We start from the raw sequence: 144,179 nt of genomic DNA, 5'->3' as shown, positions 1-144,179 counted from the left end.
CACAATTGCAATCTGTTACAAACAACTGTAGATTACAGAACAAAATGCATATCATTTCATTTGGCCATTTCATTTCCAATCCATAACACAACTAAATAACTAGATTACACATTTGAATAAGACACATTATGACACTAATAACACAACAAAGCTTCCACTTTTTCTCTCTATTGCTTGCTCTTTTTCTTTGTGCTTCAAAACCTGTACTCTTATTAGCAAACCGACAATCACTTGCTTAGCATACGTAGGAATAGGAGGGTCAAACCACATAAAATACCCACAAGCCCTTACATTCTGCACTTTCAAATAAATCACTTATCAAAACACATATTTTCATGTAATACCAAATTATACACTAGAGGGACTTACCCCATAATTTTTACACTAAAAAAACATTCTTCTAGGATTAAGATTTGTCTAAGAATGTTTGAGTTGAGCACAGTTGATTACCCAAAGTATCAAACTAGTACAACAAAATCATATGGAGGACCTTCCATTGTTGTTGCTTTCAAAACCTTCCTTCCTTTGATGCCATTATTCCTTTTAACACCATAATAAGAAGCATTGCTTCTTTTTTTGTTATTATTTCTTTTAACACCGCAATATGTGAGAATCCAAACTTACAAAACAAAAAATGGGAAGAGTGAATGAGAAATTATAGATTACAGTGAATATTTAGTGAGGATGGAGGATGAAGAAAATCTTTTTACCATTGTCTTCTTTAAATCCCTAGCTCATGAGAAACCTTCATTTGGGATTTTACCATTGTCTGGATTTAGGGTTTCTTTAAATGCCATGTCATTTTTTTTTTCTGCACTTGCTTTATAATGCATAAGTCTGCGCATGATGCTGACTAGGATAACAAGCGTTTAATAGTAACAATTTTAAAAAGTATGGGGTTGAATGGAATGAAATTAAAGTTAAAGGTGCCAATAGACTATTTGTATAAAATTCACTTGCCAAAATATGCTTTTGGCCTATAACATATAAGTTATAAAATCATATTTAATATGGAAATTATTTTCATATTTAAACCATTCATCTTAATATAATATTTAATGATAAATATACTTCATTTTGCCTAACCTAACTTGGTCAGTAATATATAACTCATATGATAGGTACTCGAACCAAATTAAATCAAACTTGATTTTATTTTTATTTTTTTTCATTTGATTTTTAAGCATGGACTTATTGGTTTGGGCTCAATGTAAACTTGTTAGAAAGCTTGAGTCTTCAAATACTAAGCTTTGGATTTGAGTTAGTGGGCTACTAAGCTTTGGTTTGTGATGCTGTCACAAGAATCTCCATGGGTATGGATCTGTAAAATAGGAAAGCACAAGGTGGGTTAGTTGACCACTGCTTCGATACCTAAGTCAGTATTGATAATTTGGAGAATGAGAGTAGGGTTGAGAGAAAAATAGTTAGACTGGTGTACCTGTCATCTCTGTATACATATATGGGTATTAGTTAGACTCCCATTGTGATTAGGAATGGGTATTAGATTCCTTTTAGAATTAGGAATGTTAAATCATAATAAGGTTTGACCCTGAGATATCTCAGACTTGCCTTGTTAATAAAGTTCTTATGAGGATAAGAGTATTCTCTTATTAGGATTCTAACTCGTTATGCGAGTATCTCAGAATCTCATCTTTGGGAGAAGGGAATCTTCTTTGTCCGAGTATTCTTGGGCAAACAATATATGTGGGCGATTGTGTTACAGGCGAGTTTCCTTATACTAATCTTGGTGGACGAACATCCCCCCGGTGTGTGTTTCTGATGGCATGTATCCGCAAGTATACAGGTCATCTCAAGTAATAGAGTGATGAGTCAAGTATCGTTCCCACAAGGATTTGCCGTTTGAGTACCAAACTATGAATGAAGTGATTATTTGGGCTAGTGATTGATGAATAAATGATAAATGTAAATGAGCAATATAAATTGATTAATCTAATTGGAATAGGTAAAGAGCAAGCAAATAAATTTTTAATCTAGATGCAATTGAACTAAATTAATAACGAGTAATTTAAATCAAAGTCTAATTATGTTAAAAGTGATTCCAGAGTTGGGGGTTTATACATAAATTAATTGGGATTTGTCTTGAGTATTCCAATTTTAAGGGAAAATAAAGTTTGAAGGTGATTGATTATAAATCCCTTTGATATCTTTTTCAAGCAAACCAACGTGTGTTTTAAAATAACCAAACCTACTTTTGTACGATATTTGATTAATTTAAAACCCATTAAGCTTTGTAACCAATCATTAATTCCTCTTAAAACCCTAGTTTACCCTAGTTTATTTCTAAATCTAGGTAATTTTAAGTTCCAATCGTTAATTATCTATCAATGACCTTCACCTTTCGGTCCTTCAATCAAAGATTAACACAATACCCAATGGGTACCAACATTAGGCAAGTAAGTCAAGCACACAAGAAATGAATCAAAACTCATACTTATATAAAATATGGAAATAACCAGTCCAAATCCACAAATTAATTTAAAACATATTTCCCCAACTCTAAAATCCAAAGAGTTTACTCACTCATGTTGGTATTTACAAGAGAAATTGATGGAAAAGTAAAGAAAAACATGATAGGAGGACTAAAAATAGAAAAACCCAGGTTAGAAGAACCCAAAACTCTGATTTCTGGAGCTTCCAGAGATGGTTTCAGCAGCTCCTCTTTCTCAGAAATAATGGCGTCCTCCTCCTCTCTATCCTTATAAATTTTTTTCCTTTTGTTTCTTATTGTTTCCTCTTTTATTAAAAACTAGAAAATGATGCTTTTATATGGTCCCAAAGATTACCCTAAAAATAGATAAGAGCCAAGGAATGGATAGGAAATGAGGTATAGAAACATCTAAGTCAGCAGAGTCATTCACATTTTTGGGCAGTCTGCTTAGGGTACTGCTTACCCTAAGTAGGTTCTTTAGCAATTTTTGGCCTGTGGTTGCACTTTGTGGTTAAGGTTAAGCAGACCCTCAGTAAATCTCGGCAGATTTGGAATAAAATGAGCTTTTCTACTGATGTTTGACTTCTAGCTTGACTTGTGTTGCACCTTAAGCACTGCTGCTTACCCTAAGCAGGATTTTAAGCAATTCTAAACAGGTTTTGAGAAGAAAGCTTGAATGTGTAGGATTTAAGTTGTGCTTGACTTGCGGCTTGCCTAAGCTTAAGGTTAAGCAATATGACATACTTTGAGCAGCATCATAAGCAAAGTCTCAAGTAAATTTCGGTTAACTTGATCTTTCAAGACTTGATTTCTTCAACTTTCTTCCATGCTTAAGGAATTCCAAATTTCTTCAAATCACTTCCTAATGCACTCATTGACCCTCAATTTGCCCCAAAAACCTATTAAAAACATCAAAATTATAAAAATCAAATATAAAGTAACTAAAGTTAACAAATAAGCTAAAATAAAGCTGAAAACATAAAATATACTAAAATGTAAGGGCAAAATGGATGCAAAACTACCCTAAAATGCCTATATGAAATGAGTGCAATAAATTCCCCCAAACTCAAACCTTTGCTTGTCCTCAAGCAAATTAAAAACAATTAATGCAATTTGGGGTACCTTCCCTTAAATTCATGAAAATTTCTTATCCAAGCTCTCAAACTTACTTTTAGCCACCAACAAGCCATATACCCACTTTCAAGGTACAAAGAATTTAATCCTTACCAAAGTTATCACCGCTTAGCCTTGGGTCAATTATTCATATCATCAAGCCCAAACCAATCAATCACAAAGAATAATCATGCCTAAATAGACTCTAGAGCAATTCATAAACTAAAGTGTCTCAAATAATGATGGAAGTAAATGAATGGATGAATGATATCCCAATCCCATAGGCAATTCTCCTATTCCAATCTCCACTAATGTAGCAAAACACCATCAAAAGATCAAAAGGACTTTCAAGGGTTGTAATAGGGCTAAGGGGGTGATAATGTGGCTAACAAGGAAAGGAAAAAGGTAACAAAATATGAGAATAATCAAATTGTTAAAATATCAAAACGCACAATTTTTTCTCTCTTTTTTTTTCTTTTTTTTTTTTAAGAATTAAATGGGGGAAGGAACTTTACAACTATTCACAAATGCTAGCATATAATTTTAAATCTTTTGGAGGGACTACATAAATAATATCGACTTTGAATTGCAATTGTCCCCTTTTAATTTACCCCCAAACTCATTTCTTTGTGTACTTGGATGGTGAATTACTTTACATACCATAATTGAATTTGCTAGCTTTTTTTACTTTGGTCACTTCTTCCAACTAATTATTTTTTTTCTCTTCCTTTTTTTTATTTTTATTTTTATTATTTTTTTATTTTTTAATTTTTAATCAAGTGTGTCTATCACTCAAAGAATTATTCTCATGGAGGATAGGTAAGTCTTTGGGTTTATGACTAGGCGTTAATATGGGTTCCAAAGAAATAAAAGGGAGAAATGTAGGCTCAAATTAGTTGTAACACCCTCCCGGTAACAACTCCGTACATTCTACTGTTCCGGTGACCGGTGTCGGTCCGGACAGCTAGAACGTCCGGAAAAATATTTAAACTAAAGTGAGGGACCATAACTAACTCAAATATTAACAAGAAAAATTTGGTAAAAATTTTAGAAATAAAATACAACCGAGTTAAACGAGCCGGTGCCCAAGCGATGGGTAACCAGAGGGAAGTTGCGGTTCTCGCAACGAGGAGCCCTAGACCCGGGGGAAAAATTATGAAATAATTTTTGGGACTCCAGAGAAGGGTTACTGAGGTTCCCATGGCATTAGAATGCCAAGAAAATATTTAGAAAAATTTTTCAATCGGTACAGACAATTTTGACCCGTTGAGCCGAACGGAGGGCATTTTGGTCATTTCGCCTTTAGAGGTGATTTTTGGCCTACTTGTCCAGTTAAGTAAATAATTAACATGACATAAAATATGAATTAATGTTGATGATAAATTAATTTGAAGTGAGTAGTGACGAAAAGAAAGGAAAAATAAAAAAAAGGCTCATTTATGACATCTTAATGATGTCATTTACAAGCTATAGCCAATTACAATTAAACAAACCATTAACCAACAAATAAAAGAGATAAATAAGACCAAATAAAGACCAAAGGAAACAAAAACGTGAGCAGCCTTCTTCCTCCCCAAAAATCAGCCATTTCCTTTGCCTTGCCCAACCTCCATTGACAACTTCAAGCAAGCTAACTTTCTTACTTTGTTTCACCACAAAACCCTAACCTCTCTTCATTAAAATTTTATCCCACACCTTAAACAACCTTTTGGCAGCCTAGAAAGTGAAGGAAGGTGAAGTTTTGAGTTGGGAAAAATCTGCCCTATTCAAGGTTAGTGCATTAGATACTTAAAACTCTTTATTTTTATGATTTGTAACTTGAATTGAGTAAGAATTGTAACTAAAATAAACAAGAATTATGTGTATACATACTATGAATTTTTGGCAGCCCTTGTGAAGGAATTATTTTGATTGGTTTGATGGACTTAGAGTGAACTAGAGCTTATGTTTAAAGTGCATACCTATACATATACAAAGAAAGAAAGAGTTAAATAAGGAATTTGTGAAAGCTCATATGGGAATTAGGGTTTTGAGAAGTGAAAAATTGATTTGGCTTAGGAAATTGTTAGAGAACATTTTAATGGTCAATTAGTGACCATTTTAGGTAAGTTGACCACAATTTGGACTGAAAAATAGTATGGCAAAGAGAAGGTGTAAGTCGCCTAGGACAAAGACAGAACGGATGAAATTTTAGTCCAATTACACAGCCATAACTTTGGCTGTGTTGATCCAATTGGTGTTTGGCCAATTGGACATGAAACTAGGCTTATAATGGCACATTTTTGCTGAAGAAACCATGTCCAAAAGACCAAAGCAAGAGGACCAAAACTTGGCCCCAATCCGGATACCCTGCAACTGATTCTGCAGAATGACCAAATGAATAGTAACTGTTCATTTGGCCATAACTCACTGTAGATTTGGTCAATTGACCTGAAATTTTTACAGAAACAATTTAAGACATAGAAAAACAACTTTCATGAAGGAACCTACCCCAAATTATGGCCAGAACCAATTCAAAAATGCAATCACAGTCACTGTTCATGTTACTGTAGATATGGTCAATTCTGCAGAGTGGCAATCCGGCCAGCTGTGGTTTTTGGACCATATCTAGAGTTACAAAACTCCAAATGGAGTGATTTAAAAAATGAAATTCAACTAGACAAAATAAGGAACAACTTTCATGTTTGTCATTCCCTCAAATTCCCACTGCAACAGGGCCCAATGGAACAGTAAAGTTGGGTCTCAAAAACTAAAATTTCTACCCTCTTAGAATTAAGTTGAGAAATGGAAATGGCAATCAATTCCAACAAGTTTTAAATAAAAAATGTGGTATGTTTGGGGTGTTAAAACCAATACACCTATTTTCTATCCAAAAGTCAACATTTTTGTTGACCAATGAGGTGAATAGTGACATCAAAACTTGAAATGCACAAATTGAAGAATTTAAAAGTTTCAAATGCCCTAGTATACCTAACAAGATTGGTTTGGATAGTTTGGCATGCCAATAGGGTTCGATTAGCGATCGCACATGGCAATATGCCATTCAGTGATTTTATGGCTCTTAGCCATTCGACCTTGTATTGAGATTTGGCCTTGTGCTCGATGTATTCTGACTTGTTAGCATTACATTGCCTGCCGGGAGATGCATATTTGACCGATGGTGTGACGGCGAGGTACTAGATACCCGGTGCGGTTTACATTATCGATCCGATCGTCTAGTGTAGGTTACTTGGGGCAACCAAATGAATAAAAGTGGACAAAGTAAATGATATACAAATACCAAACAAATAAAACATATACATTCACTACACATTTAAATTCTTGCTATTTTCTTTTATTATATTATTGCACCACTAAGCATTATGGTTTAGCGCGTTGCTTTTGCCACGCGTAGGTACTGGAGATTCAGATCGTGAGCCCAGTAGACCACAGACTGGGTGAGTCCATCCTGCAGCTCTGCACAGTATCCGTGTCACCTCAACTTCTGCAGTGCATTGGTAGGACACTAGGTGTCATTTTGACATTTTGTAACTAAATTTTGATTTTCTCATATGTAATTAAACTCGTGTAATGTATATTGAGATTTATGTAAATTATGAAAATTGTATTTGTGAATGGAAAAGTAAATGGTTATTTATGATTTATATGTGAGCATCACATGTGATGGATGATTGAGAATTGGAATTGAAATGTTGAGATCTTGATATTGAGTTTTGTGATGATATTGGAGTTGAGAATGAATGAATTTGTTTATTGGAAGTGTTTTTCACAGGTTCCGAAGAACTGTTTTTTTTCCATTTTTAGCCGGTACTCTGCTGGATTTTCTTTAAAATTTACGGAACCTCAAATAAATTATGATTTCAATAAATGACTTAAATGAGTTATATTTTACAAGTTATATTCAAAATTATGATGAAAATTAATTAGGGTATATTAGAGTGTGCCGGTACACCATGTGGCATTACTTACTCGTATATCTTGTACAGTGCAGGTGTCACATTTAGTGGTATCAGAGCCTGGTTTAGGCGTTTCTGGGCCTAGATTGAGTCCATACCATGCATTGCATTTGCAAGAGTCGAGGTGACACTAATGCAGATCTGTTTGTCTTTCTTATTTTGAATAGAATATGGATCCTTCATCTCAGAGAGCAGTCGAGGAGGAAGTGGAGAGTCATGCTCCACCTGCAGCAGCTGAGACTAGGGGTAGGGGAGAACCTACTCCACCAGCTCAAGCAGAGCCTGCTCAGCCTCCACAGGCCATGTTCCAACAAATGGCCGACTTCTTTAGACAAATGGTCGGGGTAATGCCAGCACCACCACCACCACCACCAGCTCCACAGCAGAAATCACGCCTGGAAAGGCTAAGAAAGTTTGGGGCGGTGGATTTCTTCGGCAAGAGACAAGATGACTCTGTTGCAGCCGAGAATTGGTTGAACAGAACGGGCAGAGTTCTAAAACAACTCCACTGCACCCCAGAGCAAAACCTAGAGGCTGCCATATCCCTGTTGCAAGATGATGCCTATGAATGGTGGGACACGGTGTCCAGTGAAGTGCAGCCAGAAGCTGTAACTTGGGATTTCTTTCTCTCCGAATTCAAGAAGAAATATGTGGGTACTGTATACCTGGAAGAGAGAAGAAGAGAGTTTATTAACCTGAGGCAGAGACAGTTGTCAGTGGCTGAATATGAGAAGGAATTTGTACGATTGAGCCGTTATGGAAGGGAGATAGTCCCTGATGAAGCTGAAAGGTGCAAGAGATTCGAAGAGGGACTAAATGACAACATCAAGATCCAGCTCACTGCCTTGGGAATCATAGGATTTAGCAAGTTAGTGGAAGCTGCAATAAGGGTTGAAAAAGTAAGAATAAGTGAGCAGACCAGAAGGGAGAGACAGCAGAAGAGGGGCCCGGGTCAGTCTAGCTCATCTCCTGCACCTGGGAAGAAGTTCAGAGGTCTACCTGCACAGAGTTCAGGTCAGCCACATGGTCAGGGTCAGTCTCAGGGGCCCAGGCCACAGTTCACCCCTAGGAGAGGTCAGTCCACACTATCAGTGGGCGCTCTCGAGGATGGGGTTCAGGACCAGCCCCAACATCTTCTCGCATGTCCACACCATGCGAAATGGCACAAGGGGGAGTGTTGGAGAGTGACGGTGCTGCTTGAGATGTGGGTCGCAGAGCATCGGTTGAAGAAGCGTCCACGCAGAACTACTACATTTGCTCCAACACAAGCGAAAGACATGCTCTGCACCACGAGAGGTAGAAAATCGGCGGATCGGCGTAGTGGGACCATCACGAGGCTCGCATCTCGAGCCAGAGAGGCCAGATAATAGACCACCTGCCAGAAATTATGCCCTGAGAGCTCAGGAGGAGCAAGATGCCCCGGACGTCATCAGGGGTACATTCTCCCTCTACAATACTCCTGTGCATGCATTGGTGGATCCAGGATCCACTCATTCCTACACTTGCATCAACTTACCCGTAGAAAGGGGGATACTAATAGGGGAGAGTGACCAAGACATTCTGGTCACTAATCCATTGGGTCACAGTGTAGTGGTGAACAAGGTATACAAGGGTTGCCCGTTAAGGATTCAGGGGTATGAATTCTTGGCAGATCTGATTGAGTTGCCCTTCCACGAGTTTGACGTGATTTTGGGAATGGACTGGTTGTCATGTCATCAGGCAATAGTTGATTGCAAATTGAAGAGAATTTCTCTGAAAACTCCTGAGGGTAATGAGATTTCAGTTGTGGGTGAAAGGACAGATTTCTTGTCCAATGTCATCTCAGCCACAGTTGCAAGAAGAATGATGAGAAAAGGCTGTGAAGCCTACCTAGCACATGTGGTGGATACTAGGCAGGCTAAGCCAAACCTGAGTGGTATACCCACAGTGAGAGACTTCCCAGAGGTATTTCCTAAAGAGTTGCCTGGTTCGCCACCAGAAAGGGAAGTCGAGTTTGCTATTGAGACACTGCCGGGAACAGCACCCATTTCCATTGCTCCTTATAGGATGGCACCCACTGAATTGAGGGAGTTGAAAACTCAGTTGCAAGAGTTGCTTGATAAGGGGTTCATACGCCCCAGTGTGTCACCATGGGAAGCGCCAGTGCTGTTTGTGAAAAAGAAGGATGGGACTTTGAGGCTATGCATTGATTACCGGCAGTTGAATAAAGTGACAGTGAAAAATAAATATCCGTTGCCTAGAATTGATGATCTGTTTGATCAGTTGAAGGGAGCAGGATTATTTTCTAAGATTAATCTCAGATCAGGGTATCATCAGCTGAGGGTGAAGGATGTAGATGTGCCCAAGACTGCATTCAGGACCCGGTACGGGCATTATGAGTTTCTGGTGATGCCCTTTGGCCTAACAAATGCACCAGCGGCATTCATGGACCTTATGAACCGTATCTTCTATCCATACCTAGATCGGTTCGTAGTGGTCTTTATTGATGATATTTTGGTGTATTCCAAGACCAAGGAAGAACATGATGAGCATTTGAGGATTGTTCTGCAAACCCTGAGAGAAAAGGAACTGTATGCTAAGTTGTCCAAGTGTGACTTCTAGTTAAATGAGATTGCATTTCTTGGACACATAGTGTCAACTGATGGGATTAGGGTGGATCCCAAGAAAATAGAAGCAGTGATGGAATGGAAGCCTCCCAGAAATACAACTGAGGTCAGAAGCTTCTTGGGGCTAGCTGGGTATTACAGAAGATTTGTGAAGGGATTTTCCTTAATAGCTGCTCCAATGACCAAGTTGTTACACAAGAATGTCAGATTTGACTGGAATGACAAGTGTCAGACCAGTTTTGAAAAGTTGAAGGCTATGTTGACAGAGGCACCAGTGTTAACACAGCCAGTGTCAGGAAAGGACTTCGTGGTCTATAGTGATACTTCTCATAATGGGTTAGGGTGGGTACTGATGCAAGAGGGGAAGGTGGTCGCTTATGCTTCCAGACAGCTAAGGCCACGTGAACAGAACTACCCTACCCATGATCTAGAGCTTGCAGCAATTATCTTCGCACTGAAGATATGGAGGCATTACTTGTATGGTGAAAAGTGCTACATTTACACAGACCACAAGAGTCTCAAATATTTGCCAACCCAGAAGGAGCTCAACCTTAGACAGAGGCGATGGATTGAATTCTTGAAGGACTATGATTGTGTAATTGACTACCATCCTGGGAAGACAAATGTAGTTGCTGATGCTTTGAGCAGAAAGTCCATCACAGCTTTGAGATCATTGAATGCCCGTCTCACTTTGATTCGAGATGGAGCTATTTTGGCTGAGTTGCAAGTGAGGCCAAACCTGCTACAGCAGATTTTAGATGGGCAGAAGGTAGATGAGAAGCTAATGGCTATTATGAGCAAAATCCCAGAGGGAAAAGCAGCTGACTATGAGGTGAGAGCAGATGGGTGTCTGCACTACAAAGGAAGACGTGTGTACGGATAATGGGGAATTGAAAGCGATATTCTAAAAGAGGCACACACCAGTGTATATGCTATGCACCTGGAAGTACAAAGATGTATCATGATCCAAGCTCCGGTATTGGTGGCACAGTATGAAGAAGGACATAGCTGACTATGTGACTAAATGCTTGACATGTCAGCAAGTCAAGGCAGAACATCAAGTTCCATCAGGTTTGCTACAGCCTATACGCATACCTGAATGGAAATGGGATCGGGTCACCATGGATTTTGTAAGTGGTCTACCTCTCACCCGAAAGAAACATGATGCAGCATGGGTGATAGTTGATAGATTGACAAAGTCAACACACTTTCTGCCAATTAGGACTGACTACTCACTAGAGAAGTTAGCAGAATTGTATATCAGTGAGATAGTTAGACTGCATGGAATTCCACTTTCCATCATATTTGATCGAGACCCAAGGTTTACGTCGAGATTTTGGAAGAAGTTGCGTGAATCCTTGGGTACACAACTCCACTTCAGCACAGCTTTCCATCCTCAGACGGATGGGCAATCAGAAAGAGTAATCCAGGTAAACAATTGAAACCAATGAAATTGATACAAATATTGAATTGAAATGATAACAATAACATGAAATATATGTCAGGTCCTTGAGGATATCTTTGAGGAGTTGTGTCATTGAGTTTGAGGAAGTTGGGATAGATACCTCCCAATGGCGAGTTTGCATACAACAATAGCTACCAAGCTAGCATTCAAATGGCCCCATATGAAGCCTTTGTATGGGAGAAAATGTAGAACTCAGGTGTCTTTGGACTGAATTGGGCGAAGACAAGCGGTGGGGCGGACACTGGTGAAACAGACTGAGGAGAAAGTGAAACTAATCAAAGCCAATCTGAAGGTTGCCTCAGATAGACAGAAATCTTATGCCGACCTGAAGAGAAAAGAAATAGAATATGTGGTTGGCGACAAAGTGTTCCTCAAGGTGTCACCATGGAAGAAGGTATTGAGGTTTGGAAGGAAAGGTAAGTTGAGCCCTAGGTTCATTGGCCCATATGAAGTCATTGAACGTGTGGGTCCAGTGGCCTATAGGCTAGCTTTACCACCAGAGCTGGACAAGATCCATAATGTGTTTCACGTATCCATGCTCAGAAGATACCGCTCAGATCCTTCACATGTCATCTCCAGAGAAGAAATTGAAATACAACCGGATTTGACATATGAAGAAGAACCTCTACGGATCTTGGCTCGGGAAGTGAAAGAGTTGAGGAACAAACAGATTCCACTGGTGAAAGTGCTTTGGAGGCACCACAACACCGAGGAGGCAACTTGGGAAAGTGAAGAGACGATGAGGCAACAGTTCCCTCAACTGTTTGCATCAGGTAAATTTCGAGGACGAAATTTAAATTAGAGGGGAAGAGTTGTAACACCCTCCCGGTAACAACTCCGTACATTCTACTGTTCCGGTGACCGGTGTCGGTCCGGACAGCTAGAACGTCTGGAAAAATATTTAAACTAAAGTGAGGGACCATAACTAACTCAAATATTAACAAGAAAAATTTGGTAAAAATTTTAGAAATAAAATACAACCGAGTTAAACGAGCCGGTGCCCAAGCGATGGGTAACCAGAGGGAAGTTGCGGTTCTCGCAACGAGGAGCCCTAGACCCGGGGGAAAAATTATGAAATAATTTTTGGGACTCCAGAGAAGGGTTACTGAGGTTCCCATGGCATTAGAATGCCAAGAAAATATTTAGAAAAATTTTTCAATCGGTACAGACAATTTTGATCCGTTGAGCCGAACGGAGGGCATTTTGGTCATTTCGCCTTTAGAGGTGATTTTTGGCCGACTTGTCCAGTTAAGTAAATAATTAACATGACATAAAATATGAATTAATGTTGATGAAAATTTAATTTGAAGTGAGTAGTGACGAAAAGAAAGGAAAAATAAAAAAAAAAGGCTCATTTATGACATCTTGATGATGTCATTTACAAGCTATAGCCAATTACAATTAAACAAACCATTAACCAACAAATAAAAGAGATAAATAAGACCAAATAAAGACCAAAGGAAACAAAAACGTGAGCAGCCTTCTTCCTCCCCAAAAATCAGCCATTTCCTTTGCTTTGCCCAACCTCCATTGACAACTTCAAGCAAGCTCACTTTCTTACTTTGTTTCACCACAAAACCCTAACCTCTCTTCATTAAAATTTTACCCCACATCTTAAACAACCTTTTGGCAGCCTAGAAAGTGAAGGAAAGTGAAGTTTTGAGTTGGGAAAAATCTGCCTTATTCAAGGTTAGTGCATTAGATACTTAAAACTCTTTATTTTTATGATTTGTAACTTGAATTGAGTAAGAATTGTAACTAAAATAAACAAGAATTATGTGTATACATACTATGAATTTTTGGCAGCCCTTGTGAAGGAATTATTTTGATTGGTTTGATGGACTTAGAGTGAACTAGAGCTTATGTTTAAAGTGCATACCTATACATATACAAAGAAAGAAAGAGTTAAATAAGGAATTTGTGAAAGCTCATATGGGAATTAGGGTTTTGAGAAGTGAAAAATTGATTTGGCTTAGGAAATTGTTAGAGAACATTTTAATGGTCAATTAGTGACCATTTTAGGTAAGTTGACCACAATTTGGACTGAAAAATAGTATGGCAAAGTGAAGGTGTAAGCTGCCCTAGGACAGCAGCAACGGACTGAAATTTCAGTCCAATTACACAGCCATAACTTTGGCTGTGTTGATCCAATTGGTGTTTGGCCAATTGGACATGAAACTAGGCTTATAATAGCACATTTTTGCTGAAGAAACCATGTCTAAAAGACCAAAGCAAGAGGACCAAAACTTGGCCCCAATCCGGATACCCTGCAACTGATTCTGCAGAATGATCAAATGAACAGTAACTGTTCATTTGGCCGTAACTCACTGTAGATTTGGTCAATTGACCTGAAATTTTTACAGCAACAAGTTAAGACATAGAAAAACAACTTTCATGAAGGAACCTACCCCAAATTATGGCCAGAACCAATTCAAAAATGCAATCACAGTCACTGTTCATGTTACTGTAGATATGGTCAATTCTGCAGAGTGGCAATCCAGCCAGCTGTGGTTTTTGGACCATATCTAGAGCTACAAAACTCCAAATGGAGTGATTCAAAAAAGGAAATTCAACTAGACAAAATAAGGAACAACTTTCATGTTTGTCATTTCCTCAAATTCTCACTGCAATAGGGCCCAATGGAACATTAAAATTGGGTCTCAAAAACTGAAATTTCTACCCTCTTAGAATTAAGTTGAGAAATGGAAATGGCAATCAATTCCAACAAGTTTTAAATACAAAATGTGGTATGTTTGGGGTGTTAAATCCAATACACCTATTTTCTATCCAAAAGTCAACATTTTTGTTGACCAATGAGGTGAATAGTGACATCAAAACTTGAAATGCATAAATTGAAGAATTTAAAAGTTTCAAATGCCCTAGTATACCTAACAAGATTGGTTTGGATAGTTTGGCATGCCAATAGGGTTCAGTTAGCAGTACTGCACATGGCAATATGCCATTCTGTGATTTTATGGCTCTTAGCCATTCTGACCTTGTATTGAGATTTGGCCTTGTGCTCGATGTATTCTGACTTGTTAGCCATTACATTTGCACACCGGGAGATGCATATTTGACCGATGGTGTGACGGCCCGAGGTACTAGATACCCAAAGGTGATTTACCGTTATCGATCCGATCGTCTAGTGTAGGTTACTTGGGGCAACCAAATGAATAAAAGTGGACAAAGTAAATGATATACAAATACCAAACAAATAAAACATATACATTCACTACACATTTAAATTCTTGCTATTTTCTTTTATTATATTATTGCACCACTAAGCATTATTGCTTAGCGCGTTGCTTTTGCCACGCATAGGTACTGGAGATTCAGATCGTGAGCCCAGTAGACCACAGACTGGGTTAGTCCATCCTGCAGCTCTGCACAGTGTCCGTGTCACCTCAACTTCTGCAGTGCATTGGTAGGACACTAAGTGTTATTTTGACATTTTGTAACTAAATTTTGATTTTCTCATATGTAATTAAACTCATGTAATGTATATTGAGATTTATGTAAATTATGAAAATTGTATTTGTGAATGGAAAAGTAAATGGTTATTTATGGATTATATGTGAGCATCACATGTGATGGATGATTGAGAATTGGAATTGAAATGTTGAGATCATGATATTGAGTGTTGTGATGATATTGGAGTTGAGAATGAATGAATTTGTTTATTGGAAGTGTTTTTCACAGGTTCCGAAGAATTGTTTTTTTTTCATTTTTAGCCGGTACTCTGCCGGATTTTCTTTAAAATTTACGGAACCTCAAATAAATTATGATTTCAATAAATGACTTAAATGAGTTATATTTTACAAGTTATATTCAAAATTATGATGAAAATTAATTAGGGTATATTAGAGTGTGCCGGTACACCGTGTGGCATTACTTACTCGGGTATACTGTACACGGGTACGAGGTGTCACATTAGTTCCAAAGGGAAATTTTAAAGTGAGGTTGGCTAAGGCTAAAATATGGGTTTAAAATTCAAAGAATTCCAAGATCATTTCTTTCTCAAGTGCATGCTATGATTTCGCCTTAAAAGGTTTGGAAGGATTGTTCTAGGATTGGTAAGATATCAATTAGCTACTTATTACCCTAGAATTTTCTCTAGGCACTCAAACTCAATACAATTGAATGGGTGGCCCTTGACTAAGAAGATATAAATTAAGGCAAGAATCTAATAACCTTGTACCTATCCAGAACTTTCAATCCATCAAACCCTTCTAAAAGTAAGTTCAATTGCTCTTCAGAGTAATTCTCAATCCTCTAAGGACAAGGTAAAAAAAAAATATTTTTATGATATGCATGATCCTAAAATGAATGCATAAATCAAATTAAAACTAAGTGTAATCTATATGAAAAATATATGCAAGTGTAAGTGTATGAGTATAGACATGTGTGTGGTATATGTATAAGTGTATAGATTAACTATATATGAATGAATGAAATGCAATAAATGAATGAATGAAAACTTTAAAAATTTCAAAAATTTTACAAAAATTTCAAAAATTTTACAAAAATTTTGCCCTCACCCCCAAACTCAAATGAGACATTGTCCTCAATATCTAAAATGAATGCAAGGATGGACAAAATTGTGTGAGCTAATCAATTAATGAAATATATATACAATTGGGAATTAGATCAATATAAGCTAAAGAATTCCAAAATTAAGCTCAAAATGGTATTAACAATGAAGGTTTAGAAAGAAAAATGTGAGAAATTATCCCAACTGTATGAATTTACAATGCTTAAGAAGGTGCTTAAGATGTTGCTTAACCTGTTGCTTAAGGTTAAGCAAGGGTTGCATAAGGTTAAGCAAGATCTTAGGCACTAAGAACCTGCTAAAATATAAAGAACTGTGAGTGATCCAATACCTCATGATGAAATTAAATAGATTTGGCTAAAGGTAAACTGTGTCACTCATCAATATCAATAAAATTAAAACTGAATAAGAGATAAAGTGCAAAAATAATGTGCAAAAAGATGAAAAAGTATAATGAAATAAGATCTAATAGTGAAATTAAGAATCAAACCAAAGAACATGCATAAAAGAACTATATTCAGAACTGTAAAAGAATATTAGAAAATAAAGTAAAGGAAATATGTAAATTGTAAGCACAATCAGAAAATAAAATAAACTACAATTATTACCAAAGTTTAAAATTCAACTATCAAATTATAAAAGTAAACCCAAGACATAAACTAAAACTGAAATAAAGTAAGCTAAATAAATTGTTGTTATTGATGTTGCTATCAACGGTATGCTGCTGCTGATGGGTCTGCAGGTGGCACAAGGGTTGCTGCATCAGGTTCTGCAGGGCCTTTTTGGTGATCCGAAGCTTCAGAGGCTGTCTCCAAGTTTTCTGTGAGGTCCTTCATTTGCTGGAGCATGTCTTGGCCCCAATGATATAACTTGTTAAAAGATTGGGCCAATTGTTTTAAAGCTCCAACATTTGAATTTCCTGCTACTTTTTAAGAGATGAAAATCTCTTTTTAAGCCTCTTTTCTAGCTTCTTCTGCTGTTTGACCTACTGCTGACCCATAACATCAATTTTAACTTCTAACCCCTTCAAGGTTTCAAGAATTTCTATGGTTTCAATTGGAGGAACAAATGGTTGGGAAATGAAGCTGGCTACCTTAGATTCTAAGGATCTTAGAAGGGACAGAATTTCTGGTGAAAATTGTTGTTCAATGGCTGCTGGAGGTGCTGGCATAGGTTCTGTTGGTGCATAACCACTTGGTGCTGCAGAACCACTAGCATCACCATGCTACTGTAACAATAAATAAGTGTGCCCTTTCTTCTCATAAAGATCCATGTGAAGCGACATTGTGCTGTCTAAAAATGACTCACTAGAAACTGGCACAAGCTTATATAAACTAGCATCAAAGCCAAAAGAATTGGCTATGGTAGTTATATATCCTCCAAAAACTATGCTACCTGTGGTGTGCCTTGTGACAGTTTGGTGCCAATGAGTAGCTAAGAAGTAGGCTGAGCTAATTAGTTTTCTCTCCTTCATACACCACAAGAAAAATAAGTCTCCAGCACCCATAATGCTATTACTGTGCCGTTTGTTTAAAACAGTGTAAGAGATAAATCTATGAAGATATTTCTGAAGGAACGAAAACATGAAAAACACAAGTTTACATCATTGAATTCAAAAATTTTACCTAAGGTCACATGCATCATGCAAGATTTATTTTTATCTATTTGATTTCAATGATAAACAACATATTAAAACTCTTTTAATATTTTTTTGGATCTTTATTTTCTATTTAAGATTTTAAAATTAATCAGATTAATTTTAGAACCCTAGATTAAATCAAGAACGATTACACTAACCTCTTGATGCGCTGCAGCGTATTTGCGCCTTTGAGATTCGTCTTCAGGACACCAAACATTGTCCCTCTAGCTTGTCCACACCAAGAACAACTATGGTAGCCCTTGAATAGCTTCTAAAGCTTTTTCTATTAATTAAAAAATCAAGTTCTGCATTTTAAAAGATTAGAGATGTAAACAAGACACTAGAAACAATTTCTAGTATTTTTAATTCAAGAGATTGATGGCTAATCTCTTTGAATTGATAAGAGATGAAGAGGAAGAGATGGAGAGCCTCAAAATGGCATGACAAAGGAGTGTGGCTGCTGGTTGTCTTTTATTTTTCTCATAACAACACTTATATAGCTAGGTTAACACATTAAACCCTTGCCACATGTCACCCTTTGATTAGCTCTAGGTTTAAGTGACCCAATCACATTGTGCCAAGTGTCAAACTTATATTTAATCTTAATTTTAATCATCTTACATGATTAAAAGACATTTGGCAAGCTTATGTGTAATGCCATGTGTCACCATCTCATGGTGCCACGTGTCACACTGCGAAATGACCAAAATGCCCCTGTGTCTTAATTTTGAGTTCTTAACCCAAAATAAATATTTCTCTTCTTCTAATTAATTTATATCAAATATAAATAAATTAATTAATCTCTATTAATTAATTTCTCATTAATTAAATTCATATTTAAACACTTTAAATATAAATTTAACTTATACTATACATCCAATAATCTAGATTTGGTTTCAAGTCATGCTAGGGACTTTACAATCTAATTGCAAACCAAACCTATTTAATTAATCAATTAAACTCTTTAATTAATTAATTAAATCATATTTAATTAGGTGATAACTTGTGTATGTATGTGACTTACTAGGCTCATCACTAATTGGCAATGAGATATGATATCAACTCTTAATATCATCAGAACTCTTTCTTACCATAAATGATTTCTCTAAATCATTTTATGCACCTCATAGACCATGGTTAACACCTAGCATAGCATGCCATGGCCACCCAATTAGTAATAAGGTTTACCTTAAATGAACCTATAATCATATGTTACCATGCACTAGAATCTCTCTGTTACAAAATCACAACTCAAGCTAGAGTCATGGTTTACGTCAAACTCCATTTGCTATGAATATTATGTTCTCTTTTAATTCCAGTTCTTGATTAAAAAGATTTTCTCATCAGAAACTCTTTTCTGATTAAATCTATCTATTCTGGCCAGGAACTTAAAACATCAAGAACAATTAAATGAACATAGGATTTTATCTTTATTTACTTAGAGGAACAGATTCCATCTTGATCAACACCTACCTCCATATATAACTAGTAGGAGCCAACACATGTCCATATACCCATACACAGTACAAGTATGAAAGCAGTATCAAACTCAAACTACCTATATACAAGATAACTGTGCTATCTCAGGTCTAAAGATTATATGCACTGATATGATTTATGACAAAACATTGACAAGAGTAAACTCCATGTGCTTGTCCTAAGTGTCACTAGTTCGGCCTACTTATCATTTATAAGTGCCTATCATGTTTGCTATATGGCATGAGACTCACCATTCCATCTTATTTATATCTCATATAAATAACTTGGTAACAAACATGAATACAATCTTTCTGGATAAATCATGTCCTTATTATGAAGTATCCTCGATTTTGAACCTATTTATGATACTTTGTACTAGAAATACTATCACTCATATTCTTAACAACTTAAGAATAGAATTTCTAACAAAATATCAATGGACATTTTCTATTACACATAAATATATTATGTAAATAAAAAAGTGGAAATGCCTTTTATTAATAAAAATATGTACATGATACATACTAAATGATATGCTCTAGGGCATACTACTAACAATTTTAACACAGGATCCACTATCCTGGTTGCCTTTACTGTCCTCTGCCTATAATAACCTCCATAGGGGGCAATTTCCTTCCAAAATTTAACAGGATCATAGATGGTTTGTTGCCACTCAATGCTCTTATATCCAGTATCCTGAAAACCAAAAATTGCACTCATAGAGCCCATATCTAACTCCCTATCAATGCCAGCACATCTAAAGCAGATTACATCTCTATGGCCAGGGACAGTAGGTTTGAAATTCAACCTTAGGGAACTCAAAAACTCCAAAGTCAAATCTTTATACACTGGTTCCCTAATCCTAGCAAACTCAGTCCAATTGACAGCATCTAAATAAGCAAACACTTCTCTTAAAATTTGCTCATACATATATTTATTTGCTGCAATGGGCTTGGAGGCTAAACTCTCATATGCATTTTTCATATCTATGTCTTTGAAAGCCCAAGGTAATGGAGAAATTACCTCCTCTATGTCATCTGTAGATGCTGAAAGTGCTGCTGAGCATTAGCAGGCTGAGAAAATGTTAATGGCAATTGAATTGCAGGAATTGGAGCAACTGGTGATGGAATTGATGATGCTGACCTTGTTCTCTTACTAACTGGCTCTGAGGAAACCCTAGGTGAGGATTCGAAATCCATAGGAACATGTGATGACCCTTTTCTTTTCGCAACAAAGGCTTCCTTGGTTCTACCTGCAGCCATTTTGGTTTTAGTTTTAGGTTTGGCTTGAGTTGGCACAAGTTCAAGCATCGGTTCTTGAATTTGGGTTTCGATAATGGGTGTTTCAATTGGGGTTTTTATGGCAAGGGCTAGGATGGGTGTCTCAATGGAGGCTTCATTTTGTGGTGTGAGGGGTGTCGGCGGAATGAGGGGGGGTGTTTGGTTTTGCGGTAGTGGTGGTGAAGATGGTGGAGGCGATTGTGGTGGCGATGGGTTGCTTGGTGGTGACTGTGGTGGCGACGGCAGACTTGAACTGGGGGTAGGGTTTGCGCTAGCAGATGGTGAAGAAGTGGCCATTTTTTATTTAGCAAATTTTTTGGATTTTTTGGGTTTGTGGGTAGACCAAATCTTGGTTATCGCCATTTAATAAGTAGAAATAATCTCTTTAACTTCCCAAGAATAGCCGAAAGAGATGGTGGAGGGAGTGGGAGAGTGCTCTGGTTTATCGGGAGTGAGAATGGAATAAAAGTGGCAAAAATTTGGGACTTTTAAAATTTAGGGTAGACAACTGGTGACTTAGGGTAATGCTTAGGGTTAAGCACGGATTGCAAAGGGTACAGCTTAGGGTAAGCACATAGCAATTGTTGAACTAAAGATTCTGGTTTTGCTTAGGGTTAAGCAAAAATTTACTTAAGGTTAAGCAGGAGTTGCATAGGATACAGCTTAAGGTAAGCAACATCTTCAGCAAGTTTTGGCAGGTTTTGGGAAAATTTATGATTTCACTTACCAAAAACAATCCAAATATTATGGAATACTATCATGACCCTCAGCAAATCTCAAATACACATAAACACAATAAAATTTAAGAATTTAAGCTCATCATCTCTCATAAACTTATCAAACATAATACAACCATGAGGGAATTGAGAGACAAATAGCTCAAATTAGGCACGGATTGTAATTACCCTTTTCTTTTGCAAACTTAATGAAATGGTCTTATTCCTAAGCTTATACCCAAAGCACATTTTCAATAACATTTGAGACAGATTCCAAGCATTCAAAAATTGCAGAAAAGATATAAATATTGACCTCTTAAGCAGCATGAACAGTAGCGTGAATAGTAACATAAATAGTAACTCAAACAAAAACATGCAAATTCTAAAAAACTACAAAAACTATATATACACTAAAAGGTAAAACTCAATAAATAGTCTTTTTGCACTCCAATAAAGTTCACATCAGTCCTAAATATCAAAATTGATCCTCCTTTAAGTTGCATTTCACAAAAATTTACACAAAATACAAAATCAGACATGTGCTATCAAGTAGATTTCAATATCAGCAGTTTAGCACAAGTTTAAAAGTGTTACTGTTCACAGGGACTGGATAAAATACAGAAATTTGCTTCATACTTATTCCTTCTCAATTCTTTCCTTTAGCTACAAGTTTCAATTTGCCCAATCTTCATGAATGACCTACAAAAGATAAACAAATGTCATTTTTTAGTTTTATGAGGGTAAAATGAAATGGAAAATTAATAAACTATAAAAGGATATGCTTAGGTTGCCTCCCAAGAAGCGCTTGTTTAAGGTCTTAAGCTTGACCTTCCACTCCAAATCACCTAGATATCCCTAGTTGGGGAACCAAGCCATGAAACCTCTACAACCTTTTGCGTGGGCTCTCCAACAATATAGTGCTTTAATCTTTGCCCATTGACTTTGAAAGTACCTGAGGTTTCATTCCCTATCTCCACAGCTCCATATGGATATACCTTTGTAACAGTGTAAGGCCCTGACCATCTTGACTTCAATTTTCTGGGAAATAACCTTAACCTAGAATTATATAAGAGAACAACATCCTCTTCTTGAAATTCTTTCCTCCTAATATGCTTATCATGCCATCTCTTAGTTCTTTCCTTGTAAAGCTTGGCATTTTCATAAGCATCCAATCTAAGTTCCTCAAGTTCATTTAATTGCAACATTCTCTTTTCTCCTGCAGTCTTTAAGTCAAAATTCAGTGTCCTTATGGCCCAATATGCTCTATGCTCTAACTCCAAAGGTAAATGACAAGCTTTCCCATAAACCAATCTAAAAGGAGTGGTGCCAATGGGAGTTTAAAAAGCTGTCCTATAGGCTCAGAGAGCATCATCTAACTTTAATGACCAATCTTTCCTTGAACTGTTCACTGTTTTCTTAAGACTTCTTTTCAACTCTCTATTTGAAATCTCCACTTGACCACTAGTTTGTGGATGGTAGGGTGTTGCAACCTTGTGTTTTACTCCATATTTTTGTAATGATCTCTCAAATTGATGGTTGCAAAAATGAGAACCTCCATCACTTATAATGGCACGTGGAGCTCCAAATCTTGTAAAAATGAACTTCTTAAGGAATTTGATCACAACTCTAACATTATTAGTTGGATATGGAATAGCTTCAACCCATTTGCTCACATAATCTACCCCAACTAAAATGTACTTGTGTCCAAAGGATGATGGAAAGGGTCCCATAAAGTCAATGCCCCACACATCAAATAATTCCACCTCCAATATGTTTTAGAGGGGCATTTCATCTCTTTTTGAGATATTTCCCATCCTTTGACACCTATCACATGCATTTACAAACTTTCTTACATCTCTAAACATATGTGGTCAAAAGAACCTTGCTTGGAGAACTTTTCTACAGCCTTTGTAACAGTCATATAACCCCCATAAGGTGAGGAATGGCAATCTCTAATGACATCCTCTATCTCCTCATCAGCTAAACATCTCTAAAATGGGGGTGGCATTTTCTCAATAATTTCTACCTTTGCTTTGTCCACCTCAATACCCCTGTTTGACACAAGATGTCCTAAAACAATTCCTTCTTATACCATAAAATGGCACTTTTCCCAATTCAAAACTAAATTAAATTCTTCACATCTCTGCAAAACTTTAGACAAGTTAGACCATAATATCCTCAATTAAATCAAAAAATTTGGACATCATACATCTCTAAATGTAGCTGGGGCATTACATAATCCAAATGGCATCCTTCGAAATGCAAAGGTACCATAGGGACATGTGAAGGTGATTTTATCCTGATCATCTGGGTGAATAGGGATCTGAAAGAACCCTGAATAGTAATCCAAATAGCAAAAATAAGAATGATGAGCTATTCTCTTAAGCATCTGATCTATAAATGGTAATGGAAAGTGGTCCTTTCTAGTTGCATTATTCAGCTTCCTATAGTCTATACACATTCTCCATCTAGTTACAGTCCTAGTAGGTATTAGTTCATCATTTTCATTTTTTACTACTATGATGCCCCCCCCCCCCCCCCCCTTTTTGGGTACAACATGAACTGGACTTACCCAATTGCTATCAGAAACAGGGTAAATGATACCTGCATCAAGCAATTTCAAGATTTCTTTTTTCACAACTACTTTCATATTTGGATTCAATCTCCTTTGTGACTCTCTAGAGGCTTTATGATCATTTTTCAACAAAATTCTATGAATGCACACAGAAGGATGTATTCCTTTAATATCATCATTGGTATAACCAATTATCCTTCTATGCTTTCTAAGAACTCTTAATAATTTTTCAACTTCACAATTATTCAGTTTAGCACTAACAATCACAAGATATGTAGAATTTTGACTAAGAAAAGCATATATGAGATTTGTTGGAAGAGGTTTTAACTCTACCTTCGGTGCTTCACTTTTTTCAAGCATTGGTGGTGAAGTTGTATCTTGCTTCAAATCTCCAATCTTCTCAACACTAGCCATAGTCAAAGGTGGATTTCCTTCCAAAATTTGAGTATATTCTGCAGCTTCTAAAATCTCATCCCTTTTTTTTATGTTGTAAACCAAACAAGCTTCTAAGGGATCTTCAGGATGTTGCTTTTTGAACACTTCCCTAACCACTTCATCTACCACATCAATTATCAAGCATGAATTTGAATCATCTTCCTTTTTCATTGGTTGAAACAGATTAAATTCAACTTTTTCTTCCCCAACTTCTAATGTAAGCCTTCCATTCTTTACATCAATCACAGCTCCAGTAGTAGCAAGGAAAGGTCTACCAAGAATAATAGAAATGTGTACATCCTTTTCCATTTCCAATACTACAAAGTCCACCGGTATGAAAATTTTTCCAACTTTCAGAGGAACATTCTCAATCACCCCTATTAGAAATTTAATAGACCTATCTGCAAACTGTAGTGACATGGTGGTAGGCTTCATTTCTCCAATCTTCATCTTCTCATAGATAGACAATGGCATTAGACTAACAATGGCTCCAAGATCACATAAAGCCTTATCTATACTGATATCCCCACTGTGACATGATATGGAAAAACTACCAAGATCTTTCAGTTTGGATGGAAGCTTATTTTACAAAATAGCACTGCTTTCTTCTGTGAGAGCTACGGTCTCAAATTCTTCCAACTTCTTCTTGTAAGACAAAATCTCCTTCAAAAATTTAGCATATGAAGGCATTTGTGCTAAGGCATCAGTGAAAGAAATAGTCACATGCAAAGACTTCAACACCTCCAAAAACTTCCCAAATTGTTTATCCAACTTTGCTTTCTGGGACCTTTGTGGGAATGGTAAAGGTGGCATGTAGGCTTTAGGTGCTACATATTTAGGTTCTTCCTCTTTACTCTCTCTCTCTTTTTACTTCCTTTTTCTTCCATTGAACTCTCTTTCTCAGTTTCAACTTTAACCTCAGTTTCAATTTTTTCATCTCCTTCTCTATTTTTCTCTTCTTCAACTTTCTCTTCAATCTTTTTATCTCCACTCTCCAATATTTTTGCACTTCTCAATGTAATATCCTTGTAATGCTCCCTTGAATTTTCTGGTTGGTTAGGAAGCTTCTCGAATGCTTTGTTGTTTGAAGTGCTAGCTTGTTGAGCTATTTGGTTCTCCAACATCTTATTATGTGCTGCCGTTTGATCCACTTTAGATGCTAATTGAGAAATCATTTCTTGTTGACTTTGATGGCTCACAAGTAGATTCTCAATCATAACTTCCAATCTAGCTATCTTGTCTAGTTGTGCTTGTTGTGGTGGAGGTTATTGTGGTTGTGGTGGAGCAGGTGCATGTTGAGGTTTAGAAATTCTAGGAGGAGGGCCTCTATTCTGCTGAAAATTCTGATGTTGCTGATACCCAAAAGGTTGCTGAAAATTCTGGTGTTGCCCTTGTCTACCTCCCAAAGAGAAATTTGAGTGTTTTCTCCATGCTGGATCATAGGTTGTAGAAAATGGGTTACCGCCTGGTCTTTGATTGTAGTTCCCCACATAATCCACGTGTTTACTTGAAAAATCTTGATTAGTGCAGAAAAATCAGCTACACAATTGACATTTGCAGCTCCAACTTCTACTGAATTACTTGAACCTCCAACTGAAGAATCTACTTTCATGCTTAGCTTGTCCATCTTCCTTATTAAAGCATCAAACTTAGCATTAATCATATTCATGGCATCAAGCTCAAACATACCAGCTGATTTCTTGATCTCATTCCTCTCACAATTCCACTGGTAGTTGTTGTAAGCAATTTTATCTAAAGCAAAAAAAAGCTTTATCTTCAGATTTCTCCATAAGATCACCTCCAGAAGATGCATAAATTATACTTCTAATGGCTGGTGAAACTCCATTGTAAAAGTGTTGAAAAAGCATCCACTTAGGAATCCCATGATGTGGACATATCCTTTGCAAATCCTTGTACCTCTCCCATGCTTTATACAAGCTCTCATCATCTCTAGGTTTGAAATAAGTCAGCTAATTTCTTAGCTTAGCTGTCTTGCTTGGTGGAAAATATTGAGCCAAAAATGCTTGAGAAAGTTCATCCCATGTTGTGATAAAACTCGGTGGCAAAGAATATAACCACTCTCTAGCTCGGTCCTTCAAAGAAAAAGGGAATAATCTGAGTTTAATTGCATCATCAGAAACTCCATTTATCTTCAACATATCACTGATCTCAAGAAAGTGTGCTAGATGCACATGTGGACTTTCACTTGGACTTCCCCCAAATTGTGATTGTTGCACCATCTGACACTGTGCAAGCTTCAATTCAAAATTATTAGCTTCTACTCTTGGTCTTGTGATATTTTTCATGAAATCCCCAATGTAAGGATAGGCATGATCCTTCACAAAATGATTGTTATTATTGTTGTCCATTTCTTCTTGTAATTGCTCTTGCTCTCATGCTCTTTCTTGTTGTTGAGCTTTAAATTCAACTTTTCTCCTCTTAGCATCTGCTCGTAAAGCTCTTGTTGTCTTTTCTATTTCTAGATCAAAGAATAAATTGATTTCTTCACTTTTTGCCTTTCTCATAAAATAAAAGTACCTCAAAAACAAAATAAATAAATTCTCAAAGTAAAATGGTAAAAGAAATTAAAAATAAAGTAAAATACCCAAATGAACCAAATAAACAATCGTTCAATATCAAACAAAAATCAAATCCCCGGCAATGGAGCCAAAAACTTGATGGCATGTATCCGCAAGTATACGGGTCGTCTCAAGTAATAGAGTGATGAGTCAAGTATCATTCCCACGAGGATTTGCCGTTTGAGTACCAAACTATGAATGAAGTGATTATTTGGGCTAATGATTGATAAATAAATGATAAATGTAAATGAGCAATATAAATTGATTATTCTAATTGGAATGGGTAAAGAGCAAGCAAATAAATTCTTAATCTAGATGCAATTGAACTAAATTAATAACAGGTAATTTAAATCAAAGTCTAATTATGTTAAAAGTGATTCCAGAGTTGGGGGTTTATGCATAAATTAATTGGGATTTATCTTGAGTATTCCAATTTTAAGGGAAAATAGAGTTTGAAGGTAATTGATTCTAAATCCCTTTGATATCTTTTTCAAGCAAACCAAAGTGTGTTTTAAAATAACCAAACCTACTTTCGTACGATATTTGATTAATTTAAAACCCATTAAGCTTTGTAACCAATAATTAATTCCTCTTAAAACACTAGTTTATTTCTAAATCTAGGTAATTTTAAGTTCCAATCCTTGATTATCTATCAATGACCTTCACCTTTTGGTTCTTCAATCAAAGATTAACACAATACCCAATAGGTACCAACATTAGGCAAGTAAATCAAGTACACAAGGAAGGAATCAAAACTCATTTATATAAAATATGGAAATAACCAGTCTAAATCCACAAATTAATCTAAAATATATTTTCCCAACTCTGAAATCCAAAGAGTTTACTCATTCATGTTGGTATTTACAAGAGAAATTGATGGAAAAGTAAAGAAAAACATGATAAGAGGACTAAAAATAGAAAAATCCAGGTAGAAGAACCCAAAACTCTGATTTCTGGAGCTTCCAGAGATGGTTGCAGCAGCTCATCTTCCTCAGAAAAATGGTGTCCTCCTCCTCTCTATCCTTTTAAATTTTTTTTCCTTTTGTTTCTTATTATTTCCTCTTTTGTCAAAAACTAGAAAATGATGCTTTTATATGGTCCCAAATGTTACGCTAAAAATAGATAAGAGCCAAGGAGTGGATAGGAAATGAGGTGTAGAAACATCCATGTCAGCAGAGTCATTCACGTTTTTGGGCAGTCTGCTTAGGGTACTGCTTACCCTAAGCAACTTCCTCAGTAACTTTCGGCCTATGGTTGCACTGTCTATTTAAGGTTAAGCAGACCCTCAGCAAATCTCGGCAGATTTGGAATAAAATGAGCTTTTTTGCTCATGCTTGACTTCCAGTTTGACTTGTGTTGCACCTTAAGCACTGCTGCTCACCCTAAGCAGGATCTCAAGCAATCTCGGCAGGTTTTGAGATGAAAGCTTGAATGTGTAGGATTTAAGCTGTCCTTGACTTGCAGTTTGCCCAAGCTTAAGGTTAAGCAATATCACATACTTTGAGTAGCATCATAAGCAAAGTCTCAAGCAAATTTAGGTTAACTTGATCTTTCAAGGCTTGATTTTTTCAACTTTCTTTCATGCTTAAGGAACTCTAAATTTCTTCAAATCACTTCCTAATGCACTCATTGACCCTCAATTTGCCCCAAAAACCTATTAAAAACAATAAAATTATAAAAATCAAATATAAAGTAACTAAAGTTAACAAACAAGCTAAAATAAAGCTGAAAACATAAAATATACTAAAATGTAATAGCAAAATGGATGCAAAACTACCCTAAAATGCCTATATGAAATGAGTGTAACAGTTTCATGGGCGGGCGCCCCTTATCCTAACCCAAAGCCTTGTGATACTAGTTTACTTACTAATTGTCTTTCTGCTGCACAGGTATGGTTGGCTTAAGTGAGGATGAGAGGAGGGCGCTTGCTACCAAGGTCTCCCAAAAAAGAAAGGCAAGAAGGGCCCCTTATTTTGAGCATTAAGCCCAGTTGGCTAGGGGCGAGGGCAAACCTTCTAGCACGCCCGAGGTGCCTCATTCTCTTGAAGTTACTGCAGCCACTAGGGATGTAACCCACCACCCCTCAATGCCTTTGCCACTGTCTTTCTTGATCCCTCCTCACCCGTAAGGTTTGGACATAGACTTGGTGAGGCATAGAAGTATCAAGGATAATTATGCCTTGACAGGGGTGTTGGCCAAGAAGCTACTTCTCTCGGATGACCACCTTCATTTTGACCTAGAAGATGATGATGATCTCATCCTAAAGATGGTGAACTATAATCTAGAGGCCTTATCTATGGCCCAGATGGTCTGGGAGAAGTTTAGATTATTAAAAGGAAGCTATGGGGAAATGCAGTCCCAGCATAACTTCATTAAAATGGTGATGGAAGAAGTTAATAGCCAAAATCAAGAGTTGAAGAAGTTGTTGGAGGAATCAGAGGGACGAGTGAGTCAGTTAGAGACTAAATTAGAGTCTGTCCAAGCTTCTCATTCCCTGAAAGTTTAGTAACTGCATGCCTAGATGAAGGTTCAGGAGGATCTTACCATGGACAAATTGGATTATACTTATCTAGACTTGCAGTCTGTGGTTATGGTAGGGTTATTTGAGAAGCATTCAAGTATTGATTTTGGTTGGGTGAAGGACTTGCTTCCTGGGGCTGCTGATTTTATTGCTTTGGGTGATGATAAGGAGGAAAGGGTGGGTGATGAAGCCGGTGGTGGCCAGCAGTGATTTTTTTCTATGTTGTTTTTCTTGGGCATTCACCCTTTATCTTGTTTTTGGGCATTCGCCCATTTTGTTATTTTATAATTGGGTGTTTGCCCGATCTATGAATGAAATGGACTTTCCTTGTTACTTCTTCATTTTGTCTTTTCTGATAATTTCATTGTTCTATTTTTGTGGGATTTGGGCAAGTAACTATACCACATATATTGTTTAATTAAAACTCATTTGTTAATTTGGGTGGATTAATGTTTTAAGGCAAGTAAATTCGACCCAATAGGCAGGTGGATGAATGCCTTAGTTAAGGTGGGCAAGTGAATTCGTCCACATAGGTAGGCAGATAAATGCCTTAATTAGGGTGGACGAGTGAATTCATTCCAGTAGGCAGGCAAAGAAACTCCTTAGGGTGAGGGAGTGAATTTGTCTTAGTAGGCAGGTAGATAAATGCCTTAGTTAGGGCAGGTAAGTGAATTTGTCCTGGCAGACAGGTGAATAAATGTCTTAGTTAGGGTAGGAGGGTGAACTCATCTCGATAGGTAGGTAAACAAATGCCTTAATTGGGGCAGGGGATTAAATTCGTCCTAGTAGGCAAGTGGATAAACGCCTTAGTTAGGGCGAACGAGTGAATTTGTCCCAATAGGCAAGCGGATAAATGCCTTAGTTAGGGCCCTTTTGTGGAGCAATCATAAATTAATCTTTTATTAAAAAGGGTAGATATAGACTATAATTGCCAAGTTACAAAATAAATATTATGTACTAATGGTTATTCTACTAGTAGAATTTCCTCAAATTGCTAATGTTCCAGAATCTTGGGACTGCTTTGCCATTTAGCTCAGTGAGTTTGTATGCTTTGGACTGATGATTTTAGAGACAAGATAAGGGCCTTCCTAATTCTTCTAAAGCTTTCCTGGTCCAGCTCTTCCTTAGGCTAGATCAGCTCATCTAAGGACTAGGTCTCCCACTATGAATGCACATCTCTTGACTTTTACGTTGAATGTCTAAACCATTTTTTGTCTCTTTAATTTTCCACTTAGTCTAGAGGGAATCTAAGGCCATTAAGGTCGGTTGCTTGCTTTAGCATTGTAGTTCTAATGCTAAGTACTTGAAATTCTGTTGGGATAACAATCTCTTCCCTATAAGTTAAGGAGAAAGGTGTTTTTCTCGTAATTGACCTCGGAGTTATTATGTAGGTCCATAGTATGCTAGGTAGCTCTTCTAGCCATCTTCCTTTCATATCATCAAATCTTTTCTTGAGACCTTACAGCATTATCCTGTTAGTTACTTCGGTCATACCACTAGTTTGAGGATGGTAAACTGAGCTAAATCGTAGATTAATCTTCCAGGATAAACAAAATTCTTTGAATTTCTTGCAATCAAATTGTTTGCCATTATTAGTGATTATTATGTTGGTAATCCCAAATTTGACAAAGATGTTTCTTTTACAAAAGTTGATTGTTTTATCAACTGTGATTTTGGGGGTTGCTTCAGCCTCTACCCATTTTGTGAAGTGGTCTATTACCACGATCACATACCTTTCTATCCTGCTACTTTTGGTAATGGCCCAATAATGTCGATACCCAACTGGTGGAAAGGCCAAGGGCTCTTAATGGTCGCTTGTTTTTCAGCTAGGGTGTGGGGGATGAAGTTGTGTTCTTGGCACTTGATGCAAGCTCATACTATTCATCCTTGGCAGAATGCTTTCTTGACAATTATTCTTGCTTCTTCATGGCTCCCACATATACCTTTGTAGATGTCTGTTAAAATATTTATCCCTTCTTGCTGGGTGATACACTTTAGCCAAAGTTATAGGTATGATCTTCGGTATAGCCATTCCTCTACAAGCCCATATCCCGATACTTTGCAAGCCAGTTTGGCTGCCTTAAGTGGGCTTTTTGACAGTATGCCATCAGTCAAGTAGTAAAATATTAGACTCATCTAAGTGTTTCCTATTTCAACTAGGAGGCTTTCTTCCTCATCAGTTGTTGGGCTTTTGATTTCCTCAAAAGGAATCGATTTGGTTAGGTATTGCTCTCTTGTTGCTACTAATTTGGCTAAGGCATCAGCTTTATTATTTTCCTCTCAAGGAATTTGGAGCATTATTACTTCCTCTCCTGCTAAATGAATTCCTGCAATGAACTCCTTTATCCTGGTATCATACTTTGCTAGGTTTTGATCTTTGACTTGAAATTTTCCTTGGAATTGGTTGACAACAAGTTGAGAATCAGAGTGTATTGTCACATGAGTGGCATTGACTTCCCTTGGAACCCTGAGTGCCATTAATAGGGCTTCGTATTTTACCACATTATTAGTGGCATGGAAGGTTAGCTTAACTGCGTATTGTAGTTTTATTTTGTATGGTCCCTCTAAAATAATTCCTATTCCTGCTCCTCTGTTCTCGAGGCGCCATCTGCCCATACTTTCCTCTCTTTCCTATGGTCCACTTGCTCTGGTTCGACTGGCATGAGTTTTGCAACAAAATCTGCTAGGGCTTGGCCGTTTAGTGCCGGTCTTGAACTGTACTGGATATCATATGAGCTAAGGTATATCGTCCATTCTACTACCCTTCTAGTTAGGGGTTAGCAATATTAGGTTTAAACTGAATAAACTAAACTGAATCGCCATAATTTGGTAATTCGATTCAGTTTTTAAGATAATTCGGTTCAGTTCGATTTTATATTATAAAATTTTCATTTAGTTCGATTATGTTCAGTTTTGAAGAGAAAAAATTAGTTAAACCGAATAAAACCAAATAGTTTTATTGATTTTTAAATTGATTTATTTTTATGGAGAATTTATGAATTATATGTAATTTTATATATATAAATTGTTTAATCATTGATTAATAGTTATTAGGTTCAAACCAAGGTTAAGATCAAACCAAATAACTTGAAAATCAAGTCTAAATTAAAAAATCAATAAAAAAATTCGATCAGTTTGAATCGAACCAAACCAAAATAGAACAGTTCAATTCGATTTGATTTTTTATCCATTTCGGTTGGGTTTGGTTTCTAAAATATATAATTTGGTTTTCATAATTTAATTCAATTTGATTCGGTTCGATTTGATTTGAACTAAATCCTCACCCCTACTTATAGTTGTGTCTGAGCAATGCAAGATTTCTCGTAATAGATAGTTGCTTCTGACTTCAACTGTGTGTGCCTCAAAGTAGGGTCTTAGTTTTTTTTGTTGATGTTAGAATAGCAAAAGCAAGCTTCTTCAAGGTGGGATGGTTTAATCTCCCCTTTTTAGTACTTGGCTTGTGTAGTAAATAGGAAATTGCTCTCCCTCTTCCTCCCTGACCATAATAGATCTAATAGTTTCATTAGTAATGAAAAGGTATAAATATGAAGTTTCACCTAGGCGGGGTGTGTCAAGGAATGGAGGTTGGGTGAGAAATTTTTTTAGTTCATCAAATGCTAATTAACAATCTTCTCCCCATTTGAACTGTTTCCTTACTTTCAAAGCTTTGTAGAAGGGAGGCATCTTTTGGCTAAGCACAACATGAAATGACCTAATTTAGTTATCTGCCCGTTGAGTTTCTGTACTTCTTTTATGCTTTTGGGTGATTTCATGTCAATGACTGCTTTAATTTTTTCTGGATTGGCCTCTATTCCTCTTTTTAATACTATGTATCCTAGGAATTTTCTTGCTTTAATCCCAAATGTACACTTTTCTGGGTTCAACTTTATTTCCACTTTGTCCAGGACATCAAATTCCTCTGCTATGTCTCTGGCATGGTCTTCCACCTTTCTACTCTTGATGATCATATCATCTACATATACTTGTACCACTTTGCCAATTAAATCCTTAAACATCATGTTGATTAGACGCTGGTATGTTGCACCTATGTTCTTTAGCCTGAATGGCATTACTCTACTGCAAAACACCCCATCATCTATAATGAATGCTTCTTTTTTTTTTTTACATCCCCTGGCTCCACTAATATCTGGTGATACCCAGAAATTGCATCAACTAATGAGCATACAACTTGTCCTACTGTGGCGTCTACCAAGCTGTTGATGGTGGAAAGAGGGTAGTGGTCTTTTGTGCATGTCTTATTGATGTCAGTGAAGTCTACACACATCCTCAACTTGCCACTATCTTTTTTGATAAGGATAATGTTAGTAACCCAAGTTGGGTATTAAAACTCAAATATTAGACCAGCTTCTTTTAGTTTTTTAAGTTCTTCTGCTATTGCCTTTTGTCTGTCTAAGGCAAATTTTCTCTTCTTTTGTTTGACTGGTTTAACAGAAGGATCAACATTCAATTTGTGAGTCATAACTGATGGATTAACACCCTTTACTTCTTCTAGGTTCCAAACAAAAGTTTGAATTCTCTAAGTTAGAGTTTGAATCACATCTTTTTTGGCTTGTCCTGTCAAAGTCGCTCCTAGTCTGACTTTCTTCCCTTCTTCAAATTCCACTACTGACACTGTGTCTGTTGGTTTAGGAGATTTTTTTTTTTTTGTTGCTCTAATAACTCAATGAGGAGAGTCATTTGGGTGATCAGCTTGGTTGACTATCTATAGCATTCCTATGCTGACTTCTGACTTCCTCTGCAAGTTGCTATTCCCCTAGCTACAAGTAATTTGAGGCATAACATTCCCATGTTGATTGTTATTCCATAATCACTTAGTATTGGTCTCCTGAGGATGGCATTGTAAGAGAATGGGATGTTCACCACAATAAACTCAGTGTATAGTTCCCACTTGTGCTTTTCATCTCCCACTACTACTGTGATGTTGGCCGTGCCTACCACTGGTATTGACTTGTCTCCCAAACTAACTAAAGGGTAAGGGACCTTGGATATATTTTTTACTAGGAGCCCTAACTTCTCATACACATCCAAAGCGAGAGGGTTAATCAAGCTTCCAGTGCCTACCATGTCACACCTTACCCCTCTGTAAGGCATAACATGATCCCATAGAATACTTAATGAACTACCGAACTTCACCTACCGATAACTCATTAAGCACCCTACAAGAGATTTTAAAACAATTTCTTACTTTTGGTAAGTGGTGGGCATTTCTAATAAGTATTTAAAACATGTACTTAAGTGAAAAGCTAGTTGGAAATTTTGGCCCATTTTATTTTTTCGCAAATTTTATAAAAATTTTGACAGAGTTTCCTCTGTATTTTGAGAAAACCGTTCTTCAAATACCTGTAAAAAGCACTTCTAAAAATTTTTCTCAACCACAACTTCAATTTCACAATCAAACTCTATCAATTTCAATAATTCCACAATCATTTCATTTGAGACAAAACAATTTATATAAATCCTTACAAAATTCACATCAAAAGAAATACAAACTAAATTTTATTACAAACTTCATATAAATTTTGTACAAGCTGCTCAAGACCCATTTACATGTCCATACCTTTATATGCAATACATAAATCAAAATAAATATTTACAGGCAGGGTATAAATTATACCCGAAGACTTCAAGATGATAGCTCCTCACACCTCAGCAGCTCAGTCTGCTGCTCTTCTAGTCTCTGTATCTGTGACAGCAATAGAAGCTATCGCTGAGTACTAGGACTCAGTGGTACACAACATACTAAAATAATCTTTATGCAAAAATAGAATCACATTTATTCAAAAATTTGACTAAACATGAGCATTAAACACAAAACATGAATTATGAGATTTTAATGCAAACCAAGTTTATTTCAAAGTATCAAAACACATTTCATAAAACCCACAGATAGATCATGCCATTCGAAACAAATAGAATCTCAATAGCCAGAGGCTAAAGAGAAATCATATCACAAGGCTAGCTAGCTCAAATATATGGATATCCATTCACATCCTCTTCTACTGGCACACCTCAACACTTCTCCAAAGAAGGAATCAAAATTCGAAACTAATTACCCCCACTAGTCGTGCTAGTGAGGTGTTCAAATATATGGTCATGACACTGTGGTTTCAAAACTTATCTTAACATTTTGCTAAACATTGTCATTTCAAATATACACAATAACTTTCAACAATTTAAGTCAGAACATCATAGCTAATGTCACAAATAAATTCTCAATAATTCAAAGCAAATGTAAAATACATATTTCATTCACTTTATCAATACATTTTAAAGCATAGTGATGTTGTGCACAAACCTCAAATGAGTCGCCTATTTGCCTTGACTCGACTCCTCGGGTTCTGTCCCGGTGTTCTTTTCAACTGAAACACACAATTTTATAGTGTTTCAGTACCATAATTTAACATAGATCCAAAAATAAATTTAACTTCGCTTTTACCTAGTTCTAACGTACTAAATTCGACGCTCTTGAAACTTTGTGTTTCGGGTTACTATTCACTGCACTATTCAAGTCAAATAGTTGACTTTCTAAGGCTTAATAGGTATGGGAACTCTAACTTCATCCACATACCACATTTTGATCACTAAACTTGTTGTTTTTGGTCGTTTACTCAAAGCTTAGGTCGTTTAGGCAAAATTGCCAATTTTCGGTTTTGGAGTTCTAAGTTGCACTATTCCATTGGTCAGTCTATTGTTGGAATTTGGCAAAACTTCCTTCATAGAAAATGTTCCTTATTGTCTTAAGTGTATTCTCATTTTTGGATCACCCCAATTGGAGTTTTGTAGCTCAAGTTATAGCCAAAATAAGATTACTGTTCACGTGCACTGTTCATGCTGAGATTTTGGGTTCTGGCAGATTTTGATCCAATTTGGTCAGTAATTTGATTAAGTTAAGTTCATAATTTGGTCTAAATTTCTTCATATGAAATGTTCTACTATGTCTTAGGTTTCCATCGGTTCAAGAATCGCCTAAATCGGAGTTTTGTAGAGAGAGTTATAACCCTTCAAACATTACTGCTCAATATAAATTCTGCAGAGTTGCAGGTTTGGTAACTCAACTTTGCTCAATAATTTGAATGGGTTAATGGCATAATTTGGGGTGGTGTTCTTCATAACAGTTTTAGATATATACCTTATCTAATTTCTGGTAAAATTTCAGGTCAATTCGACCTTCCTAGCTCGAGTTATGACTTACTATTCATTTGGTCAGTTTGGTGCAGTGGCAGCCTGCTCTCATTTCACTTTGGTCAATTTGTTCACCCAGTTTTGGTCAGTTTTTGGGCATGGTTCCTTAATGAAAATTGTGCTCTTTTATGTCTATTTTCATCCCCAATTTGTGGCATATCAATTGGACTTGTAAAATTTGAGTTTTGGTCCTTCAAAGTGGATTTGGTCATGCTGCCAGCAGCATGACCATTGGACCTACGAATTTGGTTTTCATTCCAACAATTCCCACACATCTCTTTTGGTCATTATTGACCATTTTTCATCTCACAATAAACCAAAGTCATCATTTACCAATTTCTTAAATTTTCTCCCAAAACCCTAAGGGTCAAGAACCCTAATTCCTCAATTTTCTCAATTCATGAATTCTAAGTGTACAAGTCTCACTTACTTACTCCATCAAGCATGAGTACCTTTTTAATTCTAACAATTTCTATCAAACCCTAATTAATTTCATGCAGACCAACTTTCATAAAGCTTCATACATGAGTGATTTCTTGAGTTTCTATGTAATTTGCTACTTATTCAAGCTCATTTCTATGCATTTTACTCAAATTAAGTTAGAGAGAGGGACTTACTTGTTGAGCAGAATTTGTAATTCCAAATCCTCACTTCTTTTTGATCCTTCTTATTTCAAATCTCTCTATCAAAGCCAAAGAGCAAGACCTTACTTTGGTGAGTATGAAATTTGTGAAGGAATAATAGGGTTTAAGAAGCTTAAATGACCATTAATGGAGGAAATTGAAAAGAAAAAGAAAGAGAAAAGAAAGGGGAGCCGGCTGAATTTTTTTAAAGAAGAAGAAATGACTTTTCCTTCTAATTTTTTAAGTATTTTAAGTGAAATTTTATGTATTTGACTTGGTCAAAAAAGTTGGGAAATTAAAATTGATTTTTGACATCACAATGATGTCATCCACATGATGCAATAAACATTTTTCTTTTCTTTTTCAATTTTCTTAAATTTCTTATTAGTTCTTTAATCTAATCCTTGATTCCGAAATATTCTTTTCTCCGATTTTATTTGACAGTTAGGTCAGGAGTCAGCTCTCGGGGTCAATTGACCAAATTGCCCCTCGCCGGTTCATCCCGGTTTGCAAATAATTTCATATTTCTTTCAGTTCCTTGACCTAATTATTTGACTGACTTAACAGTTCTTTTTCATGATTTTCTCTTTTCCACTGTGTCCATAAGGGTCCTAAGGACCGCAGCGTCACTTTTTACGGTTCGAAATTTGAGTTTAAAATGACTTCGCAGTCGTTCCCGAGGAGGTCACCCATCGCTGTGACTCTCGGCTCGTTTAACTTCTTATGTTCTGTTTTTCTTGTTTATACTTAACTAATTGAACATTACTAATTATTTGTGTTCATGGCTTCTCTAATTGACTTAAGTGTGGTTTTAATCCCCTTAATTGTCCGGACTGACACCGGTCACCGGAACAGTGAAATCTACCAGGCTATACAAATAGGGGTGTTACATGCCAAGACTCTTCTTACTTCATATTTATTGAATCTCGCCTTGATTACCAAGGGGTCAAAATGTGGGCGACTGACCTCATCGTCTTCAAGACTGAAAGTGATGGAAGATTGGCACAACTGTTTGACTGCCATTATTTTTATTAACCCATCTAAAGCCTAGTCTCTCTTTTTCTCTCCTTTAATTGCGGATGGGCCACTAGCGATCACATTTATTACACCGATCGGGTCTTTGTCATCAAACTTATTCCTTTCCCTCCTTGGGTCTTACTGTCTTTCGGACTTTCTTCTCTCCCTTTGGTCGCCCTTCCCTTCCTTAGGGCTAAAGTCTCGATCATCCCTCCTTGTAAAATGTTTTAATGTGCCATCCCTGACTTTCCTCTTGATTTTATCTTTCAACTGTCTGCATTCATCTATGGTATGCTCATAGTCATCATGAAATCTACAAAACTTGCTTTTATCTCTTAATTTAGAATACCTGGGGTCCAATTTTCTAGGCCATCTTATTGACTTCCCATTCTTTTGGATCCACATTAGTACTTCAGATCAGGACTCATTCAGGGGGTTATAGTTTCTGAATCTCTCCCTTCCTTTATCGGTTTAGTGTGACTGAGTCTCAAAGGTATTCCTCTTTTCTTCAATTGGACCCTTGCCCTTTTTGGGTTTCTCGATCAGCCTTTCTCCCTACCTTTCATCATCAAGATGGATGTACTTTTGAGCCCTCTCCATCAACTGGCAGTATGTTCGTGCAGGATTTTTTATCAAAGAGTCAACAAACTTGACATTGGTGAAACCTTTTTTCAAGGCTTCACAAGCTATCTCATGATTTAATTATTCCACCTGTATGGCTTCAAAATTGAATTGGTCTATGTAACTTCGTAGGCTCTCCCCTTCTTTTTCCTAAATTTTTTGTAGGTGGAAAGATAGTTTTTTGGGTGGGATGCAAGTAATGAATTTTTGTTTGAAGTCACTTACAAATTGGTTAAAGTTTTAGATGGAATTTGCTGAAAGGTGTTGGTACCATCTCTGTGTTATACTGCTTAGGGTGGATGGGAAGACCCTACAGAGGATGAAATTATTGACATTATGGAGCTGCATGGTGGTTTGAAAATTGGTAAGGTAGCTACAAGGATTGATTTTTCCATCATATTTTTCCAAACTCGAGAGTTTAAAATTGCAGGGAATGGCTCAGCTAGATTTCCTCCATCAAGGAGGAATAGTCATCAACTCCAAAGTCATCTTTTTGAGCAATCTCTTTTTGTACTTTTTCAACAACTTGGACCAACCTCCAATCAAGACCTTTCGTGGCTGAATTAACTTCTGGGTCCTCCCTATCCTTCCTCTTTGAATCAAATTTTTGTCCTTCATTGACTCGAACTGCTACACTATTTTCTGGGGCTCTGAGATTGTCCAGTTGCATGGCTTGGTTTTTTAGGCCTAAATTTTTTCAACTTCTAATTCTTTGATTCGTTGTAGCATCTGCTCTAGTGTAAATTGCATTAGGACATTATTTGCAAGTGTGGCGCTATTGGTGGTGCCATTGCCAGTGGGTGGTGTTTTAACGATTGGTGGTTCAGCTGGTGAATCTAAAGCCATGGTTTGGTGGAGGTGACAATAATCACAAGAAAAATAATTTGTGGTTTCCCACAGACGACGTTAGTGATGCTGTCATAGGAATCTCCACGGGTATGGATCTATAAAAGAGGAAAACACTAGGTGGGTTAGTTGACCACTACTCCGATGCCTAAGTCAATATTGATAATTTAGAGAATGAGAGTAGAGTTAAGAGAACAATTGTTAGACTTGTGTACCTGTCATCTCTGTATGTATATATATATATATATATATATGTATATATATATATATATATATATATATATATATATATATATATATATATATATATATATATGGGTATAAGTTAGACTCCCATTCTGATTAAGAATGTTGAGTATTAGATTCCTACTAAGTTAGGAATGTTGAATCATAATAAGGGTTTGACCCCCAGATATCTAGGACTTGCCTTGTTAACAAAGTTCTTATGGGGCTGAGAGTCTTTTATTATTAGGATTCTAACTCGTCATGTGAGTATCTCAGAATCCCGTCTTTGGGAGAAGGGAATCTTCTTTGTCTGAGTATTCTTGGGCGAACAATGTCAGTGGGCGATCATGTTGCGAGCGAGTGTCCTTATACCAATCTTGGTGGGCAAATGTGCTCCGGGCAAGTGTTTCATGGGCCGACGCCCCATGTCCGAACCCGAAGGCGACACGCAATAGTTTTCAGGTGAGTAACATTAGTTTGATATTTTTTAATTAATTTAGTAAAATACTTGAATTAAACCAAAATTTCTAAGAAGAATTAATCAAATTGAATTGATTAATATATAGAGAGAGGTTTTTCTAGAATGAAATGGAGAACTTTTGTGTGATATTGAGGTGTGAGAACCATATATGCCCCCTTTAAATAGGAAAAATTATTATTATTATTATTATTATTATTATTATTATTATTATTATTATTATTATTATTATTATTATGTGATTTTGACCTAACACAATGAAATGTATAATTTTTGTGTATTTTTAAGATGTGAGAACCTCTATAATTAACCAATCGGCCGGATCAATAAATTAGACTTCAAATTAATTTTAAATTTATAATTAAATTAAATAATAAAGTGACTTGATTAATTCAATCAATTGGATTAATGAATCAGACTTTAAATTAAACAAAATAAATAAATGACCCGATATAATGTGGCCAGGTACATTAATGAACCAGTATGAATTGTAAAAAAAATTTCGAATATTGATAAAAGGAATTAAACTCAAGAACTTATAAAAACTCTTTAAAGTTACAACTAATTTAACTATCTTAACAAACATATGTTTATTATTTTAAAATATATATAATCTCTTATTTCACAATAATACAATAAATTTTGTAAATAATATATTTATTTATTTATTTATTTTTAACATGTCATTAATATCCTTAAATATATTAAAAGATAATTATAAATTTATAAAAGATTTTTTTTTGTATCTTATAAATATTAAAAGATTAATAACAATATTTAAAATTTAATACTTTTATATAAATTTTAAAAATAATATTAAAATAAATAAAACTTTTAAAATTTAAATTTTAAATAATTAAAATTTAATTAAACTTATTTATTTATATTAAAAAGTGTAACATTTAATTATTTTTTAATTAATTTATACATATTTAAATAATTTTTAAATAAATTATTAAATCCAATTATTAATCCATTGATTGAATCATTGAAATGCATCACAATTACCTCCGGGCTCCCACATCGGTTGTGGATGTATGTGTGCGTGGGTTCATAAGTATTGTCAAGGCTCCTCCTAGTCAACAATTGCCTGAGTGTGAGTGTTGGTACAGTAAGTCTTATGTTTAATCGGTTTGGTTCGATTTATAAATTTTGATAATTTCGATTAATAGGTTCGGTTTGATTATTTTCATAAAAAATCAAAAAAATTGAACCAAACCGAAATTATTAATATATATATATATATATATCTCAAAGAAACCCTAAGATTTTTTAGTTTTGATTTCTAAGTTTTTTTTATGCTTTTGTTATTGAGATTTAATGTTGAAAATATGAAATTTTATAAAAGTCAGTTTGATCGGTTTAAAACCAAACTAAACTGATATTTATCGGTTTGATTTGATTCGATTTTCTCTCAATAATCGATTTAATTTGATTTTTAAAAATTTTTATTTTTTATTTTTGATTTTATTTGTTCGATTCGATTTGAAACCGAATTGATTGTTTACACACCCCTAACATGTGTTATCGAAAGAAAAAAAAAATGTATCACAATTAATATATTTATTTTTCTAAAAATTTGTCACAATTTTCATTAGGCGATATGGATTATTCAGCTTACAATTAAGGTGACACTAAAGCTGAACTGACCACACATTGCAAAAGTCCACTTATGATTGTTGGTGAAATTATCATTAAGGCTCACAAGGGACATGAATTTATTGATTGTAACAATTTGGCGTACAAAATTACAATCCTACCCCATAAAATCATTAAACAGCTGCCCAAATATCACCACCACCACTCCAACACCATCCAATAACATTAAAAAAAAAAAAAAATACACATTTCCTATTGAGGCCTCAATAATTCTTTGCTTTTTTCATGTCCTAGTAAGCAAAACTTTTTTTTTTCTTATCATGATTGTTACTAAATTAATTTATAATTTGAAGTTTACAAGAGAAGATTTCAAAAAAATAGTTTTATATTTTTTAAACTTGAAGCAACACAAATTTATTAGATAATTTTAATATTCTGTTAAATTAATAATTAATTTTTTAATATAAATTTCAACTAAAATTTAAATTCGAGAAATTATAAAAATAAAAATATAAAAATAAGAGAAATTTATTATTTAGTCATTGTATTTTAATAAAATTTCTTATATTTTAACTTCATTAAATTATTTAATCCATCTATTAATTTTTTTCATTATTTATGCTATTTAATCTACTATTTAATTTTTTTTATTTTAAAAAAATTAATTAATTGATCACTATATTATGAAAAATATTACTATTTACTTTTTATGTTTTAGTAAAACTAATTAATTAATTCATATATTTTGAAAAATATATTATTAAATAAAAATAAAAATTTTAGTAGATATGAATTTATATATTTTTAAATTTTTTAATTTCTTGAATATTATTTTTTTGTTTTCTCTAATTTGATATAATTTTCTTTGATTACTTAAAAATTTAAGAAAACTGATTAATTTTTTATATAGATAATTTGTACCTTTTTTATCGACAGATAAAAATAAAGAGAGAATGAGAGAAAAAGAGTGTGAATGCAAAGGAGAAAAAATACGAGAGGAGAAGTTAAAAATAATTATGAAATTAAATAGTTAATGAAGCTAATTATAGGAACTAATGAATATATTTTTTTAAAATATAAATACTATTTAATTAATTTTATTAAAATTAAAAATTAAAATAAAAATTTAATCAATATTAATTAACGTAAAAATTAATAAAAAGGCTAGTCAGCTCAATGAAATTAAGGTATAAAAAATAAATAATATATTTTTTAAAATATAAATTTAAATAATTAATTTTTTTTAAAATTTAAAAATTAAATAATAACTTATTTTGAAAATAATTTCATATCGCTATCGATTATCGTAATCATTATCAACTGCAAATGCCAACAATCAACCATTAAAGTCCCATAGCAAAGCAAATTAATGCTTGACACGGACGATTCCAAGAAGAATCGTGTTTGAGACTAAAAGCATTAAAAACCACCCAACCAAGAGGGAAAGAATCCTCAATCCTAGATCTTTTTATATTTTTATATATAATTGGAAATTTTAAATTTGATTTTTTCTATTTATTATAATTATAGAAATTTAATTTCATTTAATTTACTATAAAAATTTATATAAGTGAAAGAGTTATTTTCATTTCTTAAGCAAGCCGCATGTCGCATAATTTATTAATATTATATTAAAAATAAAAAGAAAATTAATTTAATAAATTAGTTTTTTTAATTCATAATATAAAAGATTGGAAGCTTAATTCTTGTTGCCAATTTTCCTAGAATTAGAAAAAAAAAAGCATTTTTATTGTCCACTCAAATTTTGAAAGTTTTGTAAAATTGATTGAAAAAGTATGTTTTGGTTAGATCATGTTTATTTTGTGGAAAATATAAAAAATATTTTCTAATTTTTTAATATTTAAAGTATTTAAAAAAATTATTTAATAAAAAATATTTTCTGATTAAAAAAAATTAAATATTTCAAAGATAAAGTATTTTCTGATTTTAACAGTTTTATTAAAATATAAAAATATTTATATATATATATAAAAAAAATACATATCAATAATTTAGCATTACAATTAAGGAATAGAAAATATTATCATGAAAATTATTTTTTTTAAAATTAATTTTTATAAAAAATATTTTTTATATATAAATTATTTTTCATGAAATAAATAAAATCTTAATTATGAAAATTATATATATTTTATAATTTTTTAAGTTTATAAAATAAAAAATACAATATGAATTTTCTAAATATATATATATATATTCAATTCAATTTTTGCTGGGTTGGATTACAACCATTTTTTCTTAATTTTTATTTTTTTACTAATGAAATATGTATTTTAATTTTTTAGATTAAAATAATGAAATCATGTACTTTGTTGAACATTCTTAGTTGAATAGAGAGACTCTCCAAGGTTACTTGTGAAAATGGTTTTATTCTTAATTAGGAGAAGATTATAAAGAAGGCAACATAATATTACTAGTTGCCTTAATGATTAATTAACTAATTAATTAGTTGTTAAGTAGTTTATTAATTTGGACATTTAGTAATTATTAATATTAAAGTGCGATATGAACAACAAAAAATCCAATAAAATAACACCCATAATTTTATATATATACACTCAAAATTAAGGAGGATGATAAGCTGATTTTCTCCTATTTAATCTCCATCAAAACCCATATTTTTATAATTAAAATAAAAATTATAATTGAAACTAATTTTAAAGTAATATTTTAATTTAAATATGTGTAAATTTAGAAAATTAGTATATATCCTCGATTGAATTTTTAATCAGTAAAATCGATATATATATATATATATATATATATATATATATATATATATATATATAATAATTTTATTATAATTATTAATTATGATAAAATTTAAATAAGAATCACCATAATTAACAATTATAATAAAGTATATTTTTTAACATATTTTTTATATATAATTTGATTTTTAAAATTTTATTATATATTGATGGATGGAAAAATCTTAACAATTGCTGTATACACTTACATTAATTCTTACATAATTTGAAAATTTTTATTATATATAATAATAGATTTTTCTAATGATTACTCCTTGGACATTGATTAAGGAGTGATCATTGAGAGTATTTATATTCATTATTATAAAATTCACTTATTATGAGATTTTATTGCAAATTATTTACATTTAGTCATGATAAATTTTTTTTATAATGAGACTATATAACAATAATTTAAGTGATTAAAGTAATTTAATTACTCCTTTATCAATATCTTAATAAAAAGACTAGTTAGAAAAATTCTATATAATAATTATGAATAAAAATTCAAAATTAATTAACACTCTTCATCTTTTTAAAAGTATTTGAGAGACTATTGATAGTTGTTTAGCATGAGTGATTTACTACTCATATGCTTTAAACAAAATCAAATATTTGATTTATTATGAACTTAAGAAACACATATGATAAAATCGCTTATTTAGTAAGTAGATTTGAAAAGAATTTCTTTACCCTTTATTTCTCTTTGCATTTTTTGGGTTAAAGTTAACTTGCGAAGAAGTGGAATAATATAAAATCACCTCATTGGTCACATATGAAGAACTTCCATCCACACAACTAAATCTTTATCGTTTCTTGTCTTCTCCTTTTCTCTTCAGTTCATATATATATATACACGCAATAATGATTATACACTATACAACAAATATATTAATTAACTTTCTTGCCATTTTCTTTGTGAATTTTCAAATCGTCCATGGAAATTCCTTTCTCTCTTCCAGTAGATGAAGAATACAAAGCTACTAAATTTCGGCCACTCTCATTATCATCACCTCACATGCTTGCTTTTCACCTATCATGGTTATCTCTCTTCTCCTGCTTCTTATCCACCTTTTCTATCCCTCCTCTTTTGCCTGTAATCCGCGACAACCTTAACCTTACGGACGCTGACATAGACAACGCAGGCATTGCCTCGTTTGTTGGCTCCATCTTCTCTCGTCTTGCCATGGGGCCTGTCTGCGATGTCATGGGTCCTCGTATTGCCTCTGCTACTCTCTCTCTCATTACTGCTCCTATTATCGTGTCTACTTGTTTTGTTACTTCTCCTGCTTATTTTATCCCCGTTCGTTTTCTTGTTGGAATCTCTTTAGCTAACTTTGTAGCTAACCAGTTCTGGATGAGCTGCATGTTCTCTGGATGTGTGGTCGGGCTCGCCAATGGTGTCTCCGCTGGCTGGGCTAACATGGGAACCGGCGCGGCACAGTTAGTTATGCCACTGATTTACTCTTTTATAATGAATTCATTACATGTACCTTCCTTCACTGCTTGGCGAGTCTCGCTTCTTGTCCCGGGAATTTTTCAAGCTCTAACAGCTATAATGGTCCTGGCCTATGGCCAAGACCTCCCTTCTGGGGACTATAAATACTCAGAGAGAGCTGGGAAACAGCAGAAACAAAACTTTCCTGAGGTTCTTTTTAATGGGTTAAAGAATTACAGAGGTTGGATTCTGGGATTAACATATGGGTTTAGCTTTGGTTCAGAATTGACAACTGATAACATTATTGCACAGTACTTCTACGACAGATTTGGAGTGAATCTTCAGGCTGCAGGGATGATTGCCGCAAGTTTTGGATTGGCCAACTTCTTTTCCAGGCCTATGGGAGGGGTTTTATCCGATAAGATGGGGAAGAGATTTGGGATTAGAGGGAGGCTGTGGGGGCTGTGGATGGTGCAGACCACTTCTGGGTTACTTTGTTTTTTACTTGGGCAAGTGAGTTATCTTTGGAATTCTGTTGCTGTGATGTGTTTGTTCTCTGTGTTTGTTCAAGCTGCTTCTGGCCTCACGTTTGGTGTGGTTCCTTTCGTTTCCAAAAGGTATAAGAAACTTCATTTTCCATTCTTCTATGACATCATAATCCAGGTATGCAGTTGTGGCACTCACGTTATTGTTACACAATGTGTTCATTTAGAATTAGTAACTAGATTAATTACTTTTTATCTTTCCGAAATTAGGATTTTTTTACTTAGCGGAGACTACTTATATAATAGAATAGGATATATTTTTTAGGTAAATTCAATATTCCACGTCCTTTTTAAATTAAATTATTCTAAATCATTAAATCATAAGTTTATTTATAATTATATTATTATAAAATGATTTTATTAATTTTATTTATAAATGGCATAGTAAATTAAATTTACTTTAAAATTTCTCATAAAATAATGATGTTCTTTTCATAATTTTCATTATAATAACAACTCTAAGAATAATTATATAAGAAAGCACTGTTACACGCCACCCTCTAAAGAGGACCAAAAGCAGTCAAACTAGAAACTAAATGGGTGGGTATATAGGCATGTCCACATCTTCTTCGTTAAAATTTTTATTTCACTCAGCAAATAGTAGCGTAGAAAACTGCATAACTCGTGACAATGAAGATCCCACTAGTCTACAACGTCCGTGTCGCACCTCAATCCACTGGTCCCGGGGACCCACTACATTGATATTTTATTATTCTTTCCCTTTCCTTTATGTACTGGCTTGCATTTTAAATTTGGGCCTTCATAGAAATTAATGAATACATACCAGTTTTACTATAATTACTAATTATAATAAATTTTATCATAATTAATAACTATAATTAAATTATTATATGTATAATAGTTATATCAGATGAAAATTCCTTCCAAAGGCCGTTCTAGGCTTCTAGTAGTTTTTCAGTATAAACTTGCAGACACCAGTGCATCATGCACTGCTCTTACTCTGGCTAATTCTCAGTGCTTTAAAGATTGACCACATTTGTCTAATAAATTTCTTTACATAAACTTGTCAACACCTGTCCATCATGCACCTCTCTTACGAGCTTTTGAGCCTCACCAAACTTGGAAGAATTCAAAAAATTTTCCCTTCTACAGGTGCCACACTTCATGCACCAATCTCGTAAGTTTGTAGGCCTCATAGGGTCACCCCATTAAAGTTTATCCAATCAAAAGCAGACAATTCACCTCAAGAATGTGAGACCCGCATGGATAAAGAGTGAAATGATCCATGATTAAGAAAAGACATGAATAAGGCAAATTCGCTCCAAGGGGCCAAGGGTGGTTCCGGTTCGTGGAGGAAGGGTGCTTAACCGGACCACATGGAGTCCATTCGGTTTTGGCGATTTTAATTCTGATTAAAATCAGATCAGACCACTAGGTCAAGATTCAAGAGAGAGAGATTGGAATCAAAACTCTCCCAAGAGGGTTCAGTTCCGGCTTAGAACCATGAATAATTGAATCTTGGTCTTGAGTTTGTCCAGACCGGTTCAAGATTCAGCCGGAACCATGGCTGGGTTTAGCCCCAAGGGATTGAAATAAAGTTAAAGAGATAAAAGGAAAAGAAAAAAAAAATGAGAGAGAGGATATTTCTAGCTGGCGTAAGGTTCCCGTCAGTCCAAAAGCAAAAGCAACAAAAAATTGATTCTTTTCATGTGAAGATTTGAATTATGGTTTTATTTGTATGGTTGCAGGTCGTTAGGAGTGATATCAGGAATGACAGGGAGTGGAGGAACTGTGGGGGCAGCAGTGACCCAATTGTTACTGTTTTCAGGCTCTAGATTCTCAAAGCAAACAAGTATTTCTCTAATGGGCCTTATGATAATTATTTTCACTCTCCCCGTCACCTTCATCTACTTCCCTCAATCGGGTAGCATGTTCTGTGGCCCTTCTAGCAACATTAATTCAGCTGGTGAAGATGCTGAAGATTATCACTTGCTTGTATAAGACACAAGAAATGGAGTCCGGGCGCATGAACACCCGGCTTACATTTGTTTAATTGTTACTCAAGAACTCAAAGAAAGAATGTCCAACAATATGTAGCTTTATAGAGGAAATAAATGGAAATTTAGGTATAAATTGCAATATTTCTCCCTAGAAAATATCACAAAAGGAATTTGAAGAAAAATGATTATAAGGTCTATAAATTATTTTATCCTGTAATGTACCTGCAGACCAGCAAAAAATTTCAGAAATATAGTTTTTTTGGTCTGAAGTGCAAAATACTTCAGTGGCCTAAGCATATTGCTATTTCTATGTCACACTGAGACTGCTGTGCAAAGAATCTTATGGATTTGACTCTCCACATGCCAACACATGTTTCAGCATTAACATTGTGGCTGTAGAAGATACATTTATTCGTTCTTTTCAATTGGATATATGAAAAGGGGAAAGGAAGAAGAGGCCATAGGACAGAACTTCCTCCAGATAGGTTGTGGACTAGGGAAATGAACAGCAACTTTTTTTAAAGGTAATTCAACTAATTCAAAAGCCAAACATCATGCCTTCAATGTTGATTAGCAACAAATTTTTTTCAGCAGTTAAGTTACCTTATTTTCTCAATAAAAAGCACTATCCCAAAACACAGAAAATGCTCTTTCTGACAATGGCAAAACCCACCAACCACCAAGAACTCCAACCAAAGTAATTGTCTGGTCTTTTACTGCAACCGTGGCAAGGCAGAAAAGTTTGTAGTCCTGGACTTCAACTTTGTTGGCATATAATGACTGCAAAGCAAAAGACACCCAATCACCCAATAAAAAAACGTGGGAAAAATAAATTCTAGTTAATAATGCTTGACACAAAGCATTTGAAATTCCAGTTAACATAAGAAGAAATCAAAATCTATTCCTTACAAAAAGCAGTGGCACTTGTGATTTGTGACATTCTTTTTTTTATTTTCTTCAAGAAAGGGCACCATGGATGGGTGCATGTGTGGTGGTGGTGTGAGGGGCCGTAACATGCAACATAAATACATGATCAAATTAGTTGCTATGTCTAATCTAATGATTTCTGTTTACCAATCAATTGCGGTTTAATCCCAATTATTATCATCATGTCCAATAAGGAACTAATAAACATGGCCCCTGCATAACTGTGGTGCCACTTTTCTTTTCACTGCTTTCCCCATTCCACTACAAATAGGATAGGTCCTCATAATGCAGGCCAAAAAACTAACTCAGCTAAATCTTTACCTCAAAAATTTATTGGGGTCGGCTATATGGATTCTCTTTCCCCACTCTAAATGATTTTGGGTTAAATCCTCGGAAATGTGTAATATTTTTAGGTCATGTTATACTACTCTCTTCTAACTCAGTTTAGGTCTATCCCTTCTTTTTTTTCTATCCTCTAACCCAATGTGCTCTACTTGTCTAACTGAAGCCTCCGTATGTCTATACTTCACATGACCAAACCACCTCAATCTCCCTTCTCTCAACTTATCCTCAATTGGCACCACTCCTACCTTTTCTCTAATACTCTCATTACGGATTTTATCTAGTCTAGTATGGTCACTCATCCATCTTAACATTCTCATCTCCGCAACTCTCATCTTAAATACATACAGCTCCTTCATTACCCAACACTCATTACCATATAACATGGCCGGTCGTATTACTGTACAGTAAAATTTTCCTTTCAACTTATTGGAAATCTTGCAATCACATAAAACTCCCATGGCCCGTCTCCACTTCAACCATCCATCTTTAATCCTACGACTAACATCCTCCTCACATCCCCTCTCTACTTGAAGGATTAAGCCGAGATATTTAAAGTGATTACTTTGGGACAATACTACTCTATCCAAACTAACTCCTTCCCTATCACCAGTTCCACCTTTACTAAACTTGCAATGCATGTATTCTGTCTTTGTTCTACTTAACTTAAAGCCCTTTGACTCTAGAGTACTTCTCCAAAACTCTAACTTTCTATTGACTCCTCACGTCTCATCTATCAGAACTAAATCGTCCGCAAACATCATACATCAAGGAATACTCTCTTGTACACGTTTCGTCAATTCATTTAAAACTAATGTAAAAAGGTAAGGACTCATAGCTGAACCTTGATGTAATCCAACTGAGATAGGAAAATCTCGTGTCCTCTCTCACTGTGGGTACAATAATAGTTGCTCCTTCATACATATCTTTCAACACTTGTATGCTTCTAATAGATACCCTCTTTTGTTTTAACTCTCCATAAGACATCTTTTGGAACATTATCATAAGCCTTCTCCAAATCGATACAAACCATATGTAGATCTTTCTTCTCATCTCTATATTTCTCCATCAAGCTTCTAATGAGAAAAGTCGCTTCCATAGTTGAACAACCGAGCATGAAGCCAAATTGATTAGAAGAGATAGAAGTGTCATGACGTAATCGATGTTTCACAACTCTCTCCCACAACTTCACAGTATGGCTCATGAGTTTAATTCCCCTATAGCTTGAGCAACTTTGTATGTCTCCCTTATTTTTAAAAATAAGTACTAAAATACTCCTCCTCCATTCATCAGACATTTTCTTTTAGTTTGGAATATTATTAAACAATTTAGTTAATCATGCCACTCCCACATCTCCCAAACACATCCACACTTCAATTGGTATTTCATCAGGTCCACGGGTTTTACTCACTTTCATTCTCTTAAGTGCTTCCTTTACTTCTGAATATCTAATCCTTCTAATGTCATTCAAATTCTTCTCTATTGCTTTATATTCTATATTCATGCTATTATCACTTTGACTATTATTAAAGAAATTATCAAAATAATTTCTCTATTTTTCTTTAATGTCCTCATTTTTCACCAACACTTTTCCTTCATCCTTAATGCACTTAACTTGATTGAGATCTTAACATTTCTATTCTCTCCTCCTTGTTAATCTATAAATATCTTTCTCCCTTTCTTTAATTTCAACTTTCTCATATAACTTTTCAAAGGCCTGCGCTCTTGCTTGACTAACCGCCTTTTTTGCCTCTTTCTTTGCTATCTTATACTATTCATAAGTCTCATTATTGTCACACCTAGGTAATTTCTTATACCATTCCCTATTTCTCTTCACTGTCTTTTGTACTTCCTCATTCCACTATCATCTCTCTTTTGAGGGTGGTCCATGTCCTCTAGACTCTCCAAGTACTTTTCTAGCTACTTCTCTAATCTTTGATGCCATCTACATCTACATATCATTGGCCTCCACATCTAGCTTCCATGCTTCGGACTCGAGAAGCTTATTTTTGAACTTTACTTGCTTTACTCCTTTGAACTCCCAACTCTTTGTTCCAGCTACAATATTTTTTCTAGCCTTACTTGAATTGTTCCTAAACTTGACATCCAAGACCACTAACCAATGTTGACTTATTAAAGCCTCTCTCGAAATAACCTTGTAATCCTTGCATAGAACTCTATTTGTCTTCCTGGTTAAGAAGAAGTTAATTTGGCTTCTATGTTGTCTACTTTTGAAAGTCACTAAATGCGACTCCCTTTTTTATAAAGTAGGCATTTGCTAATATTAAGTCGTACGCCATGGAAAAATCCAAGATGTTTTTCCCCTCCTCATTTTGGCTACCAAAACCAAAACCTCCATGAATATTCTCATAACCTTGCCTATCACTTCCTACATGTCTATTCAAATCTTTAACGATGAGAACATTCTCTTCATTCGGTATGCTTTGTATTAGATCATCCATATTTTCTCAAAACCGTTGCTTACTCTCACTATCTAGTCCTATTTGTGGGGCATAAACATTAACTACATTTATTGTTTCTCCTTCTAGTACTAACTTTACTAGTAAAATTCTATCTCCTACTTTTTTCACAGCTATTACGATATCTTTCAATGTCCTGTCTATGATTATGCCCACTCTGTTCTTGTTTCTCTCCTTTCTAGTAAACCACAATTTGTATCCTGAATTACTCACTTCCTTACTTTTCTCTTCTACTCATTTATTCTCCTGAATACAAGTAATATTCACCCTTCTCCTTTCCAAGGTGTCCACCAACTCCATTAATTTTCCTGTAAGTGATCCAACATTCCAAGTACCAACCCTGATTCTCATCTTATCCTATTCCTTCCTAGTTGATCTCCTTCTATGATATCGTCTATTATTCTCTATGTCTATCTTGTGTTCTGTTTCACTATCTGTTCTACTATCTGTTCTATGGACTAACTTCTTTACTCACACCCATCTATGATGTGGGAATCCTTGCTCATTTAACACCACACCCGGGCACCGGCATGGCGCGTCACTTTCAGTAAACGCGCTACACTCTTGCATATTTCTCACTACACCCGGGCTCCGATGTAGTGCGTCATAAGTAAAGGACGCCCCAACATTTATATCATAAGAATCCATATTATGAGGAGTGACGAAATTTTTATGCCAGTTGTCACCTACTGCAACTTTCCTCCTTTTTATCTTGAGAAAGGGCAAACTGCTCTGCCTATATGTCGATGGCCAGTTTTATAAGTATCAGTTTAGAAAGCAGCGCATGAAAAAATGGCTATGAAAAACTACAGACTTTTGTCATGCATACAACCTTCAAAAATGATTTACATTGAATAACATCTTCTCTTAAATCACAAACATTGTGTTTAGGAAAACTGGAGGGCCATAATGAAAGGAAAGGAGAGGAAATAGAAAAGCAGTGATAAAAACAAGAAAAACACTTTCTTTCAATCTCTTTGATTGAAAGGGAAAGGGAAATGCATAAGAATGAAAATGGTAGAAAATATTTTTTTGTTATATAATTGGCTCTGACTGGGACCAAACACGAGACCTCGCTACCCTAGAGACAACTTTAGTACAAAGCTAAATTACACTTTGCATTTCACTATTTTTGGTTGAAAATGTTGCTATGGAGATATATTTGTTAGAATCCCTTAATTAGTGTAAATCCCTTAATCAGTGTAAATTAGCTGTAAATTAGAATATAATTAGGAATTATTGTATTTATTGGCTATTATTAGTTTCCTATTTAGTCCTAACCTTTGCATATGTAGAAAGAGATGATTCTCATATATTTCAATTAATCTGTACATGGGTATTTATATACAATTGATTCCTATAATTGTGTTATACTAATTAGGAAGAAATCCTAAATAAGAAATCCTAAATAGGAATACAGAATATACGAAATAATATAATGATTGACTTTCCATAACACTCCTCAAGTTGGAGCATAGATGTTAATCATGCCCAACTTGTTACAAATGTAGTCAATCCTAGCTCCATTGAGCTTTTGTGAAAATATCTCCTAACTCTCGAGTTTTGATATGTCTGTTGAGATGATCTGTTGAATCTTTTCACGAACAAAGTGACAATCAATCTCAATATGTTTGGTCCGCTCATGAAATACCGGATTAGAAGCAATATGAAGGATTATCACACCACAATTGGGGTCTTAAAACTGTCTCATCTAGTAATTGAAATATCCACATTACCTCACATACCGATTGTGCCATGGCTCGTATTCGGATTCAGACTAGATCGAGAAACTACACTCGCTTCTTGCTTTTCCAAGACACCAAATTTCCTCCAACAAAAACGCAATATCCAGAGTTGACCTCCTATCAACCTTAGATCCAAAAACATTCAACATTTAAATGCCCATGATTACCATATAACAAACCTCTTCCCGAGCTCCTTCAGATAGCACAAGATTTGTCCCAAGGCTTCCCAATGAGCATTGGGAAGACATAAACCGACTTACCACACTAACGGCATAAGCAATGTCAAGGTAGTTCAATTTTCCTACCAATCTCTGTATCTCTCGGATCTTCAAACAACTCACTATCCGTAAATTTGGAGTCATTGGTGCACTACAAGGCTTAGCACCTAATTTTCTGTCTCTGTCAATAGATCAAGGACATATTTTCTTTGAGACAAGAAAATACCCTTCTTACTTCTCATAACTTCAATACCCAAAAATACTTTAATAATCCCAAGTCTTTGGTAGGCACTGGTTTGGAGGAAGGTTTTAAGAGATGAAATACTGCAGAGTCACTCCCGGTGATGATAATGTCATCCACATAGACTACTGGGAGAATTAGACCACGATTGCTTATAAAATCTTGAGTGATCACACTTACTCTTTTGCATACCAAATTCGAATCTCCCAAACCAGGCCCTAGGACTTTGTTTCAAGCCATAAAGAGACTTCCGAAGCCTACAAACTTTACCCAACTCCCCCTGAGCAACAAACCCAGGTGGTTGCTCCATATACACCTCCTCCTGAAGATCACCATGAAGGAAGGCATTCTTGATATCCAATTGGTGCAGGGCCAATCATATGTAGTCTAAAGAGATAAACAAGCAAGCAGTAAGTTTAGCTACGGAGAAAAAGTGTCGAGTAATCAACCCCATATGTCCGAGCATATCCTTTTGCTACAAGGCGTGCTTTTAATCTAGCTACAGAACCATCAGATTTACAATACCCATTTGCAACCAATAGCTTTCTTACTTCCCATGTACCATTAGCATCTAAAGCCTCCATTTCCTCTTTCATAGCAAGACACCGGGATGAGACATTGCCTCACCAGTGATTAGGGATGGGAATAGAGTCTAAAGAAGTAACAAAACACCGAGAACAAGAAGACAATTGATTATAAGAAACAAAAGAAGAGATAGGGTAAGTACATGAACCTTTACCTTTACGAAGAGCAATGGGTAAGTCTAGATCAGAATCATGATTAGTATGAGGTACAGGATCTCCCAACGAAGTAGCTGGTGGATCCGAGTCAGAATCTCCAATCTCGGAATAAACATGAACAACGGGAGGCCGAGTAGGTCTAGAGACGGAAGAAATAGGTGTGAGAGAGGACTAGACATTGGTTGATATATTAAGATATCATCTTCCTCCCCGACTCTCATACACGGATGATTGAGAAAAAATGGAGTGGACTCAAAAATGTGACATCTGCGAAACAAGATAACGATTAAGAGTAGGAGAGAAACAACGGTACCCTTTTTGGATCCGGAGTACCCAAGGAAGACACATTTGAGAGACTTTGGATCCAATTTAGTAACGAACATCACGTACAAAACAAGTACAACCAAAAATACGGGGTTCAACGGAAACAAAGATTTTGTAGGGAACAAAGATAAGGAATATCCCCATTAAGGAGAAGAAGGCATACGATTGATCAAAAAATATGATCCGCCCAAAAGTGTTTAGGAACTTTCATCTGAAAAAGAAGAGCACGAGTTACCTCAAGAAGATGCCGATTTTTTCTTTCGGTCACGCCATTTTGGGATGGGGTATCCATACAGGAAGACTGATGAATAATGCCATTTTGTGTCATATAAGACTGAAATTGTGCTGAAAAATATTCTTTAGCATTGTCACTTCTTAATATGCCATTTAAATATTAAATTGAGTTTTGATTTCATTACGAAAGGCAAAAAAGATAGAAAACAACTCATAAAGATTCTTAATAAAATATAACAAGTTAACACTAGAGTAATCATAAACAAAAGTAACAAAATAACTAAATCCATTTTTAGAAGTAAAAGAACAATGACCCCAAAAATCAGATTGAACTAAATCAAAAGGGGATGAAGAACGTTTATTGACTCTAGACACAGAAGGCAAACGATGATATTTTGCAAACTGACACGACTCACATTCTAGTATCGATAAAGCGAGGACACAACTTCTTCATGGTAGACAAAGAAGGATGACCCAATCTACAATGAGCTTCAAGAGGTGTTAATGTACTGTAGCAAACAAGCGATCTCGGTACATGATTTTCCAGAATGTAGAGACCACCTGACTCACGTCCTCTACCAATAACGTAAGATCAAACAAACACCGATCGAAAAAAGGAAATAGAACAATTTAAGGTACGAGTAAGTTTACTAACGAAAGTAGATTAAAAGAGAAATTTGGTAGACACAAAACAGATGACAAAGAAATTAACGGTCGGATTCGAACCCATGACACAAGAAGTAGAACCATCACTAAAGTAATGAGAGGAAGGATTAGACAAAAGTAGATAGAAGACTAGAATTACTGTCATGTGATCTGTTGCAAATCAATAACCCATTTGGATGAGGAAGACACAAGGCATGTAGTGGATTTAATTGCGGTGATAGGGTAGGCTTTAGAGATGTGCAAAATCCTCTGCGGATATCAAAACAGTTTTCTCGGAGGAAGATCTTGTAGAATCCTCGCCATATTTGCCATCCGTGATCGCTGATTTTTCCTCCAAGTTGCGGACAATTATATTTTGTATGGCTGTGCTCATGACAATAATAACAAATGACTCCTCTTGAGTCTCGATTAGAACTAGCCTCTCCATTACGCTGTAATTCCTCCTCTACTTCCTCTTCTATTACCGTTGTCCATTTGGATTACGGCTAATAAGAGCACGTGAAGATTGGGTACTCAAGGACCCGTGTGAATGTTTCATGCAAAGAGGAAATCTCGAAAGAATCGAGATTTAGCGATCTCATACTCGAAGGAAGGCACAAGAAAACTCATAACAGTTGCTCGAACTTTCACATCGTAACTAAAAGGCAACAATACATTAAGTTCTTCATATACCCGTTTAAAATCCATAAAATAAGCCGTGAGAGACTTATTCTCTTTCTAGAATGCCTTACAAACATCATAAATACGGAGATATTCAAAATCTAAGTAATCCATCAATTCCTTAACAAATTCTGATTAGTTAAACTAATTACCTCGTGAATCGAGTTCAAGCAAAAACAACCGAGCATCCTCCCTTAGCCAAGTTTGTTGTGTATCAAGGTGGATCTTTAGTAAGGTGATCATCCTTATCAATGCTACGCAAATAGACCCTACTTACTCCAATAATTCGAACCATTAAGTTTGTGTTCCGTGATCTTAGTCATCATCGGAATCACATCAGAAATAACATTCTTATTGTCTGTCATTTGTTGAGACAAAGAAAACTAACCGAAACGCTAATCCAAAGTGCTGACAGCAACAAAATAATCCAAAATCACAAATCAAGCAAATACCAAAATAGGATCTGAGCCAAACCTCAGAAGTCCTTTAATGGTGTCTTGGATCGAACAACGACACAGTGGTGGAATGAGGGGATTGAGGCGGCAATGTTGATGCCAAGGTCTCTCTGGTGGGTGGTGAGAACAAATAATCACCCTAGATAGATGACCTGCTCTGATACCATGTAGAAAGAGATGATTCTCATATATTTCAATTAATCTGTACATGGGTATTTATATACAATTGATTCCTATAATTGTGTTATACTAATTAGGAAGAAATCCTAAATAAGAAATCCTAAATAGGAATACAGAATACAGAATATACACAGAAATAATATAATGATTGACTTTCCATAACAGCATATAAATTAGAATGCTTGTAAATCATTTTTGTATGAAGAAATATAAAAGGAAATTTTCTAAATTCTCTGTTTTCTACATGGTATCAGAGCAGTGCCAAAATTTATTGGCGTGAACAGTGTAGTTCTGGATAATTTTTTTTTTTTGTCAAGCTTTTACGTCGTTCTAGGAAGAGAGGTGACTGTCACCACCCACTTGAGAAGGAAGGACACTAGCCGATCGGCTTACGCCTGGAGTCCTACCACCGTCCGGTGAAGCGCGTGAGCTCACGCGCCTCAAGAAGTCTCACATCATTCTTCACGCACTGGCGTGTGCACCCTTTTTTTGGGTGATTTCTCCGACCGCGCCTCTTGCCGACGACCTTACCTGTCCGGCCCGCCTCTGACCAGCGTGTTTCCACACCTGGTTTGCACATTTATTTTTTTGGGTACCTTCCATTGCCCAGTTTCTTACTTTATGTCTAAGCACCTATTTTTTTTAATTGAAAAATGACTGATGAAAAGAAGAAAGCCTCTTAAACAAAGGCTGGATTTGTTGGTGATAATCCCTCTTTATAAATTAGTCCTGTAAAGTTGGATGGAACTAATTATTTGGCATGGTCTAGATCTTATCTACTGTTCATTCATGCTAGAGGACTGTAAGGGTATATCACTGGCAATGTTATCAAGGCGAAAGGCAACATTAAGGCGATAGAGTGCCCTATGGCCTTAGGCGAGAGGCGAGAAGCGAAAGCCTTTTTGAAGCAAGGCGCCATAAACTTAATTGCCTAAATTATATATATATGTGTGTGTGTGTGTACTTATAACAAAAAAATTCATACTTTTAAATAGATAATAAATAACAATAAAATAATAATTCCTATATAAAATAAATAACTAATTAACAAAAAAAAAACCAAAACTAATTAAATTAACAAGAATAAAAATTAAAAAGTAAACTAATTACAAATAAATTAACAATACTCATATTAATTAATTAATAAGAACAAAAAGTAAAATTATCAAATTAACAATAAAATAATAATTACTATTAAAATAAACAACTAATGAGAACTAATGTCTAATTAACAAGATAAAAAGCAAAACTAATCAAACTAACAATAATAATAAGTAAAAGATAAATTAATTACCATTAAATTAACAATATCCATAATAAATAATCAACCAATCAATAAGTAAAATAATTAATTTAACAATACCCATGTTAAATAATCAACTAATTAACAAGTAAAATAATTAATTCAATAATATCCATAAAATTTAAATAATTAATTAATAAAAATAAAAGGTAAAACAATTAAATTAATAGCAAATAATTAACTAATTAATAAAACCCAACCAAAGTACCAAACCCGGAGAAGGAAAGGAAAAAATGCAAAACATTTGTAAGTCCAGAATCGAAGACATAAAGATAACAGGGAAAATAGAGGAGGAAGAAGCCAACCAGGGAGCAAAAGAAGAAGAAGGAAAAGGAAAGAAAAAAAAAAAACTGCTGCAGTGTTGCTACGTTCCAAGGAAAAGAGTGGGAGAAGAGGAAAAAGATAACAGAGGAGGAAGAAAATAACAGAAACAGAGGAGGAAGAAGAAGATGAGAGAGAGAGAGAGAGAGAGAGAGAGAGAGAGAGACATACCTGGACTGGACAAACTCGACGCAGCTCCTGAAGTTGATGCAGCACTTTTTTTTTTGTCGGCAACAGGTAAATCTTTAGGGTTTTATATTTTTTTCTTAAAAAATACAAAAAAAAAGGGTTCTGCTACGCTTGAAAGAGGCGAAGCCTCTCGCCTGCCTCGTGCCTCGCCTCGCCAACTTGAGGCGTTGACTCTACTAGTGCCAAGAGGGGCGACCCAGTCGAGGCGGCAGAGGGGCGCCTCTCACGCCTTTAATAACACTGATAACTGGAGATAGAAAAAAGAAAGAAAGTACTAGTTCTACCTACAGCCAGCAGAAGTCGGAGAACTCTCTTGTTATGTCATGGCTCATGAATTCTATGCAACCTCATATAGCTCGTGGGTATTTACAGTTGGACAGTGCCGCTACCATTTGGAGTGCTGTTTCTCATACTTATTCTCAAGTTGAGAATGATGCACAAGTTTATGAGCTTAGGAACAAAGTTCATGGAATGAAACAAGATGAGTTGACTGTTGCTCAATATCATGCGAAACTGAGTAGTCTATGGCAAGAGTTGGATTTCTATCAGGACTTTCAGGCTTCATGTCCGGCTGATGCAGTTAAGTTCCAGAAATTGATTGAGAAGGAGCGCATATATGATTTTCTTGCTGGGCTAAATATGGAGTATGATCAGATTCGGGTCCAAGTGCTTGGTAAGAATCTTTTGCTCACCTTAAGGCAGACATACTCTTATGTTTAGCAGGAGGAGAGCAGAAGGAGTGTCATGATCAATTCTACAGCTGTTGATAAGACTGGACTGGCTGCTAACTCCTTACGAGAACAATCATATGGTCCATCAAATAAGGATCACTTGCATTGTGACTAATATGGTAAATCTCGGCACACCAAAGAACAATATTGGAAGCTACACCGCCGCCCAACTAAAGGGCGTGGAGGAAAAAGGATGGACTCCGCTAAATCACAAGCAAATATATCTGAGGCTGTGAGTATTTCTGAAGATACTGCTATCATTGGGATATTTTCCAATGAAGAGGTACAGACTCTAAGACAATTCCTATCACAGCTTGAATCACAATCCACTACAGTTGCCTCTTCTAACTTCGTCAACTCAGGTAATGCTTTTCTTGCCAATCATAATAATTTATTTTGGGTTATAGATTCTGGAGCAAACAAACATATGACAGGCTTTTCGAATAAATTCATATCCTATTCTCCATGTTCGGGCAAAGAAAAAGTCTGCATTACGGATGGATCCTTATCTAATGTTTCTGGAACAGGTTCTGTTAAATGCACTCCTACTATAAGTCTTAGTTCTGTCTTATATGTGCCTAGCTTTCCTAGTAACCTTTTGTCTGTCAGTTCTATCACAAAAGCTCTCAACTGCAAAATTGAATTTTTTCCCACTCACTGTGTGTTTCAGGAGTTGATAACAAGGAGAACGATTAGCTGTGGTAGACTACAAGATGGGCTATATCTATTGAATGATTGTGTCGATCAGGCCATGTTGGGACAGTCTATGGGTGCTGAGGAAGAAATTATTCAGTGGCATAGGAGACTTGGACATCCTTCATTTACTATTTTAGAGAAACTTTATCCTCTTTTGTTTAAGCAATGCAAAACTGAATTATTAGTATGTGATGCTTGTAAGTTTGCCAAACATGCTAGATAATCTTATCCTGCAATAAATAATAAGGTTTCAGTTCCTTTTATGACTATCCATTTTGATGTGTGGGGAGCTACTCAAACTGTGTCTTTATCAGGTTATAGATGGTTTGTGACCTTTATTGATTGTTACAGTAGGTTAACTTGAGTATATTTGATGAAAGAGAAAAATGAAGTATTTTCATGTTTTCAGCAGTTTCACAAAATGATTAGCACCCAGTTTGATGCTCATGTTAAAATACTGAGAACTGATAATGACACAGAGTATATGAATGGAGTTTTTCAGGAATATTTGAAGTCACACGAAATTTTGCATCAGACTAGTTGTGTTAACACTAGTGCTCAAAATGGAGTGTCTAAGAGAAAAAATAGACGTTTACTTGAGGTTGCTAGGTCTCTTATGTTTACAATGAATATTCCAAAACCTTATTGGGGGAATGCAATTCTTTCTGTTGCATATCTTATTAACAGGATGCCACTCCAGACTTTGGAGTTTAATAGTCCTTTAAAGGTTTTGCAAGGTAAAAATTCATATATTGTTCCTCCAAAGGTCTTTGATTGTGTTTGCTTTGTTCATCAGCCCAATAGGGGGAAGTTAGAACCTCGAGCCCTCAAGTGTCTTTGTTGGTTATTCCAGTACTCAAAAGGGGTATAGGTGTTACCACCCTCCTACACGGAAATATTTTGTGAGCATGGATATTACCTTTAGGGAATCTGAATCTTATTTCTATCCATCTCTTCAGGGGGAGCATAGGAAGGAAGAAGAGGTGTCTTTCCCTTCTTCTTTGTGCTCTCCCAACTTTCAACTTCAAAGGGAAAATCTGGGTCTAAAGCCTATACCTAATAATGATACTCAGGGGGAGTCACCTAAATCTCGAGGGAGACTGAATGGACTAGATTTGAGAATCTATACTCAGCGGAACAAGACAGATATAGCCATCGAGCAGGAGACTACTGATCAACCGGAATCTCTGGATTCAATTCCTGAACATTGTGAGGTATGTGATGAGTCTCTTTTGGTTCCTGAAAAGTCTAATTTTAATTCTCAATCTACTCTTCCTTCTTCTAATAATGATCTTGATATTCCTTTTGCTCTCAGAAAAGGTGTTAGAACCTGTACTAAACATCTCATCTCTAACTTCATTTCCTATGATTCTTTGTCTCCATCTTATAGAGCCTTTCTATTGTCTGTTTCCTCTGTTTCTATCCTATAGGAATGGAAGAAAGCATATCTTGATCCAAAATGGAAGGTAGCCATGGTGGAGGAGATGAAAGCTCTAGCAAAGAATGAGACATGGGAACTTGTTACTCTTCCAATGAGAAAAAAACCAATTGAATGCAAGTGTGTGTTCACTGTGAAATATAGAGCAGATGATTCAATTGAAAGGTATAGGGCTAGGCTGGTAGCAAAAGGCTTCACACAGATGTACAGGGTAGCTTACCAAGAAACGTTTGCTCTTGTTGCTAAAATGAATACCATCAGAATTTTACTATCATGTGCAGTAAATCTTGAGTGGGATTTGCAGCAGTTTGATGTAAAAAAATACCTTTCTACATGGTGATTTGGAGGAAAAAGTATATATGGAAATCCCTCCAGGGTTTGAGAATGGGAAGACCAAAGGAAAATTTTGCAGATTGAAGAAAGCATTGTATGGTTTAAAACAGTCACCTAGGGCATGGTTTGACAGGTTTAGCAAGGCTATGGTTTCTTTTGGATACTGCCAAAGCAATGCTGATCACACCTTGTTTATAAAACACTATAGGGATAAGATCACTCTGTTTATTGTCTATGTGGATGATATTGTGGTAACTGGTGATGATAGGGAAGAAATGATTTATCTAAAGGAACAACTAGCATAGGAGTTTGAAATCAAAGATTTGGGAAGGCTAAAGTACTTTCTTGGAATAAAGGTTGCCAGATCAGATAAAGGAATATTTATTTCTCAAAGAAAGTACATACTAGATCTGTTGGAGGAAACAAGAATGCTAGATTATAAACCAGCAGAGTCTCCCATTGAAGCAAATCACAAATTGCAAGCTGGAGTTGGGAAATCCGTGGATATTGGGAGATATCAGAGGTTAGTTGGCAGTCTGATTTACCTTTCGCATACCAGACCAGATATAGCATATGCAGTGGGTCTAGTGAGTCAGTATATGCGTGATCCTCGTGAATCTCATTTGGAGGCTATTTTTCGCATCTTGCGATACTTAAAATCTGCACCTGGAAAATGACTTCTTTTCTCAAAGCATGACTATCTTCAGATTAAGGCCTTTACAGATGCAGATTGGGGTGGATCTCTTGATAGGAGATCGACATCTGGTTACTGTACTTTTGTTGGTGGTAATCTAGTCACTAGGAGAAACAAGAAGCAAAATGTGACGACTAGATCTAATGCAAAGGCTGAGTTTAGAGCAATGACTCAAGGTATTTGTGAATTATTGTGGTTACGAAAGTTGATGGAGGAATTAAAATTGCTGGAAACTAGTGGTTTGTCCCTATTCTGTGATAACAAAGCTGCCATCAATATAGTTCACAATCCAGTTCAGCATGATTGGACCAAGCATATAGAGATTTGACAAACACTTTATAAAAGAAAAAGTTGTCAATGGTTCCTTAAGTATCTCTTACGTAGGGTCGAAAGACCAGTTAGCTGATGTGTTCACTAAGGGATTAAGTTGTAAGAGGTTTCATACCCTAGTTTGCAAGTTGGGCATGTGCAACATACATTAACCAACTTGAGGGGGAGTGTTAAAATCCCTCAATTAGTGTAAATCCCTTAATCAGTGTAAATTAGCTGTAAATTAGAATATAATTAAGAATTATTGTATTTATTGGCTATTATTAGTTTCCTAGTTAGTTCTAGTCTTTGTATATAAATTAGAATGCTTGTAAATCATTTTTGTATAAAGAAATATGAAAGAAAATTTTCCAAATTCTCTATTTTCTACAATATTCAATTTAAAAAATTTGCTCCTTTCTCCCTTATTTGGAGAGAATATTGTGTGGGTTCCATGTGCCGGTTTTTACCTCCATTTTCTCTTCTTTCCTCTCCCAAACAAAGGAAATGAAGAATATTCTTCGATTTTCTTTCCTTCTCCTTTCTTTAGTCCCATTTTCCACCCTTCCCAAACATAGATTAAGTCTCATATTTGACCAAGTGCTTGCAGAAATAATTTAATGGCAGCAGGCAACATACCTTTAGTAAGTACAAGTAGGGTTCTTGGCGCATAGATTGATGACACAACTGAAAATTTAAAAAACTTAAGGTCAACAGCATTTCAACTAATAGCCCTGTGCATTAGAAATTTGATCAGACAATCCCTCTCTCTCTCCCTCTCTCTCTATCTCAAGATGGACACAATAAAAAATCATTACCATAGAGGGAGAAATGAGCATAGAATAATTGTTCTAGTCACGATGTATTGGGTGGTCAATGTAATAGAGCTTCAGAATGAGCAAGAATAAGGAGCAACTCCTTTGTTTTAAAGCTCATAACTCAACAAGAACCCTATCACATCCAAGTCTAGAATAACACAAGTACTCAACAGATCAAATCTTAATTCCAGTCGTTCTTACTGCAAAAGCCTATAATTATCATCTATATTATCACTCTACTGTCCTTCTAAGATACTTATACAGATATCAGATACTAATATTTTCATATTTGTAGTAGTTCACAAAAACCATCCAAAATAGAGACGCTAATGGTCTTGATAGGAGGAGTAACGCCATCCCATATGTTTATCACTGGGTCTTATAGCATGTGAAGCATCTATAAATAAAAAAATTTTAATTTCTAATTATATTAGGTTATTAACTAGGTACATATACATCTTTTCTTGTTTCCAAAATTTCATATTTCTCAATTTCAGCTTGCTAAGACAGACATCAGGACGCTGATTGTGTTCCAATTCACACCTCAAACTCATCCACACTGATCTAGCCTCTACCAAACTTCCTAATTGGACTCGCTTTTAACTAGTAAGCACCTAATAACAAAGTCCAAGTAAGAATTAGCAGAAACGCTTCCTGACCTGTTCAACAAATACATAAACTGATAAAGGGCTGGGCTTCGTGCTGAGGAGGAAAAGGGCAACTTTAGTCAAAAGAATGATGGGATGATCCCAATTCACCAACACTGTCAGAAAGAAAAAAGCAGGTAGCCATAATTTTCTGACAAAAATCCATAACATAGGAGGATTTCTTTCTGTATCTGAGGCATCTAAAAACTCTCTATCATCCACCAAAATGTCTTGTCCTGCATCAAGAATATCCAAACAATAAGACCAAATTACAGATACACGATTCAAATTACACAGGCATCAACAAAAGCAAGCTGCTCACCATCCATGGCATACACAACCTGATGCGAAAAGCCTATAGATCCAATCATAAATGAAACACCAAGGATGCTTCCTGAGAAAAACAATGAATAGAACCAACTCAATTATTAAAAACACAACTAAACGATTACTGCAAGAAATCGACCTAAAAATACCTGATAAATACACATTACGAACATATTGTGTGTGAATGTTCATTTTACACTGAAATTTTGAACACGGATTCTGTACTGTAGGTTTAAGCTGTTTCATCCATGATTTGCCATAAACTGTGTTAGCAAAATTATAGCAATTAGCATAATTATAGCAATTAGCATAATTACAGTAATTAATATGATTATAGGAGATTAAGCAATAAGCATAAATTAACAAATAATCAAGGAACAAACATGTTTTAACACTGAGAGAGCAAGAAATTGAAAGGAGCTTACATGGTTTTCTTCGAGAGATTAGCGAAGAACAGTAAAAAGAGGCTATCGAAGACAGCGATTGTCGAATTGGACTGAGGAATTTTCCCGCGTAGGCCATTTTGTGCTGTTAAAATAGTTTCTGTCAAGTGTCATCCCTCCCTCCTATGAATGAAGGCTTCCAAAAGGCTGAAAATGGTGGCTCTCGAATCTGAGAATTTTGAAACGAATCATTCTGTCTGCGATACGGTGCCGTTTCTCTTTCCATTTGTCAACGGCGTCGTTTCTATCTTCTGACTGGGTGCACATGTGGGATCCTTGGGTTGCACTTTGAATTGCTGACTTGGAATGCTGTGATTGGTCGATGAACTGAGAAAAATATCTCTCTGAGTTCCAGGAATATCTAAATCTAATGTTAAGCCCAGCTGCTACATTTGGGCACTAAAGAAAAAACCAGAGGCAGTGGACTGAAAAATATGTCACTCTCCACGGCTCCAGCTTATCCATTTTCTGTGACCAAAGCTTCCCATATTCATGGTTGCTTCAATCCAAACACCAGGTACTTAATTAATCTCATACTCTTAATTTAATCCCATACTCTGCTTGAATTGCATAATTTTAATGGTTTTTCTAGTATTGAGATGGCACATGTACTGCTATAGTGTTAGTTTCATGTCTTTGATTTTGAGATGGAGGCAGAGATGCCCTGTGATAAGATGCCGTACCACAAGGGCAGGAAGTGTAAGAACAGACAAGAATTACTATGAGTTGCTGGGAGTTTCTGTTGATTCAGATGCCAGAGAAATCAAAGAGGCTTATAGGAAGTTGCAGAAGAAGTATCACCCTGATATTGCTGGCCAAAAGGTCATATACTTACTTCGCTTCCCTTCAATTTGGTATATGTCTAGTTCAAAAATTTTTCTGATAGTTTTCTTTTTAGGGCCATGAGTATACTCTATTGCTGAATGAGGCTTATAAGATCCTTATGCGAGAGGATCTCAGGAAGGAGTATGATGTTTCCATCGGTCAATTGAGAATGCGGTCTGGAAGAAACAACAATGTCATGGGTTTCAGCTCCTGGAAAGGGCCATTCAGACCCCAAGCATTATTTGTCGATGAGAATGCTTGCATAGGTTATTCACGTCGACAAACATTTCTATTCAGTTAATTCAATGATATTAGATTCTTCTTTAGAATTGCAACATCTTAAGTTTGAATGTATAAAAAAAATGTGTGTTGGTAGTATTTTATTTTTCAGTTCCTGAGTATAAACATTTTGCAGGTTGCAGAGAATGTGTGCATCATGCAAGTAACACGTTTGTGATGGATGAAGCCCTTGGATGCGCACGAGTCAAAGTTCAATTCGGAGACAATGACCAAAATATTCAGGTATATTAAAGCAACTTTGTAACAAACAAGAGATTGCAGTTTTGTGCGTGAATAGTCCTAGGATATGATTGGAAGCTTACAGGTTTCGGTTGATTCATGCCCTGTGAACTGCATTCATTGGGTTGACAAAGAGGAGTTGGCAGTGCTCGAGTTCTTGATTCAACCTAAACTTAAGGAAGGATATGGTGTATTTGGACAAGGTTGGGAAAGGCCTAGTAATGTTTTTGCAGCAGCAAAGTCATTCAACAAGCAGCTGAAACGACAGACTCGTAATTTCCGAAGTAATGGTGAGTCCTTGCATTGCATTCTCAAGCTAAATAAGTTGCCGCAAGTTGCTGCATCTATTGGTCAACTCATAAACACTTTATTCTTAGCTGACTCGAGCTTGATAAGCATTGTTCTAATTGCAGTACAAGCAACTGTTGAAGAAGAGACCCCTGCTCAAGCCGAGGCTCGAGTCACTGCTACCATGAAAATCAAGATGGAGAAATTCTCAACTATTTGGAACTTGGTGAAAAAATTTGGTTCAGAAATGTGGAATAGGATGTGAATTATGCATACCACAAAAGGGTCAAGATCTAATGTTAGAACACAAGCGTAACATAGATCACAAGGATAGGCAATACACAGTTACAGAAAACAATTGAACTTGTAAATATATCTTTTTAATTACAGTACAGAAAATGCCCAGGAACTACAGATTCGTAAAAGAAATTCTGGGTCCTACTTAGGCACCAGCAGTATAGCTGCATATAATGCTCAGTGGAAACATCAATTTACTTGATTTCCTCTATATGATCACATCTGTTCTCAAGTATATGTTCAATTTTCCCACTGAGAACAGCAATAGTATGCCAGTCAAATGTAACTTCAATTTGCAATTGCACAGACTAATAGAGCTTGCATTTGCCTGTTCCAGCACATGCTGCACATTCATCTGCATCTCCCGCTACTTGGTTTAAGCAGTGTTTGATCCTATCATTCACAACATCCTGCAATATAAACCACCAAAATTTAGAACACGAGGCATCTGTTTAAATTAACTATATGTACATGAGCAGAAAGGGAGATAGGCATAATAAATACAATTACCCATAACAGGAAGAATCATCTTTTTTTCCTTTTTGAAGTAAAAATAACTTCAACAATCAAACTGAATCAGCTAACAAAAGAGAGAGAGCAAGGTGGCTCTTCCCAAACAGTAGAAGAAGCATGACAACAAGCAGCCTTTGCAAGAACATGAGCTACTTTGTTTGCATTTCTCCTAACCCACTTAATAGACCACCTATTTCCATTAGACAATATACAGTCTGAAATAATAGTGCCCCATTCTGATCATCTTAGGGTTTAGAAAAAATGCATTTACAATAGTGGAAAAAGCAAATCTTGTTGCAGAAGAATAATCTATCATATTGGATCCATTAGCAGTAATTAAGGACACTTTTCAATGCTTCCATATTCATATATAATTAACTGCTGAAATCACGCAATATCAGACAACATAAGAAAATTTTAAAACTGAATACAATTTCAAAATATGGCAAAGCTTTCTTTTCAACAGAATTTATCCCAGCCAAGAAAAAGGAAAGTTGAGAATTACATACCACGAGTAGCTCATGCAGGCCAAGAGGTGCAGTTATGATATAAGACACACCAGGGTGCTCCTTAGCAGCTTCAGCAGTTAAGGAAGGAATATCCTTTCAAATAACATGTGAATGAATCTGTCTTAGGCACTAAAGTAAAGCTCTAAGGGGACAGATTAAGTTGGTAGTCCAGTTATCAGAGAAAATTACAATGAGTTACCTGGTGCCAATGACGTCCAGGAAAGAGAAAGAATGGACTTACAATCACCCGGTTTGCCCCTTGATGAACACATAAACCAAATGCATCTCTTATTGAGGGCTCTGCCAGCTCCTGATTATGTTAAAAGTTGAAAAGAAGAAATATAATAAACGTATCTTTAGTTCTGCAAATGTAAATAGGTTCAACAAAAGTTATACAGCTTTGTGTTTCCCTTAAAAACCAGATATTCCAAGGAAATGCATTAAAATTAATAAAATACAAAAGTGTAATTTCTTTTATCTTCTTGCCTTTCAGCAAGTCTATGAACATGCTAAAATAAATCTTGCAACAATTCTAGTAAAATCCATCAAAAGAATATATAATTAGCTCTGTGCATGTATATTATTAAGGACCACAATGGTAATAATCTAATGGGAAGATATGCCAGCAAGCCCAGAAATCTGCCCATGACAAATATCAGTCAAAAAAATCTGCCACTGAATAATTTGATTCATGAACTAAAACAACCCCACTCCTCAGTCTACAAAATGAATATAAGCATTCACACACCGACAAATAGACAACTCCTAAACATAACATAACATAACATATCATATCTGCAACAGAGCACCAAATGACTTAATTTTCCTCTCACACATACCTACATAGGGAGGCATATCAGACACAGCATTTCACTGTTGGGCTACAATACACACAACAGGAGAGTTCCAACACTTAAACATGAAAACGTATTGTCCTAATAAAGACTCCATGATTCTCTAAAATCCTCTACATTATTTGTAAATTACCATACACACAGATGTACTTATTGATAGCAAATTGCTGCGTCAACAGCAGCTTCTAGACATGGATGTTTTATGTTTATATTATTTTCTGCTAACATTGTATATTGGCATACATAAATATCCTCAACAAATTCTCCATTTCTCTTCGTCATGCCAATAGAAATCACAAACTACCTTCAGTCCCAATTGGATATTTGGATTTGCTGGAACAAACAGAAGGTAATAGGCCCAAAAAGCTTTTGAAGCAGCTATTTCTACTCGACGTATAAAAGGAAAATAATAATAATAATAATAATAATAATAATAATAATAATAATAATAATAATAAAGCCAGAGCAAGCTAAATCCCAGCAGAGAGAATGAAGTAGACATTAGACATAAATGCCAGAAAGCAGAAACACATAGGAAAAACAGAGAGGTTCAAGTAAGAAGGGCAAAGTAATAGAGACAATGATGAAATCTTAATGACGCACAGTATTAACGGCGCATTTAAGTAATATCATCGCCCCTTTAGATAAAAGGGAGAAAAATTTACCATATGAGCAGGCTCTACAATTGGGTACCCAGTTTTCTCTCTAAACATGGCAACAAACTCGTCTGAAAACAAGAGCTCACGTCTTACCCACCAACTTCAAAGCGAAGGCATAAAATCCAAAATCCAGACAACTTAAAAACTTTAATAGCTTACTTAGCATGAGATTTGATTCCTTACGACGCGAACCGTGGTCGACAATGATCACGCCATCTTCCTCTCCAATCCCATGTGCTTTCTTTGTAATTGCGCCATTTCCCGTTCTCAAGCACAAACTTTTGGATGAATGCTTGGTTTTGCAGAGACCTCCACGCGATGTTGAGAATTTGGGTGGTGCCCATATAGAATTTGCTCCAGTTTCGCCCACTGGACAACTGTAGCCAACAATTCGATAAAGAAGAAGAAAGAGAAGGAGAAGAGATTTTCAAGGAAAAAGAACAGAAGTTTTGGTCACCTTGTAAGGGTATTTTGAGAGGGTAGAAGGAGAGCCTTCAACAACATTTTTGGAGACACCGCCTGAAAGTGAACTCTGAAATTAGCGCCGTTTATCTGCACAAAGGACATGTTAAAATGCAGTGATCTGGATCAAACGGTGCCGTTTTTAGATAAAAGAGCCATCCTTATAACTTAATGCCAAATTTGTCCTTTATGTTCTCAATTTTTTCCCATACAAAGAAGAGGAAAGATGGCAGTGTGGAAAGAGGAGCGAAAGAGATTAAACGCTGAAATGGAAAGAGAAAAGGCTTGAACGAAACTTTTAGCATCTGGGGGTATGTATGATTTTCCATTTTCTTTTTAATGGGTTCTTAGAAATTAAATTTGCTTAGCTGATGCTTACTTTGAGCTTGATTCCAATTTGTATGGGCAATTTCATTCTGGGTTTCTTGTATTATTGGGTACTCAGTACCGTGTAATGGAGGAAAAACAAAAGGAAGTGGGTAACGAAGTTGGCTAAAATTGATTATAACAACTCGTTCTGATTTCTGACACCTTGGCTTATAATCGTTCATATGATTTTGTTTTTCTCACTTTTTAGCTATCTGCAATAAGCAAACAAGTTTACTTCTTGCTAGGACAGATTTTTAAGCTTGTAATGCATCACTTTTATGTCTGCCTCATCCTTAGCAGTAACCAAAAAACTTCATTCAAACACCAAAGAAATCCTAGCTGCGGCTCTTGCGACAGGTTTTAGTTGACACCATTTCAATTATAGTTACAGGCCTTATAAGTTATGAGTTTGTTTGTTGAAGGAGATGACTGCTGATAGCTGAACTTTTTATACTTCTGAATTTTTTTGGATGTATAGTGGATGGATTTTAATTTGTTCAATTGTTGTTTACTTTTTTTCCCCAAGTGTGTATTCTTCACTAAGTTGATTATTTAGTTTGAAGATTAGGGGTGTATTAGAATTTTTTTTTGTTTTATGTGATTGTAGGAAGATTATTCCTAGCTGAATGCATTTCATCTGTAGATTTCAACCTCAAAAAGTTTAAGTCTGCCCCTGCTCGCAGATTGCAAATGAGACTGCATGGAATCAGATTTCTCAAAATCAGTTAAAATGACGTTATGGTTCCTCAAATTCCGGAAGGCATGAACTTTTCTCATGGTGATCTCACTCCAAAATAATAAAACCGTCATATGTTTGTTTCTTTGTCGAATTTGTTTATGAGACAGTAATGTTTGCTTCAATCAGACGCGCTGTGGGTTCAATCAAGGGCAGCATCACTATTGGACTTAACTACGCTATCAAAAGGTGTGTTTCCTTTGAACTGATTATTTTCTTGGCAACCAAATGGAGGCTTTTTATTATTTAGATATCAGTGATTAAGGCCTTTCTTTTGTATGACTATTTTTAGCTCAACATTATAGGATGCTTCAAATTTGTAATGTTGGATTATCTGTTCTGTTCTGTAGAATTGTAGGGTTTTCCCCTTAATTGTTCTGTAACATCTAGTTGTCAGACATTTTACTAAATAAAATTGAAGGAATATGTTCACTTGCTTATGGTTCTAAAAATGTCCATAAAATTCCATGATGGGAATGTGTTGAGCTGTGGACACAAGATCAGCTTTGATACCAGGTGACTACTGCCTTAAAATAAACAGCTAGCCAAGGAGAGAGGATATTAGGACCATAAGAGATAGATTCTGGGGTTTTGACAAAGTAGCAGAGTAGTTGGCCAGAACTGTTGATTTCTTCCTTACATCTGCACCTCATAGTTTGTATAATTCTTTGAAGCTATCATGCAATTAGTGCATCTGCATCCTTTAATGGGAAATGGGAAAGTCTTGGACCAATCCATATTGTTGCGTTCCCATCATTTAAAATGCCTCTGCAATACATGACATGTGCACTTAATGCAGGGAATCTTTGGTTTGGTACTATTTTCTAGTTCATAAAGGGCCCAATCTCTCATCATTTCTCCAAGCCACTTCCATTACTCCATCTATTAACAACATCACCTTTGTGCACCTGAGAAATTACAGGGCTGCATTGCCTTTTCGAGAGGCACCAAGCGTACTTTCTCCTCCTTATTTTTTATGGACACACAGGTTAAATGTGTTTGTCAGTCATAATTTTCTCAGAAATTGGATACATGGAAGATACATGAGCGGTGCGTCAATTGAGCTGAAGACAGACAGTCCTGTTGTCAGGTTTTCTATTAGTAAGCAGCCTGATGAAAATGGTTCTCCAGAAAATGAGAAGAAGACCACCAAAAGGGTCAAAATGTCTAGAAAGGCCAAACTGAATGAACTCAGGTTCTATCGTCTCAAGGCCAAAAAGAAGATGAATTCCCCAAATCCAGAAGTTCGGATTAGATATAAACTTGACAAGGTTTGCCTCCTTTTTGAATTATTCATCTCTCTTTAGTTGTCTCATTTTATTGAATATTACCGAGAATGCTACAAATTTTCAGATTCTAAATTATTGGTTGTTGCACCACATTTGTGCTTCTTTCATGGACAGAATTAAAAAGTTCCATCGAAAACTAATGCAACATTGCTGCAGTGCATGAGCAATAACTTTGCTGTGTTTTACTGGGTCCTTGACCTAAAGATGAAGTCAAGATCTGTTTCACTATACTTACACTGGTACTTGGCATCTTAAACGATAAACATAGAAAATCATGAGGCTGCTGGTCTAGGAGCAGTTCCTTATATATATATATATATATATATATATATATATATATGTTTGCTTGGTGTTTTATGGAGTTGACCTTTTTCAGTAACCCTATTGATTGAAAGAAATATCCTGTTGACCAGCATGAGGGAAATGTTATTACCATCATTGTCTTTAATTTTTATTTGGGTTCTCTGAGTTAATTTTATTTTTTTTACAGTTATTCCAACAAAATTATCTTACTTCTAACCATAATTTTGCTTTTATCCTTAGGCCAAGCGAAAGGAGGCATGGTTGATTGAGAAGTTGAGGAAATTTGAGGTTCCCAAAATGCCAGCTGAAACATATGATCCTGAAATATTAACCGAGGAAGAGAAGCATTACCTCAAGCGTACTGGAGAGAAGAAGAAGAACTTTATTCTAGTTGGAAGACGAGGAGTATTCGGAGGCGTTGTTCTCAATATGCATCTTCATTGGAAGAAGCATGAAACAGTGAAGGTTATTTGCAAACCTTGCAAGCCAGGGCAAATTCATGAATATGCTGAAGAGCTTACTCGACTCAGCAAAGGCATTGTGATTGACATAAAACCTAACAATACTATCATATTCTATAGAGGAAAGAACTATGTTCAACCAAAAGTTATGTCACCTCCAGATACCCTATCTAAACAGAAGGTAATTTTGTCTATTTTTGTACATGGGCATCTGCTGAATGCACTTTATATTATATATGCATATGTTAGCCCCCCCTGATGCCCTGCACGTAGTGCCTCTAATTGGTGTTGTGGATCATCCAGAAATATTTTTCACACTAGTAGTTGCAATATTCTAGTTTTGGATCTGCAATTCAAAAATATTTCAGAAGGCCCACATTTACACGAATATATTACTGTTGAATGCAATGCTACAGTTTTCCTATTCTTCCTCTCTCTCTTTGATGCACACAAATTATATGGAGTTTTATTTTGGATCGTATGGAAGTTCATATTTGGATGAAATATTTCTTCAAAAATATTAGAAGATAATTGACAAAATCAGAAATGTAAGTTTTTTTTTCTTTGAAAAATATGCACAAGCACTAACTGATTTTTTTAATACAAAATTGATATTTGTTTATTATGGCAACATGAAGATGCCATGAATCAAACTAGTAGTTAAGGAATTAACTTCTGACTGCTCATCACTGCCATTTGATAAAAGTTAGGTTCTAAACTATCATTTGAACATTCACTTGCCACCATTTTGTTTGTTTTGCAGGCCCTGGAAAAGTATAGGTACGAGCAATCCCTAGAGCATACAAGTCAGTTCATTGAAAAATTGGAGAAAGAACTTCAAGAGTATCTTGAGCATGTCGCTCGTTACAAGAAAGAGAAAGAGAATAAAGAGAATATGCCACACTTCACCATTGTTGATGAATGATGGCAACCTTTGGAACTCCAGAAAAAAAGGTTAAGTTGGCCCTTTGATTGGCTAGGGATTTTCTTTATAAAATTCTTCCTTCCACTGATTGCCTTTTTTTGCAGGATATATTCTTGAGTTCATGGTTTTTGCTGATTGCCCTTTTTTTTCTATAAAATTCTTCCATTCATTTCATTGCACCTTTTTAAGAATAAGGTGGGAAAGTCTTTCTACACAAGTGACGAACATATAAGGAGAGAGGCACTCCTCCACTAGTATGGCAAGTCCAAACATTAGCCTGTGCATTTGAAGAAAGCTGAATCCAGTTTGGAGATGGTCCAAGCCATAAAATGCAAACATAAATTTTAGTTTTATTATTTTAATTCTGTTCATCTTATAGCTATAAACATAAACATTGTGAATTTCACTTGCCTATCCCAATTGTTTGAATGTTTTAGGTGATGGTTTGGGATAATACTAGGCTCTATTTGTATAGTTGTGCAGTTGAAATGAGCAAGAATTTAAATGTATTTCAAGTAAATTATAAAATTTAATACAATTCAACTCAACTCGACTAAGCCTTTATTCCAAAAATTTGGGATAGGCAAGTGTAATTCACAATGTTTATGTTTATAGCTATAAGATGAATCCAGTTTGCAATTCACAATGCATTTGAAGAAAGCTGAATCCAGTTTGGAGATGGTCCAAGCCATAAAATGCAAACATAAATTTTAGTTTTATTATTTTAATTTTGTTCATCTTATAGCTATAAACATAAACATTGTGAATTGCACTTGCCTATCCCAATGGTTTGAATGTTTTAGGTGATGGTTTGGGATAATACTAGGCTCTATTTGTATAGTTGTGCAGTTGAAATGAGCAAGAATTTAAATGTATTTCAAGTAAATTATAAAATTTAATACAATTCAACTCAACTCAACTCAACTAAGCTTTTATTCCAAAAATTTGGGGTCGGTTTTATGGATTCTCTTTATCCACTCTAAACGATTTTGGGTTAAATCCTCAAAAATGTGTAATGCTTCTAGTTCATATTGTACTACTCTCCTCCAAGTCAGTTTAGGTCTACCTCTTCTTTTCTTTCTATCCTCTAACCTAATGTGCTCTACTTGTCTAATTGGAATCTCCGTATGTCTATGCTTTACATAACCAAATCACCTCAATCTCCCTTCTCTCAACTTATCTTCAATTGGCACCACTTCTACCTTTTCTCTAATACTCTCATTACGGACTTTATCTAGTCTAATATGGTCACTCATTCACCTTAATATTCTCATCTCTGTAACTCTTATCTTAGATATATACAACACCTGTAGTGCCCAACACTCACTACTGTATAATATGGTATGGCTGTACGATAAAATTTTCCTTTCAATTTATTGGGAATCTTGCAATCACATAAAACTCTCATGACACGTCTCTACTTCAACAATCCGGCTTTAATCCTATGACTAAAATCCTCCTCACATCCCTCATCTACTTGAAGGATTGAGCCGAGATATTTAAAGTAATTATTTTGGGGCAGTACCATTCCATCTAAACTAACTCCTTCCCTGTAGTTTGAGCAACTCTGTATATCTCTCTTATTTTTAAAATAGGTACTAAAATACTCATCCTCTATTCATTATGTATTTTCTTTAAGTTTAGAATCTTATTAAACAATTTAGTTAACCATGCCATTCTCTTATCTCCCACACATTTTCACACTTCAATTGGTATTCCATCGGGTCCAAAGGCTTTATCCACTTTCATTCTCTTAAGTGCTTCCTTTATTTCTAAAGATCTAATCCTTCTAGTATAATTCACATTCATTTCTATTGCTCTATAGTCTATATTCATGCTATTACCACTTTGACTATTATTAAAGAGATCATCAAAATAATTTCTTCATCTTTCTTTAATGTCATTGTCTTTCACTAACACTTTCCTTCTTTATCCTTAATGCACCTAACTTGATTGAGATATTGACATTTCTTTTCTCTCCTCCTTGCTAATCTATAAATATATTTCTCCCCTTCTTTAGTTTTAAGTTTCTCATATGACTTTTAAAGGCTTGCACTCTTACTTGATTAACTACCTTTTTTGTCTCTTTCTTTACTATCTTGTACTGTTCATATGGCTCATTATTATCATACTGCGATAATTTCTTATACCATTCCCTCTTTCTCTTCATTAAATTTCTTATACCATTCCCTCTTTCTCTTCACTACTTTTTATATTTCCTCATTCCACCACCATCTCTTTTGAGGGTGGTCCATACTTCTCTAATCTTTGATGCCATTTGTATCCACATACCATTGGCCTCCACATCCAGTTTTCATGCTTCGGACTCGAGAAGCTCATTTTTTAACTTTACTTGCTTTACTTCTTTGAACTCTCACCACTTTATTCGAGCTACACTATTTCTTCTAACTTTACTTGAATTGTTCCTAAACTTAACATCCAAGACCACTAACCAATGTTGACTTGTTAAAGCCTTTCCCGGAATGATCTTGCAATCTTTGCATAGAGCTCTATTTGTCTTTCTGATTAAGAGAAAGTCAATTTGGCTTTTATGTTGTCCACTTTTGAAAGTCACTAAATGTGACTCTCTTTTTATAAAGTAGATATTTGCTAGTATTAGGTCGTATGTCATAGCATAATCCATGATACTTTTTCCCTCGTCATTTCGGCTGCCAAAACCAAAACGTCCATAAACGTTCTCATAACTTTGCCTATCACTTCCTACATGTCCATTCAAATCTCCACCGATTAAAACATTATCTTCATTCAGTATGTTTTGCATTAGATCATCCATATCTTCCCAAAATCTTTGTTCACTCTCACTATCCAATCCTATTTGTGGGGTATAAGCACTAATTATGTTTATTATTTTTCTTTCTAGTACTAGCTTTACTAGTATAATTTTATCTCATACTCTTTTCACAGCTATTATAGCATCTTTTAATATCCAGTTTATGATTATGCCCACTCTGTTTTTGTTCCTTTCCTTTCCGGTAAACCATAGTTTGTACTCTGAATTACCCACTTCCTTGCTTTTCTCTCCTACCCATTTAGTCTCTTGAATGTAAGTAATATTCTCCCTTCTCCTTTCCAAGGTATTCACAAGCTCCATTAATTTTCCTGTAAGTGATTCAACATTTTAAGTATTAATCCTGATTCTCCTCCTATCCAATTCCTTCCTAATTAATCTCCTTCTATAATATCTTCTATTGTTCTCTATGCCTATCTTGTGTTCTATTCTACTATTTGTTCTGCTATCTGTCTTATGGACTATCTTCTTTACCCACACTCGTCCATGATGTGGGAACTCTTACTCATTTAACATCACACACGGGCGCTGGCATGGCGCGTCACTTTCGGTAAATGCTCTACACCCTTGCGTATTTCTCACTACACCCGAGCTCCGATATAGCACGTCGTAAGTAGAGGACGCCCAACTTTTATAGTATTTGAATCCATAATATAAGGTATGACGATATTTTTACGCTGGTTGTCACCTACTGCAACCCTCCTTCTTTATCCGGGCTTGAGATCGGCTAAGCACAAACTACTCAACCGGAGTTAAATTATAAAATTTAATATAATATCAAATTTAAATATTTTATAATTCAAAAAAAAAATTACATATTCAAATTAAGATATAGATGTAATTGGGTGAATCTAAGCTCTCTCTAGTTTTCTAAAAAGAGGAATTTTCTCTCGCCTTCTTTTTGTGCTTTGGGCATAGGATGGCTTTCCTTTTACTAGAAGAGCGAATTTTTTCCCTCTCCACCTTTGGGCAGGATTGTAAATAGCTTTTGGGTGTGTTTTTGCATGCAAATTGGGCTTCTCGAAGAGAGACATTTGTGATCTGCCTTAGGTTAGCTTAATAGAGCTTGTAGCTGTGGTTTGTCCTTTTTTGGGTTAGTTTTTAGCTCTCCAAGAATGTGCTCTGCAAATTGCGTTTGAACAGTATTTTTGTAGTAATTTTGCTGGCCTGCTTTGTTTATTCACCTAGGGGTGGCCACGGTTAGGAGCCGCCGGTTACGGTTCTTGAACCGTCAGTTCAGGTTCAATGAAATCATAAACCTGAACCAAACCGTTAGGGGGCGATTTGGAAGACGGTTCCTAAACCGTTGGTTCCGGTTCAAGCCCCGGTTTAAAATAGTTTGAAGGGCGGTTCGAAAAGGGATGGTTTGGGAGCAGTTTAGAGGCAGTTTAAGGGTGACTTAGATCAAAAAAATTAGAGAAAAATTTTATTGATTCAGAATAAAATATTTTAATTTTTCTTAAAAATCTTTCAATCAAAATAAAATAAGAAAAAGAAGAATGAAAATAATTTATCTTTAAGAAAAATTTAATAAGTAAAGACGTGAACTTGATTCAAAAACTAGAGATGAAAATAATTTTTTTTAAAGAAATTAGCAAAAAGTGTATGAATTTAATTTTACTTATGTATCCCTTTAGGATTTAGAGAAATCAAAATTTCTAGTTTATTGCTTGCCTTTTTAAAAAAATTATATAATAATTGATAATGAAAAAAGTACAAAAGAGAAAAAAAAAATTAAAATAGAGAGTATTGAAAATTTTATGGATGATATAAAATAACAATAAAGTAATTAAGATAGTATTGAAAATTTTAGTGAGTATATAAAATAATAAAATAAGAAAATTGAGAGAGTACAAGGAATTAAAAGGAGTGTAGAAAATAATTATTTAGAGAATTTGAGAGAAATTAAAAAAGTATTAAGAATTAAAGAGTGTAAAAAATAATTGTGCAGACACTTGATGATATATATAAATGAATTAGGAGTGGAGTGAGATATTTATTGAATTTTTTTGTATTTAAATTACTGGTTTGATTCGGTTCGAAACTATCAGTTCAATCCGATTCGAAAATGCCGGTTCATAGTTTCTGAAAAATATGAATCTGAACCAAATCGTAGAAGGACGGTTTCAGTCTGGTTCAAAGTTGGTTCCGATTTTGATCCAATTTTGACCGAATTAGTTTTTGTTTGATTCCGATTCAAAATTAGACCGCGGCCACCCTTATATTCACCGAATCTAAATAGCCACAGAAATTTGAGACTGCTTGTTAGCTCTACCGTTCGCGCAAGTTACTGCCATTGTGAAGTTAAGATCAAAGTTCCCTTTTTGGGTTGCGGTTGTGGAAATTGGTTTCTTTGTTGTTTTTAATGGTTTTTTGTGCTCTTAATGGGAAACTTTCCTATTGCCTTCTAAACGACAGAGATCAGCGGTGGTGCTGCTGCAGTAGTTATTTCCCTATCCAGACCTCTTGCTAGGGATTGTTTCATTTTGTTGTGGGCTTTATGGGCCCTATGATGCTAGGCTAGCTTGATGGGCCTTGGTAAAATTGTCCATTTTTTGGTGATCTCGGCCTACCTATAGTGGATTGTATTGGCTCTGTACTTTTTAAACCCATGTTAATGAATCTCTATCTCCTCTCCTGGCCAAAAAAAAAAAATTACAGATATGCATACATATTATGATGCAAGTGATTAATTCATATGCGCATGATGACTTGAATTCATGTATGAATTTTTCGTTATAATTTAATGTTAGGGATGCATCAAATGATTGCAAACAGCAACATCCTTTGTTATTACCCTGCTTAGTTGGTGGTTTCCTTTCAATTAAAAATCACAGCTGCCTCCAAATGCCACACTTATTATGAAGTCTCAACAATCAAGTCATTGGGAGTCCATAACCACCACATTTGGTAGTTGTCGTGTTTCTCTCACGTTTTGGTGAGTGTTTACGTGTTGGGTTTCCTCTTTATGATATAAAAATTTTCCATATTTTTTTTTCTGAATTAAGGGGAAAAAAATCCAATATTTGTAGTAAAATTTTCTAATTGACCCAAAAGCAAAAGGAGATATTTGTTCAACTCTTATATTTAGCACAAAATTTTTATCTTAAATTAAACGTTTAGACACATATAAAACATAAAATTTATAGATAAATACATTTGCAGGTGACTTAATATTAAGATAAATTTTGATATCATATAGAGAAAATAGATTAAGTCTAACTCAATTTTAAAACTTAACTGGAGAGGAGAAGCTTTACCCAAAAAAAAAATTACATGCCTCTGTCATTTTTATTGAGAAGAGAAATAATATAAATCAAAAGTAGTAGACTTTTTACAATTTTTTTGGATAAATTTAACATAAATTTTAGAAATTAATTATATAAGAAGAGTTGATGGAGTATGTGAATTAACCAAATTATGAAAAGTATATGTCAATTGGATGATATATATAATTTTTACCATTATTTGATTTTATATTTTTTTACATGTCCAATATAATAATAATGATCAAAATTATATATATTCCTAAAAATGATGTTTTATCCATCTGTTTATAATAATAAAGTAATAAATGACATACAGCCTCAATTGTCAAATGTAAATCTATTCTAAAAAAAATAATTATTGACATAAAATTAAGTAAAAAAAAAAGGCTATGAGAAAATTGTACCCTTGGATGATGATAATAATAATAATAATAATAATAATAATAATAATAATAATAATAATAATAATAATAGTATGGGATAAATATATGAAAGAAGAAGAAAATAAAAATGAAAAAAAAAAATTCTCTCAGCTTCCTCAACATTATTAATTACTGAATTTTATTAACTTAGTTATAAGATAACATAAATATATTTCGATGAAAATTAAATAACCCTTTATTTTTTTATATCAATTAATTAGGGTTATTTAGTAGTAAAATAATACAAAATCTCAAAATTAAATTGTTTAAGTTAGAAAATATATAGAGCCATAGGGCATTTTAGTAATTTATGAAAAATTAAACTAAATGATTAAAGTATAAATTTTGCCAAACTTGATAGGCTAAAATAATTAGATTTCGTTAAATTTTAGTTTAAAATTTAATTTTATTTTTATACTTATTAGAAAATTTTAATTTAATTAATTTTTTACTCTAAAAAATAAGAAAAATAATAATTTAAATTTTTTAAATTAAATTTAAATTGAAATTAAAAATTTAAATTAATTTAAAAAAATTAAAAATTAACCAAATTAAATTTAGATATGAACGAAATTGAACATTTTGACAAAAATACAGGTGGTTTCCCACCATGAGGCCGAGGGGTTCTGCTACCCTACATCTCACGCAAACTTTAGGGACAAAAAAAAAAAAAAAAAAAAAAAGGGTGAAAAAAATAATAATAAAGCAAAGAAGAGAGAAGAAAGGGAAGTTGAATCGCCAAGCTAAGTCACACGCTACCTGGGTCTCATTTCAATTCACCTTCCACTCTCACTCAAAAACCAAATTCCACGTGATCCTGTCAACTAGCAAATCACTTCTCCATCTCTATCTCTCTCCTTTGCTACACACAAACCTTATCTCTCTCTCTCTACTCTCTACCCTAAAATCTCCCACACTCTTAGGAATTCAATTCCACGCAACTTCAACATCCTTACTATCTGATCATCTTCGTTTCCACGGATCCAGCCGAATCTTCAGTTCACTATCTGTTTTTTTCTTCTCTGTAGTGCTGCCATTTCTGTTTGAGATGGTGGAGAAATTGAGGTGAGTGGTGGTGATTATATGTTTGTATGTATAGATGAAGCAGCGGAAGGTGACGCAGCACCAGAAATCTCACTTCAAATGGAAGAGAAAGGTGTTTGCGGTGTTGTTGTTAGGGTTTTGTTTTGGGAGCTTGCTTTTGATGCAAACTCAGTACACTCGAATTCTGGCACTCTCTTCTCTGCAGTCTCGTTTCGTTCAGAAGCCGAAAATTGCTTTTCTCTTTATAGCTCGAAATCGGCTTCCTCTCGAAATTGTTTGGGATGCGTTTCTTAAGGTAAATAAACACAGTTAATCAATGCTTTTTGGTTTAATGGACTGAGATTTGTCTGTGTCTTTGATGGATGCGATTGTGGCAGATCATATAGAACTCTGTGAATTATACATTGATACTAGTTAATCCAAGTTGTTATTTTGATGTTTATATCATTCTTGTGATACTGAAATTAAAACAATGGAACGAGATATGAAATGGAATGGACCGTGGAGCGTTATGTAATAGATTAGTCTTTTCCTTTTTTTTTTTTTTCCTTGCAAGACTAAAACATTAATGTAATTACTTATTTTTGGCATCATTAATTACAGCGTAGAATAGGGTGAAAAAAATCTCTTGGACGCTAAAATTTGTAAATTTAAAAGATAATAGTATCTATTAGTGAAACAAGTTGCCCTTCCTTTTCTAGGAAAGAACAAAGAACAGAAATTATGAAGAAAGGAATGAAAATACCCCATACATAGGCAGAGCCATTATTATTATTTTTTACTTTGTATTAAAAAGTATGAAAAATGTGACCACACCCCTTCAATTATATATATATATATATATATATATATATATATATGTATATTCATTGTGTTTCTTTGTAAAATAATTGCCTTCACGTTTACAATTGCAACTATTAATGTATGGGCTGTACATTTTATACTCATGCATTATGTTCCATCAAGGGCAACAATAGCAACCAAACGGTATAATCAATATTGTATGCAATTACGATTTCTTTACAACTTTAATTATTAAGCGCCAAGCATGTTTGTGCTTATAGGGTCTGACCCAGCCTGTGGCTAATATTTCCACATGTCAGGCAATCGTGCCAACTATAAACGTAGTATTGTCATAAAATACTGCAATATGTTTTCAGTTTCTGACAAGAGGGCTAATATTTCAGCAGTAAGAAGAGGAAACTGCATGTCAGACTGTATCTTTCTCCTGTTCATGCATTGAGTTGTTAGAAAGAAACAGGAGTATGATAAATGAGGTGGACATCTATCATGAAGCATTGGTTTTGTGATGATTAGACTGAAATCTAAATTTCCAATGGCATAAGATACTCAGTAATATACTAGGATTCTTATCATGTATTCCCCTCTCTACAAAATGGTTCTGATTTTGGTTGCACTTATATTTCAAAAGACCAAGATTTTTCTGGCTTTTTAGGCTGAAAATATACTTTGTTGGTTTGTATTTGTTTTATAGCTTGCTTTTTTTTCTATCCGCATCATTACCTTTTTTGAGTGGGCATGGGAAGAGTTATTCTGGGAAGTTTTGCTCTGTGCATGTAAGAAATGAGAAAAGGCCAATCTCCCACTTTGTAGGATGACTCAGACAGACCAGTTTTTTCCCTCTTTCATTTTCTTTATTTTTATTTATTTATTTATTTTTGATAATCTTGAAGCTTGTATCTGCTTTAGGATCATATTTGATGATGTGATAATGCTGTTTGCAGGGCGCAGAATCTAGATTTTCAATTTTTGTTCATTCAAGGCCTGGGTTTCTGCTCAACAAGGCAACAACAAGATCTGACTACTTTTTGAATCGCCAAGTTAACAATAGTATACAGGTTGTCATTCCTACCATTTAATGTCACACTGGAAATGTGAGGCAATTATTATATTGCTGCTTCATGTCAAGCTACAACCATATAATGACTGAGTTTTAGTGGAGGCCAAAGGCGTTCCAACAAGAGGCCAAAAGCAAAACTTTGAATTTGCAAAGATTAGGGTAACCTATCATTTGTATGTGTGTGTGCATGTGCTCAAACTTGTGTGCATTGATGTTGACAGAGTTTAACTGTTTAGTTTTACAATATGGAAAACGGTCCTTAAGACACCTTGAAAGCGCCAGAAATTAAATCAACTACTATGTATTTGTTAACACAACCCCATGTATTATTGGGTTAATTAATTAGGTCATATGGTGATAATCAAACGAAAATTAGTACTTTTTAGATTTTTTTTATTGGTGTGATATTCCTGTAATTAATTCCAGGTAGACTGGGGAGAAGCAAGCATGATTGAGGCTGAGCGCATATTGCTTAGACATGCGCTGGAGGATCCTCAGAATGAACGCTTTGTTTTCCTCTCAGACAGGTGAGAATTGATGCCAATAATGGATCCTTGATTTTATACCATTATGTATCTTTTTGTCTTGTATTGAAATCTCATTATTTTGTTCGAACAAAAATTTCATAATGTTTCCAATCTTACATGCATAAGAGATGCTATTTTGGTGGGATTTTTTTTTTAGTTGAAGGCTTGAAGCTTGTTTTTTATGTCATTTTTTACCTAACAATATCTCAGTTACATGATCTTCTCTCAGTTGCATACCTCTTTACAACTTCAGCTACATGTATGACTACATCATGTCAACATCAACTAGTTTTGTAGACAGGTTAGTCAGCCAGGTTCTATGCGCATACCATATATTTTATATTTTCTCTTGATATTATTACATGTTCTGCAACTGAAAAAAACATCATTGGTGTTAATAAAAATTCTTCTTAGCCTCTTATCCCACATCGCCTACTTATAGACTTTGAGATCTCTTTATAATCTGTTAGCTCCTTCAACCTTAACACTTGGATTTTAAGGTTGGGCTTGGATTTCTAACATGGTATCGGAGCCTAATCCCTTTCTTTTAGGTTGTTTCTCACAAGCTTATGTGGAGATGGGCTTTTAAATGTGAACAAAAATTCTTCTTAGCCTCTTATCCAACATTGTTTGCTTATAGACTTTGGGACCTCTTTATAACTTATTAACCTGTCTACCCTTAACACCTGGGTTTTAAGGTTAGGCTTGGGCTTCTAACAATTAGAAGCTGTTATTGTTTAACAGATATTGTGTGTGTTATTTATGCACAGAAAATTGAAGTTATAAAGTAAAAAAGCATATGACTTTCAAGCTGCATGTTGACCATTTCAAATATTTTATTTTGTGCATTTAAGCACCTGAGCTTCAAAGCATTGTGCATCTGTTATGCCTTTCTGAACAGTTATTTTGGAGAGGAAAGAATTGTTTTTTGGTTAATTTAGACATGATTCCATATTCTATATCTGCCCACATATGGCAAATTGAATTGAAATGTGAAGAATATAAGACTGCCAGTTAGGGCATAGCCAACCTCTAGCTACATTGAGTTGAGTTTATCAGATCCTCATTAGATTCTTGGAGATCTCTGTTTAGATTTCGTTTCTTTATTAAACCCATTGCTATTGATACAATCTTCCAGGGGCTGTTGGGAACCCAAATGACCTGTTTAGTTTTTAACAAATCCTACTATTGACAATAGAAGTTTCTTGCATTGATTGGAGCAAAAGTTCTTGAATCTTCAAATCTGTTCTTTGGTTAATATAAAAGCTATCATTTAACAATAAAATTGAAGAAAAATAAAACTCTGCCCACTATTTGTGGCCAGCACAATTTGTTATTGGTCAGTAGATATATTTAATAGCCAATTGATTGTGAGTGAGGTATTACTGCTGTACACCTTTGTCACTCAACTAAATCCTTGTACAGCCATATCCTCTAAAATTCTTAGTTATCTTATATTTTCTTACAGTAGCAATATGATTCTTTTTTTGTTTTTCATATTCTCCTGCATCATTTTATCCATAGTGGTGCTCCACTGGATAACAAGATGAGAGGTTATCAGATTTAGATTCAATGGGGGCTAGTATGTCATGAAGTTACCATGGATTAGTACAATGTAAAAATTATTCATTGATGAGCTCTTTTTTTTGGGGAATCTTGCAAATACAAAGACCTTAGAAAAGTGAACAGTGAATTCTCTTCCATGCCAATTTCTTCCTCTTTGAATCTTGTCTTCCTTTGTATGCTTTATAGGCGAAATGTTTTGCATTGGCCAAGGGATACGGGATTCTTTGCATAAAGGTTTAGGCATGAAAGTTCCTCTTCAACTATCTACACTAATATTTTAGGTAACATCTTGTGTAGAAAACTGTTCTTACAAAACAAAGTGTAACTTTGGGTATTTATTGGGCTTTTTTTTTTGTCTTTGTTTCTTTGTTCCTCTCCATACAATTTAGAAGTTGCTGTCTACCTATACTTTCTCACTCTTATGTAACTTGAAACTATAAATTAAAAAAAAAAAAAAAATCAGCATTTTTGATTCAGAACCTAGCCTTGTTGTAAGGTTGTTCGCTAACAGCCAAATTGAGCAAATCTTAAATTGTTGGCATTGTTCATCTTCTAAACATTATTGCAGCTAGCAGACTAATTGATTTAGCTGTTCTTGTTAATTGCAATCCTTTTCATGATTTCTTGAAATAATTTTATCAATCTCATTAATGATTTAGCAGAAACCTATGAAGATTTTATTCATTATTGGGTGGCTTCTCACCATATTTTTATTAATTTTTGACAAAAAGTGATTATATTATTGTCTTCATTTAAACATGTAAGCCAACTTTTCCTCTTTTTTTGGCAATCATAAATTTTTGGATCTTTTGGATTGATTTGTTCAACTAAAATGCTGGAAGCAGCTTTGCTGATACAAAAGAGGGCCGCTACAACCCAAAAATGGCTTCATCCATTCCTGTTCGTAACTGGAGGAAAGGATCTCAGGCATGATTGCTTCTTGATGTTAATGAAAAACTAAAAACAAAATGATATACATTTGTTGAACTGCAGATTGTGTAATTTTTTTGTTTTGTCATGTTACAGTGGGTTGTTCTCACCAGAAAGCATGCAGAGATTGTCGTGAATGACACTACAGTCTTTCCTATGTTTCAACAGCATTGCAAGGCAAGTTGAGGTTGTCTGACCTTTGTTCTGAAGACAGAATATCTTTGTTCCCGGCTTCTAACGTAATAGATGTTGATGCCATTGTATTATCTATGCATTGTTATTGGAGAATAAATGTAGTACATGGATAGTGTATCTGATTTTGTTGTAAACATGGCATAGGCATGGATAATATATCTGATTTTGTTGTTAACATGGCGTAGGTTATTTATGTTCATTCTTTAATACGTAGCTAAATGAGTTTACTTGATTGAGCATATTGAAAACTGAAAATGAATGCCATATCAAACCTCAATTCTTAAAAAGAAGCTCTTTTATCCCTGCACTAAAATTACCAATTACCTCAGAGATTACAAATTACTATATACTGATCCTTTAAGTTTTTCTTCTTCAGTAACAGTTTTCCACTTTATAAAGTTGATTTTTTCTTAGTTTTCTTGTTTATTGGATTCTGTTAATTTTCTCTTATTTACTTTATTCATGCATGATATTGATGCAGAGGAGATCGCTACCTGAGTTTTGGCGGGACCAACCCTTTGTAAGTAACTTCATCTCTGTCTTCCTTTCTTAAATTACTAGATTATATATTTTATTTCCTGAAAAAAATTTAATATCTGCTTTTGAAGTGGATTTGAAGATGTTATGAAGTGATAATTTTTCATTGCTTCACTTATAGCCAGCTGATGCAGCCAAGGAGCACAATTGTATTCCTGATGAACATTATGTACAGACATTACTGGCTGTAAGATGCATTCTTATACTTCTATGCTGAGCCTTGTTTGAAAGATGTTATGTCTATGTCCTTAATGATATTATGTTGTGTGTCTACATTTTAAATTTTTGTCGTGTAGTCGAAGAAGTTGGCTTTTATTTATTGTTTGACTTTTGTGTCAATCTATTAGTCCTGACTAGCTTTACCTCATTGTTTTTGTTTATTATCTTTATTGTTTTAATTTCTTTAGTTCTGAAGTTTCTTTTAACTGTTCTTTTCAATTTAACAAATGGTTAGCATACTGAGAATCAGATAAAATTGAATAGTTTCTACTTTCTAATAATTCTCAAAAATTTTATGCCTTCAATCTTGGACTTCTTGTCAATTTCACCTACATGCAGACCTGAAGGTCACGAAGGGTCAAATGCATAGCATTTGCATTAGCAGGTCCTGATCTACTATAGCTACAACTTGTGATGTTTAACTTTCTGCTGCTGATAAGTCAATAAATAATCATGGAATCATGAAAGAATATTGTCAGTAATTATAAATACCTCTTAAAAGTAATTTATGTTGTTTGTTTTCTATGTATTATTTGTATTCTATATACTGTTTGCAATTCCTATTCTTTGAATTGTTTGCAACACCTTATTGCAGCTGGTTGCTGCTGAGAAAGGCAGTTGACATGCGGTTTATGCTACCTTATACATAGCTATTTCAGAACTGACCTTTTAGTCAGAGCTTAGATGGTTCTAGGCCTTGGGATTCTCCAACCATGAACCTGAACGAAAATAATTAATAATTTAAGGGAAAGCATGCTTAGCTTGTTAGTTTCACCTATTTTATATATTGCCTCTAAAGCATTCATTTTTTTTTCTTTCAAAATTCAGCAAGAAGGCTTGGAAGGAGAAATCACACGAAGGTCATTGACGCATAGTTCATGGGATCTTTCATCCTCAAAAGACCCCGAGCGCCGTGGATGGCATCCTGTTACTTATAAATTCTCTGATGCTACTCCCAAGCTTATAAAATATATTAAGGTATTAGCCGAGTCTTTTTGGTATTTGAACTAGTAAATGTTCTGTCTTGTTATTGTCCATGTATTAAGAACTTGTTGACAGGATTTAGTAGCGCTAGTCTAGATCTTTCTGCAGAATTAGCTCCAAACTGGGTGGAATGGAGGAAAATGATTCATATAGCCAGTCCCAATCAGATTGGGATTAAGGTTGAGTATGTTAACAAAAGTAGTGATCACTTGATTTTGTCACATGGCAAATGTTGCATGTTGTTTGCCTGGTATCATCACCACCTCAACCTCTGCCAGCATGATACTGTTATGCTGCCACTACCGTAGCTGTCACCTCGCAGACCATCTTGATTCTTGTTTTTAAATTTAATAAACTTGATAACTTTGAAATAATTCCATGTGTTTCTAGAATCTGAAAATCTTATGTGTTCTTATTTGTATAAGAACTCACACTGCATTATGATTTGTTCACAGTTTTTCCAGGTAAGTGTGGTGGAGAACATACATCAATAGGACATGCATGGGACCATCCGTATCAGTGTTTTAGTTTCAAAGTAACTATAATATGTTCTCATCATATTTGCATCTCTGATAACGAAATTGAAATTATATTCCCCTAGTTTTCCATTCCTGCAATTTGAATAACATAGTTGGCAGCTGTTTTGATAGAGTTCGAAGGTAAGTCTGTGTGCAATTACTTTAGTGCAATACAAGTCATTTGCATTATCAAATAAATGGGAGAGGGAAACATTTGTAAAGTTTCAATTACCTTTGCAGGGCATTGACAATATTTATTACGAGACTGAATATCGGAGAGAGTGGTGCACCAGCAAAGGGAAACCATCCACATGCTTCCTTTTTGCAAGAAAATTCACCCGTCTTGCTGCCCTTCGCCTTCTTAATATGGTAAATCCAAATGTACATAATTTTGAATTAGAGGTTGATTTCATTTGATAAGGATTTAAAGCAGGGAAATATTTGAATTTGGCGCATTTATGATATAACTCAAATTCAAATGCACACTTATTCAAATGAACCCTAAGGAAATTAAACATAAGTTAGATAAGCAAATGAATTTATCTGTATTCTCATTCTTAACTGATACATGCATTGCACAATTTTTTTTTTTTTAGTATGGTCAACAAGTTCCATCAATTTATTTGGGTATTCATTTTTTTTCTGTTGAACAGTCTCTGCTGGGAGCTTCCCGTAAGGCACAAACAAGGCATGATTCTTAACAATGCTGAAGTGGATTTCTTCTGTAGGTACGATGTTAGATATGAATAGTTGGCCTTAGCCTATATGGATAAAGGTAATGCGATATGGGGTGAAGGTTAATGAAGAGAGCTGTAAATTAGAGTGGAAATGAAAAAGAAATATCGGAAAAGAAAAATAAATTTTAAATATAGTGTATTCTTTTTCTTTTTTCTTTTTTTTCTCATTTGTTCAGTCACAGAATAAGAAAAAGGGAAATATCATTGTGTTTGATATGGCATATGCTGTATTCTAAATTGCTATATTTTCACTTTGGTGCAAAAACAAGGGGGTTGTGATGATGAAGAGGCCAATGCGACTCCTACATCTCTTCGCCTTGAGAAGTATGAGATGGTCGTAGTTTTTTTATTTGCTCACTCTGTTGGTGTATATCATGAAAATAACTCACAAAATTGTTGAATATAAAATTTAAAGTGAATCAACAATAAGTTTATTATTAACTGATTACAATCGTTGATATCTTCTAAAAATATTCGTTCACAAGTCACTGCATACATACCGCAATTACATTGTATTTACTTCTCAGCTACGGCTTGTGGCACTCCTAACTTTGGATTACCTTTGTCATTGCTAATGAAATTCGGTCAACGCTAAGATCCAAGCCAAGCAAACTTCCTTTTATATTTTTTTTTATTAACTTTTTTATTATAATTTAACTTTTACTTTTAATTTTATTTAGAAGACTTGATAAATTTTGACCTGTTAAATAAAATTAGTATTTACGACTTCTGTAAAAAACAGTTCATTTTTTTTATACCTCCTTATATTCTTATTGTTAATATCACCCTTCAACACTGCATATATATTTTTTTTAACAGAAAGGAAATAGAGTATAAATGGAAATACAAATTAATATATTATACTTTTTATAAATGAAACTAAAATAATGCAAGGAATTTGGAAAATTTAATAATATTGACGGAGTATGTAGACCAGACCGGCAAAAAGGCATGTTATGTATTTTACTTTTCAGTTCTATGATTTTTTTACAGCTCTCATCGTATAACTTATAAATTTAAATCTTTTATCGAAGAAAATACCTACATCTTATAGAATACTCTCTCTTAAAAAAATATGTATATCTTAACTACAAAAACACATAAAAACCTCATTAAATAAGGAAAAAAAAAACATTATAAAAATTCAAGATCTACCAACTAAGAAAGATTTTAGAGTTTGTTCACTCAAAATCTATCACAATGGTGGACTTGAGAAGATTTGCTCAAAATTTGTTCCAAACAAATATAAATCTAGAAGTTATTAAAAAAGGAAAAAAAGAGAGGGGCTACCACCAGTAAGAATACTTATCAGTCACCACCAAAAAGAAGATCAAATAAAGAAAATGAGGAAAGATGAGAAAAATAAGATAGAAGAAAATGTTTCTAGAAAGAAGGTAGAGCGTAGCTCTATATAATTTGTTATTATTCCTTTAACACTATATTTTTAATCTACCTTCTAATTTGTAAATATTTTTTGTTCTGGGTTTCTCACATTTTATAATTACAATAGCACATTGATTAATTCTCATTGTTCCACCTTAAATAAAATACTCACAACCCAAATAATCGAATTTAGTTAAGGAAATCAAGTTTCTTTTAGATTTAAGACCACCCCTCAATTTATTAAGTGTCTTTACATTTTCATCCTATAATTTAATTTTTAATCTACTAATCCCTTTAACCCTATCTTTTCATTATTGGTTTATTTTACGCACTCTTCTTTATTTTCGTCTATCGCATTAAATCAATTCTTTGAACAATGAACAAATATGGAATAAACAAGAAAAATTCATTAATTAGTCATCTTTTAATTGATATTTTGACTTTTTCTTGTTATTATAAACATTTTTCTTAAAACAACTATTATCTTCACTGCATGCAATTGCAATAATTCCATCTTCTCATTACTCTCTTTAAATTGTTTAAACTCTACAAAAAAAAAAATTTCATTCTCTTATCTGCATACTCTTTTCATTGTCTCGACGCTAATCTATTATTTTTAAATACAAGAAAATATAAAGCAACCCAATATAGCCCATAGGCTAAAATAAAGTACAAATAAAAAGAATAAGCGTGAAAACACCGCTCTACTTTTTTTAATTATATTATATTCATCTACTTATTTTTACTTGTTTTTACATATATACACTCATTAAATTTATAAAAGATATAGTGAATTACACCCACAATGCAACAAAACATACTGATTTCTTATTAGTTGAATGTATTAATTATAGTATATATTGAAAGATATGTAAAAATTTTCCATATTCACTATTTTAAAGGGTGTGACTATAAAAAAAAATTGAATTCATATGAAAATGAGTTTAATAATCACTAGATCAAATATTTGTATTTAGATTCGTATATTTATTATATATATTTTAATTAATTTTATATAAATTTTAATAAAAATATTTAATTTAACTATTATTAAATCGTTCTTATATGAGTTTAATGTTATATTAGATTGTATTCGTAAAGGAAAAGTATTTTAAATTAAAAAAAAAAAAGCAAATAAGAACATAAATGAGAGCATTGTGCCTGTAGAGATAAACAATTTAATTAAATGCGATGAACATTGTCTTAAGAGAATCTATTAATGCCACTAATATTAATTAGTTCAAGACCTTGTAATTTGAAAACTAACAACTAATTAACTACCAATGACACGTATGTGTATACGTGTAGTAATAGTGCTGTGAATGAGATCTTTCTTTAATCCACTGGCAAGGCATTGCCTCAAGCTCACTCTATCTATGGTCATTTGCTCAGCAAACCCATGTGCTTTTGCCTCTGACTGTTACTACCCACCATCGATTTCATATATTATCTTCTCTGAGTGGTTAATATTAAAATTAAGAAATTTAAAATTTAAAATCTGATAATAGAAAATAAATAAATTCATTTATAAATTGCACTAACTTGAAATTAATTTTTTTTAATTGCATATGGTAGTTCAATACTTAAAATTCTGTACTTTCAAGCTTCTTCAAGTTAACATGAATTTTAATGTGTATTTTAAAATCTTGGGTGTGAATATAGAGAGTTTGAAATATTTATATATAAATTCGTACACTTTATATATATACTTTAATTAATTCTATATACATTATAATATAAATATTTAATCTAACGATTGTTAAACTCGTTCTCATTTGAGTTTAAGTTTATATTAAAGAAAAATGTTAAATGACTCAACTTTCAACTTTGTCTCACCTAACTTTTTTTTTTTTAAATTTAGGTTTAGATTCAGCTGTTTAGATTCAGGGTTTTAAAATTAAGGTTTAGAATTTTAGAAATTAAAACTTAATTCAGGGTTTATGGTTTAGAATTTTTAATTTATAATATTTGGGTTTAGAATATTAGAGTTTAGGGTTTAGAGTTTTAGAGCTCAAAACTTAGTTTAGGATTTAGGCTTTAAAATTTTTGAATTTAGAATATTTGGGTTTGGGGTTTAAATTTTTAGAATTTAAGGTTTTGAAATTTTAGAGTTTAAATTATATATATATATATATATATATATATATAAAGAGAGAGAGAGAAAGAGAGAGATGGAACAGATGAGGCATATATATAGTTGAGTCATGTAGCATTACTCTATATTAAATACAGTGGAGGAACTAGAGATTGATATTTGGGAGGAGGCGAATTTATAATTTTTTTTTCTTATGAAAAAATAACAATCATTTTAAATCGAAGCGGAAAAAATAACTCTCAAATTTTAAAATTTTCTTTTCATAAAATACGCATTAATAATTTTATTTTTACTCATATTAACTTAAAATCTTATTAGTTCACTATTCAAATTATAAAATAATGACTTTATAAGTTCATAATTTATACATAAATATAATTACCAAAATAAATATATCCATACTAAATATCAAAGTTAATAAAAATCCTATAAATGAAATTATCAATTTTAATTATAAAATAGAATGAAAAGGAAAAAGAAATAAAATAGAGAATAGTATTAGATATAAAAGAAAATTGAGTTTTCAGTCTTTAGAACTTGAGCTTATATATATATATATATAATTAATTAAGAATTTAAATTATAAAACGTGATAAATTAAGATTTGACAATAATTAAATTTAAATATTAAAAAGGAAAAAATTTGAATTAAACCATGAGTACAACTAGATGCAGAATGAATCATATAAGAATGAATATTTATAAGCTCTTTGAAAAATTTTTTTAGCTGGGGTGGCAGTGGCCCTGCTTGCCACCCCTAGTACCGCCATTGATTAAATATACACTAGAATTTTTGAATGCCGTATATCATGGAGCAAAATCAGGATGGATTTGGATTAGGTTGGATTGGATTTAAGACTTTTTTTAGATATGATGTTGAAGGGTCGAATTTATTTAAATGATTATATATGATATAGTTCCTCCAGTTTTGCTTTTCTTTCTCCTACATTAAAAAAATATTATATATTAAATTTTATTTAATTTTAATAAAATTTTAAATTATATATAATTATATATATATATATATATATATATATATATATATATATTAATACATAGAGAATAAAAGCAAAATAGCATGAACTGCACTATAGATTTATTTGGCATTGATGTTATAACAATCGTTAAGAAAATTAATTTTTTAGATACGCTGGTTAGAGAGTATTAAAAAATAATTAAAAATTAAATTTAATAAATTTTAATTATAAAAATATTATAATAAAATAATTTTTTTAAATTATTTTTTTTACGACATATAAAATGATATTTTTATTTAAAAAATAATTTTTTTTTTAAAACTCAATGCTAAACATTTTATATGTGACCCTTGGCATAGGCTAATTATTAATAATCTTCTTGATCAAAAAAAATTATTGATAATCGAATGAATAATTATCTTTAAAATTAATTCATAATGCCTTGTTTTAATATTAAGATTTGCTCTTTCTGCCGTCCGAAACGCTTTTAGGATGCCTCAGAAAAAAAGAAAAAAAAATTGTATAATTCCTCCGGTTCAATTGGAGGAATGAAAGCCACGGGTCTGCGAACTATTGGTTTTTGGTTATCCACAACGCTAATCGCGCGTACTTTTTCGGTTTTCTCTGACACTAGTAAACGTGTACACGCGTTATGTGCGTGGTACTCTCCTATTGGTCATTGTCTTGGTAGTTGATCCAATTAGTAGTTAACCGTTTCGACGTTCCCTAACCGTTTGAGCTCATGCGCCGACGCTGGTGGGCTCCTAGACTCAAGTCTTCCCTGTGCAGTATCACACGTGGCAAACTATTAAATCTCCACATATCACCCAACATTTTTTTTACAGTAAAAGTAACAGGTCTTCAGGTGTCGGTGGATTTACCCCTGTAACGCCTGCACGCGGCAATAGTCGGCACGCCAACGCGGACTGAGTGAATTTTTTAAATTACTTTTCCATTGTTAAAAAAAAAAAAAATTTTAAATCCCAGTTGGTTTAGTTATGCTTATGCAAATTGAAATTTGGTCGGTTCATCTTCTGGAAAGGAAAATAAATAAATAAATAAATGCGCACGACTTGGCATGTTGTTAGAGGCTCAAGTTACAGAGAGGCCCACATGCTTTGGATAAGAATATTATCTTTTTTTTCTCCTTTCTTTTATTAAATTTGTTTAGATACCTTACACATACCAAATTCTTAAAGAAATTTCTTTTATATATATATATATATATATATATATATATAGTTTATTGAAAACATATGATTTACCTGGTGAAGTGAGGTTCGAGTCTTCATTTATTTAATTTTTTATTAAATATACATATTAAAATATAAATTATTTTCTCTTTTTATAAAAATATTTGTTATGTATGAAGTTTTTTTTTTAATTCAATAAAGACATACCGAGCTATAGTTCTCTTTCTTTTTCCTTCATAAAAATAAATAATAATATTAAAATAGCTAAATAAAAAGATTCAATCTCAACATATTTATTGTTCTGATTGATTTGAGATAAAGTATTTATACTATATTTATAAGATTTAAGTAAATTTTCTTCTTTTAAACTAATTTTTTTACGGTAGAATTAGACTCAACTTATTTTCTCTATATAGTATTTAAATTTATTTTACTTCAATATTAAGCCACCCAAAGATTTATTTGCCTGTAAATTTCACACTCTGAATATTTATATTTGAGTGTAAGGGAGTGTATTATTCTACATTGATTTGAGATAAAGTATTTGTGTTATAATATAAAATTTAGGTAAACTTTTTCCCTTTGAGCTAACTTTTGAGGTGAAGTTAGATTAAATTTATTTTTCTATAATATTTCTACTATTTGCACTTTAAAAAAGTAGAAAAAGATTAATCCAACTACTCTGATTGGCTCACACAAAAGGGTTTACAAAGTATATTTCTATCATTTTCATCAAGTTTTTGCTCTCTCACCTTTCTTTAAACTAAAAAGAAAAGGGAAAAAAAATTAAATATTCTCAGGTTAGAGAAAATGAAATGAAGGGCAAAGAGGTAATTGAGGTACAACATAAATGAAGTGTGAATAAACTTTTATGAAGAATTGTCACTAAGACAACCAACACACCTCTCATCATTTTATTCACTATACTACTTTATTTTTATTCTTTTTTTTTTCTTTTTCACTTTAATATATTTGTTTTTTCTGTTCATTTGCTTTTTCGTACTATAATTGAGGTAAAGTTCCTTGCATGAGAGATGAGATGAGATGAAGCCCTCCAATCACTTTTAATCCGTACTTGATTGTGACATAAAGCAAAAATAAATTTTAACATTTTTCTTATTAAATTAAAGATTAATTTCACAAATTAATTTTCATATAACATATATTTAATTGCTTCATAAATTCCACTAAATAAAATTTTAAGAAATATGCCTTATTTTATTTTCTAGTATTTTACAGTTAAAATATTTTGAATATATGTATATTAAAAATAAAAAGGTATTTCTAAAAGTCTGACACGTAATATCATTTTTTATAATATTATCACGTGACATTTTCTATTATATGTAGGTTATAGATTATTTAATAGTTATCTTATTAATACTATAGTAAATAGATAACATATTAATATATATTAATTAATATATTTATGTCTATATTATATATAAATAAATTTTAATTATTTTTATTATGAAATTTTTGTTAAATGTGAGATAAAAGTAATAAAAAAATAAAATATTATATATATTAAAATTAGAAAAATACATAAATTAAAATTATTAATAGTAATATGTATTAGCACGGGCAATTCTCTAGTTGTATACATAGTGATTGAGTTTTTTTTTTAAATATTTTTAGTAATAAACTTTTTTTATAATATTTAAAATTGTTATTTATACAATACTCTTTTATTAAAATAAATACTAATTAATAAGACACAGATAACTTCATTACCAATTGAATTAACCCACTGAATCTCATTTAATTGCTCCCAAAATAACTAAATTATTTATAATTTAATAGAAAAACAAGGGGTATGTGATTCTAATTGGTATGGACCAAAAAGCAATATTCTTTGGGACACATTGAATGCGTTTGGATTTATAAATTTAGGTTTTCATTTTGAATTTAAATATTACATTTAAATTTTAAAATACGTAAATTAAAAAATGTATTATTTGTCTAATAAAAAAAATAGAATCTACATATTCTTTATTAAATTTTTTGTCTAAATTTGATTTATTAAGAAATCAATATATAAACTTATAGAATTTATATATTTAATAGATGTGTTTCACTGTATAACTTGTGTTTCAATCCGCAGCAGACCATTCTACGCAAGAAAAATAATATATTACCTTCTTATGGACAAAATGTTGCTGATTGAGTATATGCCTAAGTGCATGTGTTGAGTGTAGAGATGGCAACGAGTAAGATTTTTATGGGCATCTAATTTGATCAAATCCTAATAAGAAGAATTTGGGTAGCATATAATCGGGTTTGAGATAAATTCGAGTTTGAAGAATAATATCTGTGACGGGTTCAAGTCAGATTCAGGTTTTACATATTGAGTATCCATTATCCAAATCTGTTTATATAAATACTTAATTAAATATAAAATATATATTTTTATTTTTTTTATTTTATATAAAATGAATTTTAAATATTTTATAGAATTATTAAATTTTTAAAATATAAATTATTAACCAAAATAATTTTTATGCAAATTATTAATTAAAATATATAAAATTAATCAGATTCAGGTGTTTTTTGAGTAATAAAATAAATTTTAAAATAAATTCTGATAGTTGAAAATTAATTTTAATCGAGTTTAAGATAAAATTTAGATTTTAAAAATATTAATCGAGTTTGAATATAATAATTTTTGCGAGTACCGTAACCTTTATCATTCAGTGTCCCAATGACTTATTAAAACTTATTTAGTATTCCTATGATTTATGATTATATAATACTTGTGTTACATTAAGAGTGATTTATGTTGGATAATGTAATCATGATCTATATTTATTTGAATGTTTTATGATTTATTATGAGGTATTGAAAAACTCTTATTTAGTATTGAAAATCTTTAATTATCATATCGATTATGATGACAAATTAATCCTGATATTTCATCTATATGTCTTTAATGGATGAATTGGCTAATATGATATTTTAAAAAATCGGCTATTCTTATATCAATTTCAACCGATTAATCACATATACCAATTTCTCATAAATTGATTAATTTTGACTCTCGTAATTAAGTAATTCACACTCGTTAGATACTTGGAAAAATATGTTTTTAATAAAGGTTTTGACAATTCTCTCTTTAAATTAACTTTTAGATTCTGTGTGATTTAATTTTATGATAAATTTATTTCATTTACAAATAAATTTCATGATATAATTCATTTACAAATAAATTTCTTTATTTTGTATAGTTTATGTTAAATGTGAAATTCATTTTAAATGAAATGAATTTTGCGTTTAAAATAAAATAAAATAATATATAATAAAAGGATAATTTTATCACTTTGAATATATATGATTTTAAATTTAAAATTTATTTATAAATTTTATTAATTTTGATGAAATTTAATTTAATTATAATAAATTTTATGAAATTAATTATTAAATAAATTTAAATAAATTTTCATTTAAATCAAATGCTAAAATTTTAGATTCATAAATAAATTTTATAAAATTTAACAAAATTTTATAAAATCTATTTATACTAAACATTATTTTAAAAATGATTTAGATATGATCAATTTTCTTATAATAATATCAAAGCTTCCCAACCGTTTCTAGTGGCAGAGCCACTTGGAGACTAGAGAGGGCCACAGCCTCCCCCAGCCCCAGATGCCTCTCAAAAAATTTAAAAGTGGCTTTTTATTTTTTTTATTTATGACTATTTTAAATTATTTATTTAAAATTTAAATAAATTTATATATATTATGTGAAAAATATTTTCATAATATTTATTAAAAAATAATTTTTATCATTGATTCTGTATTATTTTTATTTTATAAATTTAAATTTTAACAAAATAATTAACTAGTAAAATTTTAAATATATAATTTTAAATGAATAATATTTAATTTTTTTAAAATTTAATAGAACATATTTCAATTATATTTATAACTTTTATCTTTGCCCCCTCAAAATTGAGCATTTAACTTTATCTCTAAAGGTTTTGTCAGTGTTTCACGCTTTTTAGCTTTGGGCGTAAGAGGATGTGTTAAATATTTTACATCGGTTAAGTGTGCGAGTAATATATATGCCGTTATAATGACTCGGAAAATCTTTTTATTTGAGTTAACTTTTAAAGGTGAGTTAGGTCTAATTCATTTTAAAATTATATAAGCTAAAATTTAATTGTGAGTTAGGCCAATAAAGGCTTTCTTAAGATCATTTTCTTTTTATCACTTATCAATTACATAATTACATAAGCTAATAAAAGTCCTGTTAAGATTATTAAAAAAAAAATAAATATTGAAGAGGGTGATTATCTTAACTTATAAAATAATTAAATCAGTTTGTAAAAAAATAAATTTGGGATATAACTTTTTATTTTGATGCTTATAAGCTCTGCATTTATAAGTTAATTTGATATAATATTTTACTATATTATCTTTATTTAATTTTTAAAAGTTTATTATAAATTTCATTTAATATATTTTTTAGTCATTTTAATAATAAATATACTTATAAGCTATTTTTTATTAAATATATTAATTATAAATATTTTAATCAACAAATAACTATTTAAAATTTTAAACACTTGTTAGCTCAAATTAACTTATAAATACTAAATATTTATAAGTACTAAGTACTTATAAAATGATTTTCATAAGATAAGTTAAAAGCCAAACACACTCAATTGTAGAATTGTTTTATGAAATTGAAGAAGAATATGTGGAAAAAAAGTGTTTTACTTTTGGAAAAGATGGGAATTATAAGGTCCCAAAGAATATTTGGATGAAAACCCTACCAGGAAGTCTAGACCTCTCACAACTACTTACGATTCCTCATAACACTAATTGATTCCCCATCACGACTTCATGGCTTTCAAGTTTAGTTCTTCCACTTCCCTTTCTTTTTTTTTTTTTTTTTAATTTCTTTCAGAAATTATTCAGTTCGTACATATATATATTTATTGAAAATGACGATTTGATAGAATCAGGTAGGGGTGAGCAGATTTCGGTTCAAACTGAAAAATCGAACTGAATCGAATAAATTCGATTCAATCAGTTCGATTTTACATTTTAATCGATTCAGTTCGATTTTATATTATAAAGATTTCGATTATTTCGGTTCGGTTTTGAAGAGAAAAAAAATCAGTTAAACCGAACCGAATTGAATAGTAATTTTATATTCAAATAATATCAAATCGAATCGAATTGATTTTAAAATTGATTTATTTTTATGAAAAATGTATGAATTATATTTAATTATATATATATAAATTGTTTAATTTCATTGATTAATGGTTATTAGGTTTAAACCAAAGTTAAAATTAGACAAAATAACTTGAAAATCAAATCTAAATTAAAACATTAATCAAAAATAAAAACCGATCGATTTGAATAGAACTGAACTGAAATATAGCGGTTCGGTTCAATTCAATTTTTCATCTTTTTCGATTCGGTTTGGTTTGATTTCTAAAATATGTAATTTGATTTTTATAATTTAATTCAGTTCAGTTTGATTTAAATTGAATGCTCACCGCTAAAATCAGGAAGCAGAATTAGAATTTCACGTCTTGCATACAAAATGGTAATCATTTATAATTAATATTTTTCTGTATTTATCCCTTATTATCAATTGGTGTATAATATTTTATTAATTTAATTAAAATAATGTAAAAAAATTTTATTTATATTTAATTTATTATAAATTCAACACATATTTTATATGATGAAATTTATATATTAAAAAAATATGACTCACATATTTATATATCGAATTTATAATAAATTAAATTTAAGTAAATTTTTTACTAAATTTTAACCCCCTGATTGAATCAAGAAAACATAGAATTTGGACTTCAAACGAGAGGTGAGGAAAAAGAAAAAAAGAAAAAAAAAAAAAAAACTTCAAGTCTTTGTAATTAATCTAAAATATTTGTCTTAAAATTCAAGAAAAATAAATATTTTTTATATTAAAATTATTTCTTATATATATTCGAATAATATATTTAAATAATATTAAAAAATAAATTTTATTATATTTATTTTCTCTTCTTTTCCTTATACAATTAGGTATGAATAAATATTTAACTTAAAATAATTAACTCAAATTATTTTTAATAGTTAAAGTTATTATATAATATATCAATATTTTAACCTTTCCTTTATTCATTATTTAGGACAAGGGTCTCACAATCCCACCCTTTTAAATTCATGATATGCCAATCACAATCTTTGCTGATATTGTATTAAGTATAATTATTAAGTCACTCAATGCTGTCTAGACAATTACACCTCAGTCTTTATGGATAATAATTTTTTCTTTGCAGATTACAACATCACATAATTTTATAATTCAAGATGACTCTGATACTAATTATAATATGCTAAATTCAACTAGTATAAATAATTATGGACACTAAATAACTAGATTCAAAAATATTATTTTTGGTAGTTTAAATTATGAAAGTTATTTTTAAAATTTTTTTGGAATTGAAGTAAAAAAAAAATAATAATATGAAAGAAAGGTTGGCCAACTTAAAAGGTCAACCTCAACGAACACAATATCTGAGGCCAATTAATCTAAGCCACATGCATGATGTCATGAAGATGTATTCTATGCAAATTGCATAATTGACCTTCAGATTAAGATTACAAATTTGAAAAACCTTCCTTGTTTGATTAATTCTTGAATTTTCTCTGGTCACCCTAGCTAAAAATCCTCATCTATAAATACCCAAGCATCCCATGCAAGATTTCTCATCCCTTACAAAAACAAAACTCATCTAAGAATTCTAAGCTTCCCAGCAAACATAATGAAAGTTTCTAATTTCCTCGTAGCTCTTGCTTTCTTGGCTTTGGCTTCCTCATTTGCCATTGCTTATGACCCTAGCCCTCTCCAGGACTTCTGTGTGGCAACTGATGATGCTAGCTCTGGTGGTATGCAACCGCTTATGCTATTTCCTTTTATTACTACTATTAATTGAGTACTTTTTTTGGGCGGATTTTCAAATTTATTTTCATTTTCTTGAAATTTTGTTATTTTCATTTTCTTGAAATTTTGTTATAGTAATCGATTATGATAGGTCTCATGTGATTTTCATCGTAATCATGTGGATTATAATCTATGATGAGTCTCATATGAATTCCATCATAATTAAATAGAATTTATCATAATTTATAATTAAAATATATTTGTTGTGCATATGACGGTTACATGCATTAATGGTTACATGCATTAATGGTAATAAAATTGTGCTAATGATTACATTTCTTTCATGCAGTGTTCGTGAATGGAAAATTTTGCAAAGACCCAGACCATGTCACAGCAGATGATTTCTTCTATTCTGGGCTTAATATTGCCAGCGAAACTTCCAAACAACTTGGAGCACATACCAACCTATTGACTGTGGATTCGATACCAGGACTTAATACTAATGGCCTATCCATTGATCGTATCTATTATGAAGCAAATGGTGGACTAAACCCACCCCACCATCACCCTCGAGCTTCAGAGATCTTAACTGTCTTGGAAGGAACCTTGTATGCTGGTTTTATCACATCCAATCCTGATCATCGTGTTTTTGCTAAAGTTCTCAAAGCCGGAGATGTTTTTGTATTTCCATTTGGGCTCATTCACTTCCAGTTGAATGTTGGAAAAAATCCTGCAGTTGCCATAGCAGCATTCAACAGTCAAAATCCAGGAGTTGTGACAACAGCAAATACAGTTTTTGGAGCTAGCCCATCCATTAATCCTGATGTCCTAACAAGAGCATTCCATCTTGACAAGGATTTACTTACCAAACTTCAGAGACAAGAATGGGTGAATCCATCAGATCTTAACAGCTATTCTTGAATATATTCAAGCAAATATCATCATTTAGGTCATTTGATCACTATTCATTATAATAAATAAAAAGGAAGATTCATGTTGTTTGTATTCATCTTCCAATGTATTGATGCATAATAAAGATAATAAGATATGCCTATTGCTTCTCTCAATAAGTTCAGTTGATTTTCTCTCTCTTTGTCTCTCTCTTAATATATATACATGTTATTTATAATAATTATACATGCATCACTTTAAGTCGGGTTTATATAGGAAAGATCTGATGAACGACCGGATAAAACAAAAAATAATCATACATGCACATCTCCCTCTAATATAACACGTTTTTTTAATCTATGATTGTGACCATTAGGTAATAAAAACATATAAGATTTATTAATCACAATTTGACAATGAATGTAATTATAAAATTCTTATAAAAACGTCAGTGATCAATACAAAAAATAATTAAATAGCACATTAATCATGTCTATTTTCAAAAGATAAATATGTTTATTTACTTTCATATATATATATATATAATTTCATTCTCAGACTAAAATTCTATGTTTAGTTATTCATTAAAATTTTAAGCCTTCACAACATGCGATAATGAATAAATGATATGCGATATCAACATAATAAATATATAATCTGCATGTAAAATAAATGAGTCTGATTATATACATTATTTTAAAATAATTTTATATATTTATTTAAATATAAAATATATAATTACTTCAATGTAAAATTTAGATGTTGAGACTGTTTTGTTATTAAAACAAAAAGTATGGACTAAATTATTTTAAATTGACATGTAATTAATAATAGGAACTAATTTGTTAATAGAATTTAAATTTAGGATTAAATTGTTACACAAAAGTTAGCCAAGAACTAAATTGTGAATTTCTCTATATCTTAAGGACTTAATTGTAAATTAATATAAAAAAAATTAAATTCCAATGGGCCGAACAGTTTTAAGCCCATTCGTGCGTTGCATAAGGTGTAATTCTCACGCCATCCTCAAAACATACAGATTAACCAGTTCCACTTCAAATTGTGGAACCCATTTGCTGTAAGGGCAGGTATTCTGATTTCCCTCGCTTAAAATAAATCTTTAATTTTATATAATTATTTTTTATTTTTATTATTTTAAAAAATATTTTTAAAAAATAAAAAATTAAAATTTTATAAAAATTTAATTTAATTATTTTTTTTTATTAATTTGCATATTTAAAAAGTTCCACTTCAAATTGTGGAACCCATTCGCTGTGAGGGAGGTATTCTGATTTTACTTCGTTTAAAATAAATCTTTAATTTTATATAATTATTTTTTTATTTTTATTATTTTAAAAAATATTTTTAAAAAATAAAAAATTAAAATTTTATAAAAATTTAATTTAATTAATTTTTTTATTAATTTGCATATTTAAAAATATTTTAAAAAATTAAAAAATTAAATTCTTTCATTTTAAATATGCAAATTAATAAAAAAAAATAATTAAATTAAATTTTTATAAAATTTTAATCTCTAAAGAAAAGGTCTTTTAAAAGTACTACTTTCTCTTTTATTTGCTAACAGAAGATTTGTGAGCAAGCCGATGACAAAACTAAAGCTTGTTTTCTTAGTTGAATAGCATTCAACATAAGTTTATAATAATAAGTTAGTGAAAGTAAAACATGGAATTTAACAATTCTCCAGGTCCTTGGGATTGGTTTTGGGTTGTCATTGATGAAAATGTTACATTCAAAAGCAACATTCATGGGTTCCATTTTCAGCAACGAATAACTCAACTCAAACCCATCAGAATTGCAATGCAAATCATCCACATTAATTCACATATTAGTAGTACGTGGCGTTGTGGCTACAGGTTGCTCTACCTTCCACCAGTGAAGGGCTCAAGCGATTAGTAGTTTCCAGCCGATATACTACTAAACAGACATGATGAGAAACTTAATATTTAAAAATTATTATTATTAAGCCAAATATCTAAAAGACTTATAATGACTCTAAATAATACTAATAATCTTTGATGTTCTCTACAATCACAAAATTCATTATGGGTTTCAACATGATAATTACACAAATCATTACCGTTTTCTACTAGAGCTTGTCTAAGTAATTCTACTTCTCTTCTACTTGTTAAATCAAGACAACGTAAATAGAATAAAAGACGATTAATATAAGTAGACATAAACAGTTTTCTGATGCACAGGATCCCTTTAAGGGCAAGTGCAGAGCATACTTAGAATAGTAGTATGAATAGTATAATGCTTACAGTGCTACAAATAAACAGTAATGAATAGTGATACTTACAGTGCTACAGTCGTTGTTCCAACCAGTGGATTTAATTGCGGATAATGGAATTTTTGCAGAAGGCGGAGGTGAATAGTAAACCCAATAGTCGTACTTACCGGATGGTTGTCCAAGAAGATCCACAGTGTTTTGGGATAGTGTTTCAAATTCTTGGTTCAACTCTTTTGCTTGATCTATTAAAACATCTAATTCTTTTTCTAACTTTGGAAAAGAAGATTGAGATGAAGAAAAAACCATATATTTTATTGATATGAAAACAGTACACTCTTAGAACAATTTAGAACATGATACAGAAATTTAGAGTTTTACAAAGGAAGTTAAAGAAAACTTATTTTATTCTATCTTCTTTCTATCTCTGCTTGTTAAGCAAGTCGGGAGGCCTTCTTATAGAAGTTAGAAGGAATCTTCAATCGTCATTGCATGCGTCACTTTAAATGGCAGACAGGAGATAATGGACGGCTGGCAGAAGCTACTTTTATAGCTGAGAGGAATCTTTCACACCCTTTACAGGTCATAAGGGTCTTGGCTGTCTTCCCAGTACTGTCCTTCCATTTCAGTGCCGCTTTTGCTATCGTCCTTTTGACGGGACTTGGAGCACTCTGCAGCATCTTTTGCTTTTGAGCTGGCAACTTTTGAGCTGGCTTCTTTGTCGTCTTCTGATAGTGCGCTAAAAAGTTGTCGGCAAAGCTCATCTTTCGGCACTGATTTGAGTAGGTCTTTGAATAAGTCTGACAGATTTGATGAGACTGAAGGACTAGGAAGTGATGGCCTTTTAGCCAGGTGAATTAATCCTCTGGAGGAATAAACAGATGGTGATTCAAAGAAATCACATTTATCCCACCACTTGATAAGGATTCTTCGAGTTAACCAGGGCACATGGTCTGTGGAAAACTCATTAAATTTTTTCATTTTTTTCTTTGAGATAATATAATCCCAACGAACTATCCAGGGAACTTTGTACAGGATAGTGAACATTAATCTTGGATCCTTTAAGGATTTGTTTGAGTCAGTGAACTACTCAAAGATTTCTCTTACCTTATTAGGTAGAGCTATGGGAAATATTCCCCAGTTAAAGAACCATTCGTAAAACCACGAAGGGAATTCAAACAGCTCTTTATCCAACTGGAACTGCATGAACCAGCTGAATTTCCTTTGCCTATTTTCATAAATTAAGGCACCAGTCCAGGCTTGCATATAATCAAAATAATTAAAATATTTGGGCTTTTCGAAATTTAATTCTTTCTGTTTGAAGAGAGAATCTCCCCATTCATCATAGGATATAATCCTTTTGATGATAAATTTGCTAAATGCCCACTCATTAGCGGACCTTTCTGTTGGAGAAAAGACCACTGAATCAGTCTCTGCTAAAATAGCTTGGTAATAAGTGTAGTCCTTTGGTAAATAAGGATTCACTGTATGATGTTCTGTGTAGAAATTTGCTACCTCATAAGGCTTCAGTTCCTTGTGTTTTTTATCCATTGGCATAAGGAAACAATAACTGATTGGAACGTAGGGATAGTTAACCTCTTTGGCGTTATTAGCCTTGATGCTGATAGCATAAGCATCTTCTCGAAGTTTGTCTACCATTTTAGGTGACGAAGGTGAAGCTTCATGAGCTCGCTTTGAAGGAGTTATCGATGCCTTTGAACTCATGTCCTGTAAGAAATTCACGAGTTAGAAAATCAGGCAACGAGTTTGTTTCTCCTTTTATGAACTCTATATCAAAATCAAATACTGATAAGATGGCTTGCCATCTAGCAAAGATCTGTTTAGATGCAATGTTTTTAACATCTTTCAGTAATATTTCTTTTGCACTTTTGCATTCAACCCTTATAAGGAATTTCTGATTCAATAAATCAGATTCAAATTTTTGTACACAGAGAACTATAGATAAGATCTCTTTTTTAACCGTAGAGTAATTAACTCTAGGTCCTGTCCAAATTCCACTGGTAAATCTGACTAGGGTTTCTTTGCCATCTATTTTTTGTTTTAAGATGCCTCCGTACCCGATGTCAGATGCGTCAGTTTCCACTACCTTTAAGGCATGCGGATGAGGAATTGCCAGGCAAGGAAGTGACTTGACCTTTCGTTTTATCCGTTTAACAGATAAAGTATGTTCTGGGGTCCAAATTCATGATTTTGAAAACATTATTTTTTACATGAAAATAAAAGATGTTTCAATTGATGATTTTATTTTGGTTACATCTCTTATTAAAAAATTATCACCTTTATGGTCCGATTTTGCCAGAAGTTTGAAACAGAAATGTGAAAATTTCACTTTTGATGAATTGCTTGTCTCTTTGAGAATTAAAGATACGCATCGTCTTGCACAACCCCAAAATCAAAAAATTGAATTTCAAGCCAAGGCACATGTTGAAAATTTTCGCAAACCAAAATCTAAGAGTTTAAAGAAGGTTGCATCAAAAAAGAATTTTAATGGGAACAACAATAATAAAATAAAAGGTAACAATTTTAATCAGAAAAAGGGTGTAAAATGTTGGGTTTGTGAAAAGACCAACCATGTTGCCAAAAATTGCTTCAAGCATCATGGTCAAAACAATAAGGCACCTTCTAGTCAAAAACCACAAGCTAATGTAGTGACCATTGAAGATAGCTCCCAATCCCCATCTCACAGGTACTTTGTCTCTAACCTAGAGTCCAATATAATTTTTTCAAATGAGTGGTGGATAGACTCTGGGGCTAATGTTCATGTGTGTGCTGATAAAAATTATTTTGATTCATATCAGGTATCAAAAGATCTGTGAGAATGGGGAATGGGAGTGAGGCTCAAGTTTTAGGAGAAGGCCAAATAAAACTGGAATTGTCTTCTGGAAATTTTCTTGTATTAGATGGAGTCTTTCATGTTCCTTCTACTAGGAAAAATTTAATTAGTGCATCTTTGTTAGATCAGCATGGTTTTAAACTTGTTCTTAGTTCCAATAAAGTTGTTATTAGTAAACATGGTAATTTTATTGGTAAAGGTTATTTGGTTGATGGACTTTATAAGTTGAATGTAATGCCTTCTTCTATTAATGCGCTTTTTCTTTTATACATTACTAATGTTGAATGTGATACATTTTGGCATGGTAGATTTGGACATGTAAATTTTGATACTACGAAAAGAATGATGAGTTTGGATTTAATTCCGATATCGTTTTTCGGTGAGTCCCACGGAACTTCGTAGTATTTTTCCGAGCATTAAATGAGCTTAAAAAATTTCGTAAAAATTTTATACTAACCCCTGTGTTGTGGGCTTCGTGTAGGTACCTTCAATTCGCGAAAACTCGATAGTTGTCCGTATCTGTGAATTTCCGGCCAGATATACTGGCTACCTAAAAAGTCTTGGAATTGGATCGAGATTTTGGCTACCCCACCTTTGTCAGATGCCCCGAGCGCGTTCCTAAGATTGGAATCGGCATAGGTAAACCCGAACCTTGCTTTTTCATAATTTTCTAGTGCTTAAATGGGATTTAAAATCCATAAAATATTCATGGTAGCTCAGAAAATTATGATTCTTTTTGCATTAGCTTAGTAATATTGCTAAGGACCGCGGGGCAAAGTTTTAGAATTTTTAGAGCTTATTTGGATAGTTTTTGCAAAAATGATCAATTATAAGGACTAAACTGTAAATTTACATATTGTGATTGATGACTGTTTGAATGGGCCCAGGAGGGGCTGTGTGATGTGATTGAGTTGTGAGTGTATGGTTGGTAGATATAGAAGTGTGTTTTAAACCCATTTGCAGGTTGGGTAGGTCCTGAGTATAGAGGAGACTCTGCCAGATTTTTGGCACGACTTAGGACGTATTTGATCTTTTCTTGGTTTGTATTGAGTCAATTGTATTAAATAATTGTAATAAAATTGTCAGGTGAGCCGGGACAGCTTTCTTCCTTCGCCCAGCCACTATAGTGACTGCTGTCAAGTCTGTGAGTAAAATATTAATTTTAATTGTAATTTCGATATTATTATATGTTCAAGCATGCCCATGCATCACTTATAACTATGTATTTATATAGTTAAACACTAGGCACGTTTTATGTTGCATTCATAATTGTTAAAGTGTCATGGAAGTTATTGTGGTAATTTGGAGCAGTGTGCGTGAGTTGGCGTGCGTGTGATATGGTGTTGGATATGGACAGGATGGGTAGACACGGCTTGAAATCTTCGCTGGGACCCGGTCCTTCAGGGTAGACACGGCTTGAGTTCTTCGTTGGGACCCCGATTTGGTTTATTAAGCGAAAGTCCGGCTTGAGTTCTTCGCTGGCACAGGTTGGATTTAAGAGAGCTGTATAGGGGATCAGCTCCCATATATTTATGATTTGACATTACTGGGTGTGTGAGTACTCCAAATTACCTTTTTGCTGTTATGATGTGAAAATATTGCTGATGTTGCATTTCACTCTACATGGTGCATTAGTTTTAGATAGTTATAGAGATTATAGTTAAAATTGATATTTTACTCTCTGAGTCGAACGCTCACTCCTGTTCAATATTTTTCCAGGCCACATGAGGATATTTTTTTAGGTTAACCTGCTTTTCTCCCTCGCAGGTCGTTTATTAATGTTTGTATAATTCTGTTAACTTCTAGAATTTCTGCATGTGTCAGAAATATTCTTTTGATTTGGGTTGTAATATAAATTACCATGTTGGACCTGTAAACTTATTATTATTTTATGTATGTTTAATGTACTGGATGAGGGAGCTGAGCTCCCATTTAATTTTTATGACATTTGAGTATGTGGAGGGTGAGCTGAGCTCCCTAATTGATTATATATTGTGTTTACAGGTCGGGTGAGTCAAAAACTCCCCGTTGAAAGGTCCACTTTATAGCCGGACTCTGTCCGGTTGAATTCTTGAAATTGGGCCCAAATGGGCCTTAGAGTTGGGTTAAGAAATAATTAGGCTTACTACAGGCCTCGGGGGCTTTAGACTGGCCCAGGTCCTAGTGCCGATCCGGCCCATAGGTTGGGTCGTGACATCTATAATATTTCTACTATTTGCACTTTAAAAAAGTAGAAAAAGATTAATCCAACGACTCTGATTGGCTCACACAAAAGGGTTTACAAAATATTTCCATTATTTTCATCAAGTTTTTGCTCTCTCACCCTTCTTTAAACTAAAAAGAAAAGGGAAAAAAATTAAATATTCTCAGGTTAGAGAAAATGAAATGAAGGGCAAAGAGGTAATTGAGGTACAACATGAATAAACTTTTATGAAGAATTGTCACTAAGACAACCAACACACCTCTCATCATTTTATTCACGATACTACTTTATTTTTATTCTTTTTTTTTTCTTTTTCACTTTAATATATTTGTTTTTTCTGTTCATTTGCTTTTTTGTACTATAATTGAGGTAAAGTTCCTTGCACGAGGGATGAGATGAGATGAGATGAGATGAGATGAGATGAGATGAAGCCCTCCAATCACTTTTAATCCATACTTGATAGTGACATAAAGTAAAAATAAATTTTAACATTTTTCTTATTAAATTAAAGATTAATTTCACAAATTAATTTTCATATAACATACATTTAATTGCTTCATAAATTCCACTAAATAAAATTTTAAGAAATAAGTCTTATTTTATTTTCTAATATTTTACGGTTAAAATATTTTGAATATATATATATTAAAAATAAAAAAATATTTCTAAGAGTCTGATACGTAATATTCTTTTTCATAGTATTATCATGTGTCGTTTTCTATTATATGTAGGTTATAGATTATTTAATAGTTATCTTATTAATACTATAGTAAATAGCTAATATATTAATATATATTAATTAATATATTTATGTCTATATTATATATAAATAATTTTTAATTATTTCTATTATGAAATTTTTGTTAAAAAGTGAGATAAAAGTAATAAAAATAAAATTTAGAATAATTAATAAAAAATTTAAAATATTATAAATATTAAAATTAGGAAAATGCATAAATTAAAATTATTAATAGTCACATGCATTAGTACGGACAATTCTCTAGTTGTATATATAGTGATTGAGTTTTTTTTTTAATATTTTTATTAATAAACTTTTTTTATAATATTTAAAATTGTTATTTATACAATACTCTTTTATTAAAATAAATACTAATTAATAAGACACAGTTAACTTCATTACCAATTGAATTAACCCACTGAATCTCATTTAATTGCTCCCAAAATAAGTAAATTATTTATAATTTAATAGAAAAACAAGGGGTATGTGATTCTAATTGGTATGGACCAAAAAGCAATATTCTTTGGGACACATTGAATGCGTTTGGATTCATAAATTTAGGTTTTCATTTTGAATTTAAATATTATATTTAAATTTTAAATTTTAAAATACGTAAATTAAAAAATGTATTATTTGTCTAATAAAAAAAATAGAATCAAGATATTCTTTATTAAATTTTTTGTCTAAATTCGATTTATTAAGAAATCAATATATAAACTTATAGAATTTATATATTTAATAGATGCGTTTCACTATATAACTGTGTTTCAATCCGTAGCAGACCATTCTACGAAAGAAAAATAATATATTACCTTCTTATGGACAAAATGTTGTTGATTGAGTATATGCTTAAGTATATGTGTTGAGTGTAAAGATGGCAACAAGTCAGATTTTTATGGGCATTTAATTTGATCAAATTCTAATAAGATGAGTTTGGGTAGTATATAATTGGGTTTGGGATAAATTCGAGTTTGAATAATAATATTTGTGACTGGTTCAGGTCAGATTCAGGTTTTACATATTGAGTATCCATTTTCTAAATATGTTTATATAAATACTTAATTAAATATAAAATATATATTTTTATATTTTTTTATTTTTTATAAAATGAATTTTAAATATTTTATAGAATTATTAAATTTTTAAAATATAAATTATTAACTAAAATAAATTTTATACAGATTATTAATTAAAATATATAAAATTAATCAGATTCAAGTATTTTTTAGTAATAAAATCAATTTTAAAATAAATTCTAATAGTTGAAAATTAATTTTAATCGAGTTTAAGATAAAATTTAAATTTTAAAAATATTAATCGAGTTTGAATATAATAATTTTTACGAGTACCATAACCTTTACCATTCAGAGTCTCAATGACTCATTAAAGCTTATTTAGTATTCCTATGATTTATGATTGTATAATACTTGTGTTACATTAAGAGTGATTTATGTTAGATAATGTAATCATGATCTATATTTATTTGAATGTTTTATGATTTATTATGAGGTATTGAAAAACTCTTATTTAGTATTGAAAATCTTTAATTATCATATCGATTATGGTGACAAATTAATCCTGATATTTCATCTATATGTCTTTAATGGATGAATTGGCTAATATGATATTTTAAAAAATCGGCTATTCTTATATCAATTTCAATCGATTAATCACATATACCAATTTCTCATAAATTGATTAATTTTGACTCTCGTAGTTAAGTAATTCACACTTGTTAGATATGTGGAAAAATATGTTTTTAATAAAGATTTTGACAATTCTCTCTTTAAATTAACTTTTAGATTCTGTGTGGTTTAATTTTACGATAAATTTATTTCATTTATAAATAAATTTCATGATACAATTCATTTACAAATAAATTTCTTTATTTTGTATAGTTTATGTTAAATGTGAAATTCATTTCAAATGAAATGAATTTTGCGTTTAAAATAAAATAAAATAATATATAATAAAAGAATAATTTTTTCATTTTGAATATATATGATTTTAAATTTAAAATTTATTTACAAATTTTATTAATTTTGATGAAATTTAATTTAATTATAATAAATTTTATGAAGTTAATTATTAAAAAATTTAAATAAATTTTCATTTAAATAAAATCCTAAAATTTTAGATTCATAAATAAAATTTATAAAATTTAACAAAATTTTATAAAATCCATTTATACTAAACATTATTTTAAAAATGATTTAGATATGATCAATTTTCTTATAATAATATCAAAGCTTCCCAACCGTTTCTAGTGGCAGAGCCACTTGGAGACTAGAGAGGGCCACAGCCTCCCCCAGCCCCAGATGCCTCTCAAAAAATTTAAAAATGGCTTTTTATTTTTTTTTATGAGTATTTTAAATTATTTATTTAAAATTTAAATAAATTTATATATATTATGTGAAAAATATTTTCATAATATTTATTAAAAAATAATTTTTATCATTGATTCTGTATTATTTTTATTTTATAAATTTAAATTTTAACAAAATAATTAACTAGTAAAATTTTAAATATATAATTTTAAATGAATAATATTTAATTTTTTTAAAATTTAATAGAACATATTTCAATTATATATATAACTTTTATCTTTGTCCCCTCAAAATTGAGCATCTAACTTTATTTTTAAAGGTTTTATCAGCGTTTCACGCTTTTTAACTTTAAGCATAAGAGGATGTGTTAAATATTTTACATCGGTTAAGTGTGCGAGTAATATGCCGTTATAATGACTCGGACAATCTTTTTATTTGAGTTAACTTTTAAAGGTGAGTTAGGTCTAATTCATTTTAAAATGATATAAGCCAAAATTTAATTGTGAGTTAGGCTAGTAAAGGCCTTCTTAAGATTATTTTCTTTTTATCACTTATCAATTATATAAGCTAATAAAAGCTCTGTTAAGATTATTAAAAAAAAAATAAATATTTAAGAGGGTGATTATCTTAACTTATAAAATAATTAAAACAGTTTGTAAAAAAATAAATTTGGGATCTAACTTTTTATTTTGATGCTTATAAGCTCTGCATTTATAAGTTAATTTGATATAATATTTTATTATCTTTATTTAATTTTTAAAAGTTTATTATAAATTTCATTTAATATATTTTTTAGTCATTTTAATAATAAATATACTTATAAGCTATTTTTTATTAAACATATTAATTATAAATATTTTAATCAACAAATAATTATTTAAAATTTTAAACACTTGTTAGCTCAAATTAACTTATAAATACTAAATATTTATAAGTACTAAGTACTTATAAAATGATTTTCATAAGATAAGTTAAAAGCCAAACACACTCAATTGTAGAATTGTTTTATGAAATTGAAGAAGAATATGTGGAAAAAAAGTGTTTTACTTTTGGAAAAGATGGGATTTATAAGGTCCCAAAGAATATTTGGATGAAAACCCTACCAGGAAGTCTAGACCTCTCACAACTACTTACGATTCCTCATAACACTAATTGATTCCCCATCACGACTTCATGGCTTTCAAGTTTAGTTCTTCCACTTCCCTTTCTTTTTTTCTTTTTTTTTTTAATTTCTTTCAGAAATTATTCAGTTCGTACATATATATATTTATTGAAAATGACGATTTGATAGAATCAGGTAGGGGTGAGCAGATTTCGATTCAAACTGAAAAATCGAACTGAATCGAATAAATTCGATTCAATCAGTTCGATTTTACATTTTAATCGATTCAGTTCGATTTTATATTATAAAGATTTCGATTATTTCGGTTCGGTTTTGAAGAGAAAAAAAAATCAGTTAAACCGAACCGAATTGAATAGTAATTTTATATTCAAATAATATCAAATCGAATCGAATTGATTTTTAAATTGATTTATTTTTATGAAAAATGTATGAATTATATTTAATTATATATATATAAATTGTTTAATTTCATTGATTAATGGTTATTAGGTCTAAACCAAAGTTAAAATTAGACAAAATAACTTGAAAATCAAATCTAAATTAAAACATTAATCAAAAATAAAAACCGATCGATTTGAATAGAACTGAACTGAAATATAGCGGTTCGGTTCAATTCAATTTTTCATCTTTTTCGATTCGGTTTGGTTTGATTTCTAAAATATGTAATTTGATTTTTATAATTTAATTCAGTTCAGTTTGATTTAAATTGAATGCTCACCGCTAAAATCAGGAAGCAGAATTAGAATTTCACGTCTTGCATACAAAATGGTAATCATTATAATTAATATTTTTCTTTGTTTATCTCTTATTGGTGTATAATATTTTATTAATTTAATTAAAATAATATAAAATTTTTTTATTTATATTTAATTTATTATAAATTCAAGACATATTTTATATGATGAAATTTATATATTAAAAAAATATGACTTATATATTTATATCTCGAATTTATAATAAATTACTAAATTTTAACCCCTGATTGGATCAAGAAAACATAGAATTTGGACTTCAAACGAGAGGTGAGGAAAAAGAAAATAAAAAGAAAAAAAAACTTCAAGTCTTTGTAATTAATCTAAAATATTTGTCTTAAAATTCAAGAAAAATAAATATTTTTTATATTAAAATTATTTCTTATATATATTCGAATAATATATTTAAATAATATTAAAAAAAATTTTATTTTATTTATTTTCTCTTATTTTCCTTATACAATTAGGTATGAATAAATATTTAACTTAAAATAATTAACTCAAATTATTTTTAATAGTTAAACTTATTATATAATATATAAATATTTTAACCTTTCCTTTATTCATTATTTAGGACAAGGGTCTCACAATCCCACCCTTTTAAATTCATGATATGCCAATCACAATCTTTGCTGATATTGTATTAAGTATAATTATTAAGTCACTCAATGCTGTCTAGACAATTACACCTCAGTCTTTATGGATAATAATTTTTTCTTTGCAGATTACAACATCACATAATTTTATAATTCAAGATGACTCTGATACTAATTATAATATGCTAAATTCAACTAGTATAAATAATTATGGACACTAAATAACTAGATTCAAAAAAATTATTTTTGGTAGTTTAAATTATGAAAGTTATTTTTAAAAATTGTTTGGAATTCAAGTAAAAAAAAAAATAATAATATGAAAGAAAGGTTCGCCAACTTAAATGGTTAACCTCAACGAACACAATATCTGAGGCTAATTAATCTAAGCCACATGCATGATGTCATGAAGATGTATTCCATGCAAATTGCATAAATGACCTTCATATTAAGATTACAAATTTGAAAAACCTTCCTTGTTTGATTAATTCTTGAATTTTTTCTGGTCACCCTAGCTAAAAATCCTCATCCATAAATACCCAAGCATCCCATGCAAGATTTCTCATCCCTTACAAAAACAAAACTCATCTAAGAATCCTAAGCTTCCCAGCAAACATAATGAAAGTTTCTAATTTCCTCGTAGCTCTTGCTTTCTTGGCTTTGGCTTCCTCATTTGCCATTGCTTATGACCCTAGCCCTCTCCAGGACTTCTGTGTGGCAACTGATGATGCTAGCTCTGGTGGTATGCAGCCGCTTATGCTATTTCCTTTTATTACTACTATTAATTGAGTACTTTTTTTGAGCGGCATTTTCAAATTTATTTTTATTTTTTCAAAATTTTGTTATAGTAATGATTATGATAAGTCTTATGTGATTTTCATAGTAATCATGTGGATTATGATATATGATAACTCTCGTGTGAATTCCACCATAATCAAATGAAATTTATCATAATTTATAATTAAAATATATTTGTTGTACATATGACTGTTACATGCATTAATGGTAATAAAGTTGTGCTAATGATTACATTTCTTTCATGCAGTGTTCGTGAATGGAAAATTTTGCAAGGACCCAGACCATGTCACAGCAGATGATTTCTTCTATTCTGGGCTTAATATTGCCAGCGAAACTTCCAAACAACTTGGAGCACGTACCAACCTATTGACTGTGGATTCGATATCAGGACTTAATACTAATGGCCTATCCATTGTTCGTATCGATTATGAAGCAAATGGTGGACTAAACCCACCCCACCATTACCCTCGAGCTTCAGAGATCTTAACTGTCTTGGAAGGAACCTTGTATGCTGGTTTTATCACATCCAATTCTGATCATCGTGTTTTTGCTAAAGTTCTCAAAGCCGGAGATGTTTTTGTATTTCCATTTGGGCTCATTCACTTCCAGTTGAATGTTGGAAAAAATCCTGCAGTTGCCATAGCAGCATTAAACAGTCAAAATCCAGGAGTTGTGACAACAGCAAATACAGTTTTTGGAGCTAGTCCATCCATTAATCCTAATGTTCTAACAAGAGCATTCCATCTTGACAAGGATTTAGTTACCAAACTTCAGAGACAAGAATGGGTGAATCCATCAGATCTTAACAGCTATTCTTGAATATATTCAAGCAAATATCATCATTTAAATCATTTGATCACTATTCATTATAATAAATAAAAAGGAAGATTCATGTTTTTTGTATTCATCTTCCAATGTATTGATGCATAATAAAGATAATAAGATATACCTATTGCTTCTCTCAATAAGTTCAGTTGATTTTCTCTCTCTATGTCTATCTCTTAATATATATATACATGTTATTTATAATAATTATACATGCATCACTTTATGTCGGGTGTATAGGAAAGATCTTATGAACGACCGGATAAAACAAAAAATAATCATACATGCACATCTCCCTTTAATATAACACGTTTTTTTAATCTATGATTGTGACCATTAGGTAATAAAAACATATAAGATTTATTAATCACAATTTGACAATGAATGTAATTATAAAATTCTTATAAAAACGTCAATGATCAATACAAAAAATAATTAAATAGCACATTAATCATGTCTATTTTCAAAAGATAAATATGTTTATCTGCTTTCATACGTATATATATATAATTTCATTATCGGACTAAAATTCTACGTTTAGTCATTCATTAAAATTTTAAGCCTTTACAACATACGGTAATGAATAAATGATATGCGATATCAACAAAATAAATATAGAATCTACATGTAAAATAAATAAGTCTGATTATATACATTATTTTAAAATAATTTTATATATTTATTTAAATATAAAATATATAATTACTTCAATGTAAAATTTAGATGTAGAGGCTGTTTTGTTATTAAAACAAAAAGTATGGACTAAATTATTTTAAATTGAAAAGTAATTAATAATAGGAACTAATTTGTTAATAGAATTTAAATTTAGGATTAAATTGTTACACAAAAGTAAGCCAAGAACTAAATTGTGAATTTCTCTATATCTTAAGGACTTAATTGTAAATTAATATAAAAAAATTAAATTCTAATGGGCCGAACAGTTTTAAGCCCATTCGTGCGTTGCATAAGGTGTAATTCTCACCCCATCCTCATAACATGCAGATTAACCAGTTCCACTTCAAATTGTGGAACCCATTCGCTGTGAGGGAGGTATTCTGATTTTACTTCGTTTAAAATAAATCTTTAATTTTATATAATTATTTTTTATTTTTATTATTTTAAAAAATATTTTTAAAAAATAAAAAATTAAAATTTTATAAAATTTTAATTTAATTAATTTTTTTATTAATTTGCATATTTAAAAATATTTTAAAAAATTAAAAAATTAAATTCTTTCATTTTAAATATGCAAATTAATAAAAAAAAATAATTAAATTAAATTTTTATAAAATTTTAATCTCTAAAGAAAAGGTCTTTTAAAAGTACTACTTTCTCTTTTATTTGCTAACAGAAGATTTGTGAGCAAGCCGATGACAAAACTAAAGCTTGTTTTCTTAGTTGAATAGCATTCAACATAAGTTTATAATAATAAGTTAGTGAAAGTAAAACATGGAATTTAACAATTCTCCAGGTCCTTGGGATTGGTTTTGGGTTGTCATTGATGAAAATGTTACATTCAAAAGCAACATTCATGGGTTCCATTTTCAGCAACGAATAACTCAACTCAAACCCATCAGAATTGCAATGCAAATCATCCACATTAATTCACATATTAGTAGTACGTGGCGTTGTGGCTACAGGTTGCTCTACCTTCCACCAGTGAAGGGCTCAAGCGATTAGTAGTTTCCAGCCGATATACTACTAAACAGACATGATGAGAAACTTAATATTTAAAAATTATTATTATTAAGCCAAATATCTAAAAGACTTATAATGACTCTAAATAATACTAATAATCTTTGATGTTCTCTACAATCACAAAATTTATTATGGGTTTCAACATGATAATTACACAAATCATTACCGTTTTCTACTAGAGCTTGTCTAAGTAATTCTACTTCTCTTCTACTTGTTAAATCAAGACAACGTAAATAGAATAAAAGACGATTAATATAAGTAGACATAAACAGTTTTCTGATGCACAGGATCCCTTTAAGGGCAAGTGCAGAGCATACTTAGAATAGTAGTATGAATAGTATAATGCTTACAGTGCTACAAATAAACAGTAATGAATAGTGATACTTACAGTGCTACAGTCGTTGTTCCAACCAGTGGATTTAATTGCGGATAATGGAATTTTTGCAGAAGGCGGAGGTGAATAGTAAATCCAATAGTCGTACTTACCGGATGGTTGTCCAAGAAGATCCACAGTGTTTTGGGATAGTGTTTCAAATTCTTGGTTCAACTCTTTTGCTTGATCTATTAAAATATCTAATTCTTTTTCTAACTTTGGAAAAGAAGATTGAGATGAAGAAAAAACCATATATTTTATTGATATGAAAACAGTACACTCTTAGAACACTTTAGAACATGATACAGAAATTTAGAGTTTTACAAAGGAAGTTAAAGAAAACTTATTTTATTCTATCTTCTTTCTATCTCTGCTTGTTAAGCAAGTCGGGAGGCCTTCTTATAGAAGTTAGAAGGAATCTTCAATCGTCATTGCATGCGTCACTTTAAGTGGCAGACAGGAGATAATGGACGGCTGGCAGAAGCTACTTTTATAGCTGAGAGGAATCTTTCACACCCTTTACAGGTCATAAGGGTCTTGGCTGTCTTCCCAGTACTGTCCTTCCATTTCAGTGCCGCTTTTGCTATCGTCCTTTTGACGGGACTTGGAGCACTCTGCAGCATCTTTTGCTTTTGAGCTGGCAACTTTTGAGCTGGCTTCTTTGTCGTCTTCTGATAGTGCGCTAAAAAGTTGTCGGCAAAGCTCATCTTTCGGCACTGATTTGAGTAGGTCTTTGAATAAGTCTGACAGATTTGATGAGACTGAAGGACTAGGAAGTGATGGCCTTTTAGCCAGGTGAATTAATCCTCTGGAGGAATAAACAGATGGTGATTCAAAGAAATCACATTTATCCCACCACTTGATAAGGATTCTTCGAGTTAACCAGGGCACATGGTCTGTGGAAAACTCATTAAATTTTTTCATTTTTTTCTTTGAGATAATATAATCCCAACGAACTATCCAGGGAACTTTGTACAGGATAGTGAACATTAATCTTGGATCCTTTAAGGATTTGTTTGAATCAGCGAACTGCTCATAGACCTCTCTTACCTTATTAGGTAGAGCTATGGGAAATATTCCCTAGTTAAAGAACCATTCGTAAAACCAAGATGGAAATTCAAATAGTTCTTTATCCAACTGGAACTGTATGAACCAGCTGAATTTTCTTTGCCTATTTTCATAAATTAAGGCACCGGTCCAGGCTTGCATATAGTCAAAATAATTGAAATACCTAGGCTTTCCGAAATTTAATTCTTTCTGTTTGAAGAGAGAATCTTCCCACTCATCATAGGATATAATCCTTTTAATGATAAATTTACTAAATGCCCACTCATTAGCGGACCTTTCTGTTAGAGAGAAGACCACTGAGTCGGTCTCTGCTAGGATAGCCTGGTAATAAGTGTAGTCCTTTGGCAAATAAGGATTCACTGTGTGATGTTCTGTGTAGAAGTTTGCTACCTCATAAGGTTTCAGTTCCTTGTGTTTTTTATCCATTGGCATAAGGAAGCAGTAACTAATTGGAATATAGGGGTAATTAACCTCTTTGGCGTTATTAGCCTCAATGCTGATAGCATAAGCATCTTCTCGAAGTTTGTCCACCATTTTAGGCGGAGGTGGCGAAACCTCATGGGTTCGCTTTGAAGGAGTTATCGATGCCTTTGAACTCATGTCCTGTAAGAAATTCACGAGTTAGAAAATCAGGCAATGAGTTAGTTTCTCCTTTAATGAATTCAATATCAAAATCGAATACAGATAAGATGGCTTGCCATCTAGCAAAGATCTATTTAGATGCGATGTTTTTAACATCCTTTAGTAATATCTCTTTTGCACTTTTACAATCAACCCTTATAAGGAATTTCTGATTCAATAAGTCAGATTCAAACTTTTGTACACAGAGAACTATAGATAAGATCTATTTTTTAACCGTAGAGTAATTAACTCTAGGTCCTGTCCAAATTCCACTGGTAAATCTGACTAGGGTTTCTTTGCCATCTATTTTTTGTTTTAAGATGCCTCCGTACCCGATGTCAGATGCGTCAGTTTCCACTACCTTTAAGGCATGCGGATGAGGAATTGCCAGGCAAGGAAGTGACTTGACCTTTCGTTTTATCCGTTTAACAGATAAAGTATGTTCTGGGGTCCAAATTCATGATTTTGAAAACATTATTTTTGACATGAAAATAAAAGATGTTTCAATTGATGATTTTATTTTGGTTACATCTCTTATTAAAAAATTATCACCTTTATGGTCCGATTTTGCCAGAAGTTTGAAACAGAAATGTGAAAATTTCACTTTTGATGAATTGCTTGTCTCTTTGAGAATTAAAGATACGCATCGTCTTGCACAACCCCAAAATCAAAAAATTGAATTTCAAGCCAAGGCACATGTTGAAAATTTTCGCAAACCAAAATCTAAGAGTTTAAAGAAGGTTGCATCAAAAAAGAATTTTAATGGGAACAACAATAATAAAATAAAAGGTAACAATTTTAATCAGAAAAAGGGTGTAAAATGTTGGGTTTGTGAAAAGACCAACCATGTTGCCAAAAATTGCTTCAAGCATCATGGTCAAAACAATAAGGCACCTTCTAATAAAAAACCACAAGCTAATGTAGTGACCATTGGAGAGAGCTCCCAATCCCCATCTCACAGGTACTTTGTCTCTAACCTAGAGTCGAATATAATTTTTTCAAATGAGTGGTGGATAGACTCTGGGGTTAATGTTCATGTGTGCGCTGATAGAAATTATTTTGCTTCATATCAGGTATCAAGCACAAGATCTGTGAGAATGGGGAAAGGGAGTGAGGCTCAAGTTTTAGGAGAAGGCCAAATAAAACTGGAATTGTCTTCTGGAAATTTTCTTGTATTAGATAGAGTCTTTCATGTTCCTTCTATTAGGAAAAATTTAATTAGTGCATCTTTGTCAGATCAACATGGTTTTAAACTTGTTCTTGGTTCCAATAAAGTTGTTATTAGTAAACATGGTAATTTTATTGGTAAAGGTTATTTGGTTGATGGACTTTATAAGTTGAATGTAATGCCTTCTTCTATTAATGCAGTTTCTTTTACTTCTGTTACTAATGTTGAATGTGATACATTTTGGCATGGTAGATTTGGACATGTAAATTTTGATACTACGAAAAGAATGATGAGTTTGGATTTAATTCCGACATCGTTTTTCGGTGGGTCCCACGAAACTTCGTAGTATTTTTCCGAGCATTAAATGAGCTTAAAAAATTTCGTAAAAATTTTATACTAACCCCTGTGTTGTGGGCTTCGTGTAGGTACCTTCAATTCGCGAAAACTCGATAGTTGTCCGTATCTGTGAATTTCCGGCCAGATATACTGGCTACCTAAAAAGTCTTGGAATTGGATCGAGATTTTGGCTACCCCACCTTTGTCAGATGCCCCGAGCGCGTTCCTAAGATTGGAATCGGCATAGGTAAACCCGAACCTTGCTTTTTCATAATTTTCTAGTGCTTAAATGGGATTTAAAATCCATAAAATATTCGTGGTAGCTCAGAAAATTATGATTCTTTTTGCATTAGCTTAGTAATATTGCTAAGGACCGCGGGGCAAAGTTTTAGAATTTTTAGAGCTTATTTGGATAGTTTTTGCAAAAATGATCAATTATAAGGACTAAACTGTAAATTTACATATTGTGATTGATGACTGTTTGAATGGGCCCAGGAGGGGCTGTGTGATGTGATTGAGTTGTGAGTGTATGGTTGGTAGATATAGAAGTGTGTTTTAAACCCATTTGCAGGTTGGGTAGGTCCTGAGTATAGAGGAGACTCTGCCAGATTTTTAGCACGACTTAGGACGTATTTGATCTTTTCTTGGTTTGTATTGAGTCAATTGTATTAAATAATTATAATAAAATTGTCAGGTGAGCCGGGACAGCCTTCTTCCTTCGCCCAGCCACTATAGTGACTGCTGTCAAGTCTGTGAGTAAAATATTAATTTTAATTGTAATTTCGATATTATTATATGTTCAAGCATGCCCATGCATCACTTATAACTATGTATTTATATAGTTAAACACTAGACACGTTTTATGTTGCATTCATAATTATTAAAGTGCCATGGATGTTATTGTGGTAATTTGGAGCAGTGTGCGTGAGTTGGCGTGCGTGTGATATGGTGTTGGATATGGACAGGATGGGTAGACACGGCTTGAGATCTTCGCTGGGACCCGGTCCTTCAGGGTAGACACGGCTTGAGTTCTTCGTTGGGACCCCGATTTGGTTTATTAAGCGAAAGTCCGGCTTGAGTTCTTCGCTGGCACAGGTTGGATTTAAGAGAGCTGTATAGGGGATCAGCTCCCATATATTTATGATTTGACATTACTGGGTGTGTGAGTACTCCAAATTACCTTTTTGCTGTTATGATGTGAAAATATTGCTGATGTTGCATTTCACTCTACAGGGTGCATTAGTTTTAGATAGTTATAGAGATTATAGTTAAAATTGATATTTTACTCTCTGAGTCGAACGTTCACTCCTGTTCAATATTTTTCCAGGCCACAGGAGGATATTTTTTTAGGTTAACCTGCTTTTCTCCCTCACAGGTCGTTTATTAATGTTTGTATAATTCTGTTAACTTCTAGAATTTCTGCATGTGTCAGAAATATTCTTTTGATTTTGGGTTGTAATATAAATTACCATGTTGGACCTGTAAACTTATTATTATTTTATGTATGTTTAATGTACTGGATGAGGGAGCTGAGCTCCCATTTAATTTTTATGACATTTGAGTATGTGGAGGGTGAGCTGAGCTCCCCAATTGATTATATATTGTGTTTACAGGTCGGGTGAGTCAAAAACTCCCCGTTGAAAGGTCCACTTTATAGCCGGACTCTGTCCGGTTGAATTCTTGAAATTGGGCCCAAATGGGCCTTAGAGTTGGGTTAAGAAATAATTAGGCTTACTACAGGCCTCGGGGGCTTTAGACTGGCTCAGGTCCTAGTGCCGATCCGGCCCATAGGTTGAGTCGTGACATCTATAATATTTCTACTATTTGCACTTTAAAAAAGTAGAAAAAGATTAATCTAACGACTCTGATTGGCTCACACAAAAGGGTTTACAAAATATTTCCATTATTTTCATCAAGTTTTTGCTCTCTCACCCTTCTTTAAACTAAAAAGAAAAGGGAAAAAAATTAAATATTCTCAGGTTAGAGAAAATGAAATGAAGGGCAAAGAGGTAATTGAGGTACAACATGAATAAACTTTTATGAAGAATTGTCACTAAGACAACCAACACACCTCTCATCATTTTATTCACGATACTACTTTATTTTTATTCTTTTTTTTTTCTTTTTCACTTTAATATATTTGTTTTTTCTGTTCATTTGCATGAGAGATGAGATGAGATGAAGCCCTCCAATCACTTTTAATCCGTACTTGATTGTGACATAAAGTAAAAATAAATTTTAACATTTTTCTTATTAAATTAAAGATTAATTTCACAAATTAATTTTCATATAACATACATTTAATTGCTTCATAAATTCCACTAAATAAAATTTTAAGAAATAAGTCTTATTTTATTTTCTAATATTTTACGGTTAAAATATTTTGAATATATATATATTAAAATTAAAAAAATATTTCTAAGAGTCTGATACGCAATATCCTTTTTTATAGTATTATTATGTGACGTTTTCTATTATACATAGGTTATAAATTATTTAATAGTTATCTTATTAGTACTATAGTAAATAGCTAATATATTAATATATATTAATTAATACATTTTTGTCTATATTATATATAAATAAATTTTAATTATTTCTATTATGAAATTTTTGTTAAAATGTGAGATAAAAGTAATAAAAATAAAATTTAGAATAATCAATAAAAAATTTAAAATATTATATATATTAAAATTAAAAAAATATATAAATTAAAATTATTAATAGTCATATGCATTAGCACGGGCAATTCTCTAGTTATATATATAGTGACTGAGTTTTTTTTTTAAATATTTTTAGTAATAAACTTTTTTTATAATATTTAAAATTGTTATTTTTACAATACTCTTTTATTAAAATAAATACTAATTAATAAGACACAGATAACTTCATTACCAATTGAATTAACCCACTGAATCTCATTTAATTGCTCCCAAAATAACTAAATTATTTATAATTTAATAGAAAAACAAGGGGTATGTGATTCTAATTGGTATGGACCAAAAAGCAATATTCTTTGGGACACATTGAATGCGTTTGGATTTATAAATTTAGGTTTTCATTTTGAATTTAAATATTATATTTAAATTTTAAATTTTAGAATACGTAAATTAAAAAATGTATTATTTGTCTAATAAAAAAAATAGAATCAATATATTTTTTATTAAATTTATTTGTCTAAATTCGATTAATTAAGAAATCAATATATGAACTTATAGAATTTATATATTTAATAAATGAGTCTCACTATATAACTTGTGTTTCAATCAACAGCATACCATTATACGCAAGAAAATAATATATTACCTTCTTATGGACAAAATGTTGCTGATTGAGTATATGCCTAGGTGTATGTGTTGAGTGTAGAGATGGCAACGGGTAAGATTTTTATGGGCATCTAATTTTATCAAATCCTAATAAGAAGAATTTGGGTAGTATATAATCGGATTTGGGATAAATTCGAGTTTGAAGAATAATATTTGTGACGGGTTCAGGTCAGATTCAGGTTTTACATATTGAGTATTCATTATCCAAATCTGTTTATATAAATATTTAATTAAATATAAAATATATATTTTTATTTTTTTATTTTATATAAAATGAATTTTAAATATTTTATAGAATTATTAAATTTTTAAAATATAAATTATTAACCAAAATAATTTTTGTGCAGATTATTAATTAAAATATATAAAATTAATCAGATTCAGATATTTTTTAGTAATAAAATAAATTTTAAAATAAATTCTGATAGTTAAAAATTAATTTTAATCGAGTTTAAGATAAAATTTAGATTTTAAAAATATTGTTCGAGTTTGAATATAATAATTTTTGCGAGTACCATAACCTTTACCATTCAATGTCTCAAAGACTCATTAAAGCTTATTTAGTATTCCTATGATTTATGATTATATAATACTTGTGTTACATTAAGAGTGATTTATGTTAGATAATGTAATCATGATCTATATATATTTGAATGTTTTATGATTTATTATGAGGTATTGAAAAACTCTTATTTAGTATTGAAAATTTTTAATTATCATATCGATTATGATGACAAATTAATCCTGATATTTCATCTATATGTCTTTAATGGATGAATTGGTTAATGTGATATTTTAAAAAATTGGCTATTCTGATATCAATTTCAACCGATTAATCACATATACCAATTTCTCATAAATTGATTAATTTTGACTCTCGTAGTTAAGTAATTCACATTCGTTAGATATGTGGAAAAATATGTTTTTAATAAAGATTTAGACAATTCTCTCCTTAAATTAACTTTTAAATTCTGTGTGGTTTAATTTTATGATAAATTTATTTCATTTACAAATAAATTCCATGATATAATTCATTTATAAATGAATTTCTTTATTTTGTATAGTTTATCTTAAATGTGAAATTCATTTCAAATGAAATGAATTTTATATTTAAAATAAATAAATAAAATAAAATAATATATAATAAAAAAATAATTTTATCACTTTGAATATATATGATTTTAAATTTGAAATTCATTTATAAATTTTATTAATTTTGATAAAATTTAATTTAATTATAATAAATTTTATGAAATTAATTATTAAAAATTTTTAAATAAATTTTCATTTAAACCAAATGTTAAAATTTTATATCCATAAATAAATTCTATAAAATTTTATAAAATTTATTTATACTAAATATTACCTTAAAAATAATTTAGACCTGATCAATTTTCTTATAATAATATCGAAGCTTCCCCAACCGATTCTAATGGTAGAGCCACTTGGAGACTAGAGAGGGCCACAGCCTCCCGCAGCCCCAGATGGCTCTCAAAAAATATAAAAATGGCTTTTTATTTTTTTTATTTACGAGTATTTTAAATTATTTATTAAAAAATAATTTTTATCATTGATTCTATATTATTTTTATTTTATAAATTTAAATTTTAACATAATAATTAACTAGTAAAATTTTAAAAATATAATTTTAAATGAATAATATTTAATTTTTTTAAAATTTAATACAACATATTTCAATTATATATATATAACTTTTATCTTTGCCCCTCAAAATTTAGCATCTAGCTCTATCTCTAAAGGTTTTGTCAGCATTTCACGCTTTTTAGCTTTGAGTGTAAGAGGGTGTGTTAAATATTTTACATCGGTTAAGTGTGCGAGTAATATGCCCCTTATAAAGATTTGGACAATCTTTTTATTTGAGCTAACTTTTAAAAGTGAGTTAGGTCTAATTCATTTTAATTATGAGTTAGGCCAATAAAGGCCTTCTTAAGATCATTTTCTTTTTATCTCTTATCAATTACATAATTACATAAGCTAATAAAAGCCCTGTTAAGATTATTAAAAAATAAATAAATATTTAAGAGGGTGATTATCTTAACTTATAAAATAATTAAATCACTTTGTAAAAAAATAAATTTGGAATCTAACTTTTATTTTGATACTTATAAGCTCTGCATTTATAAATTAATTTGATATAATATTTTACTATATTATCTTTATTTAATTTTTAAAAGTTTATTATAAATTTTATTTAATATCTTTTTTAGTCATTTTAGTAATAAATATACTTATAAGTTATTTTTATCAAACATATTAATTTTTTATTAGTTATTTAAAAATATTTTAATAAAAAAAATAACTATTTAAAATTTTAAACACTTATTAATTCAAATTAACCTATAAATACTAAGTAAGTACTTATAAATTGATTTTCATAAGATAAGTTAAAAGCCAAACACACTCAATTGTAGAATTGTTTTACCAAATTGAAGAAGAATATGTTAGAAAAAAAGTGTTTTACTTTTGAAAAAGATGGGAATTATAAGGTCCCAAAGAATATTTGGATGAAACCCTACCAGGAAATCTAGAACTCTCACAACTACTTACGATTCCTCATAACACTAATTGATTCCCCACCACGACTTCATGGCTTTCAAGTTGAGTTCTTCCACTTCCTTTTTTTTTTTTTTTAATTTCTTTCCACTTCCTTTTTCTTTTTTTAATTTCTTTCAGAAATTATTCAGTTTGTACATATATATTTATTGAAAATGAAGATTTGATAGAATCAGGCAGGGGTGAGCAGATTTCGTTTTAAACTGAAAAATTGAATCGAATTGAATCAATTTGATTCAATTGGTTCGATTTTAAAATTCAATCAGTTCAGTTCGGTTTTATATTATAAAGATTTCGGTTATTTCGGTTTGGTTTTAAAGAGAAAAAAATTAGCTAAACCGAACCGAACTGAATAGTAATTTTGTATATTCAAATAATATCAAATCGAACCAAATTGATTTATTTTTATGAGAAATTTATGAATTATATTTAATTATATATATAAATTGTTTAATTTCATTGATTAATGGTTATTAGGTTCAAACCAAAGTCAAAATTAGATCAAATAACTTAAAAATCAAGTCTAAATTAAAAAATCAATCAAAAATCAAAACCGATCGATTTGAACATAACTGAACCAAAATATAGCAGTTCGGTTCGATTCGATTTTTGATATATTTTGATTCGGTTCGGTTCGATTTCTAAAATATGTAATTTAATTTTTATAATTTAATTTAGTTCGATTCGATTTGAATTAAATGCTCACTACTAAAATCAGGGAGCAGAATTAGAAATTCATGTTTAAAGATAAAAATAAATATTAAAAAAATAAATAGAATCTTGATAAAAATATAAAATATTAAGAGATAAAATTGGATAACATAAGAATATGATTAAAAATTATAAAAAATAAAAATATTAGAGCAGTACCAAATAATTAAAAAAAAAACAAAATAATTTATAGATAAATTTTTAATTTAACCTTAACTTTTATTTTAATAGACAACATGATTGATAGTCCTCCACTTTTATTTACTATTATTTATAAATGTGAAAATTCCCGGATAAGAGAATTCAGACATTAAAAAAATTATATTTAATAATCTCAAATGTTAATTAGCTCAATTATTAATTGAATTTATTTTCAATTTTATTAATAAAAAATTGAGAAATTAGAATCAAATTATAAAATGTTCAATAATACGGAAATCATTTATAAAAACTATGATTTTAAATTAAAAATTAAATAAAAAAATATTTTTTATTTATCTTTTTTAAGTAAAAAATCGAAGGAGTGAGACTGTTATTTATAATTTTTTTAAAAGAATTTTAAGCAAAAATTATAAAAAAATAGTAAAAAAAAACTCATTTATAGATATTTATTTCGGATAATTAAACAGAATTAATTTTTATAAATTCTTGAAATACGGTTGATGTTACAGTTGTCCTTTTTAGATCACCATAGCAAGAAAAATATGTGGCATAATCTCTGCACAGCGACGGAGAAATTTATTAATGAAGTTTATTGCCATATGTTTCTGTAGTGTCGTACGTCAGACGAAAGCTTAATGGTGCCCCACACAAAAATTAAATAATTCATATAAAATTTTAGACTAATTATTTCTTTTAATTTTTTTTTAAAGAAAGACTAATTAGCAGGAAACAACACTCGACGTTCCTGCCTTCTCAGACTTTCCATGGCTGGGCTAGCCTATAAATAAGGGCACTTACCATGGGCATAGAGCAAAACAGAAGACAAGTTCAAGATAACATTAAAACACACAATCAACCAAACAGTCTACACAGAATCTCTTTTTTTGTTTCATTTTCCTTTTCAATCCCATTCTTTCCTCTGTATAATCAAACCCAATTTCTGCCTTCGCTTCCCACTACAAAATTAACCATTTTGTTTTTATCTCTCTTGTGTTCTTGTTTTTCTTTTCTCTATGTGTCCAGTAATGGCTCCTAGCTTAAGCAAAGCTAGTTCCGGGGCTACAGGGCTCGTTGAGACCTATAACCAGTCTGGCATCTCTCTTGAGGGATCAAACTTCACTGCCAATGGCCATGTCTTTCTCTCCGACGTCCCTGAGAATATCAAAGTCACTCCCTCTCCCTATACCCAACCAGCTGACAAATCTTTATCAACCGTCGGATCCTTCATTGGGTTCAACGCCATGGAAGCCAAGGACCGTCACGTTGTTCCCATTGGGAAACTCAAGAACATACGGTTCATGAGCATTTTCAGGTTCAAGGTCTGGTGGACTACCCATTGGGTCGGCTCCAGTGGCAGAGACCTTGAAAATGAAACCCAGATGGTTGTTCTTGATAAGTCGTCCGATTCTGGCCACCGTCCCTATGTTCTCCTTCTTCCTCTTCTTGACGGTCCATTTCGAGCCTCTCTCCAGCCCGGAGAGGACGACAATATTGATATTTGCGTCGAAAGTGGCTCCTCCAAAGTCTCCGCCACCGGATTCCGGAGCATTCTTTATCTGCATGTCGGCGACGATCCGTTCAACCTGGTGAAGGAGGCGATGAAGGTGGTTAGGCATCATTTGGGTACTTTCAGGCTGTTGGAGGAGAAGAATCCTCCAGGAATAGTGGACAAGTTTGGGTGGTGCACCTGGGATGCCTTCTATCTTACAGTGCACCCTCAAGGTATTTGGGAAGGTGTCAAGGGTCTCGTCGACGGTGGGTGCCCACCTGGTCTGGTCTTGATCGATGATGGGTGGCAATCTATCAGCCATGATGAGGACCCAATCAACAAAGAAGGCATGAACCACACAATCGCCGGCGAGCAAATGCCATGCAGGCTATTGAAATTTCAAGAGAATTACAAATTCAGGGAATACGTGAGTCCCAAAAGCTTGGCCGCGGGTGCCACTGACAAGGGCATGGGTGCCTTTATCAAGGACCTTAAGGAGGAATTTAACACTGTAGACTATGTATACGTGTGGCACGCACTGTGTGGTTACTGGGGTGGTCTCAGACCAAATGTCCCCGGACTTCCAGACGCGACAGTGGTAAAGCCAAAATTGTCGCCGGGATTGGAGTTGACGATGGAGGACCTGGCGGTGGACAAGATCGTGAACAATGGAGTTGGGCTGGTGCCGCCGGAGCAGGTAGATGAAATGTACGAGGGTCTTCACTCGCACTTGGAAACCGTCGGAATTGACGGCGTCAAAGTGGACGTTATCCATGTAAGTAACTAAAAAACCAACTGTTTTTTCTTTGAATTTTAGGTAAGGGTTTTATGATTTTCGGATAATGTTGTGCCGCACAGTGACAGTGCTGTGTGTCCCATGTGCGACCCAAATCTCGTTACTTTGACTGGTCTTCCTTGCTGATTAGTGATTTGTTTGGTCGGCAAGTTATTACAATTTCATTGTACCACGTTATACTCTCTCTCTGTCTCTCTCTCTCTCTCTCTCTCACACCTGTCACTGTCTGGTGTCTAGTCTCTTCTAGTGCTAAATCTCTCTCTAAAAAAAATAAAAAATATATATTTAATATTTAATTAATATTGTTATTGTTAATGGGCAGTTGTTGGAAATGCTTTGTGAAAACCATGGAGGGAGAGTAGATCTGGCAAAGGCGTATTACAAGGCATTAACAGCTTCAATAAGGAAGCATTTCAATGGAAATGGGGTGATTGCTAGTATGGAGCACTGCAACGATTTCATGTTTCTGGGAACCGAGGCCATCTCCCTTGGTCGTGTTGGTATGTTCTTACTTTATTTTATATATAATTAGAAAATTTCTGCCTAACTTTTGTTTTTCTTGGCCCTACCACATGGGTTTAGTTGTCCAACACTAGCCCAACTTAAAGTCCTAGAAAAAGCCCATTAGAGACTTAGGCTTGGGCCTAGCTAATGTTCAAATATTTTAATAGGTGATGATTTTTGGTGCACTGATCCATCTGGGGATCCAAATGGTACATTTTGGCTTCAAGGTTGTCACATGGTGCATTGTGCTTATAATAGCTTGTGGATGGGCAATTTTATACACCCAGACTGGGATATGTTTCAGTCTACTCATCCTTGTGCTGAGTTCCATGCTGCTTCTAGGGCAATTTCTGGTGGCCCTATTTACGTTAGTGACTCAGTTGGAAAGCACAACTTTTCATTGCTTAAACGTCTTGTTTTGCCTGACGGTTCGATTCTCCGGTGCCAGTACTATGCTCTTCCGACTAGAGATTGCCTTTTCCAGGACCCTCTCCATGATGGCAAGACCATGCTCAAAATTTGGAACCTCAACAAGGTGAGTTTAGTGTGACAAATTAGAAAATCAAATTGAAGCCCATTTTGGAATACCCAAATTTAGGCTTCGATTGGACATGAAAATTTCTAATAATTTTGATTCATATGGATTATTTCAACAGTTTACAGGAGTTATTGGAATATTCAACTGCCAAGGAGGGGGTTGGTGTAGGGAGACAAGAAGAAACAAATGTGCCTCCCAATTTTCTCACCTGGTGACTACCAAAACCAATGCTAAAGACATCGAATGGAACAGTGGCAAGAACCCAATCTCTATTGAAGGAGTTCAAGTATTTGCCATGTACTTGTCCCAAGCCAAGAAGCTTCTCCTCTCCAAGCCACATGACAAGATTGAAATATCACTAGAGCCATTCAATTTTGAACTTGTCACTGTCTCTCCAGTTATAATCCCAGAAGGAAAATCAGTTCAATTTGCACCCATTGGCCTGGTAAACATGCTCAACACTGGTGGTGCAATCCAGTCAATGGCCTACAATGACACCGATGGATACTTCCGAATCGGGGTAAGGGGTCCCGGAGAAATGAGGGTGTTTGCTTCAGAGAAGCCAAGAAATTGCAGAATTGATGGAAGAGAAGTTGAATTTGAGTATGAGAAGTGCATGGTTGTTATTCAAGTACCATGGTCTACTTCCTCCGGTGTGTCCATGGTTGAATACTTGTTTTAGAGCTAGTTGTTAATTAATAGCTTAACGACATTATTATGATTATTGTTATTATCCTCCTCTAAAACTAGGGAGAAGTGAGCAACTATGTAGTATTAAGACTTTATGGTATAATAAACTTGTAAATATTATATTTCTCCAATTTTATCCCTTTTTTATCCATTAATATCAGAAAAATACTCAATTTTAATTTTGTTTCAATGAGATATCCATTACAAGATTTTAGCTGAATTTCAATTAAATAAAATATTTTCAATATAAATGGTTAAATTATTCACAATGATTAAAATTACCATAAAACTTTATTTTTCTTGCTCAAACCTCTACTTTTAATTGCAATTTCAATTCAATACTATTGAATTTATGGGTGGAAAATATAATAAATATTCTAAATAAATAATTAATTATAATAATGATTCAAATTTTTTTTAAAAAAATTACTATTTAACTTTTTTATTTTACGAGATAATGAATTATACAAGGATAAATTGAAAATACAAAATTTTTAAACTATGTTTGAATCCTGGTTTTGAGTTGTTTTATTGTTTCTAAAAAATAGTGATTTGAGGTTGTAAAACATAGTTTCTTAATAGCTTTTTAAATTACAAAATTAATAATTTGGCATGATTTAAAATTTTTATTTTTCTATTTTATCTTTACATAATATATAAAATTATAATTATATAACTTCAATTTTATATATTTATAAGACATATTTAGTGATTAATTAAAAAATATAAAATATATATTTAATTATTATAATAGTATTTTATAAATTAATATTTTATTTAAATAAATATTTTTAAACTATTTATATATTAAAAATAATAAAAAATATTTTATTAATCTTTATATTTATTTTAATGTATCATATTATCTAATTAAACAAAAAAAATTATTAAATTATTCTATATCACATCATTTTTTTTAATATATTAATAATAAAAATTATACTTTATAATATATTATTATATGATACCATACAATGCTTCACTCAACGCAAATAGGGCGTAAACCGATGGATTGAAAAAGTTATAGTAATAGGATGGTTACCGGAGCAAACCGTAGGCTACGGTGTTGCCGTTGTCGTCTTCTTCAACCAAGCAAACCGCCGCCACCAATACCAAAGATTTTATTGATCTCAGTATCTCACGAATCCTCCTCAGGATCACGATTACCACTATGACCACCACCAGAGTCATTATAATACTAATACTAGTTTTATCATTGCAGGTTTCGATGATAATGGGATTAGGAAGAAGGAGATCATCCCCGATTATGATTTTCAACTGATTCTCCCTATTGCTTCTAGTCTTGATTCTTCCATTGCTGGTCCCGGAGATCCAACATATGTCTCTAGGTTTTGGAACTCCGCTGATTCTAAATCCAATTTTGTTCACAATTCTACCGCTTTACCTATCAGAGTAAGGATTTCTAGGGTCTTCATGGGTTTTCTGTTTTGATCAACTTATTATTATTTTCATTTGGTAGAGTTTTAAATAATGGGTTTATTTTGTTGAGGGACTTCAATTTTAGTTCATAACTAGGTTATAATGATACTAAGTTAGTATTTTTGCATTTTTGGGATGGGTTTTATGTTGAATTGCGGTTGTAATTAAGGCATCCTCAAGTAGAGAATAGGGAGCAAACTTAGTTGAAGATAAATCAACGTTTTTTTGTTTTGAATTGATGAATTGGTAAGATGCTAGTATCCGTCTTGTTGGCTATTGACTTTCTAGTTTGTTATTTTCGAGAGATTATTAGATACCCTTGTTGCACACAATCTTATGGGACTCACTTTTCATGTTATAAGAAGAGCTCATTTTTCTGTGAGAAAGAAAATACTACTTTCATTGGTAGTATTCTATAATCTTCCTTTATTTTGCTATATCACATAGTATAGTTTTCCACCAATGAAATTTGGGTTGATTTGATTCGAAATAAAACAAGCCAGGCTACTTTCTTATGACCAATCCAAAATATATAGTGTGAATTTGGCATTGGAGGGCCTGTGAGTTTGTGCACTCGGATCTCCTTGTAGCGCCAAATGGGGCCATAGAAGAAGTGGACACCAAAAAATGAATGTGAATGCAGTTGCTTGCAACTTTTTTTAACTATATTTCTTCTCATTCTCATATATAGCTCACAGCCAGCTATAAGTCTAAACCCCAAATGCTTGTTTTTAAGTATTTTCCATTACTTTGCTTAAGTTTACATATACTAAGTTTTTCTCCATTCTTCCAATCTTGGCTCAAACTTTGTTTTCCTTGGAAGCTTTCTATGTGTTTTCTTGGAATAATCCAACCTTTTTTTAGATAAGATTGGACTAGCCTTTTCATATGTTATCAAATAGTTCTGTGTGACTTCTTCTTCTTCTGGGCTTTTTCCCAAAAGGAGGTAACTAAAAAAAAAATTACCAAAAGGGGGTGACTTTAAAAGTATTTACTAAAAAAAGGTGTTTTGGCAAACATGGGGGAGAGAGAGAGCTGGTGACTAGTATGGATAGCTGTAGGAGGAGGAGGGGGAGGGGGAAGGGGGGGGGGGGGGTGGAGCGTGAGATGAAATATCATCTACTAGAATTATATAAAATACACCAGGTAATACCCATGAAAGATGATGGAGTCACAATGGTCTCACTTAAGTATCACCTCTTTAGACAGCATTTCCTAGACATGTACTTTAGACAATCCTAACAGAATTAAACCATTGGTAAGTACCGTCTTCCCATAACATTACCACGGTACTAAGGATTTATGCCACGAAGGCATAGATATACAGGAGTCGCCACCTGGGTAATAACAGAGATATATTCAGTGTTTCTTTCGAGGGTCATGGATGGCATCTTACTCCTTGCAGAGTTTACACAACCGTCATTACCATAATCCAATGTCTAGGTTCAGGATAGTGGGTACGTAAAGAGAAGGTGTTAAGGTGAAGGTGTTAGGCACCCCTTACACCTGGTCTAATCTCGTTAATTCGAGTGTCAGTTCTCTACTAATGTTTCTAGAAGTCTTGTTTATTATTCTTTTATTAAACTTTATCCTAAAAATGTAATTCTAATCCTACACATACAAGTAATTCGCAAAAGAGTTGTTTACAAACAATTTTCATGCACAAGTAATTTCTATATATGGGGTTGCTAATTATTTAAATGATATTTACCAGATGACTAAAATTAATTTATTATTGAGAATTTTATTTACAAACAAATTCAATTTTAAAGAACCCTAAGTTTTTATTTAACATAATTAAATAATTTTTCATCAAGTTACCCTAAGGATAATTAAACTAAATTAATTATGTACATGTGCAATTTATTCTAATATCACATAAGACCCAAACAATCATAACCGAATAAAGATTTCTTACATGTAAATTTATTTTACAATTACCAAGTATTAAAATAAATTTATTTTACACGCGCCAAGGTTAGTTTAATTTACAAACAAGATTAATTTTAATTTACAAAGTATTTATTTAAATTAATTACATGCAAAAGTCAGTTAAATTAAAAACAAAATTAATTTTAATTTTAATTTATCAAATAAAAATCTTATTATTACTATAATTTTATGCTAATGGTTATTCTAGAGGATTACTTACTTGTTAGTAATTGCAGTTACCATTGAAGCAAGCTACCCTTAAAAAAGGATCTTCTTTTCTAGTATGTCAATGATATTCCTGGCTTACTCCCGTTTAGCTCCATATAAGCTCCACGCAAATGTAGTCTTTGGTGCTTACCTTAGGACTACTTACCAATTTTGTTTGTAATAAAAACAAAGAAACTAAAGAAAATAAAAAAATACTAACAACAATTCATATTGGATTCTAACTCTAGTCTCCTAAGGGATTAAAATTCCTAATTAGTTACAAATACCTAAGGGTCTAGGTCTTCTAACATGATCAAAACACTTCATAACACTTCTTGAATTAAGAGAACTCAGAAAAATAAATCAAATATCAATTAGAACTCAAGAACACACAAGAACATATATAAATATACAATTCTCAGATTCTAGTAGATTGACAGTAGTAAGAAATTTGATTTTTGAAAAATAATTAGACATGCCTAAAAATCATGAAAAAATTACAGAAGACAGCCAAAATATCATACAACATCATAAAATTCATAGCTTAAACAAAAGCCTAGCCAAATACTCTACAAAAATCGTAAATTTTCCTAATGACAGTATCACACTACGTTTTTGTAAAATTCATAACTCACCAACCATAACAGATATGAATGCAAAACTAATTGAAAAATATTCACAAGATTCTAAACTTTATTTTAGACACTAGATTTACGCAAAAATATTAAGAAATAAGGGAGTTATGGGTTCCACAAGTCGGATATCCTGTAAATTAGATTTTACAGGAACCCTTATTTCAAACAGCCATAACTTACAAAATATTAAAACTTTTTTAGTGATTCTTGAGCCTAAAATTAATAGAATTTCATGTAGAATATGAATATAATTTTTTTCAAATTTTTTACAGATTCAGAAAATAATAAAAAATAATAAAAATATGAGAGACATAAAACTGAATATGTGCAGAGTTGTATATCTCCTCAAATTAAATATGATTACATGATCTATATGAATATACAAAATAAATTAAAAACAAGGAACATAGAATTAAACATTTTATGACATAGATCTTGAAAAGAAAATAAAAGAACTAACCTTCAAGAAATATTGCAAGAAAGGAAGAAGAACTAAAAGAAATTTTGACTATTTCTCTCTTTAATTTTTTTTCTTTTTTTTTTCTCCTCCTCCTCCCTTCTTCCCTTCTCCAGTAGGGTATTTATAGGATTTTGGGAGAGATGTGTGATAGGGTTTGGAGTCTTAGGGTGATAAAGTTCAAATAACTTAAATAACTAGGATTGCAGAATTTGGGTGAGATTGAGATATGGATGAGGTGTTTCAACCAATAAGAAGAGATGGGAAGGAGAAGGTACCAATAGAGAGTGAGGAAGAGGTGTGATAGGGTTTGAAATCTTAGTGTGATAAGATTCAGATAACTTAAACAATTGGGATTGAGGAATTTGAGTGAAACTGGGATATGGGTGAGGTGTTCTAATCAATAGGAAGAGAAGAAAAGGGGGTAGCACCAGTAGGGAGTGACAAAGGGAGTGGGGCTAAAGGGGGAGAGAGAGTTTGTAAGGGAGAGGGATAGAGAAAAAGATATTTTCTTATTTTAATTTTCAAAAAAAAAAATAAATGGGTCCTATTTAAAATTCCTAACTAGGCTTTTTTAGGCTCATGGGGCCCAATTAAGCTTAATTAGGTACATTTAAAAATTACTCATATTAAATTTAAATAAAACAAAATTTTATTTAAATTTAATTAAATTCATTTCCTTAAAAACATATTATTATTTTTTTTAAATTATGCCACGGAATTAATAATTCAGCTCAATGCTTCTAATTGCATCTTATGGTCATATAGTTTTTCATCATTGCGTTTCCTACAGTCTCAATTTACATACTCATTATAAAATAATGGTCTACAGTTTGTCTCCTACTTTGGCGAAAGTTGAAATCAATGCGAAAGTATTACTCAAATTTCATCAAAGTGAAACTCAATCCTCTAATAATTATGAAACATTGGTTATAAGGATCAAGTACATCTTGCTCGGTTGACATACTCTATGTTATGAAACTAGCTACGGTCTCATAACCGTGATAACTATGTTATGTGAAAATCGAGTGCATCTTGCTCTGTCGATACACTCTGCGTCATGAGACTAGCTACGGTCTCATGACAATGGAAACTGTGTGATTTGAAATATTGTGGATTCGTATTTAGGACCGCGGTCCCAAACTACCTACAATCTTCCTCATATCCTGAAGAAGAATCAAACCTACTCGTAGTTCAACACTTGAAACTATGGTGATGTATGTTCTTCTATACCTTACACACCTACAGGTGACATGTTGACACGTGTTCTTCTACGCTTTACACAACTATGCCATGTGCCCTAAACAACGTCTAAGGACTTGCCAAAAAATATCTGTCATGAAATGTTGTGGGCTTGTATTTAGGACCGCAGTCTTAAACTACCTATGTATCCCCCTCGCTATCCTGAGGAAGAATCAGACCCTCTTATAGTTCGACACTTGAAACTATGGTGATGCATGTTCTTCTATGCCTTACACACCTACAGGTGACATGTTGATGCGTGTTCTTCTACACTTTACACAACTATACCATATGCCCTAAACAACGTTTAAGGACTTACCAAAAAACATCCGTCATGAAATGTTGGGTTCGTATTTAGGACTGCGGTCCTAAACTACCTACGTATCATCCTCGCTATCCTGAGGAAGAATCAGACTCCCTCGTAGTTTGACACTTGAAACTGTGGTGATGCATGTTCTTCTATGCTTTACACACCTACAGTTGACATGTTAATGCGTGTTCTTCTATGCCTTACACAACTATGTCATATGCCCTAAACAATTTCTAAAGACTTACTAAAAAATATCTATTTCATGATTTGAAAAATTTGGGATGGCTGGGTCTCAAAACTCTCTCTATGATTTTTGTGCTTCCTGATGCTGCTTCCTATCATGGGCATGCAAATTTTGCTGGAGATTCTATTAAAAACATAGTCCTCTAAAGGACCTCTTTTGCAAAAACTTTCTTTTAGCCTGAAAATTTTCGAGGAAAATCGTTTACTAAAAAGACTTCCTTAAGGTCATAATACAATTTCTTTTTAATTTTTCTTTTTATTCTCTCCCTCATGCTTCATTATTCTACAGCTATTTTAAAACTTTGTTCTATCTTGACTCCTTTCTCTTCCATGAACTCAATTCTTTGTGCCCTAACTTTTGCTTGAAATGCTCTTTCGAGTTTTCATTTTAGCAGGCTTGCTCTAACTTTTGCCTAAGCGGCCCTTTTGGGTTTTCCACTTAGCGATCTCTCTTTTTTCTTTTCTCTTTTTTTTTTTTTTTGTGAAATTATACAATTGTCAGGGCATTCACATCAAGCACCTATCTTGTCATGCTCATAAGACATAGATTAAATCAAAACATTGCAGTTCAATTACTTAATTTTTTGATGTATCCCTCAAGACACAAACATTCACAATCATAATTAAATAAAACCTATTCCTGGTTAATGCAATAAAAGCTTCTTTATTTATTCAGATACACCATTACTCCCTCTTACATTTAGTTTTACCAAATTTTCAATCTTTCAAAGTTAGAAATAAGCTTTATAACCTACTGAATGACCTTTTCAAGTTTTCCATCTAGATCTTCTCTCATCTCTCCTTTTGCCTAGACCGCCTTTTGTAGGTTTTCAATCTAGCATTCTTTTATTTTTCTTTTTTTTTTTTCCTTTGACCCTTACTTTTATCTAGACCTCCTTTTATAGGTTTTCAGCCTAGCGGGCTTATCTGACACAAAGTACCATTTGAGCCTGTCTGAATTGACTGGTTCTTGAAATTCATTCCCATCCAGGTCTGATATTCTTAACGTGGCAATATCTTTTTGACTATGTATGGACCATTCTAGCTTGGGTTAAACTTTCCTCTTAAATCAAAAGGGACTGGCTGAGCTTGTTTCAAAACCATGTCTTCCTCTTTTATCTTTCTTAGCTTTACCTTCTTATTAAAGGCCTTAGCTATCTTCCTCTGATAAGCTTGCATATGATACAAGGCTCACATTCTCTTTTTATTAATCAAAGCTAATTCTTCATATCTCTTCTAAACCCAATCATTTTTTAGGATCTTAGCTTCTAGCATCACTCTTAACACTACAAGAAAATATCAGAATAGAAACCGAATTTAGAAACGGATTTATATCGGTTTATAATTTGAAACGGATTTTGAAACGGAAATCTGGTAGAACAACTTAAATACATTAAAAACCAAATAGCAACTGATTAGAAACCGAAATTAGAAACGGAAACTCGTCGGTTTCTAAATTATGAAGAACATTTTGATGGCAAATTTAGCAACTGTTTATAAACCGATTACAAACCGATTTTTGAAACCGAATAATTTTCCGTTTCTAATATTTGTCATATTAGAAACCGAATATATCGGTTCCTAATTTCTTGCACTTTAATTTAGAAACCGATTTCATTCGGTTTCAAAATAAAAGTATTATCTATTTATATTTAGAAACCGATTCGTATCGGTTTCAACATTCATATAATTTCCATTTTATTTACTAAAAATTAAAATCTGTATAGAAACCGATTCCTATCGGTTTCAATTTTCCTTTGTTATATTTAGAAACCGATTTATTTCGGTTTCAAAATAAATCTAATCATTAATTTTATTTATTAAATTTTAAGGATAAATTAGGAACCGATTCATATCGGTTTCTAATTACCTAAAAATTTAGAAACCGATTTATATCGGTTTCAAAAGTAATGTAATTTTTATTTTATTTACTAAATTTTAAAATAAAATAGAAACCGATTCCTTCGGTTTCTAATTACTCAAACAGTTACTTAATTATTTCCCAAAACTATTTACCCTCTCTCTCTCTCATTTCTATTGGACTTTCGCAAAGCTCCCTCTCCCCTCATTGCAGCCGAGGCTCTGCTAACTATTTCAGTTCTTTAAGCCTACTCAAACTTTTCAAAACCTCCTCGTGCTCTCCTTTTCGCCATTTTTGTTTTAATTCGATTCCCCCCTTCAACTCTCTCTATTTTACCTATTCGAATTCAGGTGAGTTTGGCTTCTCCTTTTCTTTCGCATTTTGTTTGCCTCTCGGATTCTAATGATTGCTGTTGTTGTTTACGACTTTGAGTTTTGCAGACGATTCGCATTTAGATTAAGAAAGATGAGGAAAGGAACTCAATATGTTATTTACAAGTTTGATAGTTGTAATATTCTGTTTCCTAGTCCGGGTCTCTTATATTCTCTCTCAAATTTGTTAGTTGTTATCCATAAGTTTCTGAATGATGGTTAATTGAACATCTTACTAAGTTTGAATTTCAGTTATTAATCTTGGGGTATTTCCTTCACATTTTTTGCTTGATCTTAGCTGGTTTATTTAGAAATTTCGCAATGATGATATTGACATTGTTTCTTTGGTGATTCTGTTTCTTTGTGATGACATAAAAATTGTATGGTTAATGGCTTTTTGCAATTGCACCCTAGGGCGTCTAGTATTCTATATCTGTAGTGAGCGGGCAATGTAACAATTTCAAATACTGATTTACATTCTTATGTTATCTGGTTTGTATTTGTCATGTTGAAACTTGGTCACATGTAGCCATTCTTAATTATACACGTGTATACAAGCTTTCTAATGTAGGCGCTTGCGCTATCCATTAGTTAGGTTTTTCAAATTTTTTTCCTCCAAAAGAAAAGATTTGTTGTGTACACCCATTCTATTAAAGTCTAAAGGTGATTATATGATTTATATCTATTCATTTATATATAATTAATTTTTATTTCCTTCATCAAACAAATTTTTTCTTTGA

At 32.7% G+C, this 144,179-nt stretch overlaps 9 protein-coding genes, 1 long non-coding RNA gene and 1 other non-coding gene across 17 annotated transcripts in view; 9 read left to right on the top strand and 2 right to left on the bottom strand.

The window, feature by feature from the left end:
• Positions 1-26,140: 26,140 nt before the first annotated feature.
• LOC131176245 (small nucleolar RNA R71) lies at positions 26,141-26,247 on the top strand. Its single transcript, XR_009146369.1, has one exon. It is a non-coding gene; the product is annotated as a small nucleolar RNA R71 (small nucleolar RNA).
• A 19,346-nt stretch (positions 26,248-45,593) lies between these two features.
• LOC110641902 (high affinity nitrate transporter 2.7) lies at positions 45,594-48,830 on the top strand. The gene is made up of 2 exons (XM_021793778.2): positions 45,594-46,800; positions 48,438-48,830. The coding sequence occupies exons 1-2, from the start codon at positions 45,683-45,685 to the stop codon at positions 48,688-48,690; spliced, it is 1,371 nt and encodes a 456-aa protein (XP_021649470.2). The 5' UTR covers positions 45,594-45,682; the 3' UTR covers positions 48,691-48,830.
• A 361-nt stretch (positions 48,831-49,191) lies between these two features.
• On the bottom strand, positions 49,192-66,308 carry LOC110641906 (uncharacterized). The gene is made up of 6 exons (XM_021793791.2): positions 66,133-66,308; positions 65,857-65,970; positions 65,703-65,774; positions 65,393-65,616; positions 64,555-64,602; positions 49,192-49,469 (listed from the first exon to the last, which is right to left on the bottom strand). Exons 1-6 carry the CDS (start codon positions 66,227-66,229, stop codon positions 49,302-49,304), a joined length of 723 nt encoding a protein of 240 aa, XP_021649483.2. The 5' UTR covers positions 66,230-66,308; the 3' UTR covers positions 49,192-49,301.
• Positions 66,309-66,310: 2 nt separating this feature from the next.
• Positions 66,311-68,047, top strand: LOC110641904 (chaperone protein dnaJ C76, chloroplastic-like). Of its 2 annotated transcripts, none has more exons than XM_021793789.2 (6): positions 66,311-66,667; positions 66,798-66,972; positions 67,049-67,241; positions 67,391-67,497; positions 67,580-67,784; positions 67,908-68,047. In XM_021793789.2, exons 1-6 carry the CDS (start codon positions 66,585-66,587, stop codon positions 68,045-68,047), a joined length of 903 nt encoding a protein of 300 aa, XP_021649481.2. In that variant the 5' UTR covers positions 66,311-66,584. The 2 variants fall into 2 exon arrangements, with proteins under 2 accessions (XP_021649481.2, XP_021649480.2); XM_021793788.2 differs by having other exon boundaries at positions 66,771-66,972.
• Positions 68,048-68,076: 29 nt separating this feature from the next.
• Positions 68,077-71,228, bottom strand: LOC110641907 (sirohydrochlorin ferrochelatase, chloroplastic). The gene is made up of 6 exons (XM_021793794.2): positions 71,072-71,228; positions 70,774-70,991; positions 70,621-70,682; positions 69,301-69,411; positions 69,102-69,194; positions 68,077-68,489 (listed from the first exon to the last, which is right to left on the bottom strand). Exons 1-6 carry the CDS (start codon positions 71,179-71,181, stop codon positions 68,388-68,390), a joined length of 696 nt encoding a protein of 231 aa, XP_021649486.2. The 5' UTR covers positions 71,182-71,228; the 3' UTR covers positions 68,077-68,387.
• A 33-nt stretch (positions 71,229-71,261) lies between these two features.
• LOC110641903 (uncharacterized CRM domain-containing protein At3g25440, chloroplastic) lies at positions 71,262-75,707 on the top strand. Of its 5 annotated transcripts, none has more exons than XM_058140742.1 (6): positions 71,262-71,387; positions 72,053-72,223; positions 72,311-72,370; positions 73,203-73,452; positions 74,014-74,415; positions 74,998-75,707. In XM_058140742.1, the coding sequence occupies exons 4-6, from the start codon at positions 73,225-73,227 to the stop codon at positions 75,157-75,159; spliced, it is 792 nt and encodes a 263-aa protein (XP_057996725.1). In that variant the 5' UTR covers positions 71,262-71,387; positions 72,053-72,223; positions 72,311-72,370; positions 73,203-73,224; the 3' UTR covers positions 75,160-75,707. The 5 variants fall into 5 exon arrangements, with proteins under 5 accessions (XP_057996725.1, XP_057996721.1, XP_057996724.1 ...); XM_058140738.1 differs by having other exon boundaries at positions 72,053-72,370; positions 72,981-73,452; positions 74,998-75,188; positions 75,264-75,707; XM_058140741.1 differs by having other exon boundaries at positions 72,053-72,370.
• A 6,673-nt stretch (positions 75,708-82,380) lies between these two features.
• LOC110641911 (glycosyltransferase BC10) lies at positions 82,381-91,059 on the top strand. Of its 2 annotated transcripts, none has more exons than XR_009146013.1 (11): positions 82,381-82,998; positions 84,449-84,562; positions 84,991-85,091; positions 85,321-85,392; positions 87,503-87,584; positions 87,684-87,764; positions 88,264-88,302; positions 88,441-88,506; positions 89,367-89,516; positions 89,978-90,181; positions 90,281-90,409. XR_009146013.1 is itself a non-coding variant. In XM_021793808.2 (11 exons), the coding sequence occupies exons 1-11, from the start codon at positions 82,759-82,761 to the stop codon at positions 90,739-90,741; spliced, it is 1,122 nt and encodes a 373-aa protein (XP_021649500.2). In that variant the 5' UTR covers positions 82,385-82,758; the 3' UTR covers positions 90,742-91,059. The 2 variants fall into 2 exon arrangements, 1 of the variants encoding a protein (XP_021649500.2); XM_021793808.2 differs by lacking the exon at positions 89,978-90,181 and adding an exon at positions 90,694-91,059 and having other exon boundaries at positions 82,385-82,998.
• Positions 91,060-103,159: 12,100 nt separating this feature from the next.
• On the top strand, positions 103,160-104,388 carry LOC131169235 (germin-like protein subfamily 1 member 13). Its single transcript, XM_058140816.1, has 2 exons — positions 103,160-103,339; positions 103,684-104,388. Exons 1-2 carry the CDS (start codon positions 103,216-103,218, stop codon positions 104,253-104,255), a joined length of 696 nt encoding a protein of 231 aa, XP_057996799.1. The 5' UTR covers positions 103,160-103,215; the 3' UTR covers positions 104,256-104,388.
• Positions 104,389-117,626: 13,238 nt separating this feature from the next.
• LOC110669355 (germin-like protein subfamily 1 member 13) lies at positions 117,627-118,830 on the top strand. Its single transcript, XM_021830995.2, has 2 exons — positions 117,627-117,806; positions 118,110-118,830. The coding sequence occupies exons 1-2, from the start codon at positions 117,683-117,685 to the stop codon at positions 118,679-118,681; spliced, it is 696 nt and encodes a 231-aa protein (XP_021686687.2). The 5' UTR covers positions 117,627-117,682; the 3' UTR covers positions 118,682-118,830.
• Positions 118,831-131,524: 12,694 nt separating this feature from the next.
• Positions 131,525-134,872, top strand: LOC110641913 (probable galactinol--sucrose galactosyltransferase 5). Its single transcript, XM_021793814.2, has 4 exons — positions 131,525-132,988; positions 133,332-133,509; positions 133,681-134,048; positions 134,170-134,872. Exons 1-4 carry the CDS (start codon positions 131,738-131,740, stop codon positions 134,731-134,733), a joined length of 2,361 nt encoding a protein of 786 aa, XP_021649506.2. The 5' UTR covers positions 131,525-131,737; the 3' UTR covers positions 134,734-134,872.
• An 8,332-nt stretch (positions 134,873-143,204) lies between these two features.
• LOC110633680 (uncharacterized) overlaps positions 143,205-144,179 on the top strand; it is a 2,643-nt gene continuing 1,668 nt past the window's right edge. Inside the window, exon 1 of the long non-coding RNA XR_009146202.1 lies at positions 143,205-143,418. This is a non-coding gene — a long non-coding RNA (uncharacterized LOC110633680). The remainder of the gene's footprint in view (positions 143,419-144,179) is intronic.

The sequence above is a fragment of the Hevea brasiliensis genome, chromosome 18 (genome assembly GCF_030052815.1).
Source record: "Hevea brasiliensis isolate MT/VB/25A 57/8 chromosome 18, ASM3005281v1, whole genome shotgun sequence".
NCBI lineage: Eukaryota > Viridiplantae > Streptophyta > Magnoliopsida > Malpighiales > Euphorbiaceae > Hevea > Hevea brasiliensis.
This window is presented reverse-complemented; position numbering and strand designations above follow the sequence as displayed.

Coding starts and splice junctions, on each gene's coding strand:
- LOC110641913 (XM_021793814.2), top strand. CDS start 131,738: ATGTGTCCAGTAATGGCTCCTAGCTTAAGCAAAGCTAGTTCCGGGGCT. Junction 132,989..133,331: donor TCAAAGTGGACGTTATCCAT/GTAAGTAACTAA, acceptor GTTAATGGGCAG/TTGTTGGAAATGCTTTGTGA. Junction 133,510..133,680: donor CATCTCCCTTGGTCGTGTTG/GTATGTTCTTAC, acceptor ATATTTTAATAG/GTGATGATTTTTGGTGCACT.
- LOC110641907 (XM_021793794.2), bottom strand. CDS start 71,181: ATGTCCTTTGTGCAGATAAACGGCGCTAATTTCAGAGTTCACTTTCAG. Junction 70,683..70,773: donor GGAATCAAATCTCATGCTAA/GTAAGCTATTAA, acceptor TCTTGTTTTCAG/ACGAGTTTGTTGCCATGTTT. Junction 69,195..69,300: donor CTGGACGTCATTGGCACCAG/GTAACTCATTGT, acceptor GTTATTTGAAAG/GATATTCCTTCCTTAACTGC.
- LOC131169235 (XM_058140816.1), top strand. CDS start 103,216: ATGAAAGTTTCTAATTTCCTCGTAGCTCTTGCTTTCTTGGCTTTGGCT. Junction 103,340..103,683: donor TGATGATGCTAGCTCTGGTG/GTATGCAACCGC, acceptor TCTTTCATGCAG/TGTTCGTGAATGGAAAATTT.
- LOC110641906 (XM_021793791.2), bottom strand. CDS start 66,229: ATGGCCTACGCGGGAAAATTCCTCAGTCCAATTCGACAATCGCTGTCT. Junction 65,971..66,132: donor AATCTCTCGAAGAAAACCAT/GTAAGCTCCTTT, acceptor TTGCTAACACAG/TTTATGGCAAATCATGGATG. Junction 49,470..64,554: donor CCTACTTGTACTTACTAAAG/GTATGTTGCCTG, acceptor TTTGCTTTGCAG/TCATTATATGCCAACAAAGT.
- LOC110641902 (XM_021793778.2), top strand. CDS start 45,683: ATGGAAATTCCTTTCTCTCTTCCAGTAGATGAAGAATACAAAGCTACT. Junction 46,801..48,437: donor GTTCCTTTCGTTTCCAAAAG/GTATAAGAAACT, acceptor GTATGGTTGCAG/GTCGTTAGGAGTGATATCAG.
- LOC110669355 (XM_021830995.2), top strand. CDS start 117,683: ATGAAAGTTTCTAATTTCCTCGTAGCTCTTGCTTTCTTGGCTTTGGCT. Junction 117,807..118,109: donor TGATGATGCTAGCTCTGGTG/GTATGCAGCCGC, acceptor TCTTTCATGCAG/TGTTCGTGAATGGAAAATTT.
- LOC110641904 (XM_021793788.2), top strand. CDS start 66,585: ATGTCACTCTCCACGGCTCCAGCTTATCCATTTTCTGTGACCAAAGCT. Junction 67,242..67,390: donor CGATGAGAATGCTTGCATAG/GTTATTCACGTC, acceptor AACATTTTGCAG/GTTGCAGAGAATGTGTGCAT. Junction 67,498..67,579: donor ACAATGACCAAAATATTCAG/GTATATTAAAGC, acceptor GGAAGCTTACAG/GTTTCGGTTGATTCATGCCC.
- LOC110641903 (XM_058140738.1), top strand. CDS start 72,294: ATGTTTGCTTCAATCAGACGCGCTGTGGGTTCAATCAAGGGCAGCATC. Junction 72,371..72,980: donor CTTAACTACGCTATCAAAAG/GTGTGTTTCCTT, acceptor CACTTAATGCAG/GGAATCTTTGGTTTGGTACT. Junction 73,453..74,013: donor TTAGATATAAACTTGACAAG/GTTTGCCTCCTT, acceptor TTTTATCCTTAG/GCCAAGCGAAAGGAGGCATG.
- LOC110641911 (XM_021793808.2), top strand. CDS start 82,759: ATGAAGCAGCGGAAGGTGACGCAGCACCAGAAATCTCACTTCAAATGG. Junction 82,999..84,448: donor TTTGGGATGCGTTTCTTAAG/GTAAATAAACAC, acceptor TGCTGTTTGCAG/GGCGCAGAATCTAGATTTTC. Junction 89,517..90,280: donor AGCTTATAAAATATATTAAG/GTATTAGCCGAG, acceptor TTACCTTTGCAG/GGCATTGACAATATTTATTA.